Source organism: Lucilia cuprina, chromosome 5 (genome assembly GCF_022045245.1).
Source record: "Lucilia cuprina isolate Lc7/37 chromosome 5, ASM2204524v1, whole genome shotgun sequence".
In the NCBI taxonomy this organism is placed as follows: domain Eukaryota; kingdom Metazoa; phylum Arthropoda; class Insecta; order Diptera; family Calliphoridae; genus Lucilia; species Lucilia cuprina.
In genome coordinates this window covers 43,009,387-43,125,451 of record NC_060953.1, presented here as the reverse complement: position 1 = coordinate 43,125,451, position 116,065 = coordinate 43,009,387, and the positions used below count along the sequence as shown (strand labels likewise).

Sequence of the window (116,065 nt, the reverse complement as noted above, 5' to 3'; positions counted from 1 at the left end):
TGAACTAGAACTGAACTAGAACTGAACTAGAACTGAACTAGAACTGAACTAAAACTGAACTAGAACTGAACTAGAACTGAACTAGAACTAAACTAGAACTGAACTAGATCTGAAGTAGAATTGAACTGGAACTGAACTAGAATTGAACAAGAACTGAACTAGATTTCAACTAGATTTGATCTAGAACTGAACTAGAACTGAACTAGAAATGAACTTGAACTGAACTAGAACAGCGCTAGAACTAAACTAGATCTGTGCTGGTACTGAACTAGAATTGAACTAGAACTGAACTAGAACTAAATTAGTACTGAACTAGAACTTAACTAGAACTATACTACAACTAAACTAGAACTAAACTAGAACTGAACTAGAACTGAGCTAGAACTGAACTACAACCGAACTAGAACTAAAATAGAACTGAACTAAACTAGAACGTAACTAGAACTGAACAAGAATTGAACTAAAACTGAATTAGAAATGAACTAGAACTGAACTAGAACTGAACTGAACTAAACTAGAACTGAACTAGAACTGAACCAGAACTGAACTAAACTAGAACTGAACTACAACCGAACTAGAACTAAAACAGAACTGAACTACAACCGAACTAGAACTAAAACAGAACTGAACTAGAACTGAAATAGAACTGAACTAGAATTGAACTAGAACTGAACTAGAACTGAACTAGAACTGAACTAGAACTGAACTAGAACTGAACTAGAACTGAACTAGAACTGAACTAGAACTGAACTAGAACTGAACTAGAACTGAACTAGAACTGAACTAGAACTGAACTAGAACTGAACTAGAACTGAACTAGAACTGAACTAGAACTGAACTAGAACCGAACTAGAACTCAACTAGAACAAAACATGATCTGTACTAGACCTGAACTAGGACCGTACTATAACTAAACTAAATCTGAACTAGAACTGAACTAGAACTGAACTAGAACTGAGCTAGAACTGAACTAGAACTGAACTAGAACTGAACTAGAACTGAACTAGAACTGAACTAGAACTGAACTAGAACTGAACTAGAACTGAACTAGAAATAAACTAGAAGTGAACTACAGCTAAAGTAGAACTGAACTAGAACTGAATTAGAACTCAATTAGTACTGAAATAGACCTGAACTAGAATTGAACTAGAACTGAACTAGAACTAAACTAGAACTGAACTACAACTAAATTAGAACTGAACCTGAATTTAACTTGCACTGAAATAGAACTGAACCAAAACTAATTTACTTTTCCTCTAAAACGGTATTTTATAAAACACGCACCCATTTTTAATTTTTAATAGAGTTTTTATTTAGTTTTATAAAAAGATTATCATAAGTTGACAACTTGACAAGAGACACCAAAACCATGTTTAAGTAAAATGACATCTTTACATACAAGTTGCCTAACTTTAACCAATGAAATATTGCATTTTAATACAGGTTGAATGTGTACATATTTTCAAAAAAGTTGTATAGGTATAGGAAAAAATTTGAACTATTAATATTTATGTTTTACTGGGTACACAAGTTATCCAAGCGTTTTGGAGGGATAGGATTGTTTAAGGCTAAAACAATTAAAAAATAAAACAAAAGTCATCAATAAATGTACACTAAATAAAAATTATCACAATTTATTTAATGAAACAAAACAATTTAAAGAACAATTAAAAAAATTAACCAAGAATAAATTTAAATTTTTAACTTAAACAAAAAATTTAAAATAATATTGTGCTTTTGTGGAAAGGAATTTACATTAAACTTACTTAACTAAACTGTTGAGGCTTACATATATGTTTTTTGTTGTTTGTAGCTAATATTATATAAATTAGTAAAATGTTATAATAAAAATGTTTTGATTTTAAATATTTATAAGAATCCATTATAAATGTATACAAAAATTTAATTGCCAGTAGCAGGATAGGTATCCTTATTTTGATAGCCGGAAACATAGCCAGAGTCGTCAACGATATTTTTGCGTCCAGCAATACCTTTTCCCTTGCCAGTGGCATCAAAACGTTCCTTATGAGATCCTGTATACTTGCTGGTGTCAGTTAAACGTTCTACAGCAGAAGCAGCTTTGCCAGCCTGTAAATGTAAAAAGTATTAAACAATAATGTATTTGCTTGACCAATTTTCAAATAGAAAAACTTACCGATACTTGCATTACTCCCGGAGCTCCACATGAAGCCATTTTATTTTTAATTTCTGACAATTCAACCTTTTTGGTTTTGGCCAAATCCTCTAGAAATTTGTTGTAATCAGCATAAGAAATTTTCATGGCCTTGAATTTCTTAAAGTGAATACCAGTGTCGGTGGTGGTGATTTTCTTATCGATAACTTTAGCTTGTTTCATCCATTTGTCACTCTGTGATAGTGTGATCAATTTACCATCGGATTTGGTATCACCGAATTTCGAAAAGGCCTTAAATTGATCCTGGAATGATACTTTTGGCTCTTCTAAAGCCATCTCAGCCAATTCAGCTGTAGGAGGGGCTGGGGAGGCACTGCCATTTGTTGCTTCGTCAGACATAGTGGTTCTGAAATAAAGAAAAGATTCAAAATTAGAAATAAAGTTCAGAAAGATAGGTTTTTCGATGAACTAAATTAAACGAGAACTGATCTAGAGCGGAACTTGAACCAAACTAGAACTAAACTGGAATTGAACTAAAACTCAACTAGAACTGAGCTGGAATTGTACTAGATGTGAATAACAACTTAAATGGAACTGAACAAGAACTGCACTAGAACTGAACAAGAACTGAACTAAAGTTGAACTAGAATTGAACTAGAACTGAACTAGAACTGAACTAGAACTGAACTAGAACTGAACTAGAACTGAACTAGAACTGAACTAGAACTGAACTAGAACTGAACTAGAACTGAACTAGAACTGAACTAGAACTGAACTAGAACTGAACTAGAACTGAACTAGATCTGAACTAGAACTGAACTAGAACTGAACTAGAACTGAACTAGAACTGAACTAGAACTGAACTAGAACTGAACTAGAACTGAACTAGAACTGAACTAGAACTGAACTAGAACTGAACTAGAACTGAACTAGAACTGAACTAGAACTGAACTAGAACTGAACTAGACTGAACTAGAACTGAACTAGAACTGAACTAGAACTGAACTAGAACTGAACTAGAACTGAACTAGAACTGAACTAGAACTGAACTAGAACTGAAAACTGAACTAGAACAACTAAAGACTAGAACTGAACTAGAACTAGAACTGAACTAGACTGAACTAGAACTGAACTAGAACTGAACTAGAACTGAACTAGAACTGAACTAGAACTGAACTAGAACTGAACTGAACTAGAACTGAACTAGAACTGAACTAGAACTGAACTAGAACTGAACTAGAACTGAACTAGAACTGAACTAGAGCTGAATTAGAACTGAACTAGAACTGAACTCGAACTGAACTAGAACTGAACTAGAACTGAACTAGAACTGAACAAGAACTGAACTAGAACTGAACTAGAACTGAACTAGAACTAAACTACAACTGAACTAGAACTGAACTAGATCTGAAGTAGAATTGAACTGGAACTGAACTAGATTTCAACTAGATTTGATCTAGAACTGAACTAGAACTGAACTAGAACTGAACTAGAATTGAACTAGAACTGAACTAGAACTGAACTAGAGCTGAACTAGAACTGAACTAGATTTCAACTAGATTTGATCTAGAACTGAACTAGAACTGAACTAGAACTGAACTAGAACTGAACTAGAACTGAACTAGAACTGAACTAGAACTGAACTAGAACTGAACTAGAACTGAACTAGAACTGAACTAGAACTGAACTAGAACTGAACTAGAACTGAACTAGAACTGAAACTAGAACTGAACTAGAACTGAACTAGAACTGAACTAGAACTGAACTAGAACTGAACTAGAACTGAACTAGAACTGAACTAGAACTGAACTAGAACTGAACTAGAACTGAACTAGAACTAAACTAGAACTGAACTAGAACTGAACTAGAACTGAACTAGAACTGAACTAGATCTGAAGTAGAATTGAACTGGAACTGAACTAGATTTCAACTAGATTTGATCTAGAACTGAACTAGAACTGAACTAGAATTGAACTAGAACTGAACTAGAACTGAACTAGAGCTGAACTAGAACTGAACTAGAACAGAACTAGAATTGAACTAGAACTGAACTAGAACTGAACTAGAACTGAAATAGAACTTAACTAGAACTGTACTTGAAATAGAATTGAAATAGAAATAACTAGTACAGAACTAGTACTTAACTAAAAATAGTTATGACCCTGGACAGAAATAAAATAAACATTACTCTGAAGTATTTTTAATCATTCTAAAATGTGGTATATCTCACTCACCTATGAGCAGCAGTTCTTGCAATCATACTATGCATGTTTCAGATTTTTGATTTTAATTATTTTTGTCAATTTTTAAATCTAAAAGTTAATTATTATTAAAAAATTTCTGTTAAGAAGAAGTAATAACTATTTTAATGACCAAACACAATCAGCTGAAAGTTTTTACAAATCAAGAACCTTAATGAATCCCAAAAGTTAAAATTCTTAAAGTTGTAAATAATTTTTAAGAATAAAAATAATTTGATCAAAATTAAACAGAAAAAGGTTTAAGTTGTTCATCAATGACCGTTATAGGGTTAAAATGTCTCTCAAACAAATCAATTCAAAAAGTAACTGGTTGCTGTAGGTCGTACATTTAAATAAATATTTGTAAATATATTATGAAAACTTGATATTTACAATTTTTAAGTAAATATTATTAAAAAGAATTTATATATTTTTTTTATTTTGAATGCATTAACACAATTTTTGTTTTTAACTGATAAATAAATTCTTATCATAATTTTGCCACAAATTAGCAAAAAAAAATACAAATAATTATGCACTGATGTCACAAATTCAATAAACACACAACTTTGTTTTCTTACAAATTTACAAATATAAATGACAAACAAAAGACAGTAAAAAATTTCCTTCTATCTTTTTTTCTTTTCCACCAATATTCTTATCAATTGGTAATTTTAACACAATTTACAATTAATTATTGTTTTGCTATTTTAAATATTTGTTTTGTTTTTATTTTTCTTAAACTTTCTACGGTGGTGTCTTATAGTCAGTTCTCTTTCTTTTTTCGAGTGAAATCAAACTGATTGTTAAACAAATTTTTTAATATATTATTAGCAGCATTTTAATGGTTTTTAATTCATTGCGTTTCTTAATTTCGTAGTTTTTTTTCTATATATTTGTTTTATTTAGTCAAGATGATATCATAGCAAAAAATTTTTTTGAAAGAAAATAATAATAGTATTATTTTACATTCCTAGAGGTACCGGTAAATCACACTGGTGTGTTAATCATTGTATTATTTCATTTTTTTTTAAATTAAAAAAAAACAAAGTCTAAGTCGATTTTAATGATCACTTCGAAAAAATACAAGGTTAAGCCGATATTTTAAAATAATTGCTGCGAAATCCACTTTGTTTCTTTCTATCGTCTTGGTAGTCATAAGATCAGTTTATTCTCTAATTAGTCTGCACAGCAGTTCATTATTTTTATATTTCGATTGTGTTGCTTATATCGTTAGTAGTTCTATTGGTCCATTAACATCTTTTAGATAAATCAATTTCCTTCCAAAGTAATCACTTCATTAATTGCATTTCACTTTAAAAAAAAGTATTTATTGAAATAAAACATAGAATTTTTAACCATGTTTATTTTTATCAAAATGTTACAAATTACTTATTTCACTGAGTATACTTTTGTAAAAGGAGTATCAAAAATAAAATTTAAATTAAACATTGCCTTCTAGCACATAAGAAATCTTATCAGTTGTGTGTTAAAAAAAAAATAAACTTAAAAACAACAAAAATTACGTTTTTATATTATACCAATGAATTTTTTGTATAAAAAATTACTTTAATATTTAACTTTTATTTGTCTACCAATTACAATACATTTTGTTAGAAATAACGAAACATATTTTTTTTGTTAACACTATTGAAAAATAATAATTTGAATAATTAACACTATTGCAACAGAACTAGAACAGAACTAGAACAGAACTAGAACAGAACTAGAACAGAACTAGAACAGAACTAGAACAGAACTAGAACAGAACTAGAACAGAACTAGAACTGAACTAGAACAGAACTAGAACAGAACTAGAACAGAACTAGAACAGAACTAGAACATAACTAGAACAGAACTATAACAGAACTAGAACAGAACTAGAACAGAGCTAGAACAGAACTAGAACAGAACTAGAACAGAACTAGAACAGAACTAGAACAGAACTAGAACAGAACTAGAACAGAACTAGAACAGAACTAGAACAGAACTAGAACAGAACTAGAACAGAACTAGAACAGAACTAGAACCGAACTAGAACAGAACTAGAACAGAACTAGAACAGTACTAGAACAGATGTAGAACCGAACTAGAACAGAACTAGAACAGAACTAGAACAGAACTAGAACAGAACTAGAATAGAACTAGAACAGAACTAGAACAGAACTGGAACAGATCTAGAACTGAACTAGAACAGAACTAGAACATAACTAGAACAGAACAAGAACAGAACTAGAACAAAACTAGAACTAGAACCGAATACCAGTTCCTTAATATTAAATTTACTATTTCTACCCTACACCACTTTAGTGGGGTGGGAATATTGGATTTGTGCTGATGTTTGTAACGCACAATAATATTGGTCCTACACCCACCTTAAAGTATACTACTCTATTTTACTATGTCCGTCCGTCTGTCTGTCCATGTTAACCTTGTAATCGCAATTTTGATGATAATTCAATGAAATTTAGTACATGATCTTCTATTGTACCATAGACAAAGCCTGTTGAAAATGGTTTATATCGGTCCATTATTTCACCTAGCCCCCATACAACTGAACTCGTCGAATAGGGCTTTTAAGTTCATTATTATGTTTAATATACTCATATCTCAATAAAAAGTGCAAAACCAAGTTCTATACTAGACTTGATGACCATCACGAATTCTATTATAATAGGTCCTCATATGACCCTAGCCCCTATGAAAAGCCACCATCAAAATTTCACCTAAATGTCCACAATTTTATTCAACAATAAACGACTTAAATGCTTTTTTATGGCAACTAAATCACATTTTATTTTTGTAAAAGGGTTAGGGTATTACATGGTCGACCTCGCCCGACTATAGCTTCTTGTTTTAACTTATTGAATACTTTAAAATTTTAAACACTTACTACCACTACCTCCTTAAATCACCAGCACGCACTCCATACAAAAAACACCTCCTTCAGCCAAAAAAAAATATGTATTTTTAAAACAATCAATAAAAATTGTTTCCATTAATTGAATTTTTATTAATAATTACCATTGTAAGACTACCAATTTTAAACATAAATCATTTTGAAATAATTGACCAGCCTAAAGCTGATAAAGTTTCAATAAAAAATCTATAAATTTTACACATATGTAAGACATACAATTTAACATAAAATTTGTTTTTTTTTTAACTTTATTTCGGAATATTTTTACTTTTTTTGGCAAAAAAAGAGATTTTTTTTAAGAGGGCTCAAAGAGCAGTAGGGCAAAATATGGCCCTATCCTTAAAAATGTTGGTATGGGGAGTTAAGACTTCTTCAATATTATTTATGTAGAATTTAAAAGTGTTATTAGTGTTTGTAAGTGAATTTTGACCTTTAAGTCATTTTCTGAAGGGGAGTTTGTATGGGGGATAGGGTCAAATGAAGCCCGATCATTACAAAAATCGGTAGTGTCATTTAAAGTTCTATAAAACTAAGTTTTGTCGACTTTTGTTAACATAATAGATCATTTAAATTAATTATAAGCCAAAAGGCCCTATTTGGGGGGTACGGTTGTATAAGGGGCTAGTCGAAATAATGGACCGATTTTAACCATTTTCAATAGGCTTCGTCCTTGGGCCAAAAGAAGCGTGTGTACCAAATTTCATCCAATTATCATGAAAATTGCGACCTGTACCTTGCGCACAAGGTTTACATGGACAGCCAGCCAGACGGACGGACATAGCTTAATCGACTCAGAAAATGATTCTAAGCCGATTGGTATACTTTAAGGTGGGTATAGGACGAATATTTTTGTATGTTACAAACATCAGCACAAACCCAATATACCCTCCCCACTAAAGTGGTGTAGGGTATAATCATCGTTTTAATTTATTCTTTTACTGTCGTATACATTCACAAACAAATTCATAATTTACATCGAACAATTGTGGCAAAAACATTAATTTTAGACTTGTTTAATATTAAAAAAACTCACAATGTTTTGTTCAGTTTATAGATTTTATCGTTTATATTTTTGATTGTTTTGCTTATTTTAGTTAACATTTTTTAACCGTAGGTTATAATTTGTAACTGAATGAAACGTGTTATAGAAACTTGTATAAAAATCATATCATCTTGTTAATTAAGTTTTGATTTATTTTGATTTTTTGTATTTTAAATTTTACAATTGACCATAACTGATCACGACAGTGATAATAATGAGTTGTTTTATTCATTCTAATCGAATTAATAAGATTCCGAAATCTCTAAATATTAGAGAATTATAACAAGATTGGTAATGAGGAAAAAACGAGCTTCTAATGTTTAGAATTTATGTTCTGGATTATACCTCTTTCAAAACGAATTATTAAAAACATTATTCCCTGAATTCTAAATTCATTTTAATCTGGGTAGGTCAAGGTTGCAAGCAGTCAACCTTAAAATTTTATTATTAAAACAATATCCGTAATATGATGCGTTACGCGATAACAACATTGTTGTCATCATCCCATAGACCACCCATAAACTAAATACTTTCGAATATAAACTCAAAATACACTCTTGTTTTCATTTTTCATCCCGCTGACATCAACTTTTGCAAACAAAAAAAAATATTGAAAATATAAAAAGTTTAATATAACATCTATGTACACAAAACTATTTGTTAAGTACATTTAGCAAAAAAGTGCACATCATCATTAAAAAGTGTATAGCAGCGAATATAGGAATTATGTCATTGTGTTTTTGACATCATATTGGGACAAAAAAAAAAAAAATACACTGACACAAATGTCAATTTAGGGAGTGTTTTAAGAAAAACACATTAGAAACTACAGAAAGAGGTTAAGGTTAAAGAAGGTATAATTGCAACAAATTTTGAAATACATAGTTTGAATTGTAATAGAACTAAATTAAAACTGAACTAGAACTGAATTAGAACTGAACTAGATCTGAACTAGAACTGAACTAGAACTGAACTAGAACTGAAGTAGAACTGAAGTAGAACTGAACTAGAACTGAACTAGAACTGAACTAGAACTGAACTAGAACTGAACTAGAACTGAACTAGAACTGAACTAGAACTGAACTAGAACTGAACTAGAACTGAACTAGAACTGAACTAGAACTGAACTAGAACTGAACTAGAACTGAACTAAAACTGAAACTAAAACTGAACTAGAACTGAACTAGAACTGAACTAGAACTGAACTAGAACTGAACTAGAACTGAACTAGAACTGAACTAGAACTGAACTAGAACTGAACTAGAACTGAACTAGAACTGAACTAGAACTGAACTAGAACTGAACTAGAACTGAACTAGAACTGAACTAGAACTGAACTAGAACTGAACTAGAACTGAACTAGAACTGAACTAGAACTGAACTAGAACTGAACTAGAACTGAACTAGAACTGAACTAGAACTGAACTAGAACTGAACTAGAACTGAACTAGAACTGAACTAGAACTGAACTAGAACTGAACTAGAACTGAACTAGAACTGAACTAGAACTGAACTAGAACTGAACTAGAACTGAACTAGAACTGAACTAGAACTGAACTAGAACTGAACTAGAACTGAACTAGAACTGAACTAGAACTGAACTAGAACTGAAATAGAACTGAACTAGAACTGAACTAGAACTAGAACTGAACTAGAACTGAACTAGAACTGAACTAGAACTGAACTAGAACTGAACTAGAACTGAACTAGAACTGAACTAGAACTGAACTAGAACTGAACTAGAACTGAACTAGAACTGAACTAGAACTGAACTAGAACTGAACTAGAACTGAACTAGAACTGAACTAGAACTGAACTAGAACTGAACTAGAACTGAACTAGAACTGAACTAGAACTGAACTAGAACTGAACTAGAACTGAACTAGAACTGAACTAGAACTGAACTAGAACTGAACTAGAACTGAACTAGAACTGAACTAGAACTGAACTAGAACTGAACTAGAACTGAACTAGAACTGAACTAGAACTGAACTAGAACTGAACTAGAACTGAACTAGAACTGAACTAGAACTAGAACAGAACTAGAACAGAACTAGAACAGAACTAGAACAGAACTAGAACAGAACTAGAACAGAACTAGAACAGAACTAGAACAGAACTAGAACAGAACTAGAACAGAACTAGAACAGAACTGAACTAAAACTAGAACTGAACTAGAACGGAACTAGAACTGAACTAGAACTAAACTAGAACTGAACTAGACTGTAGACTAAACTATGGACTAGACTATAGACTGGACTACAGACTAGAGTACAGACTAGACTACAGACTAGACTACAGATGAGAATATAGACCAGACTATAGACTAGACTACAGACCAGAATATAGACTAGACTACAAACCAGACTATAGACTAGACTACAGACTAGAATATAGACTAGACTAAAGACTAGACTATATACTATACTATAGACTAGATTATAGACTGGATTAAGTACTAGACTTAGAGAAGACTATAAACTAGACTATAAACTGGACTATGGACTATACTGTAGACTAGACTATAGTATAGACTTGATTATACACTAGACTATTGACACTAACTGAATAAAAACTGAACTACAACTTAATTAGAACTGAAGTAGAACTAAAATAGAACTGAACTAGCGGCCGTGAAGTATAAGTACATGAAGTACTTTGAATTATTATAATCGGCTTTAAAATAAATTAATATTTTTGTTTATTAATTATATAATAATATCATTCCATTTAAAATAATTACAAAGCTATTTTTTATCTTTATTTCCTATTTACAACTTGTTTTGGTTGTTATTCCAAATTAAAAAAAAAAAAAAAAACAAAAACATTTTGGACGGTCAATTAAAATTGTATGTTTTTAGGGCCCCCTTCATTCCTAATTTGCTGTATAATGAGACATTGCCCAAATATGGTTTGAGCCATTATTTATTAGTTTCATATTTTTGTTAAAATAATTTAAATATTTTTTTTTTTTTTTAAGTATTTCCAAAATAGGAAACTTTTCATTTTGAACGTTAATCTAATGATTTATATTCTTTTTGAAAATATTAATATGTAAATTGTGAAACAAATTTAATTAGTTTTGTTTGTTTTAGTTTTTGGAGAGGAGAGGGTTTGGCATGAGGGAAAACAAATGTTTAAACTATTAAAACAGTTGAAATACTGTTAATTAATAGATGACAGATATTTAAAAGAAATAATTGATGTTAAGTTCTTAGGTTTAGGTGCGAATAAAGTGAATTCTTTAAAGGTAACAGGAAATTACTTTTAACGTGTCTAAGAGAGAGAGCATTTAAAACGTCTTATTATTTTCGAAACTAAAAAATCAGAAAAGTTTCAGCAGTTTATTAGTAGTGAAGTTACAAGAGATTTCTATTCGACAAGGATTTAGCTTAACGTTAGAAGAGGGCGTGGGTATGATATAACCGCCCCTTTTTATTGTGAAATCTGTATTTTTAAAATTGTACTTTTTTCGTACCAGAATGTACTATATGTGGCACTGAAAAGAAAATTTCCTCTCCTAATAGAGTCAGTAGTTTATTAGTAGTAAAGTTGCAAGAGATTTCTATTCGACAAGGATTTAGCTTAACGTTAGAAGAGGGCGTGAATATGATATAACCGCCCCTTTTTATTGTGAAGTCTGTATTTCTAAAATTGTACTTTTTTCGTACCAGAATGTACTATATGTGGCACTGAAAAGAAAATTTCCTCTTCTAATAGAGTCTAACTGAAGAGCTTTACATTTTTACGTTCAGTAGTTTCAGTAGTTTATTTGTAATGAAGTTACAAGAGATTTCTATTCGACAAGGATTTAGCTTAACGTTAGAAAAGGGCGTGGGTAAGATATAACCGCCCCTTTTTATTGTGAAGTCTAAAATTGTATTTTTGTCGTAGCAGAATGTACTATATGTGGCACTGAAAATAAAATTTCCTCTCCTAATAGAGTCTAACTGAAGAGCTATACATTTTTACGTTCAGAATAACTTAATTTTAGGACTTTATATGATTAATCAACAACTTTGCTTTTTTGATCTCAATTTTAACCCTTTAACGACCATAGGCAAATATACTTGCCATAAAATTTTTAGTATATTTATCTGTTTAAGTGACTATTAGGGCCAATATATCAATCGATCTTGAAAACTTTATTTGCGAAAGTATACATAAGACTTAGAAGTTATCTAGGAGAAGAATTTCCGCATCCTAACTATTATGAGGACAAAAATATCGACAATCAAACAAACAATTATATTGACTTGAAGCCAGAAAGGTTTGGTCGTCAAAGGGTTAATTTATTCATTTCAAAATTCTTTTTTTTCACCCCTATTTTCTGTGATTTTCTTCTATTAGAAATTAACTCTTTGTTTAAAGTCAAACAATAGGAAAAGTTCAAAAACCCTTTAATCTTTTAAAGAGTTGAAACTAACATATAAAGTACTTTCACTTAAGTTTCAACAACATTTCCATGGGGAAAACTTCTAACGTAACTTTATTTCCTACTAACAGTAAAATAAAGAAAAAAGGGGAGTGTAATAGATGCAAGTTTAACTCAAGTGTTTGTTGGTGGGGGGGGTTTCAGAGGAGCCTAAAATAAAACTACATGACATCATACCCCTTCAAATGGAAAAACTAATAAAGTGCGCATGTTTTGAGCAAAAAGCAACGGCATGAATGAGGATGTTATTTAGTAAAGAGTCTGCCAGCATCATCATCATCATCATGACCATCATTACCACCATCCTCATGATTATCATTTGAAATATGATGTACATACATAAATGAGTATTAATCATTATTACATTTCCATTAAAAGTAGACTTTTTGCGCCATAAATAGATGAAAAGGATGCGTTAGTCATTGCTTTTCCGTTTCTTTGTTACAAGAGAACTATGTACTATTATCAATGGCTATATGTACAATTTTAAACAATAGTCTTGCAATATAATGAAAACAATATTTCCCACTTTCTAAGTAATACTTGAAAATCTGATTAAGAGTTTTTCTTTTATACCTCTTTTATTCTACAGCGAAATGGAACAAATATCTTTAGATTTTTATAGACATCAATATATGTTTTTTTTTATATATCAATTTATTTTCCTTTTATGTTGATATGTTAAACAAAAAAATTGTTTATTTAGGTCAGGAATCAAATTATATATGTATGTCCCCATATATGTATGTATTTTTTATTAAAATTTAAAATTCTTATAATGTCCGTTTAAAAACAAATTTATTAAAAAACTCACATTATATTTTTAAGTTATTTGCCAACGATTTTTTAATTAATTTATTTTTCTTTTTTTTTCAAATTATTTATTTAATTTGAAATATTTTTTATTATTTTGTTAACCGTTTTATTTTTTTAATATTTTAGAATTTATAACTATACGGAAATATTGTTGAAGCACAACTAAATTGTTGAAAGACGCAAAAAGCTTTCTAAAGTTCCCGCAAAACAAAACAATAACATTAGAATGAGTGCGTTATTGTTTTTTTTTTGGACTCAGTGACATGTGAGTGAGTTAAATTTTATTTTATTTCTTACTATGAACTTAATGACCAATTTTTTAGTATGTGACTTTTATAAATTTTATAATATTTGAGTCATTTTGAAATGTTTAAAAAAATGTGTTACTAAAAAACACAATTTTCTTTTAAATTTATGAAGAAAACACAAAATTATTAATAACGCATTAAAAAATACAAATTTGAAGAGGTTGAGGCACGTATTTTCGATTTCCATAAATAATGTAAGAAGAATTTTTACAAGTGGTCTTAACTTTGGCCTTTAAAAGAATAATATTAATTTGTTAAGTTTTTTATACTCTTCGCCTTCATCGGATGGGTATAAACAATTTTTGCCTTCCGTACGTAATTTTTACAATATATAGTTTTCCGATCCTATAAAGTATATCTGAATATTCTAGATCCTTATATATTAATATAAGTCCGTCTGTATAAGTCGAAGTGCTTTACGTACACACCTGCCATGAAGGACTTATTTCAAGGAGTTGTTAGACGACTTACCGCAGTAGACCTAAATACGAATCCATAAAAGAACTCAAGTTTTTAGTTGCAGAGAATATAATCTTTTAAGTCTGATATGAACAGAGTAAACCCTGAACATAACTTCACAAGAAAGTTAAATTTATATCGAAGTGCTTTAAGTGAACATCTGCCGTATTGCCCTATTTCTCGGTGGTCCCATTGTGCATCTTACACGTTGGTAACAATTTACGTTAATGAAATTTCCGGTCTAGTCTACGTGCACTTTGCTCAAGTACTTGAGCTCTATAATCTCTGAACCGTTGCTTGACTTCCAAGATGCAAAAAAATCACCGGACCTCTGTTGAGTCGGCACCTAGAGACGTACCCGGTAGACCGGTAGAATCCATCAACTAAGCCAATGATATTGTTCTTACACACAGAGAATAAACGGTAGCAAATTTGGTATGAATAGAGTTTTTTTTGAACATACCTTTTATTCAACCCTGCACTCATAAGAGAACAACATACATATATTTACACCAACTTATTTCCAATGCTTAGTCCCACAGTCACTTCTCTGTGGGTTATCTGTTGTTCATTAGGCAACAACACCTTATCCCGAAATTTAGATTTCACCTTGCTTTTAACCGTTACTTACTCTTCCCTAGAATTCAGGTTAAACCTCAACCACTTCCTGGATCCCGAAGGAACTTCAAAAAACTAACCGGCCAGCACAAAGTTCTATGATCAACACGCCACCCGTAGTACCAGATTATGTGGTTCTCTGATTCGACCCCATGTCAAGTCAATCTAAGGAATGTCAGAGGAGTAAATGTTAAATCATTCCAAGTAATGTCAGAAGAGTGAATTGACATCACCAGTTTATAGTCCTGGCAGGCTAGATATACTAGTAGCATCTCTTTTCCCCGGTATTACAATCACAACAAGATGGGGTCTTTCATGCCCCCGGGAGACAAGAAAGTAAATGTTGAATTCAATTGTCTAAAAGCCCAAGAAACTCGCTAGGGAAAATCGAACGGCTCTTTAGGCGAATTTGCTAAAAGCGGTTGTAGAAAACGTCATCAATGTAGGCGTCTGCGATCCCATACCCAGATACAGAATAATTCGCAAATATTGAAACGCTCATTTCAGATAGATTGTCTTGGTCAAGCGGAACATTAAAGCAAACACTAGTAGAGATCCCTTGTTACACAGATGGCTTTAAATTAGGGCACAAAGTGGGACTGGGGTTATATATTGAAGAAACAGAAATATACGATATAATAAGATAAAATTCAAAAGTAGCACTGAGTGAATTTTTTCTACCTTCTGTAGATATGATGTTTATTGACTTTCAGAAAAGCAAAAACAATCCAATTTTTTTAAATTGAAGGTTAATTTTTTTTTACTGAAATTTTTTTGAATTAAGCCAATTTTATTTTATTTTAAAATTATTTAAATCAAATAACAGCCAAAAAAGAATATAAAAATTACTTCCTGAGAAAGACTTCAGGTGTAGTGAAAAAAGGACAGCTCTCCTATGACAAGTCTGTGTTAAAATCATAACTTTTTCAGGTCTTTTTCATTACCTTCATGGAGTAAATTCTACTTCTTTTTCGCTTCTATGGAAGTTATTTTTTTGCTCGGAGGTTTGATTATAGAACATACTATAGTCTTGATAACAAAACAGTTTTTACAAGTGCGGATTATTAAACAAACAATATTATCGACTACAGAACAAACTTTTGTCCGGACTGTGTAACAGCCTATGGCCTTACAGCCTATTGGTCCTTAGAAAAGATTATAGTATTGACGGTCTCGACTTTGTAACAGCCTCGACTTTGTAACAGCTTTTATTCAAAATATGTGTTGACATAGAATCGACTATAGTCTTAACAGCAATAAACTTCTGCTAATTAAACTTTGCTAAATAACTGCCACTATTTTATAAACTTTTACTCAAAAATCTGACATTATAATTAATGAAATATTATTATGATATTTCGAAAGTCATATTAAAGAAACCACAATAAATAACACAATAAATAAACTTAAATAATAATTTTTTTTATAATATATTTTGGTAACGATGACTTCATGAATTGTTTCCTATATTTAAACAAATGGAAACAAAAACAAAATTTATAATATTCCCAAACAATTTTGTTTGTATACAAAAAATATAAATCCACAACTATAACACGTCGTCAAATTGCGAGAAATAGCAGCGCTAGGAAAATAACTCAAAATTAAGCTCTTTTTTTTGCGTTCTTATCACAAAAAGGGTGTTTTATCATACATACATTGAGTTGTTTAAAAAAATTGTTCACTCATAACAAATATTGTTTGTTATGAGTTGTTTATAAACTTGAATATACTCAAGTATAGAGGGAGACTGATAGACAGATGACTTTTTTTCGAATAGTAAACACAGAATCTTATGCCAAATATTTGTGGAATTACATATACATATATACACATTAAAATGTAAAATTAGAATGGTACCAACAAATTTATTTAATTGACTATATAGCTATAGATCAGTCAGCTACATAATAGGCTATATTTCCGATTATAGACTAGACTATAGACTCGACTATAAACTAGATTTTTGTTTGACTTTAGAACATACTGACTGTCGACAGTTTTAACGTGAGCACCTGCTTTCACGGTGGTCTTTTTTATTCACTGGGTAGACTTGAGAACGGTCTACCATCGGGGCGATATTCTTCAATGAAGAACTCAGGTGTCAATTTTTGTACATTGGCCTTAACTGGTCCATGCATAAGTACTTTGCTGGAGTGCTCGAGCTATCTAATCTCTGACAATTAAATAGCCTCTGTTGATTCGGCAACAGTACCTAGAGACGTAATAAGCCGATCCATCAATAAGCCGAAGACATTGTTCTTACTCACAGGGACACACTGTGGTAATTCTGATATGAACGGAATATACTCTGAACATATCTGGACAAGGAAGGAAAATTCAATTGTATCATATGTATATGATACTTTTCATCCATCATCATTCAACCCAGCGCACATTTCATTCATACGACACATTCATAAGAGAGGGTGGGGTAAGGCCCGCCGAACCTCACATTCATCCCGTACCATATACAATTAATACCAACTCATTTCCAACGCTAAGTCCCACAGTCACTCCTCTGTGGGGTATCGTTTGTTTTCGGCAACAGCACCAAACATGTCCCGAAATATTGACTTTATCATGCATCAGTTTTTTAACCGCCATTTGGGTTTAAACCACAGCTACTACGTGGATCCCGAAGGAACCTCAACCAACTGACCAGCCAGGACGTAGTCCTGCCGTCAACTGGCCACCCGTAGTACCAGATTATGCGGTGCTCTGGTCTGACCTCTGTCAATCTATGCAAAGTCTAAGCCAAGCTATAGACTGTAACCAATTTTTCAGTCTCGGCCAGACTGGAGGTATTGGCCACCTCTTTATACCCCGGAATTGCAATAACGCCAAGGCGGAGGTCTTGCCAAGGCAACATGGCCCCGGGGGGATTTTAGACCATACTGTGGCATGGCGAAACTAATAAGGTGAAGTTATTTAGCCCGAAGCTGTCAAACTCCATACTCTCAAACTTGACGCTGTCAAACTACATATATACAAAATTTAATGAATTCGCCGCAAAATGAAATGACTTCACCTTATAGTCTTGGACTGTTGTCTTGACTTTAGAAAGGCTGTGATCTCGACTCATACTACAGTCTTGTTTATGGACTGAGTGATTTTTTTTTTTTTTTTTTGGAATCAGTCTAATACAAACAAGTTTGTTTGTCTAAAATTCCCGTCAAAACATTCTATGTTTTTTATGAGTTTTATCAAAACAATAACCATAACTGTTTTACCCCCAATTTTTTCTGTTTCCTTTTCAAGGGGTAGAGTACTTTTTTTGTTTTGTACGAGTAATGAATTCATGAAAATGTATGTATTTAGGGCGCCATTTTTTTCGTCTAGTTTGCAAAAACTTTGGAATTTAAATCATTTGAAGTTATTCAGTACAACTTCTAATAATTTCTGTATAATTATTTCACAAACTTTAATATTTTCCAACAATAACCAACGATGAGCTCATATTAATGTCTATATTTATGTTTTTAGGTAAAAATTTCTTCTACAATAAAACCCGCCTTAAACTTAAGCTAAAAATTTGTTTTTAATGTAAATAAGTTTTAACAAGAAAATACACACAAAAAGAAAAAAAAAATAGCAAAATAAATTAGTTCGTAGTTTGTAATCATCACACCAGCGTAGCATACGTACGACTAAATGTTGAATGATTTATTAACGCGGTTATTGTTGTTGTGTTGTTATGTTTTTCGAGGGGAATGTTGAGAGGACTTGAGGTTAAGCGAGATTTGTTAAATATGTTTGTAAAGATTTTGGCTATTGATTACAGTCTTGACTTTAGAACTGACTATAGTTTCGTATATGAACAGACCATAATCACAACTTCAGAACAGACTATAGTCTCGACTATTGATCAGACAGTAGTCTCGACTATAGAACCTAATATTTTCTCGATTATAGATAAAACTATAGTCTACACTATTGCCTCGTCGACACTATTGCCGCGTCTATAGAACAGACTATAGTTTCGACTATAGAACAGACTAGTGTCTTAACTATAAAATAGCTCATAGTATCGATTTTAGAACAAACTCCGATCTTGACTATGGAACAGATTATGCAATTATCTCTATTATAGAATAAATTATAGTCTATGGAATAGACTATTGGCTCAGCTATAGAACAGACTATCATTTTGTCTATAGATCAGACTATTGTCTCGACTATAGAATATACTATAGTTTCGACTATAGAACAACCTCGACTATAGTCAAGACTATAGGACAGACTCAAGGCTCTACTATTTTTTCGTTTATTAATCCCACTATAGTCTTGACTATATTATAGAATAAATAATAGTCTATTCCGTAGGCTCGGCTATATAACAGACTATTATTTAAACTATAGATCAGACTTTTGCCTCGACTACAGAATAGACTATAGTTACGATTATAGAACAAGCTATAGTCAAGTCTTTAGAACAGCTCTACTATAGAACACAATCTAGTCTCGTCTATATACATACTATTTTTACGATTATTGATCTCACTATAGTCTTGACTATATTAGGTATTATGGGATATCTAACTGGAAAATCCATATATTTACTGATAGCAAAGCAGCCATTAAATCCCTAGAGAATGTGTATACCACGTCGAAAGTTGTCCAAGAATGCCGGTCGTCTCTCGAGGAGATAGCGAGACATTCATCGGTTACTCTTGTGAGGGTTCCTGGACATGGGAACATAGAAGGCAATAACCGTGCTGACGCCCTAGCGAAAGACGGAAGTGCTCTACAAGTGACTGATTTTGGCTGCAACATTGGCATATTCTACGTGAAAGGTAAACAGCTTATTGCTGACAAACTGCATACGATCGCTAAAAGAAGATGTCTGGAAACCACGAAAATATGGCCTAGAATGGACACGACACGGACAAACCACGTCAAGATCCAATCTCAGAAACCTTATTGCGGTTATAACGCATGAATGCCCAGTGGCCAATGATTTTTGTTCAGCTGCAATGACGAGGAGGGAAATGACAATACAGAACATTCTCTATGTCAATGCCCGCTTTCGACGATTTTAGGCGGCTGCTAAACCTAACCTAGTCTTGACTATAGAACAGACTCTTTGTCTCGAATATAGAACAGACTATAGACTCAACTATAGAAACGACTACATATTGAATGTAGAACATACTATAGTTTCGAATAAAGAACGCATTACAGTCTCGACTATATAAAAATCTATAGTCATGACTATATAACATACTATATTTTCAACTATAGATCAGTCAATATACAAACTATTTTTTCTCAACAATAGAACATACTAGTTCTAGATCACACTTGAACTATAGGCCAGACTGTTATTTTGATTCGAATATATACAAATGGATTCTTGGCAAGTAAATTTTTACTGTTAAGTTCTTAATTCAGTTTTAATAGTTTTAAGATCGGGTTGTTGAAGGGTTAAGTCTTCCTATTATCTTAACATATTTTTTTTTTGTTTTTTTGTTTTTTTTTTTGTTAACCCTCGTTTACGCATGGCGTCATGACTTCTCATAAGTTTTATTTTTATTTTTTTTAATGATTCACACGCATTTTAGCATTATTTTTAACTTTATTCCTTATTATTTACGTAAACAATATAAATTAGGATTATTTGGAACTCAGAAACGAGGTGTGATTGTTAGCTAGAGTCCACACGCAAGTTTATTTATTTATTCATATGTTTTTTACTCTATATAAATATGTTTGGTTTAATCTAGATCATGTTTGTGTGTTTAAAAATTCCTAGGTGGTAGTGTCCTAAAAGTGTCTGGCAAAAATGTACATAGTCCATTGTTTAATTTGCCAAAGTATTTGTGCTGTCCTAACATTAAGTAAGTCAGGTGGTTGTTAGCTGTCATGATATTGTTTGTTCTATTCGATAATAAAGATGTCATTTGAATTTAAGACTACAACATTTTTGCAACCACAAAAATCCATTAGATTAGACCTTAAAGTACTTTGTTTTTGCAGTTTAGAAATGAAATAAAAATCTTTAGCCTACATTCTCTTGCCGAGAGGCGATTTTATCAAACGCGTTAATGTTATATATTATTACAACGCCCATCTTTATATGCCTTTAGCATTTTTTGTCTGTTTGTCTTCAGCCAACTTTATTAACCTCCTTTGAAAGAAACCTTAAATATACGAAAACATTGTGTGGAGGTTTAAAGCAAATTTTTTCCCTTAAATTTATTATGGATCAACATGGCAAATAGTTGAGATTATAAGAACAACAATAGTAAATACAATCTACAGAATCCATGGTTTCATATTGTTGTCGTAGTACTGGAGAATGCTAACCATGCTTCTTGCACTATGTTGGAAAGAAAAAGATTAAATACTTTGCAATGTTGAGGGGGAAAATAATAAGAACGCTACCACGTAATATCAAGGATCACGAGTACTCAGCTTTGAGAAAAAGTAACGAGATCATTACGTCAAGGCGAATTAAACAATTATACAGTGCACAGTGAGTTAAAACCCTAAAAATTGTAAAACAATTTTCAGTTTTTCAATCACTGATCTTACTGTTCCATTAATGCCCCCCCGGGGGCATGTTACCTTGGCGAAGACCTCCGCCTTGGTGTTATTGCAATCCCGGGGTATAAAGAGGGCCCAATACCTCCAATCTGACCGGGATTGAAAAATTGGTGTCTCAGTCTACTGCTTGGCTTAGTCCTTGCATAGATTGCCAGAGGTCTGACCAGAGCACCGCATAATCTGGTACTACGGGTGGCCAGTTGCCCGCAGGACTATGTCCTGGCTGGTCAGTTGGTTGAGGTTCCTTCGGGATCCACGTAGTGGCTATTGGTTGAACCCAAATTCGCGGGAAGAGAATAAGTGGCGGTTAAAAGACTGATGCATGATAATAGTCAATATTTCGGGATAAGGTTCGGTGCTGTTGCCGAAAATCAACAGATACCCCACAGAGGAGTGACTGTAGGACTAAGCGTTGGAAATGAGTTGGTGTCAATTGTATATGATAAAGAATGAATGTAGAGGCATGCGGGACTCATCCACCCGTATACCTAAATGAATGTGTCGTATGTTTTTCTCTATGAATGTGTCGAATAAATGAGATGTGTGCTGGGTTGAATGATGATGGATGAAAGATATCATATAAAAGAGATACCGATTAATTTTCCTTCCTTGTCCAGATGTGTTCAGAGTTTACTCTGTTCATATCAGACTTGCCACAGCGTGTCACTGTGAGTAAGAACGATGTCTACGGCTTATTGATGGATCGTGCTTCGGTCCACCGGTTACGTCTCTAGGTGCTGTTGCCGAATCAACAGAGCCATAGTAGTGTGGTTGTTTTAAAACGTGACTACTTTGGCAAGAGATTAGATAGCTCGAGTTATCCAGCAAAGTATTTGCGCATGGTACCGGTCATAGCCAATGTGCAAAAATTGCCACCTGCGTCTTCATTGAAGACAAAGGGGCGATGGTAGACCGTTCTCAAGTCTACCCTGTGGATGAAAAAGACCACCGTGAGATAAGGCCGACACGGCAGGTGCTCACGTTAAAACTATCGACAGTCTGTTCCATTAATGATATAATGATCTTGTATATGTACTGATCTATAAAACGTGTGTATAAAGTAATCTGTCAACATGTCTATGGACTGATCTATAGAAAGTCCTATAGATTTGTCTATCTATCTATCTGTCCATCTATCTATCTATCTATCTATCTATCTATCTATCTATCTATCTATCTATCTATCTATCTATCTATCTATCTATCTATCTATCTATCTATCTATCTATCTATCTATCTATCTATTTATCTATCTATCTATCTATCTATCTATCTCTATCTATCTATCTATCTATCTATCTATCTATCTATCTATTTATCTATCTATCTATCTATCTATCTATCTATCTATCTATCTATCTATCTATTTATCTATCTATAGAGATATCTATAAATGTAAATATTTACTAACCTATAGACTTGTCTTACTAACATATATAGCCTGATCTATAATTTTATATAGAAATTGATTTGTAGAATTACCTATAAACTATTGAATATAGACATGCATTAAGATGGATCTAAATACTTCTCTATAAATTTTTCTATTGGCTGATTTGAATACTGATCTATGTATTGTTTATTATCTACAAATACGTTCATTCCACTGTGTCCAGCCAAAGAATGTCTTCAGTTCATTAATTTCAAACCACCTTAAAGAATTTTAACAAGACTACGAGCATTAACAAGATCATTGTTTAGGAAAAATAACAAAATACTTTAATAACTCAAGACTATTTAATCTAAGAATTAAACTTTGTAGCTTGGTATTTTTTTTAATAACACAAGATTTTTAAAAAACTCTTCACTAACCACCAAATATACAAATGGTAAACAAAATTACGAATTTACTAAATGTGTTCAGTTGAAATTTACGGTAAATTTAATTTTGTTTTGTATTTCTGAAGTATGTTGTTAAAATAACACCTTCAATATGTCCACAAAATGTTGCATGCAATTGCAAATTGTTCATGACACAACAACAATACGCTCACTCGAAATGTTTGCAGCTTCATTTAACTGCAAAATGCATGTAAAATTTTGTTCAACAACAACAACACTCACTCCATGCAGTTCAGTTGAGATCAGACCTTGGCCTTCACTTACCTTGAATTGTACTGACATGTTCATGTACATACATGGTTCATGAGCTCTTTAGGTGGCACATCTTTTTAGCGCATGCCTTCCCATCGACTCTAAACAAATAAATAAACAATTCGACAACATTTGATCGTTTACACCGTTAAGCACACACTCACACACATTCCTCTGGCCTCCTGCTCCATTAAGCTTCCAATGCCTTTTATTTGAGGCAAATAAAAAAAAATTATTTGAATCACTACAATTATAAAAGATCATCTCAATTCCCAATGTGCAAGAGAGTACGTGCAACAGCGCAAAATTGTATATCCAATTGTTGTTTAATTTATTTTATTGTTTTGTAGTTTTGTGATTTCTTTCCATTGATATTGTTCTTCTTTTCGGCTAAAATGATCTGACCTGTAATAATTTTTAAAGTACTTAAGACTACAAAGCGAAAGGCACATCCGTTTTATTACTATATATTTTGTTTGATTTTGCACTTTGAAAGGGGAAACAAGATCACAAGATCTTGACGATATTCGAGAATGTTTAATTTATGTTTAAATCGTTTTTCAATTGAGTGATACGTGTAGGAGATTTCAAATCAATGTAATTTGTTGATAGCTTTTGGCTGAAATTGATTTTGTTCTTAAATTTGAAATTTTGTGAATGATCCTTGATAAAGGATACACATAAATTTATGGCATGATTTTTAGATTTTAGTAATCGGAATGTTCAAAGATGGTCGCTGAAAGAATGTTTTTTTTTCTTTTGTAAGATACAATATTGATCGCATACGTTAAATCAATGTAATTTGTTGATAGCTTTTGGCTGAAATTGATTTTGTTCTTAAATTTGAAATTTTGTGAATGATCCTTGATAAAGGATACACATAAATTTATGGCATGATATTTAGATTTTAGTAATCGGAATGTTCAAAGATGGTCGCTGAAAGAATGTTTTTCTTTTTCTTTTGTAAGATATAATATTGATCGCATACGTTATTATTGCGGCGATTTTTCTTTTCTTTTTTGGTTGGACTTTTTTATGGATCTTGTTACCGATCTATGAACTTGTATATAGGCTGATATATAGACTTGTCTATTAAAGTATCGATCGACTTGTTTATAGACTGATCACTTGTCTGACTTGTCTACAGACTGATCTGTAGACGTGTCTATTGACTGATCTGTAGAATGATTTAAAGTCGCGTCTATAGACTGATCTATAGACTTGATTGTATACTGATTTATAGACTTGTCCATAGACGATCGACTTGTCTATAGACAGATCTATAGACTTGTCTATATACAGATCTATAGACTTGTCTATATACTGATCTATAAACTTATCTATAGACTTGTCTATAGACCGATATACTTGTCTGTAGAGTGATCTTGTCTGATTAGATTGATTGTTGACTTGTCTATTGAAATATCGATCGACTTATCTATAGACTGATCACTTGTCTGACTTGTCTAGAGACTGATCTATAGACGTGTATATAGACTGATCTGCAGAATGATTTAAAGTCGTGTCTATAGACTTGTCCATAGACTGATCTATAGACTTGTCTATAGACTAATCTATAGAATTGTCAATAAACTTATCTATAGACTAGTCTATAGAATGATATAAATATATACTTGTCTATATACTAATCTATAGATTGATCTATATACTTGTCCAAAGACTTGTCTATAGACTTATCTATAGACTGATCTATAAACTTTTCTAGAGTATGATTTAAAGTCTTGTCTGTAGACTGATCTATAGACTTGTCTATAGACTGCTACATAAATTTGTCTATGCTCTGATTTATAGATTGATCCATAGATTTGTTTATAGACTGATCTATAGATGTGTCCATAGATTTATACTGATCTCTAGACTTGCCTATAAAATGATATCTATAGACTTGTCTATAGATTGATCTTCACCCATAATTTTACTTATAAACTGATACACTTTTTATGTAGTGATCAGTAGAACGATCTGTAAACTTGTTTTATAGACCCATATATAAACTGATCTTCAAACTGATTAGAAGACTGATCAATGCTTTACATTAAGGATTTTAAGTTTCTCACATCAAAAACTATTTTAATCCAAAATTAATCGCAATTTTATCGATAACTTTTACTGAACACCACATTAAATCTTAATTGATTCTAAACTCCAAACAATTCTAAAGATGATTGCTGCAAACAAATCAAAACTTAGTTTGGAACAATTAAATCAATCAATTCCATGCATAATTTTTTATTGCAAAATAAGTTCTCCTTTTAACATAAACCTGTCTATTGGTATTAAAACTAAAAAAATATATGCTGATGCACTGATCAAACTGAGAGTTCAATTATTATAATTTCACAAATCAATCATCAAATCGTCAAGAACAATTGAATAAAGAAAACTAACAACAGCATCAAAAGAAATCAAATATTCCTTATTGGGTGATAAATTGAAAAACCCCTGTCTTTGGTGAAATGTCGATGTTGACAGCAAATGTTAAATTAAAATATGACTACAAAACATTCAAGGGAAATATATGTTGTTGGCTGAAACATACAAAAGTTACTGTAACACAACATGAATAATGACTTTGAAAAATCAATTAAGTTACAGACTCAGATTTAGAGAGAATTAAAAAACTAAAAAGTGTGATCAACTGCAACGTGCCAGCCAACATAATGATCATTCATTCCACTGAAAATAAGAATATGCAATCAACATCTTTTTTTTTGTCATGCGACAGACATTACATATCACAAGAATTGCTGTTGCAAGATCTAGAAAAAAGAAAATCTAAAGAATTGTGCGCAAAGGAATACAATCAATGTACACACATTTATAGCAAAATGTGTTGAAAAGCTGGCAGAGTGATCATTTGCAATCAAGAACAAGAGTATAAAAGGATCAAGAATTCTATGCAACTCTATCATACCATTTTTAGGCGAGTACTAGTTAACGTCAATTTAATCTAGCAGCGCTTTCAGAAAACCCTAACAACGAAATTAATAAAATTAAAACTAAACCTAAAAGAAAAATGAAAATTTGTTTTGCATTTTTGACTTTGTTAGGCCTTACCCAGGCGGCCAGTTTATCTTATTTGGTGGCACCAGCATTACGTTCGTATCCCATTGTCTATGGCAGTCAAACATCATCCATTATAACACCCGTACAGCATCAGTATCATACACAAGATGAATTAGGTCAATATGCCTATGGCTACAGTGATCCTCTATCTACTAAACAAGAAGTACGTTCATTAGATGGTGTTACCCGTGGCTCCTATTCCTACCGAGATGCCAATGATATTCTGCAAACTGTAGACTATACAGCTGATGATAGTGGCTTTCATGTGGCTGCCACTAACTTACCAAAACCGGTGCAACAGGAAACATTTCGTCTCACTGCAGAGCCGTCAATTTCCCATACAATTTCCTCAGCTGTCGCTACCACAAATTCCCTCGCTGCCTCAGATACCGATACTGAATCAAATACCTCAACTCGTACGTTTGGTGACACAATTTATACGTCGAGCGGGTTGCGCTTGGCAGAGCATACAGCCGCTCACTCAAAATCTTCTACAGATCCAGCCAATGTTCGCTCTGTGGAATTGTCTCAGCCCATGGCGGATTCCCTTAAGGTTACCCTTACCCCAGCCAATTCTGTATACGTAAATGAAAAGCCTCATAAAGTTTTTGTCTCTTCACCGTTAGCTGTACCCGTTGCGAAAACTTTAGTGCCCAAGTTATATACGTATGGTTATCCGTTAACCAAGCATTTTTATTCGAATGGATATTATTATTAATTAAATGTACCAACAAAATTTCGGAATTTGTGAGAAATAAAGAAATCTAAAGTAATTTATTTTGTTTTGTGTAAATAATGGAAAGGTTTAAGTTTAAATTTTGAACAATTGTAACTTTTTTCTCATTTCAAAGAGCACTGATATATCTAGATAGATAGATAGATAGATAGATAGATAGATAGATAGATAGATAGATAGATAGATAGATAGATAGATAGATAGATAGATAGATAGATAGATAGATAGATAGATAGATAGATAGATAGATAGATAGATAGATAGATAGATAGATAGATAGATAGATAGATAGATAGATAGATAGATAGATAGATAGATAGATAGATAGATAGATAGATAGATAGATAGATAGATAGATAGATAGATAGATAGATAGACATCACATAACTTCTGGCCAAAATCTTTAAGCTGGAGTAAATGGGAACCTATAAAATTTTACTTTTTGTTTCTATTTTCGTCTTTAAACAGTACCTCTTTTAAATTTCTTTAATATTGAACCTAGAAACATGAATTTAGCATATAGAGCCCGGAGTAAGTGAGAACCTATAAAAATGTAGTTTTTAGAAATTTTTCCTTCTTTAAGAATTATTTTTATTAATTTTCTATGACAATCACGAGTCCTAAACTAACTGAAAACTCTGGGAAATTAAGTTTTTTGTACTTTTTGATCTGTCACTGGTGCTTTTTAATTTTTATGCACATACACAACACCCTGATTGAATGAGAATCTTTCAAAGGAAAGTTTAAGTTTTCGTTTTACAACTGTTTATTTTTTTTGTTAGACATCATAGTTTACCCTTAACCGTTAAGATTCGACACTGCCAAGTATAGAACTTTTACCTTTAAATACCCAAAAGAATCATTCTTAAAAATCAAACAAAAATTTAGCTTTAATAACATTTATTTTTCATCCATAACATACAAATAGTCAACTCAGTTAAAAATGTTTTTCTTACAACTCTTAAGCCACAGGCAAATAATAATGTGTGGGTTTAATAGCACCAGCAATTTGATAGCCATACCTAAAACCTCCAATACCAGGAGTAAGATAAGTTTTCAAGTTAGAGGAACTTTTTATATCCGCCGGTTTTATCTTTAAGGGTGACACTGTGGGTTGAACAGGTCTGAGTGGAGCAGTCACAGCAATAGGTTTATTCCTTAATAGAACAGATTTCTGTAACAATTTTTGTTTTTCTTGTTCAGCAGAATAACGAGCAAAGAATTCTCGTTTAGCCTCGGCAACTTCAGTTGTATCCTCTACTGGTTTCGGTAGAATAGAAGAAGCCGAAGGATTACCTTCAAGTATAGCTTTGTGAGCAGCCAAGTGTTCTGCTCGAGCAGCAGCAACTTCTGAAGTTTCCTGTACGGATTGGGGTAATTCGTGTGAATCTTTAGGTAAATTGGTAGCTACAACATGGAAACCATTGTCATCAGCTATATAATCAACAGTTTGTAATAGATTATTAGCATCAATGTAGGAATAAGAACCAGTGGTAACACCATCTAAAGTACGTATCTCTTGCTTGGTAGACAAGGGCTCACTATAACCGTAAGAATATTGCCCCAAAGTATCTTGGGTAAAATATTGTTGAATAGGTTGTTGTTGTTGTTCCGAAAACTGTAATCCTGGCTGCTGTTGAGTTTTAACCACCAACAAGGGAGTTTGCAATTGTTGTAGGGGAACTGGATACAAATACGATTGAGCCATAGTGCAGGCTATTAAACAGCTGATGATAATTAAAAACTTCATTTTAAATTTCGTTTTTTCGAATAGCTTTTTCTTTTAATTAGCGCTGCTAGTTCTTTTAACAATTTTTATGTTTAGACTAGTACTCGCTGTTGAGAACTGTTGTAGACGTTTGTGTTTTGATTACACAATTGTTCTTCTTTTTATAGGAAAAATCATTTAAAAACAGGACTTTGCAGAACTTATATTAAGTTAAATTTTTTTTGCAACTTTATTTTTCTTTGATTGAACTTTAATGTGACACAAGAATAACGTTGAAAACAACAACAGAAATTTTTACCAAAATTGTATAGGGAATGGTCGTCATATGAGTAGCAACACCATGCGATATCATTGCATGCTTATGTGTACTCTATAAAGTTCAAAACATATTTCAAGGAAGGTCATCCAGTTTACTTTTACTCCAAATTACTTATTCGATTTTGCAGTGGTCGAATGTCTATTCGTATAAGTTTATAAATGCTCATGATGATATTTCCTTATTGGTGGAAATATTATGTTTTCAAGTGTGGGTGATTCCATATTAAACTAAGTTTTAAATTTTTGAATAAAAAGGAATTGCAAGAAAAGAAAATTCAAAAATTAAAACTGAATCTATATTTATGAAGTGCAAAGGTCATTTTCGTTTTTATCACGGATATGTGAAAACTATAGACTATACTATAGACTGGAGTACAAACTACACTATAGGGTAGACTATAGACTATATAATATATTATAAACTATACTATAGACTAAACTATAGACGAGACTATAGACTAGACTTAGACTACACTATAGACTAGACTATAGACTAGACTATAGACTAGACTATAGACTAGACTATAGACTAGACTATAGACTAGACTATAGACTAGACTATAGACTAGACTATAGACTAGACTATAGACTAGACTATAGACTAGACTATAGACTAGACTATAGACCAGACTATAGACTAGACTATAGACTAGACTATAGACTAGACTATAGATTAGACTATAGACTATACTATAGACTAGACTATAGACTAGACTATAGACTAGACTATAGACTAGACTATAGACTAGACTGTAGACTAAACTATAGACTAGACTATAGACTAGACTATAGTCTAGACTATAGACTAGACTATAGACTAGACTATAGACTAGACTATAGACTACAGACTAGACTTTAGACTTTAGGCTATAGGCTATAGATTAGACTATAGACTAGACTAAAAACAAGATTATATACTAGGCTACAAATTAAACTATGGACTAAGATCAGAATAAGATCGACTCTTTTTTTATAATTAATCGGCAGTATACTTCAATAAGTTTGGTTATTATTAAAAATTAGTCTGCCAGGCCTTAGACCTATAATAATAAATTTATCAATAATTCATTTACCATGAAATGATCCATATGCAAATTTTAGTCGTGGCTACTTACTGCTACATGCCACATACTAGCGTGTGCTTGTATTATGTTGCACTAACAATTTACAGTTTTTGTATTTCTTAAATTTCTTGTTCGTGTGTGCGCGAATTTATTCCAAAACAAATTAAGTAAAAAACTTAACTTTATTTTTAAACATTGCGGTACTTCCTTAGGTTTTTATTCGATTTGTTTTTTTTCCATTTTCTCTTGCCCTTGCCACTTACATATAGAGGATCATAATCGTCGTCGTCTTCAACAACAACACCGACATCATGTGGTGCAGCACGTGAGTTGTATTTTGTTTATTGCCCGGTTATCCACACGTTTTGTTTATTGTATCGTTAAACTGTCGTTGCTGCTGTTTCATCGTTACAACATAGTAATTTGTTATCATGTCTTATTTGTTATTGGTCCGCCCATGCATACGTCCGCCGGTTTTTTTTTTCGTTCCCTAGCTGTTTACAGTGATCTCGGTGAAGATGTTAATGTTTTGTCCTTTACCTTCCAATCTCAATTGTCGCTCATGTTTCACAACTTATTTTTGGCGTCATAATAAATCCTTAAAGAGTAGAAGCGACTGATTGATTAATCTTATTATGGGTGACCGTTAACTAAAAGTCAGTATCCAGAAAAAAAGTGTTTACTAAATTAGAATTTGTATAAGTTTAATTAAAATACAATTTAGAGTTGTCTTGATATGATATCAAAATTAGCACGAAAACATAATATGCTATCCGTCATTTATGTTGTAAACGTTCAACGCCTTTGTCAAAACATTACTTCTAGAGCATTATGTGATTGATCACAAAGTGTGATTGTTCACAAAAAAACTCATTTTTATACCTTTAACACACACCAATGTATTTCTAAAGGATATAGATTGCTAAATCCAAAACTGACCTCAGAATGTCTTCACTACATGAGGTTTTTGAGATATCGTGCACTAAAGTTTAAAAATGCCCCGTTTAAGGTCACAGACATCTTTGTTTTTTATCTATTGTGTCATCTGAAAGACCAGTTTGTATGTAAACTTAAACATAAAGGCACGAATTCTCGGAAACCTCAGCGCAGCTCAATTCTTTTGACAAGTATAATGAGGTGTTTGAGATATCGTGTACTAAAGTTTAAAAATGCCCTGTTTTAGATCACAGACATCTTTGTTTTTAAAATATTATGTGTCATCTGAAAGACCAGTTTGTATGTAGACTTAAAAATAAAGGCACGAAGTTTGGAAAACTTCAGCGCAGCTCAATTCTTTAGACAAGTATAATGAGGTTTTTGAGATATCGTGTACTAAAATTTAAAAATGCCCTGTTTTCGGTCACAGACATCTTTGTTTTTAAAATATAATGTGTCATCTGAAAGACCAATTTGTATGTAGACTTAAAAATAAAGGCAAGAAATCCCGAAAACCTCTGCACAGCTCAATTCTTTAAACAAATATAAATAATTTGATCTCTGGATTTCAATCAATTGCTCAAAATGCTGTGGGTCTGTGTAGTTGAATTTCCTTCAATTTATTCTCCCGGGGGTATGTTACCTTGGTGAATCCTCCACCTTGGCTTTATTGCAATCCCGGGAAACAGAGGGGTTACCAACACCTCTAGTCGGCCGGAACTATAAATTGGTATTTACAGTCTACTGAAAAGAGTCCTAACCAGAGAACCACATAATCTGGTACTACGGGTGGCCAGTTGCCCACAGGTCTATGTTGAGGTTCCTTCGGGATTCACGTAGTGGCTGTGGTTAAAACTCAAATTCGCGGGAAGAGTGAGTTGCGGTTAAAAGACTGATGTAAGGTAAAGTCAATATTTCGGGATTAGTTGGGTACTGTTGCCGAAACAACAGATGCCCTACAGAGGAGTGATTGTGGGACTAAGCGTTGGAAATGAGTTGGTATTATTTGTATATGGTACGGGATGAATGTGGAGTATTGCGGGCCTCACCCCACTCGTCGTCGTCGTATGTTTTTCTCTTATGAATGTTTCGAATAAGTTTTATGGTGGGTTATCTGATGATAATTGAAAGGTATCATATACAAATGATACCATTGAATTTTCCTTCCTTGTCCAGATATGTTCAGAGTATACTCTGTTCATATCAGAATTACCACAGTGTGTCCCTGTGTATAAGAACAAAGTCTAGCATTATTTGATAGATTCGAACTTCGGTCTACCGTTTACGTCTCTAGGTGATGTTGCCAAATCAACAGAGTCCATCCAATCTGCGTGGTTGAAAACGGAAGTGATGTTTTATATCTCGAAAGTTAAGCAACGGGGCAACAATGGTCAGAAATTAGATTGCTCAAGTACTTGAACAATGTGCTTGTATATCCATGCACAAAAATTGCAACCTGCGTGTAAGATACACAAAGGAGCAGTGGTGAGTTGTTTACTTTTTACACACCCAGTGGTTGAAAAAGTACCACCGTGAGATAGGGCAACATGCCAGGTACTCACGTAAAGCACTTCGACATTCCCTTACATTTAACTTCTGTTACCGGAAATAGATTGTTCAGTTAAATGGAAACAAAACTAATTAAAACTTTTTCTGCTTAAATGACGCTCTACCGATTACAACGCTTAATATTTACAAAATAAAAGTTTTATGGAATTAATGTCATTGCGTTTTTATTAATCCTTCTAAAATGTATCTACATTTGGTTTACAACATACATATACATATATAATTAAAATATATTTTGCCAGTTTTATAATTATTTCATTAAATACACATACAACTGCAAATTTGAATCTCAAACGAAAACAAAACAACTACATTCTTAATGACTTGTTGATTTACCGCTTAAGCGTTGAGATGAAAAGGCTGTGCTCAAGGAGATGGGCAATTGACGATGATTACCCAAACTAATGGATACTAGACGTGGTAAAGTGGTCAAGACAGTTGGTGTTTCAACGGTATAATGGGTATCGGGATTATTGACGGTGTAATAGGAGTTGGAGGGTACACGTATAGATTCAAAGGTACCCAAACTTTGTTGCTCTGACGAAAGTTGTGGAACTTGAGCAGTTTGTTGCACTAGGTCAAGGGTTCTTTGTTGACCGTTATCCAAATCTAAACCACCAAGTTTCAATTCGACTTTAGAGTCTGAGCTGTCCAAACGATAAATTGTTTTCAATTGAGAAAGTGTGGGTTGCTCTACGCGCGCTTCAGCATTTAGGACATAGGTGGTCATAAGTTGTGGATGTTGTTGACTGAGCAGTTGTTGTTGCTGCTGCTGTTGTTGAATAAGGAGTTGTTGCTGCTGCTGTTGTTGTTGTTGACTAAGCAGTTGTTGTTGTTGTTGCTGCTGTTGTTGTTGCTGTTGACTAAGCAGCTGTTGTTGTTGTTGCTGCTGTTGTTGACTAAGCAGTTGTTGCTGCTGTTGAGCAATCAATTCGCTGCTATGACTTTCTTGAGAGGCCAATTGTTGTTGTTCTCTCAAAAGTTGCAATAATTGCTCACGAGAACTTTGACGATTCATGAGCAATTCACGGGTGTTTTGCTGTAAATCAGCTTCTAATTGAGCCGCCTGTTCAGCACTTAAATTATGCTCACCAGAGGAAGCGGCAGTAAGACCATTTGCACCAGCTTCTCCAGATGCTGCAGCAGCTGTCTCATTAGTATCTTCCTCAGCATCACTGCCATTATCACCGGTATCTGGCTGCATGGCTGCCTTTATAGCAGCCTCACGATAAGCCTCAAAATGAGCCTGTTTAGCCATTTCAACTTCGGGTGTATCTTGTACTGGCTCGGGAGCACGATTATTATCCATAGGTGGTGTTGGCAAATTAGTAGCTGAAGCCGTAAAACCCTGTCTGCGTCCAGCTTCATATTTTACTGTCTGTAATTTTCCCTCAGAATCTATGTACGAGTAAAATCCTTTGGATGAACCATCTCTAGTTTTATATTCAGCTTTGGCAGAATCATCACTACTATAACCGTATGAATAAAATCCTTTCGAATCCTCTTCTCTGTACTCAGTAGTAGGATTTTCACTTTTCAAAACTATAATCTGATGATTGCGGGAGGCGGCCGCCAATGTTATAAAGGCACATAAGAATATAACTCTCATTTTGTGTAATTTCAAATGAAATTTAATATTTTTATATTAATTTTATATTTTCTAAAATTCTTTTTTTATTATTCTTATAAATCACACACGCACTTTTCCAATCGTTGTAGGTAGTTGAAGCTTTGATGTGCTTCTAATGCTTTTTCTACGTTGCACTTTTAATTTATAGTCTCGTTATATTTTATTTAATTATTTGATATTTTCTTTATAAAAATCTTTGAAGTGTGGCCAGTGGACAGTGTATTTTAGCTTAAACTACTAAAATATCTTTTAATTTTAAAAGTCTTCTTTTTTGACCTCGAAACTTGGCGCCCTAATGCAACTCTAGGTAATCCATACTATTGCCTCTGCGCAAGTGTGGCAAGTGTGTGTTGTATTAGTTGTCAGTTTGCAAATTTTCATCATAAAGTTCCAAAATAATAAAAACACTAACAGAATTTTGTAATTTTGTTTTGAGTTTGTGATCATTTTTTCAATTGTATCAAATTTCTTGTTGTTTTTAGCTAAAAATAAAAAACTTGTTGGTAATATTATTACATTCATATTAGTTTTTAAGAATATGCGTTTTTTATTTGTCAATTCCCTTTTAATTGGACTGTAAAGAAAAAATGCTTAAAATGGGTCAGATTTGTAAAATTAAAGTATTTTTAAAATGGCTTATGTTAAAAAAAAATATAAATACATTATTCAAAAAAACTTTTTATTCCAACATCCCAAATAGAAACTACATATGAACTAGAAATGAACTAGAACGGAACTAGCACTGAACTATAACTGAAGTAGAATTGAACTAGAACTGTACTAGAACTGATCTATAAATGAACTAGAACTGTACTAGAACTAAATTAGAACTGAACTAGAACAGCACAAGGACTGAAGTAGAATTAAACTAAAACTGTACTAGAACTGATCTTGAATTAGAACTAAACTAGAACTGAACTCGAACTGAACTAGAACTGAACTAGAACTGAACTAGAACTGAACTAGAACTGAACTAGAACTGAACTAGAACTGAACTAGAACTGAACTAGAACTGAACTAGAACTGAACTAGAACTGAACTAGAACTGAACTAGAACTGAACTAGAACTGAACTAGAACTGAACTAGAACTGAACTAGAACTGAACTAGAACTGAATTAGAACTGAACTAGAACTGAACTAAAATTGAACTAGAACTGAACTAGGACTAAGCTAGAACTTAACTTAAATTGAACTGGAACTAGAATTCTAATATAACTGATATAAAACTTATCTAGAAGATAAAAATTAAAAAAAATGTTTATAGAATTCACATCTAGTGTTTTCCTAAAATCTTTATTATGCATTATTTCAATGTTTTATCTTCAAAAATTATATTCACTCATTCATGGCTGGTTTCCACAAAACTGCGAATTCCATTTCTTTGATTTTACCCAAATCCAACATCCATACTGAACCATTTTTGGCCTTCGACAAAATATCCACCAAATTTTCAGCACATATTTCAGCACTTTGTTTTTTAACAAAAGCAAAACGTTGGGCCATGGGACCGGCATATTTTGTTAAAGTTTCCTTGCCACGTATGGACTCTAATAAGGCAGTATCGGTAAAACCGGGACACATAGTCACCAAACTAACGCCAGTGTGAGCAAAATACAAAGGATTCTGAAAATTAGAAATGTTTTTTTAATGTTTTTGTTTTTGTTTTTTTTTTTTTTTTGTGAACTTACTGCTAAAGCTCTGGTAAATGCAGTCAAACCACATTTAGCCGCTGAATATACAGCAAACATGCCACTTGGTTCTAAACCAGCCACAGATGATATATTTACTATTAAACCACCCCGTCCACCCTTTGATTGATCCATGTAATCTAAAGCAATAAGAGTGCTATGTATTACACCAGTCTGCAACACCAAATAGCAACAGCAAAAAATAGAATAGAAAACAAAAAGAAAACAATAAATAAATACGTATATGACACAGAAATTGTGCGATATTAAATAACAACAACTTACCAAATTAATATCAATAGTAAGATCGATATAACGATCATCCATTAAACCGCAACCATTGACAACAACATCTATAGAAGAGTCTACTAGTTTGGTGGCGGCTAATTTAAAAGTCTCCTCAATACTTTGACGTTTTGTTATATCGATGGGAATATACGTTAAACAAGAATCAATATAACGACTTTCGAGTGTTTTAAAAACGTCCGCATTTAGCTGAAGATCACAGATCACCAAATGCTGTAGAGTAAAACGCATGTACGCACCACAGTCAGCAGATATTACACAATATTCATACATATGTATGTACGGTAGACACTTACCTTGACTTGCTTTTTTAAAAATGCTTCCAAACATTTTTGCCCTATACCACCAAAACCACCAATGTAAATAATATTTTTACCCTTTAAATCCATTTTGTTATTAATAATTTTGCTTTATAGAGGTTAAATTAGTTTGTTGTTATTGTAGTATTTACAAAATTTATATTAATTTTTAAAATATCGGAGTACTTAACACTTGAATGGTTGTGTGGCAAATGCAGTTTTAATATTATTTTGCAATATTTAGCTATTTTTTGCACAATAGAGAATTTTTAAGCATTTTGCTTGCTATTTTACACAAAACACTTAACTTAGCTATTAGCTTTTGTATTTGAATTTTTAATACTGGTTTTAAAGCTTTTTAGAAATTCGATAATATTTATGCGGTTTAAAGCTTGTTCAGATTTCTATTAGCAAATATTGAATAGGGTTTCTGTTTTTCGATATTGAAGTAATTTGTGTGAGTTAATTATTGAATTTAATAATTCACAGAGACAGACACCTCTGTATACATTGAAAATTAGACTATCAACAACAGATCATTGGAATTGCTGAATCTGGGATATTAGAATGATTACAATCACTTTTATCTGAGAAACTTAAAAAAGGCTGTAGATCCTTAAAGATCTCTCTAATTGAGAAAATTTCGCACCAAAAGTCTGTTTTTATATTAAAAACTTTAAATCGGCTGAAAATCCATAAATAACGATCACTGAGAGAATAGTGATAATCACTATCTCTCACTATTCCACCAAAATCGATTTTTATATGAGAAACTTAAAATCGGCAGTAGAGCCTTAAATAACTCCAAAATCCACTCATATTTCGCACCAAAATTCTATTTTTATATAAAAAACTTAAAATCGGCTGAAGATCCTTAAATAACGTTCCAATTAAGAGAATACTGATAATCAGTGATCACTCATATATCCCACCAAAAATCAATGTTTACATAAAATAAATAGAATCGACTGAATATCCTTAAACAAATGCCTGGCAGTGGCAAAGAAAGTGCTCCAGAGTTTCACTAACCTCTCCAATTTTGCATAGATGTGCTCGTAATCCTGTGTGTCCACTCAGAATACGTACTATCATACTAACTTCAGACTTGCTCATTTTGAGGAGATTTTTCGTTATTCTCTCACCCATATTATTAGTTTAGCTTTTGTTGTGTCAAATGATTTTGCGTTTGTCAGGTTAACTGCCTCCAGCTCCCTTCCTTTCGTTACCGACTACTCCCAATATGATGTGAAACTTACCAGTAGGAGAGTATTCGGTTAAAGCTTTCTTACTATCCAATACTGTCTTAGATTTAGTTCTAGGGGACCTTACAGGGGGTAGGATCATTTATGGACCGATTTTCATTAAATTTATATCGGATTTCAACGCATTTTTAATTTATGACTGTTAAAGCTGTTTAGTACCAAACAAACCTTGTGTAAAATTTCATCTTCCTAGCTCTTTACGTTCGTGCTCTCAACAGACAGAAAGACAGACGAACGGACATGACTAGATCGGCTTAAAAATTTAATAAAAACCCATAATATATATGCATATATATAAACAATATTTTAATGTGTTACAAACGCAGTGACAAAACCAATATACCCCCACCTTTTTTATTGTGGGTATATAAAAGTGTTATTTATTTACTTTTTTCTAATACTGTTCAAATAACATATTTTTAGATAAATTTTCTTTACTTAGACAAAGAATAAGTTTGAAAAATAGTGTTATCAACAGTTTTTTTTTCAAAATTTTATTATTCTTTAAAAATTTACTTTATTTAGAACAAAGATAGTATTCTTTAATCTTCTGTTTATCAAATGAATATAAAACGTGTGTTGTATAATGGCATTTTTTATTTAACCGCTAACTACAAACTTAATTATTTTATTATTTTATATTTATAAAAATAAAATATATTTAACATTAATATATTGATATTAATGTACGTCCTTCTTAAAAAATGTATAAACTACATTAGTTACTATTTACGGTTGGTTTCCACAAAATGGGCATTTCAACTTCTGACATTTCACCCAAATCCAATAGCCACACTGAACCGAGTTTATTGATCTCAACAGCTTTGACAAGATTTTGAGCACAAGCTTCAGCGCTTTGCCTTTTTATGTTGGCAAATCTTTGCACCATGGGCCCGGCATATTCACGTAATGTTGCCTTTTCTTGCACGGCATCTAATAGGGCCGTTTCCGTAAGTCCCGGGCAAATGGTTATAAAGTTTACTTGAGTATGATGGAAATAGAGGGGATTCTGTGAAGGGGTTTTGAAAAGAAAATATATAGTGAATCTGAAAAAAAACATAAAATTGAGTATTAATTTTACCGCCATAGATCTGCTAAAAGCTGTAACACCATGTTTGGCAGCAGAATAAATGGCAAACATGCCAGTAGTTTCTATGCCTGCTATAGAGGAAATATTTACAATTACACCACCACGACCACCTTTTGATTTGTCCATATAATTTAAGGCATTTAAGGAACTTTGTATAACGCCACGCTTAACAATGTAAAGTAAAAAAATTAAAAAAAAAATTATTAAAAATTTTGTTTAAAAATTTTGTTTCAGTTATTTGTGCTTATTAACACTTACCAAATTAATATCTATTGTCAAGTCCAAATGACGATCATTCATTAGACCACAGCCATTGACTACCACATCAATATTGTCCAAAATTTCATTCGCCTGCTTATAGGCATTTTCAATACTTTCCGATTTTGTTACATCTACTTGTATAAATTGTATATTGCTAGATTTGTAAGTGATCTGTAGTTGTTTTAATACTTCTGAATTTTCATTTAAATCGAATATTATTAGATTTTTAATATTTCTTTTTAAAAATTCTACTATGCATTTTTGTCCAATTCCCCCAAAACCACCCAAATATATTATGTTTTTATTTTCCAACTCCATTATAAACAGCAGATTAATAGCAAATGTACTTGTTTCAAGAGCAAATGATTTGTTATAACTGCATTTAGAAAAAGTTTTAGTTCGACAGCTGACAGAAAAACAAAAAAAAGAAGGAAAACATTTTTAAGAACCCCCTTAGCTGATAAGAAGAATAAAAAGGGGTAAAGTTGCCAGAGAATTGTTGCGATATTCCTGATTTAACAAAATAATACCCACTTAAAATTTATATAATATATCTATCTATTTATCTATCTATCAATCTATTTATCTATCTATCTATCTATCTATCTATCTATCTATCTATCTATCTATATATCTATCTATCTATCTATCAATCCATCTATTTATCTATCTATCTACGTACCTATCTATCTATCTATCTATCTATCTATCTATCTATCTATCTATCTATATATCAATCTATCTATCTATCCATCTATCTATCGATCTATCTATCTATCTATTTATCTATATATCTATCTATCTATCTATCTATCTATCTATCTATCTATCTATCTATCTATCTATCTATCTATCTATCTATCTATCTATCTATCAATCTATCTACCTATATATCTATATATCTATCTATCTATCTATCTATCTATCTATCTATCTATCTATCTATCTATCTATCTATCTATCTATCTATCTATATATCTGTCTATTCATCTATCTACGTACCTATCTATTTCTAAAACTCTACCTATCCATCTCTCTAGTTAGAAAATATTTGTTCAATATTTTGAACTGAAATTTTCGTTTCTCCAAAAACTATCTCTTTTTAATAAAATCTGGCATCGCTATTTCACAAAATTGATAAGCAAATGTTTATAACGACGAAAACTAAATTAAAAAAAGAATACAAATGATCTACTTTTAGCACAATTTATTTTATGTCAACAATTAAACACCAAAGAAGTAACAACAAATTGTTTTATTCGCAACGATAATAGAGATGAATGAATGCAGTGTGCGGAAAAGTTATTACGACAATCTTCTTATCAACTATTACAAAAAAACTGCTGAATCATTGCGGCTTATTAAATATGAAAGAATTAAATGACGTTAAATGTATGCATTTAAAATTAAATAGATTAAAAACTTTTCTACACCATTTTCAATAACATTTCTATAGAGACAAATGAATACAGTGTGTGAAAAAGTTATTGTGACAATATTCTTATCAAGTATTACAAAAAAAAGAAACTGCTGAATCATTGCAGCTTTTTGAATATGAAGGAATCAAATGACGTTAAATGTATGCATTTACAATTAATACCGTTCAATAGAACCAGTGTTAACTTCTTAAATCTTCCTTAGGGCGGGTTTCTTACTCCTCAGTTAAACTAGGCTTAACTTGCTGTTAGTTTAAACTCGGAACAAATTTAGGCCGACTTTAACCGATAATTGTGTTTTTCAGTTTTAAATCTAAGCTCAGTTAACTTTGTTAGTATTGCCAACTTTTCACTCAAAAACATAAACAATGAACAGCTGTTTTTTGCAAACAAAACTTTTGTAAAATGGAAAATTTTGGAAAAATCTTAAATAAACATTTAAAATAATAATAAATAAAACAAATCAGAAAATTGCAATTTACTTAAAATATTAAGTTTTTGTTCTTCCGAAATCATTGTTTTATTGTTTTTGTTAATTGTGTTTTCTCACTTATATAGAATCCACGAACACTAGGTGAACCAACTGCAACACTACCAACTAATCTAACGGGGTCATTCGATTAATCCCTTCAATCGCAAGTTTCTATTGGAACTCATAACCACATTAATTACACACACAACTGGTAACTTTATATGTAAACTGTTTTATTTTTACTATTCAAAGTAAACCGTTAATTTAACCTCAAAATTACAACACTTATTAATCCACATATATAGCAGGAGTAATTTCCTTCATACCATCAACACTGCAAACATAAATTCCACCATTTACAGCCTGTTCCATGACATGCATCATATGTACGGCACATTCTTGTGGCGATATCATTTTGGCATCCTTAACAATTTTCCAAATTTGCTCACTATGTGGTACCCATTTCATCCAATCCATATCACGTTTATTCATCATCTCTTCGGAAGAGGTAAGGCCGGGACAAACGCAAATAAAAGCGACACCAGTTTTACCGTAATAGTGTTCATGCTGTTGCAAAGCAAATGGGAAAATAAGACAATGTTTGATGTTTTTGTTTTAGGGTTAAAGCGAAAAAAATATTCTTACCGCCATAGATCTTGTGAAACCTATAACACCATGTTTAGCTGCTGAGTAAACACTAAAAGCTGGTCCGGGTTGTAAGCCATAGACTGAAGACATGTTTACTACAACGCCACCATGTCCGGATTGAGTTTTGTCCATATGTGGTAAAAACAAGAGGGTGGTATTAATAAGACCAGTCTGAAAATTGTAACAAAAGATAAAATTTTAACATAATTGAATTGTTTTAAGACCTGGAACCTGGAACCTGGAACCAAAATTTTGAATTTTCTTCAGTTGTGTTCACGATTGCCAAATTTCCGATTATTCGGGTTATTGGTTTTGATTTAAATACCGTTACAAATTTTGAATAAGAGCTTTTAAACATGCAGCTAATGCGTGTGTATATACATATCTTCACATATCTTAAGGCAAAATGAATAAAATTATTTGAATCATCCAGTATAGTTTTTCTGATCTTAGTCTTATTCAAATAATTTTTAAGACCCCCTAAGTATGTTGTCGATTTAAGTATAAATTCAAATGATATTTTTTTCTCGCCGTTTACAAATCCAGTTTAAAAACTTCATTCACCGCCATATTTCCCCGATTTTCGTTAAACCTATATATAAATTTCAATTTATTCACATACCAAATTAACAGCCACAGTTGTATCAATGTCCTTATCAGCTAAAACACTGGAACCATTGATCAAAACATCAACATGACCAACATAGCTAATAACTTCATGTACAGCCTTAACAATACTCGAATACTCGGCAACATTCATCTGGACAAACAATACCTTAACCTCACTATTCATTGCCTGTAATTTCTTTAACATTTCAACATTTTCCATGCGACCACACACAACTAAATACTGCAATTAATTTTAAAAAATAAATTTTATAATTAAACTGTTAAATTCTTTGTCAACACTCTCTCACCTTAATTGGTTTCTTCATAAGCATTTGACAGACTTGATAGCCAACGCCTGTGAAGCCACCAACATAGACAACATGTTTATTAGACCAATCGAACATTTTGATAGAATCAATATTGAATCAATGCTTTCTTTAGAATGTTTTAATAAAAACTGTTGTTTATAATTTAAAAATTTCGACTTTTATAAATTTTTGTTTTAAAAAAAATTTCGGAATGCATTTCATATTTTGCAATGATAAGCTTCAAATATTGTTTTTCTTTTGTTTTGGTTGAAAGCAATTAATTGTCAGTTAAATTTGACCTTAAAACATTTGAAATTTATTATTTTTATTAGAACATTTAGAATTGTATTATAAAAAACAAAGGTAAATGTCTTTAGTAGATTAACATATCGATGAGTAAGTTCTGGTGAAAATCAGGGAGCGTGTATTAATTAAAACTCGTAAGTTAAGATATCTCAAGAAATAAACTATTTATAATAGAGTAACCTTTAATTTAATTAAACAGATAATATTAAATATTTTATAAACATTAAACAATTTCAAAAAAAATCTTATAATGGATAAATCCCTTAATTACTGTGTTTTAACTTTTTCAAACTTTTTATTTTTGCAGTAAAAACACAACTCTTAGGCCAACTATTTCGTCCACCGATTATTTTTTAATCATTATGGTTTTCGTCTTAAAATGATGAATATATCATTGCGATAAACATTAAACAACCATTAAGAAAATCTTGCTAGAAATGTATTTAAATTTAAACTTAAAACTATTGAAAGGTTTTTTTTTCATATTTCCATTAAAATTTTATATAGGCACCCTATTCTGAATTTCGATTACGTTACGCAAAGATCGAAAAAAAGATATTCCAACAAAAAACTGAATCGTAAGAAAAAGAAGAAGCGATTCCATTTCGATTCAATGCTTTACGATTGTGTGTATTCTGCATTTCGATCGTAATTACGTTTTTGTAAGTTGTTGTTTATGTGGCGGAGAGTCGAATCGAAATGCAGAATACCAAAGTTGCTAAATGGAGAAAATTTCGATTCAAATATAAATATAATTTTCTGACTTATAAAGTACACACATATTTATATGATAAATCCTTTCAATGCGATTTAGCAATGTCCATCTGCCTGTCGGTCTGTATATTTCTAAACTTCCCAGTTTTGGTCTTACTATTCACAAAATAAATGACGCAATATCGAAGAAATGCAAAACAGATATTTAAGATTTTTTTAAACATGATGCAATATTTCTCAAAATTAACATCAGAAATATGTCTGTATAATTTATATAACATTGTTGATTGGAAAATGTTAGTTTAAAAAAAATTTTCGTAAAATTTAGTCTAGTCTTTACACTAGTCTTTAGTCTAGTCTATACACAAGTCAATAGTCTTGTCAATAGTTTAGTCTATAGTCTTGTCTATAGTTTAGTCTTTAGTCTAATCTCAGGTCTAAAGTCTAGTCTATAGCCTATTCCATGGTAAAGTCTATCGTCTAGGCTACAGTATAGTCTATAAATATTAGTTTATGGTCTAGTCTATTGTCTACTCTATAATTTAGTCTCTAGTCTAGTATACAGTGTGGTCTAAAGTCTTGAAATAACTTGATTTGAGTTGAATCTATTGTTTAGGCTGTAGTTTAGTCTATAGGTAAGTCTACAGTCTAGTCTGTATTGTAGTCTATAGTCTAGTATATATAGGCTATAGTATCGGCTAGTGTATGTTCTAGTCTACCTAGACTATAGTATAGTCTATAGTCAAGACTACAGTTTTGTCTACAGTCTAGGTTACAATTTTGTCTATATCTAGACTACAGTTTTGTCTATAGTCTAGACTACAGTTTTGTCTATAGTCTAGCCAATAGTCAATCTATAGTGTAGTCTATAGTATAGCCTATAGTTTAGCCTATAGTTTAGCCTATAGTGTAGTCTACAGTCTAGCCTATAGTCGAGTATGTACTCTAGTATTGTTTGTATAGTCTAAACTGTAATCTAGTCTATAGATTAGTCTATAGTACAGTCTGTAGTCTAGCCTAGAGTGTAGACTATAGTCTAATCTTAAGCCTAGTATATAGTCTAATCTAAAGTCTAGTATATAGTCTAGTCTGTAGTATAGTCTGTAGTCATGTCCATAGTGTAGTATATAGTTTGTCTACAGTCTAGTCTATAGTCATGCCTATAGACTAATCTATAGTCTAGCCTGTAGTCTAGTCTGTAGTCTAGCCTAAAGCCTGGCCTATATAGTCTAGTCCATATTCTAACCTATAGTCTAGTCTATATTCCAGCCTATAGTCTAACCTATAGTCTAGTCTATAGTCTAGTTTATAGTCTAGTCTATAGTCTAGTCTTCAGTCTAGTCTATAGTCTAGTCTATAGTCTAGTCTATAGTCTAGTCTATAGTCTAGTCTATAGTCTAGTCTATAGTCTAGTCTATAGTCTAGTCTATAGTCTAGTCTATAGTCTAGTCTATAGTCTAGTCTATAGTCTAGTCTATAGTCTAGTCTATAGTCTAGTCTATAGTCTAGTCTATAGTCTAGTCTATAGTCTAGTTTATAGTCTAGTCTATAGTCCAGTCTATGGTCTATTCTATAGTCTAGTCTGTAGTATAGTGTATAGTCCAGTTTATATTCTAGTCTAAAATTTAGTCTATAGTCTAGTCTACAGTCTAATCTAAAGTCTGATCTATAGTCTATTCTATAATTTAGTCTATAGTCTAGTATTTAGTTTCGTCAGTAGTCTAGTCTATTGTCTAGTAAGTACTCTAGTATTTTGTGTATAGTCTAGTTTTTAATCAAGCCTATAGTCGAATATGTAGTCTAGTCTGTAGTTTAGTAAAGTCTATTCTATAGTCTAGTCTATAGTCTAGTCTAGTTTGTAGTCTAGTCTATTATGTAGACTATAGTTTTGTCTATAATTTAGTATGTACTCTAGTATCTATTGTGTCTTGTCTATTTTATAGTCTAATATGTAGTCTTGTCTACTGTCTAGTCTATAAACTTGTTTATATTCTAGTCTGTAGTTTAGTAAAGTCTATTCTATAGTCTAGTCTATAGTCTAGTCTAGTTTGTAGTCTAGTCTATTGTGTAGACTATAGTTTTGTCTATAATTTAGTATGTACTCTAGTATCTATTGTGTCTTGTCTATTTTATAGTCTAATATGTAGTCTTGTCTACTGTCTAGTCTATAAACTTGTTTATATTCTAGTCTGTAGTGCATTCTATAGTTTAGTCTATAGACTAGTCTAGTCTCCAAAAAATTATGAAAAAATAGTGTACAAAACTGAAAACTTGGAAACGCCCTTACAGTTGCATTTGTAGATAACCTAAATATCATGATCACTTATGCTGTTGCCAACTTACAGTTTTTTGCGTAGTATGTATATAAAATGAAAAAAAATTCTACAGATAAAGTATTTTAGTATCTATTGTGTCTTGTCTATTTTATAGTCTAATATGTAGTCTTGTCTACTGTCTAGTCTATAAACTTGTTTATATTCTAGTCTGTAATGCATTCTATAGTCTAGTCTATTCTATAGACTAGTCTAGTCTCCAAAAAATTATGAAAAAATAGTGTACAAAACTGAAAACTTGGAAATGCCCAATTGCATTTGTAGATAACCTAAATATCATGATCACTTATGCTGTTGTCAACTTACAGTTTTTTGCGTAGTATGTATATAAAATGAAAATAAATTATACAGATAAAGTATTTTTTTTTAATTCTCTTTAATTTTAATAATAAGGATAAAACTTTTATAAACCTTTTTATATACTACACAAATTTATTATTTATTATTAATTTGTTTTATTATTTTTGACAATGATTTAATTTGTTTTTTTTTTATTTTTTATTTTACGCTTTATTTATAAGTTTTTAATGATAAATTTCAAAATACATATTTCTGTGTATATATATTTTTTTGTTTGTTTTTGTATGCTTTGTTTTTAAAATTTATATAATAAAATTTTAATTTTTTTGTTTGTTTGTTTGTGTTGTTTTTGGGTATATTTTTTCCCTTTTTGTAATAATTTAACAGAGAGAGAGTGAGCTTAAGTTTTAAGGGTAATACAAAAAAATTAGTTTAAAAAAAAAACATTGTAAAGTTTTTTTTATTTAAATTTTTGTTTTTATTTTAGTATACAAACGTGTTACTTCTTTAGCTTTTAAACAGAGGCAGGAAGAGAGCGAGAGAGAGAAAGAGAGGTAGAGCTTAGTTTAGTTTTAAAAAAAAAATTAACTTAAAAGATTATAATTAACAAAAAAATTTTCACACTGGCGCTGATTGTTTTTTTTTATAAATTTTTGAAAATTGAGAAATTTTTATTTTTTGTTTTTAACTTAATGATTTTAAATCAAAGAGACCGTTATTATTATAATAAAAAGAGGTGGGTGTGGTGGTAGGGTTTTTTCTTTTAAAGGAAAAATTAATATTTATAAAAAAAAATAGTTTTCTTTAAGAAAGTCTTATGTTGTTTTTAGGGAAGGGGGGTTGTGTTTACAAAATTGTGGCTTTTTTTATATAAATGTTTTTTTTTAGAGTAAATAGTTAAACAAATAATAAAGCTTAATTTAATTAAATTAATAATAAATTTTTAACATAATTAAAGACAATCTGTGTTAAATTAAAAATTATATTAGTAAGTATAAGTTTTAAAAAAAATAGTTTTTGTTTAAGGTTTACTATTTAAAACAAAACAAAAAAAAAAAGAATTTTCAATAAAATTCTTTGAATTTTATTTTCAATTTGTTTTTATTTTGTTTTTTTCTTTTTTTTTTCTACTAAATTTTGGAATATCGTTTTTTGGCGAATTCGTTTATTTTCATTTTTTTTTAATTATTTCGTTTCTTTAGTACTGTTTAGTATTGTTGAGGTCCAATGTTTTTGTGTTATAGCTTTTTTTTTTTGGAAAAAAAAACAATTATAAGTCGTTGCGACATGGATAAACTTAAAAAACTATGTATTAATAATATAATTTAAAATAATAAACATTTCTAATTAATTATTAAACTAACGCCATTTAAATATGTTAATAATTAATATGTTTGCAGTAGGTACTACTCCAAAAAAAATAATAATAATAAAATAAAAGCTCACTCTCTTCTTTGTAGATTTTCCTTTTTTTTTTTTTGTTTGTTCTCCAATTAAACATGCTGCTGTTTTCAAATGTTAGTTGTTTCTTTATTTATAAATTAATATATTGTGTTTTGTGTTGTATTTATATTTATAAAAAAAAAATCTTGTTTAAATTTTACAATTTGTTTTGTTCAAATTAATTTAAATTTTATAAATATTCATACCATCATATATCAGCATTAAAGTTTATTCCAATAAATGCAACTCGACCACTTCCACACAACAAAAAAAAAACTTATAGTTTTGTTAAAAACAAAACTTTTCTTTTCTACTTCCCTCTCTCTCTCTCTTTTTCTTTTTCATTCCTTAGTTTATGTTTCTCTAGCTTTCTTCGTTATTCCTTAAAAAAAATTGTATACTTCTTTTTTTTAATTTTTTAAAGCGCCTTTTTTTATTACATTTCTCTTTTGTTTAATAGTTCTTTTTCAAACAATCTTTTTCTTTTCTAAATTAGTTTCTTCAGTATTGTGTGTAATGGGGGGATATATTTCTTTCTTATTTTTTTTAATTTTCATTTCATTTCTTTTTTTTTCCAAATATAAATTATTACTTATTATCTTTTCATTTTGTTTTTTTTTTGTTTTCTTTCTATAACTATTTTATGCTAACATCTTTAAAATGTTTATATTTTTTCTTTTAATTTTATAATTTATCTTCTTTCATGATTTGTTTGTTTGTGTTTTTGTTTTTCTTTTTAATATATAAATGTTTCTTCATGTGCCGCCTTATTTAACCCATAATTTTATATTTTGAATTATTTTCTTTCAGTTCAATTGAACAGTTCTTTTTTTTTTTCTTTCTTTTTAGTAATATATTTTTGCTAAAATTTTATTATTTATATCCTTTTTTTAGATTATGTTTGTTCTCTTCTTATTGTAGAGCTTGTTGGTGATTTCTTCTATATATATTTATAATTTGCATTTTTGTTTAATTTTAAATTTTTCGTAGATGGGAGCGAAGGACGTCAGCAGTTTAAAAAAAAAAAAATACTTTTGATGCACAAAATGTACTTTTTTTATGGTTTGTTATAAAAATTCCTTTTGATGTTTTTTTTTTCTTTTTGTTTAATGAATTTTTTTGAACTTATCTCATGTAGTAGTTACCAGCACAAAAGATTATTGACCTATAAAAGAAAATTGTTAAAAATAGAAATACATTAAAAATTGGAATAAAATTCTATTAAAAAATATATATAATAATATTTTTATGAATTCATGAATCTCAAAAACTTATTTTCGAAATTTTGAACATGTCCTTAAACAAAAAGAAAAAGAGTTTTATGAATCCTCATAATTTAGAGATAATTTTAAAGAATCTCAAAATCTTTCAAACATAAGTTCGAAATTTTGAACCAGTTTTTAAAAACCTTATAAAAAATGAAAGTTTAAGGCAAATTATTGACGTGATGTTTACTCTCCCCTCACTGAGAGGGGTGGTCATGGAAAACAAGTCTGGCTGGTTCTTATGAATCATACACTTAAATGTATAAAGTCCGTCCGAATCCACCAGCGTCTGTCCCCATATTGGGCGGCTGGTGGTCTGTGTTTGTTTAAACGGCAGTTTAAACTGGCAGTAGGTTATAAATTCACCTGTCACTATGACAAAACAATGGAGAAAATGAGCATGCCCTTTGTACCCGGTCAGGGGCTATTCGTAGTTGCTCATCAAGTGGCGAGATGGTACACTGTACTATTGGCAATCACGCCAGAAGAATGGGTCTTAAATATAACGACTACTGTGGAGGTCGTAATAATGAGAAGGAAACAATATCTCACCTACCCACCATTCAATGTAAGCAGATAACAATGCTTCGGTTTTGATGCCTTATCATGTTTGGATGAGCTATCTGGGATACGCCTAAGGAATATCCTAAATTTTGTACATCAAACGGAATGGTTTGAAGCTGGAAGTAAGGATAAAATGAACTCCTACGACCACTAGGATAACACAACGAGGACTCATGTCAGCCACTCATTACTGATGCCTAAACCAGTAAGCGGGTGGAAATAGAGTCGTTTGTGCATATAATTTGCCACTATCCTAGGATTGTAATAATGAGAAGGAAGAGATAACAATACCTCACCTTCTGATATTGCCCATCATTCAATGTAAGCAGAAAACAATGGATGAGCTATATTTTGTAGAATGGTTTGAATCTGGATGTAGAGAGTAAGAATCAAAATAACTTCTTCGACCACTAGGGTAACACAACGGAAACACCACTACGTGATCCCTTGTCATCTACTCATTATTGAGTGGCCGCCCTTCTTTCCTAAACCTAGACCAGTAAGCGGGAGGAAATAAAGTCGTTTGAGCACATATTTTGTCACTGTCCTAGGATACAGAACCTCAGGCTGAAATGGCAAGATAATAGATCCCGCGACGACGGATTTTGACCCTCGCAGTTTACTAGGTTTTGTCAAGGGAATTAGTCACTTCATCGGCTGGGACTCTTAAAGGGAATTACAATGGAATTATGGTCCACGAGTTGATACGCAAATTTAAAATTTTCAAAGTGAAAGTGAAAAAAGTATGAAAAATTTGCTCAAATTTAACAAAAGATAGTTTTTTAATAGTCCCCCTGATTTACAGATAATTTCAACAAATTCGTTCCAAATATAATCAAATATTTTACAATTTTTTATTTTCTTTTTTCAGAATTCTCATAATTTTCGTATATTTTTGACTTTGGTGGATGAAAATTATGCATTTATTTTATTAAAAACAAAAAAACTCAACTCACCTGCACCAACTGCCGCCATTTGTGGTTGATTGTTAGTCTCTTGTAAACCTGATGACACCGTTTTTGATGTGGTCGCTGGTGTTGTATTATTAGCAGTATGATTTGTAGCTGAACCTGGAGTTAAAGGTTGTTGCGTTTGATTTTTCAAATTTGTAGCAGCATTATTATTGGCTGTAGGATTGTTTGTAATATTGTTGGTATTGCCAACACCGCCACCATTTGAAGTGCTGCCATCACGATTATTTTGCATTTTACTGCGATTGTTGCTGCGATTACGATAGTTATTGCCGCGATAGCCACGATTATTATAACCACCGCCGTTATTATAATTGCCCATATTACGATTGTTATAATAGTTGCCACGACCACGGTAACTGCAAAAGGATATTAAAAAAAAAACAAAAGTTAAAGCTTAGGTTTTTAAAAGAATAAAAATGTTTATTATGTTACAAACTTACCCTCCACGCCTTGTAGATGAAACACCAAATGTTTCACTATTCAATTTGCGTTCCTGACGCCAATCATAATTCTTGTTCTTTGCACGATCTTGTGCAGTTTCACAGGAGATATTATCAAAGAATGATTTGGTTTTATCATAGCCTACAGTAATCTCTTCTTCTTCAGGTTCATGCTCACCAGCTCCAGTCTCATTACCCGAATCATCTTTCTTATCAGTTTCACCATTCATCTGTGAAGTAGTGGGAGTAGGCGAAGAACACTTTAAATTTTGTTTCATTTGTGTTAATATGTTTTCATAATTTTTTTGTTCCATGGATTAATGCACACAAACACACACACACGCACGTACGCACATTAATTGTTGGGATTTTATTAATATGTTTAGGTGTAGTTAGAAAGTTTTTTTTTTGTTATGAAAATTTAAATAATAATAAAAATTATGATAGAAATCAAGGGGTTTGCAAAGTATTCAAGACACATTAATCATAATTTAGTTGGTAGTTGGGGTGGTTGTGCATTACATATTGTGTGGAGTGGTAGTAGCAGGAGTGTTTGTGGAAGAGGAGTTTTGGAATTTAATAGTCAGCCATGCAGAGGGGTATTGGATTAGGTTTAATTATTTCAAATGTTGTTTTGATAATTTGTTGCAGGATGTTTGTTGGTGATGGTAGTAGTGATTATTTTAAGAAATAAAAATAGGAAAAACAAAAAAGAAATATACACAGTTAGAAGTGGTTTATTAATATAAATTATTTTTAGATAATGTTACTCTACTATATGCACATGTCGGTTGTAGTTAGTTGCATTTGAATGAATTCAGCTTTTGTTATAGAGTAGAAAATAAATATTCATAAAAAACTAAAAACAAATCTAAAATATTATACATATCTTATCTTCTATCTATCTATCTATCTATCTATCTATCTATCTATCTATCTATCTTTCTATCTATCTATCTATCTATCTATCTATCTATCTATCTATGTATCTATGTATTTATGTATCTATCTATCTATCTATCTATCTATCTATCTATCTATCTATCTATCTATCTATCTATATATCTATCTATCTGTCTATCTATCTATCTGTCTATCTATCTATCTATCTATCTATCTATCTATCTATCTATCTATCTATCTATCTATCTATCTATCTGTCTATCTATCTATCTATCTATCTATCTATCTATCTATCTATCTATCTGTCTGTTTGTTTGTTTGTCTGTCTGCCTATCTGTCTGTCTGTCTATCTGTCTGTCTGTCTATCCATCTATCTATCTATCTATCTATCTATCTATCTATCTATCTATCTATCTATCTATCTATCTATCTATCTATCTATCTATTTATTTATTTATTTATTTATTTATTTATTTATTTATTTATTTATTTATTTATTTATTTATTTATTTATCTATCTATCTATCTATCTATCTATCTATCTATCTATCTATCTATCTATCTATCTATCTATCTATCTATCTGTCTATCTATCTATCTATCTATCTATCTATCTATCTATCTATCTATCTATCTATCTGTCTGTCTGTCAGTCAGTCTGTCTGTATGTCAGTCTGTCTGTCTGTCTGTCTTTCTCTCTGTCTATCTCTCTGTCTGTCTATCTGTCTGTCTGTCTATCTGTATATCTATCTGTATATCTATCTATCTATCTTTCTATCTACGTTGATCTCAATATAACTGCCGTCATTACAGAACGCTGTATACTTGGAAACCTAGCAAGATGGTTTACGTTACAACGACTTTTGTATGAGCGGTCAAGATGAAAAGGAGAAAAAATCTATCGATCGCCCTCTTTATCATGGAAATGTATGAATATTTGTTTATGATAATATAAATAATGAGGAAGATACATTTTTTAAACTAATAAGTAATTTATAGTAGATATTGAAAAATATTTGAAAACAAAAGTATTAAAATCTTTGGTAGTATCCTTTTTCTTCGTAAATATTTAAAAAATCAACATTAATTTCACTTGACTCTTTTTTATCCGTTTTCAAATATAAAAAAATAGATACAAAACGACAACAAATACAACTTAACAAATGCACAAATAATATTTCTAATACAAAGAAACTCAATTTAAAACAAAAAAATAATAAATAATGAAAACTAAAAAAGGATACCTGTTCAGATTTGGGTTCATCGCCCACCTTAAGTTTTGATAATTGAGAGCGCAGTTCTTCGAATTTAGTATTAGCTTGTTCGAAATCAAAATCTTGTTCAAATTTGATGGGATTACGTGAAGGCTTCTGCATGCCACCGGGACCATTTGCCGATCTAAAGCCCTGCTTTTTGGAAAGGAAAAAAGAAAGAAAAATAATTAGATATTTACATGTCTGCCAAACTAATGGCATTACCATTAAGTTACGCACGTTGATACGTCCACCGCCGCGGCTGCGCATGTTATTATTGTTGTTGGGCATATTACCACGGTGTGTATTCCAATTGTTGCGATTTTGATTGCCTCCCTGGTTATTGCGATTGTAATGATTCATATTATTATAGTTGTTCTCCATCATACGACCACCCGAACGATAGTTATCATTGTTACGCTGTTGATTGCCGCCACGTTGATTTTGATGATTTTGTCGCTTATGACCAGCATCACGCGATTGTCCACCACCGCCATGGCCAGCATTATTCTGATGATTCGGATGTTGATGCTGTTGTTGGTGTTGATTTTGATTATTGTGATGATGTTGCTGTTGAAGCTGTTGCTGTTGTTGATGTGTTTGCTGCTGTTGATTCTGATTCACTTGTACACCAATATCCGCAGAAGGACTTTTTCGTGAAATAAGACTTATGGGCGTCGTTGAGCGTGAAGCACCAGCTAGCATGTCTATGACGGAAACTTTATTAAATTAACATTTAATAAGGAAGGAAGAAGAGAAAATAAATATGTATTTATGTGTGTTTCGTGTTTTATTATTTAAATTTTTTTGTTGAGTTGTGTTTTTAATTTTTGTATTGTAATGTTGTGTTTTTATGAAAATAAAAAGATAAGAACTTAAGTGAAAAAGAACAATCCAAATAAAATAAAAGCAACAAAAATTTATAAATAATGAACAACCAAACTAACCAAAAATAAAAAAAATATACTTTGCTGTTGTACTCTGTAGATTTTGCAGGTTTGAATAAGATTTAGTCTTTAGTTTTTAACAAAAATATTCCTAGAAACCTGAAAATCATATTAGTACGCAGGGGAACAAAGCAAATATCTTATACAAATGAAAAAAAAGAAACTGTGAAATTATATAAAAAATACAAAATCAAATCAGACTTCTAAACTACTTGCAAAAAAATGCTGTAACAGCAGAAGCCACAATAGACCAAGGATCTACTTTGAAGCAAAATAAAATGTGATTTTATAATAAAAAAACAAACAAATGATTATTTAAAACCTAGTTTGCAGCAATTTCAGCTTAAACGTGTAGCTGACAAAATGTTGCTGTGCAATTTTTCTGATTTGAAAATTAACAATAAAAAGTATAAATGAAAAGGAAAAATAATCAAAAATAAAGAAACGAAATTAAGGGAAAACAAAAAATAATTGGTGTAAATATGATTTTCACTTTTTTTGTTTTGTTGAAAAAGTTTACCCTCACACCTTGGTCTTTGTGATCATTTAGTGCCGTTGCATTTGTAAGGGATAATTTTTTATTTGTGGATGTTGTAGCAGCAGAAGAAACTGCTGTCGATGTATTATTACCAACAACACCACCAACTCCACCAATACCTAAACCTATGTTACTAAGAAGACCACCTGAACCTCCAATACCAAGGCCAATGCCCAAGAGACCAACATTGTTAATGGCATTATTGTTATTATGATTGTTGCTGTTGTTGCTACTGTTATTAGTATTAGTATTGGAGTTTGTATTATTATTATTACTATTATGAGGAGCACTACTACTGTTGTTAAGATTAGAGCCAATACTATCGACGGTGGTTAGTAAGGAGGATGTACCCAAATTATTAGTATCCGTAGTATTACAGCCTGTACGAAGAAATAAAGAACGAAAGAGATAAATCAACGTTGGAAGAATTAGAAAAGATCTTCATTTATAGTTTCAATTCAATACATCATTTAAAGCTTTTAAGCAATCCCTATACTAACCTAATATTATTTTAATTATAAAGTATTTCTGCTGGGTGGTAGTAATAAAAAAATACCTCAAAATTTATTACATTTTGTTTCGACAGGTTTTTATTGTTATTTATACCACCACCCATCAGGTTTAAATACTTACTTGGTTGTTTTTGTTGTGTTTGTGGCTGTTGTCCCTGTGGTGGTTTTTGTTGTGGTGGCACAGGTTGTTGATTACCACCCATCATAAATGGTCCTGGAGCACCAGCTCCAGGTGCTAAAGATGGTACAGCACCAGTTCCACCGGTACCTCCGATAGCTCCTAAACCACTCATAGTACCAAAGGGATTACCATATGTTCCGGTTGTTCCCATTGGCGGTACTTGTTGAGGATTCATGCTTGGCATTGAAAAATGTGGCATCACGTGTTGTCCATTGGGTAATTGTACTTGCATAATAGCCGGATCATTGGGATGTGGCAGACTGTTGTTGATGACGCGTATATCCTTAATATCGGAACCACGGAATAGAATATAATCATAGATTTGGCTTTGAGGTGCTATTTGAAATTGTGTTTCACGATCTTCGGTACCAAAGGAACGTACTAGAAGTGGATAATAAAAGAAATTGAATTTAAAAAATAATGATTTTATTTAAACAAAAAAATCAGATTAATAAAAATGTTTTTAAAAACCAAATAAACATGATTTCGATTCACCACTTTTTTCATCGCCACTAGAAGTAAACTAAAACTGAACTAGAACTGTACTAGAACCGAACTAGAACTGAACTAGAACTGAACTAGAACTGAACTTGAACTGAACTAGAACTGAACTAGAACTGAACTAGAACTGAACTAGAACTGAACTAGAACTGAACTAGTACTGAACTAGAACCGAACTAGAAGTAAACTAGAACTGAACTAAATTTGAACTAGAACCGAACTAGAACTGAACTGAACTAGAAATGAACTAGAACTGAACTAGAACTGAACTAAAACTGAACTAGAACTGAACTAGAACTTGAACTAGAACTGAACTGGAACTGAACTAGAACTGATTTAGAACTGAACTAGAACTGAACTAGAACTGAACTAGAGCTGAACTAGAACTGAACTAGAACTGAACTAGAACTGAACTAGAACTGAACTAGAACTGAACTAGAACTGAACTAGAACTTGAACTAGAACTAAATTAAACTAGAACAGTACTAAAACTGAACAAATATTGGACTCTTATTATCACATATCGTCAGCTAAAACGTAAACGGTTCTAACTAATCAAAACTCTAAACGATTTTATTGACAAAAAAGGTAAAAAGTCCAATTTATCCATTTGTATATAAGCCATTGTCAACTGTCATAAAAACTGATAGGATTCACTATTAAAAATAAGCTTATTTACGATATGTTTGAAAAACAACTAGAATTGTTCAAAATTTTCGTAAGGTGCTTAAAGTAAAAAACTTAGGGAACTTATTATTTTACCACTCGAGTGATTACATTTATCACTAATTTTTTAACCATTGTTATGGTTAATTCTGGGATACATTTATTATTTTTTTTATTATGAAAACCAAATATTTTTTTCTGTGGTTAAGACTTAAAAAATCGAAACAGATATGATCCTACATTTATTCTACATTTATTCTAGTCATAAGTGGTGAATGGTAGGTCTCCTGTTTTCCTTTAGACAAATTAAAAATAATCACAAAAATTTATTTTTTTACAAAGTTTAAGAATTTTTCTATATAGAAACTATTTTCATATGGCGATAATGAAATATACAAATAAAAATTTGTATTAAAAGAAAAGGAATTACAAAAAAACCGTTATACATAATTATAACGGATTAAAGGTTACCCTGTCGTCTGCCTGCTTGCCAACATGTTAACAAAAGTAAATAAACAAATATGCCAGTAAAATGAAAAGGAAAAAAAATTAACAGAAAAGCAACAGAAAGAAATAAAATCTTATTAGAATTAAGGAAAATGAAAAGTGAAATAAAAGAAATTTATAATGGCAAACAAACAAATATACATACAAAAAGAAAAACAAAAATACATTTTTATCTACATACATACATATATATATATATGTATGTATATATGTAATTGTACTCGCAATAAAGGTGATAAGTTATAAAAAAAGGGGGCAGTAAAAAAAACAAAAAAATTATAGAAAAAGTATGACGGTGTAAAAGAGCCGACGATGCCAGCTTGACAAAGAAAGTCCAAACAGAAAATATGTAAAATTAAGAAGAAAAAAATTTTAATTTTACCGTTTGATAACGGCATTTCTATAAAGTCCTATGTACATACATGTACATAAATATATTATTTTTGTTAAAAAGATTAATTTTAACACAATTTTCAATACTTACCACTAGATAAAGCAATTGTACATTCTTGGGGATCCACTGTATAAAGACGTCCCTCATAACGAATATCAGCCTTAGATATAAGGCTGATTTTCGAACCCAGCTCCGGCATACCGCCACTCATTTTGTTTTTCTGTGGCTATTTTCAATTTGCGCAATAAAAAATTTCAACAATGGAAACTAACGAAAATTAAGAAAAAAATAAGAAAAATTTGTGTGTACAACAACAAAGCAGTCTTTTTTTGCGGTGTGTTTTTTACTTCAGATACACGTTTACAGTTTTTTTTTTTCAAAGTTTTTCCCGTCTAACTTTACAAATTTCAACACTTGCAATATTTCTTTTTAGAATTGTTCTCAATTTAAATTAAATAAAACCAGCAACCGAAAAATAAAGTTGGCCTTTATATTTGTCTATATATTTGCTCAGTCACTACTATCTTTCACTGGCTTTCGCAAAAAAAACGACTCGGCCGCAAGATGGCTTTTATTTATGCTAAAATCACTTCTCACACTTTCTATTGCTTTTTTCAGCGGCTAAATCCAACAGAATTCTTTAAACAAAAGTTTATAACTTTTTAATAACACAATTTTTTAAATAGTCTTTTTTTTATAGGCCGCAATTGCGTTAATTTTCCTAAAGGAAAAATTTAACTTTCCACTTTTTTGCTGACTTTTTCAACGACAGTTGTTCGTTCGCCTTGCTTGCCTACTTGCCTCGTCAAAAGTGGAAGAAACAGTGTTACATTTTAATACGCAATATGGCGACATTTGCCGTAGTTTAAAGTAGAAAAGAGACAGCTATTGTATGGCCGGGTATAAAACGTAACATAATTAAACACATACAGCTAGCTAGATACATATAGATGTGTGTGTGTTCTCGTTTCTAAGTTGTCAGCACTGTAATAAAAATATTATTTTTGTTGTTTTTCTTTGTGCTCTTGTTCGTTATGCAAAAAAACTTTAAACAGAGTGAGATAACTATGACATTCAATTGATAAGCTAGTATGTGGAACAAGTGCAGTTATAGGGATTTTTGCAATAATGTAGATAAAAAGATGGCTGTGTTTTTTCGAATGGCGCGCAATTTGAATGTATTTTTTTCATACAAACATTTTTGTTGAAAAATTGTTAAAGTTTTATAGATAAATATTATTTGTTATTGATGTTTATTAAAGCAGAGTTAAAGAATGATAATAATAGCCAAAAAGAATTTGTAATTTTATTAACTGAATGAAAGATTATTATGAAAATTAGATTGTAATGTAATATCATAGCTATCAGCTTTTTGATAGGTTAATAACAGTAACTTCATACTATAAAAGTACTGTTTATATTTTTATGTCCGTTAAAATGGATATTACATATGTAGGGTATATACATATATGTAGGAGTAGGAACAGCGAGCAGTCGGACATTCAAAAATTGAAAGAAAATAAGAAAAAACGAATGACTTTTATTACTATTTAGAAAAATAAATTCTTAACCGTGTTTTATTTAAAAATTTTGTACATAAATAAAATGTTTAAAAAATCATTTAGTTAAAATAATACATATGCATAGTAGTATTTATAAAAAATCTTACAAAAAATTTATAAAATAACCAAAGAAAATAACATGTAACATACAAATACATGCAACATGGAAAAAATAAACAAATAATGTTTTTACATTCATTCAGTGGTTGTTGCCATTGAATCCAATGTCACAGAAGTGGCAATAGATGAAATAGTATCTATTGATTCATTGTGTTGTTGCCTAAAGGTTTGTAGAGCATCAAGATGATAGATCTCCTGAAGTCCAGTAGTTTTTTGAATGGCCAGCATGAAGGCATTAAATTTGCCGCTTTCGTTGAGTAGTGTAGGCATATAGAAGGGTATATAGGAACGTTTCAATTGTGGCCCGCCGCTGTTTGTATCATCGACATCGGCATCCAAGTCTTTTTGGGCGGCACCACCACCGGCTGCAGTCATCATTTCATTGGTGTATGAACGATGTAAACGTATAATTTGAACAGATTGGAAATGGGCCACATAAAGAAATGGGGCACGATACATAAAACCACAAGGAGTATATTCCCAATTAAGGTCGTAGGGCCGTGATCGACAACCATATTCATCCACAAACACCCCACATTCCATAAAACACAAAAGCAGTTCTTGTTTCGATATACGCAAGGCTATCACCGGTTGACAATTTTGTGTGTGCGATAGCGATTGATCGGCAACATCTACAAATTCTTCAGCTCCATAAGTCGAAAGATCGATTTCGAAAAATTTATCTGAAGCTACAATAGCCGTGTGACGTGTATAGAATATAGAAGATACAGGAGTAGCAGTATCCAATGCACGAACTGGTTTAAATTTCTGTTGTTTTACATCGTACTTGAGAATGACAATACGTGTAGAGGTAGAGGCAATGGCCACGGTGTCTAAAGGCTGTTCACTTTCTTGTGATATTTGGACAAGTTTCCATTTTTCAGTAGAAGTTCTATTGGCAAACGGAAGATCCAAAACTGAAGCCTCTAAAGCTGGTCTTAAACAAGCACTGGCTTGGCAGCGTGATTGTAAGTGTCTAAGATCACATTGGTACAAGGATTCTCCATTTGAGCCCACCATTATAACCTTAGCCAAAGGCTGAGAAATAGCTATACAACTGACAGCATCAACACCAGCAATATGCACTAATTTTTGCTGTTCCAAATGCAAAGCATACAGACCTGTATTACAGCCAAGTAAAAGAATTTTATTTTCTTCCATCTCATAGGCACAGGCAACTTCTAAAGTGTCTTCGGTATAATTTTGTGGTACCGAAAATACCAATGATCCCTGGTACTTTTTGTTAGCAAGCGTCAAAGAATCATTACAACTTGTACCCTCATCGTTTTCATCTAATTTACCTTCATATGAAAATTTTCCAACAGATTCAGCATCTAAATCGGTTTCTAAAGGAGCTGTGGCTACCATGCCTAAAGATTCCAAACATTCCGCTGCCGGTTCACTAGCAAAAGCTGCCAAAATGGCACCTACATCACCACAAGCTTGTTTCACATCACTACGACACTTACGATGTGCCGCATTCTTGCATTCTCGGCATTTCCAAAAGGCTGCTCCCGAAATAATGGGATTTTTGCAAGCTAAGCAATTAACAGCATCTATATTAGTTTCTTGTAAAGCCAATTCAAAACGATGATGAGCTTGCAAATGTTTGGCACTTCCTTCAACTTCATCTATGTCAAGGTTATTTTTCTTTGGTGATGTTGTATTAGCTGTTGTTAGAGAAATTCTATTTTCTTCTTGTTTTTTGGGAGATTTTGTAAGGGTTCGTGTTTTTTGCTCAGCCTGATTCTCCTTACTTTTCAGAGGTGATCTCATTGTAAGCGAATTTTGTTTTTCTTGTAATTTATCTAATTGCTCTTGCAAGGATTTTGATTTGAGTTTTTCCCTTTTCAATTCCTCATGTAAAGTGCGATAAAGTATTGAAGATTCTATCGAAGAAGGTCCCATATTCTCCTTTTTACTAGAGTTTGAAGAATTGTTAGTGCCAAATAGTTTATCTGCCAAAGTTTTCTTTTTCTTTTGTGTTAAATCCTCTACCTTTAATTGTAGATAATCTATTAATTTTTTATGCTGAGCTAAGGTAGCTTCGGATTTAATGTCTCTTTGTAAATAAAAGTTTTCCTTTTCCTCTTGTTGTCTCTTGAGATCTTGTACCTCACTTTGCAATTCATTATTTTGACCATAAACATCTTTGAGATTTTGTTGCAATTGTTGACACTCCTCTTTGGCAATAAAGAGTTCCGATAAAATACGTGCATTTTCTTCTTTTAACAGTAATAGCTCACGCTGATGATTATCATTAACTGCTTGTATATTTTGATTTTCATTCTGTAAAACTTCCACTTTTTCTTGTGTTATAAACAAATTTGTTGTTTGTTCCATGGCGTATTGTTGTTGGTTAGAGAATTTTCGTTGTAGTTCCTCTAAGCTGGAACGGCATTCTTGCAGTTCGCTAGTTAAATCTGAAATTTTTGTTTCGTTAGCTTGTTTTTGCAATTGTTCTTCGGCCAATTGTTTCTTGAGCTGAGCCTGCAATTCATCCTTTTTACGGGCAGCAGCATACAATTGATCCAGTTTTTCCTGTTGCGATTTATTGCATTTTTGTTCCTTTTCCAACATAGTTTCCACCTCAGTTAATTGTGTATCGGTTACGGTACAAGCATATTTTAAACGTTCGTAATTGTCTTGTAGATTTTTCAATTGTATTTGCAATGCTGAACACTGATCGATAGTGTTTGAATGGCGATCTTTTTCCTCGTTAATGTCTTTAATAAGAGTTTTATTTTCCACATCGAGTTTATCGCATTTTTTTTGACACTGTTGTAGTTTTTGTCGGACTTCGCTTAATTTTTCCTCCATTTTTTTGCAATTTGAAATGTGTTCAATAATCTACATGAGAAAGATAAAATAAAACAAATTTATATTTGAAGGGATCGTGTGGTATGTATCGTTTTATGATTTGTGGGGTTTTTAAACGAATTGAAATAAAAATTACTAAAAATAAATTTTATTTTAGTAAAAAAATTAGATAACCTACCTCAGATTTACATTTCATGCGCTCCTGTTCAGCTCTTTCCCACATACGATGTTCCTTTTGTATATCCGCCTTTAAAGCCTTAATTTCCTGTTTCATTTCCTCAATTCTTTCTTCCTTCTGCTTTTTAGCTTCTTCCGTTAGTTTACCCAAACGTATGGCTTCTTCTTTTTCTGCTTGCATTTTCTTAATCCGCTCCTCTGTCAATTCCATCCGTCTCTGGGTCATTTTCTTTTCGGCCAACACCTCTTCGAGTTGTTTTTCAGCCTTCCATAAAGCTAAATTGGCAGAACGGGCCGATTGTCTTTCAACAATCATTTGTTCACGTACAGCTGCCAGTTTATCTTCAAGTTTTTCATTTTGTTTTTCCAACATATCACCCACAGACTGTATTTGATGGCCATGACCACCACCACCACCATTACGGGGAGCTGGTAATGGTTTAGTGGGTGAAAGACTTTGTTCGTTAAAACGTTCCAACATTTCTTCTAATTTCGCCACAATATCTTGTAACTTATCTGCTCGGGCCTTTTGTGTATTTTCGTTTTCTTTGGCTGTCTCCAAATCTGCACGTAATTGTTCTTCAATAACTCGTATGTCTGTTAGAGAGCCGGGGGCTGTTTCATAGGGTGAAGTTTGGTTAACTAAATTGCTTTCGGCTAAATTTTTACTACATTCAGCCACCTTTAGGGAAAAAATGTAAAAAATAATTTTCTGTTTATTACAACGACCTAAAGCCTACTACAACTTACTTGTAATTCTCTTTCTAAACGATTTACATCCTGCTGCAGTGTTTCCATTTGTTTTTGCATTTCTGAGTATTTTTGTTGATATTCTGTATTTTGTTTATGCAATTCATTGTTGGCTTTAATTTCTTCATTCAAACGTTTAATTATTTCATCAGTTGTTTTGGCTGTTGCCTGTTTAGCCTCTTCCGTGGATTTGGTGCATATAATACTATCGTCCAACTCACTTCTGACATCTCTCAGTTCCATAGTCAAACGTGACTTATGGTCCTTTTCATGCCTCAACTTATTGCGCAATTCGATTAATTTTTGCTCATAGATATCAATCAAATGGGTTTTATTCTTTTCGAACTCTTCTAGATCTCGTTGGGCCTGTTCTTTTTGTTGTTTAAGCATTTCTTTGTAATTTTCCATTTTCTCCTGTAAGTGAGCACATTCCTCAACCTTGGCCGTAAGTTCCGCCTCACGTTCGTCTAACTTTTTATTGATGGCATTTATTTCCGCCTTCTTTTCAGCTATGCGTTTTTCATAACGAGATTCTGTAGCATTCTTTGCATCCTCATACTTTTGACGATTCATACGCAATAGATCGGTTATGGTGGCTTCTTTCTTTTCCCACATTTCCTGTTCAATTTTCAATGAACTCTGTAAAGTTTTAATTTGTGTACGACAATTGGCCACTTCAAGGTTTTTATCTTTAATGATATTTTTCATTTTTGTGATTTCATCTTTGGTATCCTGCAATATTTTCGATTGAGTATTCGATTGTTTTGCAGTCAGTTCGGCACGTAAAAGTTCATGCTTTAACTGTGTTATTTCTCCCAAACGTTCTTTGTGCTTCTGTTGCAACTCCTTTAACTTGTTATTCACTTTCGTAAATCTGGCATCCTCAATAGCGCCGGCCTCAACTTCATTTCTTTCCATGTGAACAAAACTATAACCAATAAATGGTAAATCTTTACCACAAAACTCATTTGAACCCATCATGGTTGTTAGAGATTTCTTAGCATTTGGACCAGCCACTTTAGTTTTTTTACGTTGTACATCCTCAAAATTAGACGTATCATCGTTACCTTGTAATTTCGGTATAATAGGAGGAACTTCTGAGCGCAAATTTTCCCATTTGATATTTTCAAAAAAGGGATGTTTACGTATAGCTTCGTAGTTTAAGCGCTTTGAGGGATTTGTTACCAGAGACTCAATAAGATGTTTATAATTATTTGATACTTTGAGATCCTGAGGATATGAAATTAACTCTTTGAGACTGCTTTCCTCACAGTGACTAAGAATTTTTGAATAGGTTTCGTGAACATTGTCTTCGTGAAAAGGTGTTATTTCACAAATTAGTTCATAGCCAATTATGCCCATAGACCAATAGTCGCAACTTACCTGTAAGTGAAGAAAAATTAATGTTATTTAAAATTTTATTTAACAAAGAGTCTATGCCTAATCTTTAATGAAAAAACTGAACAATTTCTGCATAAAGTACTAAACTTCCACTCAACTGTCTATCTTTCAATCTATGTAGTATCAGTTTCACAAACTTGAGATATTTTCCACTTACATCATGCATATTTTTAGTCAACTTATACGTTGAAATCGTTTGTAACAACTCCGGGGCTATATAGTCGGGTGTGCCAACCGGTGATAGACTAAATACATGACCATCACGATCTAGGGCGGCAGCATTTCCAAAATCCGCCAGCTTAATATGACCAAAACGATCTATAAGTATGTTCTCGGGTTTAATGTCACGATGAACATAGCCCATTTCATGAAGAGCATGTATGGCTAAGGTCAATTCCGCCAAATAGAAACGCGTCCAAGGCTCATCGAAAGGACCGTGTCTAGACATTAAACTTAATAGATCACCACCAGGCAAATATTCCATAACCAAATACAAATGCTCATTATCCTAATAATAACAAAAAAATAATTGTTATAAATTTCCAAATGTATAGGATTGCTGCTAAATTACCTGAAAAGCATATTGTAAATTAGTTATCCATTCCGAGCATCTTTTGGACATAATATCTCTTTCTTCTTTAACTTGTGAAGTGGTAACCACCGACTTCTTAATCTTTTTCATAGCATAAACATCGCCTGTAAGACGTTCCACTACTAAATGAACATTTCCAAAGTAACCCTTACCGATCAAGGTGCGTACACTAAAATCTTCCACATTGACACGCAAACGATTAGTTTCTTCCATAATACTGCGATCTAATGAAGAAATAATAAAAGAATAACATATTTCAAAGGAAATCATATCTATTTACATTTGTTGACAAATTCTGCAATATTTTTATCACGCTTGCGCAGCGTTTCCTTGTCACATTCATGGTATAGTAAATTAAAGGCATCCAGTAATGACTCACGAGTCATGGTTTCCGCTAAAGCAGCACTAACACCATAACTGCGTCCTCCTCCTTTAAAATATTAAAAAAATGTTTATTTGTGCTTAAAATTTTATCACAATTTATTTTTACCCAGTAAAACATTGTTCAAACGTGTGGTTCTTACACTTATAGCATCACGTAATTGTGCCATTTTTGTTGTTTTTTCTATTTGTCTCAATATTTTTTAAATTTTAGAAACAATTTTCAGAAAAATCACTAAAACATTTTACAATTTTCAAAAATTCCTGCAGCTGCCAAGAATGGCGGAGAAAAAAAACAAAGCGTCGCTGTTGAAATTTAAAAAATGAATAACAAGCCAAACAAAGTAGTTGGTATTTAAATTAAAAAGTACTCATTACCCAAACGTCACAATTGTTCGATAGTACCCAAACATTTTAGAGTTGTATTTTGTTCTCAACGGTTTTATTTAAATTAAGGCGAAATGTTTATATGCTGAAACTAATTTGAAATCAAATACACAATATTTAGAAAATGCAATTTTGATTTATTAACTGAGCCATCAAAGTAACTAAATAATTTTTTATTTGTCAAATCAATTAACAATTTATAAACAGCTGCTCGTCAATTCTTCTTCATAGTTACTTTAACATTTTTTTTCAATCTGGCAACACTTTGATATCTTTGTTTTTGTCCGAAAAAAAATGTAAACAAAAATAATCAATAATAAATTTTCATAACAAAAAAAAAAAAACATATACCACAGATTTGCAATATTATTTTGTACAAAAAAATGAGTAATGAAATCTCTTACCAACCGAACGACACTTTACACAATGATGATGTCACACAGGACGTAACACCAGAAAGTGAATTTAGCATGGATGGATTCAACAACTATACAGCTGGTGAAGCTTTTATACAAGGATTAGCTGGATTAGTTAATCAAAGTGATGTTGAAACTATGATAAGAGCTCAAAAACAAATGTAGGCTAATTGCTAGCATAAACTCTACATATTTTTTCCAGTTACAATTAAATCAAGTTTACTTTTAGGTTGCAGCGTTTTGAGAAAACCAATGAAATGCTTTTAAATTGTAATGCCTTGTCACAAAGTCGTTTAAAACAGGCTAACGATGATTTTAAAAGACACTGTAAGGTATTGGCCGATATGAAAAAGGATTTAGATTATATATTTCGAAAGATACGTTCCATTAAACAAAAACTAAGCCATCAATATCCCATAGCTTATGCCGAGGCCCAGCCACAGAGAAGCAGTTTAGCTGAGGAGGCTGAAGATGAAACCGAGGTTAGAAAAGTCTCTTCTTCTATTGTTAGTAAAAACAACGACTCCCCTGCTCCAACATGTTCGAAAAAACAAAATGAAACGGATAAACCCAGCTCTTCCACCACCACCACGGTCGAGTATGTGCAAATGGAAGAGGCGGTCGATAATGGCAAACCCATAGAGAATGAACTTATTAAGAGAGTTTGTTCGATAGAGACCACAAATCCCAATGATTCATCTGATTGCACTTCTGAGGATACCGGTTAGTTAAATTAAGTAAATTGTATAGGAAATATTTTAGCTCTATAAAACTAATATAATTTAGCGATTTATTAAAAATACCAATAATTACAAAATAATTTGATACTTATATTGTTTGGGTACTTTTGAGATTAATAAACGACCATCATAACTAAGCGAGGCAAATATCCAAGGGTCGACATTACTCCATTCTACACAATAAACAGAATCTTCATGCTGATCAAAGGCTTGCAATAAGCCATCTGCCAAATACTTACGATGTACTTCTTCTTTAGGATTATTTATAGCCAACTCTTCTACCGCTTCAGAACTAACCGAACCGGCACATGTTAGCAAGACTTTGCAGTCACTTGAACTACTTAAAACTAACTGATCGTGGAATGTATTAAAGCGTACGGACCAAACCCAATGCGAATGATCGTTACGTACAAATACCGGTTCTTTAGGCAGGCGACAATCCCATATTTTTATAAAACCATCATCACCGCCCGTCACAAAATGACACTGTTTATTTGGATTACAATCAATGTCACGTACCAACTGACCATGCGCCTCCTCTATGGACCACGTTACATGTTGAGGATCACGTATATCATAGGCTCTAACATGAGTATCATGTAAGGCTACAAATTGTTGGCCTTGATGGTGGTACGACCATTTACCCGTATTAAATGGATTAATGTGTTTCGTAGCCGATCCCGTTGATGTTACCTCTGCAATTTGTCTACTTTCCGCTTCACCACGATCAAATAGCACGATTTTATTATCCACTACACAGGCCAATGTTTCCTTATGATTTGGGTGGTATTCTACAGTTTTAACCTTTTCACCATATTTTTCTGTGTTTAATATTTCCATTTTATGCCACTCTAAAAATTCCGATTTAATGCCAACATTTCCTGCATTAGCATCACCGTCACTATATGTCAAAATAGCCGCTTTAGTTTTAAAACTATTCCCGTTCTGTTCATTGTAACAGGTAGCAATTTCATGCAAATCATGTGGGCTGGCATTAATTTTCCACACCTCACCCATTGAATGTTCAAAGATTTTTGAAGTTATATTCGATTTTTCTTCATTGTACTCAACCAAATGCACTTGATTTGTGGGCTTTAAAGAATTTGTCGCAATAAAATATCGAATTTCATTACTTTCAGCCAGCTGTGGAGCTAAAGCTCGAGCCTGCAAAAGGAAATTGCATATTGTTTAGAATTCTCAATGTAAAAACTAAATAAAAATTACTTGTAATTCTAGGCCATAAATCAAGCCATTTGAATCATCCATTCTAGAGTAGAATTTTGTTTTGTTTGAATTAAAAATAATATTTACAATTTTTTAAGTTTTAAGAAGCATTAATTACACAAAGTGATAACACAAGTACAAGAAATATTACTTGTACAAAAACCACAAATATTTGGTTTTTGTTAAGAAATGTTTATCTGTCAACAGTCGTTATTTGTGTTTCTTGAAACAAAAACATTTGACAGTTAAAAGTTCAAAACAGTTAAAACAACAATAATCAGCTATTGCCTTTTATAAACTCGTTTTGATGTTAATTTCTTGTTGTTGCTTTTAATAAAAAAAACTCCGAAAAGCATATGTTTTATATTGATCTATATACAATTTGCAATACAGACTGCAGACAACAAGCGACTGACGGCAGGATACATAAATTTATAAGTTGTAACAACAACAAGATGTAAATAACATTTATTTACTTTTAATTATAATGGGTTTTATAAAATACGTCACTTATTCAATAAAATTATCTGTGAGTTGTAATAAAATCGGCGTTTTGTTCCCTATGCATTAACATAAACAAAAAATTTACAATTTTCTTCTGACGTTTTGTTAAGTGCAGCGCTCTATATACATGGGGTAAGGAGTTATAATATATACTTGTTAAAAAGGGACACGGAAGAAATGTTGGAAATGGTCGTAAATAGTGAAATTTTAAAAAAGTCGATAAGTCGACTTTTTGTGTCAATTATAGAATCGTTAAGTGCACACTGTTTTAATACAACCCTTCATATTCTCGTTTGTTTTCTTGTAGTTCTACTTTCCCACCAAATTCTTCTTTGTGTTTTCGAAGTCTCCATTTTGTTTATAACGTTAAAATCTGTCAAAAAGAGAGATTTCAAAATGCAAAGCGTACAAAGAGAAGAAAGCGAATAGACAACATAGAGTGAAGAAAAGAAAACCATACGAATTTTTGCTTGGAAAAAATCCATAAAATTGCACAAAACAAAAAAGTATACAAACAAGGAAAAAATCATTGAAAGCTGAAAGGAAAAATTAACATTCGATTAAATTTTATTACACAAAATCTATAGATAAATTGAAGAATAATAAAAAAATGGCACAAAATATAAGTCCTGAACATAGTGGACTCTCAGGCGGTTCTCAGGGTGTTAAGCATAATGATGATTCAGTACCTATAAAGGATAATCATGCTGTTAGTAAAAGGTATTTAGTCGAAAGTAGTATGTATATTTTGCATACATTTCTAAATAAGGCATTTAATTTCAGACTGCAAAAAGAACTGATGAGTTTAATGATGACCACCGAAAAGGGCATATCGGCCTTTCCCGATGGTGAGAATATCTTCAAGTGGATTGGCACCATAGCCGGACCTGTGAATACAGTCTACGCTACACAAAAATATCGTTTATCATTGGAATTTCCCAATTCGTATCCGTATGCACCGCCAGTAGTAAAATTTCTAACACCCTGCTTTCATCCTAATGTGGACTTACAAGGTGCCATTTGTTTAGACATATTAAAGGACAAATGGTCTGCTTTGTATGATGTACGCACCATCCTCTTGTCCATACAGTCTCTATTGGGTGAGCCCAACAACGACAGTCCCTTGAACGCGCAGGCAGCGATGATGTGGGCCGATCAGACGGAGTACAAAAAATACCTTGATGCATTCTATGAAAAACATCAAGATACATAAATAAGTTTTCATTGATTACACGTCATCATCCCCTTCAAGCTAAAACAAACAATTTATACCAAGCCATCCTTTTTATTGATTTTAGAGCAAATGTTTGTGTGTATGGGAATTTTTATGTTTTATTGCAACTAATTGTTTAAAACTAGTTCTATTTAGCATTATTTCTTAAACGTCATTAATTTCTTTTGAATCTTTAGCCTTAAAAAAAGTTGTAATAGAGTTGGTTGCCTCCCCCTCATATCATGCAGTTTAAATTTAGTTGAATCTCTTTTTTTAAACAAATCTTATACTACTTGGAAAATCTTTATTACGAAGCTTAAAAACTTGAAATTTTTATTATTATAATTTATATTTTATTTGCATTTTTCTTAATTCAAAACAAAAACATTGACTTCACTAAGTATTAATTCAAAATTTTTTTATCGAAGTCTTTTATTTCGAAATTTTATTGTCTTTGAGATTTAAAACTAAAAACATACCAATAAAAATATTGTAACATCTTTTAAGTTTATGTTAAAAAATTGTATTTCAATTCTAGTGCCCAACAAAAATTTACGTGGAAAGTTAACCCGCTTTTAGTTTTTATTAGGGTGATCGACTAGGGGTTTCAACCGGTTAATAAGCACAGTTTTGAATACTATTTGCTTTATATGAGATACCCGGTTTTTGGATATCTGTAGAATAATCGATCACCTTTCTATTTATACATTGGAATTTGTGTAAGTCCATGTCATAAAAATTTTTCGCTGGATTGGTTCTTTGTTTTGCAGGGTGTCAAGTGTTTGGAGAAAGTGTGGTAAAATATTTATATATTGCCTTGGGGAACTCCTGACCAACCTGCAGTAAAATTATAACAAAATTGCTTGAAGTATTGCCCAAAAGCCATTTCCAAATTATTTTGTAGTTTACTTAATTTTTATATAAATACAATAAAATTTCTTTATTTCTAACAACACATTTTAAATTTACATCATTTGTTATTTGTAGCTAAGTTTAAGCTTTTTCTTTTTCACTTCTTGATTCCCAGAAGGAACATCGTTTTCCTTAACTTCCCCGCTATCAACAACTTTCATGTCTTCATGCAGGCAGCTATGTTGTTTAACAAACTCCCTAGCTTTTTGATTATAAAGATCACGATTCGATTTAAATAAATCGGCAGCATCACCTTGTAAAGGGTCATCCGGATTAGGATTGGCCAATAGAAGTTGTATCGACAACAATATAGACTCCAAAGTAATCGCAGGATTGTAGGACCCAGTTGGCGGCATACGTAAAAGATCCAAACAAATTTTTCCCGCTTTAAAGGTGTTAATAAATTATAATTAAGTTCCCTTGTACAAAGCACTTACCACTGTCTATGTTAGGATGATAAACGGGAGTAATAAATTTAAAGGTTGGCGGTCGAAAGGGATATTGTTCACCGAATGTTATGGACATCTTAAAAGTACCCTCTTCATATGGCGAACCTTTAGGACCAGGTATATAAGCTTCTAGAGCCGTAAAATCATCTGGGGAACTGGACAAAGTGTTGCAACTTATGCCTGTTGGAAGCATATACGAGATGAAGTGACCTTTTTAAATAAATATATGTATGTACAGTATAACAAACCATGTTCATTTTGTGATTTTTGTAATTGCCTCAATTCAACTGGTATGCGCATTTTCTTTATTTTTGAATTATTCATAATTTATTTTGTTTAATTTGAACAAATTAGTTAAACATAAACAAAAAGTACGGCAAAATGTTAAGCTTATATACAGAAGCTTATATACTTATATACAGAAGCAAATGCTTATATACAGAAGCTAACGGTTGTGGGTTGATTATGTCTGTTCCCGTATACACAGGGAAACTTTTGATTTTATGTGAGAGAGAAATACACAAAATTATATTTTTTCTACTTCTCTCACTCACAAAAACCAAAAATTTCCCAGTGTAAACAGTCACTATCTCGGTTAGACCTGGTTCACACTGATATTTGATATTTCTTTCTCTTTCTCTCACACGCAAAAATCAAAAGTTTCTCTACAAAAGTTTCCCAGTGTGAACCAGGTCTTATATATATATTAATGTTAATATCAATAGTTATCAAAACATAATTGTTATCAAAAATACATCTTAAAATTTAGCCGGATTATAGACGACACAGGGTATACAGAGACGTCACGAGCAAAAAGCTATTTTCCTCTCTTTCGCACAAAACGAATTCAATGATTTTTTTAGCTGTATTTTATATACCTCTTCTCACCAAACAATTTCAATATCAAACAAAAGCTGATTTTAGACTTTTTCAAATGTCAAAAGTGACATCTCTGTATACTTTGTGATAGACGATTTTAAGCCGCTGCCAAAGTTATGTCCACCTAAAAATTTTAATTTCATGACTATAAAAATGTATTTTTGGCCGTCATTTCAAAAAAAGTGATACGCCGTTAATCTTTTTTTGTAGCAGTGCTTTGCTGTTCCACAATAATAATGAGAAATATAATATAAATATTGTGAAAATCTATATTAAACACAAATGAGATAGAAAAAACATTTCCTTAATCAAAACAACACACAGAAGCCGTCCTTAACTTATATTCTTTGAATATTTGTCGTATTTAATTGATTACATGCACTGTCATCTTATGGTTTATATGCGCATTATACTCACCACATTGGTGAGCATTACCTGTTTATTGGGTGATAATTTTGTGGAATTAACTCAACATCCGATGTTAAAGGCTTTAGCAGACAATGCTACACATGCTGCGATAGGAGCTCTGTCGGGTATAGCATTTGCTGTGCAATTTTACGAAAGAACAAGTCATTTCTTTGGTTGGTTTCTTATATTTACATGTTTTGCTTGCTCCAGTTTAATTGATGTGGATCATTTTATAGCCGCTAGAAGCTGGAGCTTGGAGGTAAGTACTCTAGAGCGTAGGGGGTATATGTATGTATAAAATTAACTTTTTTCCCAACAGGATGCCACAAATCTTATGCGTCGCCCCTTTTTACACTGTTCAACGTTTATTTTTGGTTTATTGTTGTTTTACATTTGCAACGCCTGTCTGAATTACTTCAAGTGGAGTCTCTTTTTTGGTGTTTTACTTTGTGCCTTCATAACACATCATACACGTGATGCCATTAGACGTGGCTATTGGTTCTATCCCTGGGGTCATACCGATAAAATACCCTATTTAGCTTATATTCTCATAACTATAGCTACTCCGTATGTCATTGGTCAATTACATGCTTTATGCCGCAGTTCTGTGGTTCAGCAATTCCTAGGTCAATATATTAAATTAAATGAAAATTATCATCATAAAGATATCAGGGGTTATAGATATATGCAGGTTTAATAATATCACTTTAATTATGATAATTTATTTAATAAAAACCAAAGCTTTAACTAGATTTTTAAATATAACAAAAGACAGCAAACGAAACATACTTAGTAACAACACTTGTGATAGAGTCAAAGAAAACATTTAGATAATTTAAATTTAACTTAAACTAGCTCACGATTTAAAATATATATACTCTCTATTATTAATTACTTCCTTGATCTAGATTAAAAAAAAATCAATTCTTCCATAATTAAAAACTAATTATTGATATCATAATTAATTTTACTATAAGCTTTTAGATTTATACAAATATAAATTCATTAATTTTTTTTATTTGAATTTATTTTTACGAATTATTGTGATATAACTGAAAAGTTATTAATAAATTAAAGTAGATTAAGTGCTTTTTATTTCTCTATTTAGGTAGTATACGTATAAAGTGTATAACACTTAATTTCAACTAAATGCATGGCAAAATGAAATAAAAATCAATAAAATAATAAATAACTAAGCTTACGGCAAATTGAGGCATTCAAAAGTGCTTGAAATCTTTATTAAGAATGTTGAACGAACTCTTTCAAATGCCGCAGTTAAAGCCCTATTTAAATCGATTCGGATTTTTGAAACTTTTAATAATAGCGTCTAATTTAATGATGACATCTTTTAGACGGAAAATTTGTATACCTCTGTACTAGAACTGAACTAAAGTCTTGTCTATAGCTTAGTACAGTCTATGGTCTAACAGATAATTAGTTAAGTAGTTTAAAACTAAGTAATATTTAAAACAAGTAGGAAAGTATAGTCGGACATGACCGACCATATAATACCCTACACCATGAGTATATTTTTAAAATTTTTATTTTTTATAAAGAAACTTTTATGTTAAATATTACCATAATTCCAAAATATTTAAGCAATTTATTGATAAAAAAACTAAAATTTCTAAATGAGGTTTTTTATAGGTCAAATATTGGCCGATCCTCGGTAAATTTGGGAAAAGGATATATTTTTAAACAGTTAGTTTTGTTGAGTTTCATTGCGATACAAATGGTTACAAGTCAATTTTAGACGTTTAAGACATTTTTTGAATGGTGGTTTGTATGGGGGCTAGGGTCAAATAAGGGCCGTTCCTTACGAAAATCTGCAGTGTCATTTATACTTATTTGTGGCAATTTTTAGAGAGATAATAGAATATTTGACGTAATTATGGCATAAAAAGTTTAAATCGGAAGGTACGGTTGTATGCTTCGTCCCTGTGCCAAAAAACATGCTTGGTCCAAATTTCATCTAATTATCTTGAAAATTGCGGATTGTACCTTGCGCACAAGGTTTACATGGACAGCCAGCCAGACGGACGGACATGTCTTAAACGACTCAAAAAATGATTCTGAATCGATCGGTATACTTTAATGTGGGTATTGGACCAATATTTTTGTATGTTACAAACATCAGCACAAACGTATAATACCCTCCCCACTATAGTAGTGTAGGGTATAAATATGAACCCCTATTCTACATTTCGGTTACGTTTCCGCATTCAGCTACGCAACGATCGAAAATTGGTATTCCAGCAAAAATGCTTTACTATTGTCTGTATTCTGCATTACGATAGTTACTACGTTTTTGTAAGTTGGTATTTTAGTGACGAAGCTTCAAATCGAAATGCAGAATATCAAAATTGGCAAACGAAGAAAACTTCGATTCGAATTGAAATGAAGAGCAGGGGTGATTAATTTTCCATGTCTGGTTGACATAATAATCTCAATTTATTGATGAAGTTAAGATAAACGTTTAAAATTCACTAGACATTTCTTTTTATATAAGTTTGGCATTCCGTTTGTAATTTATATAATCGGTATAATTTTCCAAACCTATAAAGTATATATACTCTGTATCCTTATAGATAGCGGAGTCGTTTAAGCCATGTCCGTATGTCTGTCTGCTTGTATGTCTGAATGTTTGTTGTAATCAGTTTTTAGAGGACTCCAGATATCGGTGAGTTCCGAATCTTCAAAAATTCTGTTAGACATGTTTTAAGGAAGAACGCTATTTAATATCAGCAAAATCGGTCCATAAAAAACAGAGATATGAGCAAAAATCCGAGACAACCTCTGCAAATTTCTACAAACATGCAAAAAACAAAATACATAATCATACGGTAAATTTTGTTATTGTACGCTTGTTTATAAAACAAGGCAGAGCGAGAGCAGCAGAGCGAGAGCAGCACTAGTGTGTTGATAATGGCTTGAAACATAAAATTAAGTATGTGGAGCCTGGCTTATGTTAGAAGCCATAAAATGGAACTTTTTGGTACTTTTTCGCTTTTTAAAAGGTACTTTTTGAATTTTCTATAATATTGAACCCAAAAATAAAAAAATTAAGTATGTAGAGTCTAAATTAGGTGAGATGCCATAAAGGGGAACTTTTTTGTTCTTTTTCGTTTTTCAAAGGGTACTTTTTAAATAGGGTTCTATAAATCGACTTTCGAATAATCGAACAATCTACTTTTTGTCGAAAAAAGACGAAGTCTCTTCGAAAAGAGTCGAAAAAAGGTCGGAAAAATTAAAAAAAGTCGAAAAGTTGGAAAAATTCAAAAAGTCGAAAAAAATCAAAAAAGGTCGAAAAGTCGATATTTAACTAATTGAAAAAAGTCGAAAAGTCGACTTTTAACTAAATACAAAAAGTCGAAAAGTCGACTTTTCGTTTCAACTATAGAACCCTATTTTTAAATATTCTATAATATTGATATAATATACTGAGCTTTTAAAAAATATAATAATTTTAAAATACAATTATCCATTTCACAATCGACGTTGTATCGTAGTATGTCGTAAATTTTTATTATTGTTTTGTTTTTGTTTCAAAAAATTTTATTTGAAAAATTTTTATGACATACAGTGCTACAACGATACGACATTGATTGTGAATTGGACAAATAAAACTAGAAACTTGTTTAATTTTTTATTATTTTTTTTATTAAAAAACTGAACTCATTTTTTTTATTATTTTTTAATTAAAAAAATATTTTGCACTTGGTTCTTTGTAAATTTTTTAAATACAATTTTTTTTAAGAGTATTGCAAGTTAAAACGACGAAAGAAAAAAGTTAATCATCAAAAATAAATTAACACAAAAATTTAAACGCCCACATTTAAAATTAAAATAGTAAATTATGTTTAAAAATATAATTATAGCCTACACAGATTATTAAATAATAATTATTTTGATCTTTTGTACCAGGTGGATAAAAATAAAAAGCCTTTTGGTAGGTAATTGAAACAAGCAACTAGTTCTTAGTTAAGCGTAGTTGAAAGGTGGAGTTAGGTATTTAAAGCATAAACTTTAAATCAATTGAACATATTAGTTTCGGTGGTAAATTCATCTTGGCCATAAAGTATATTTTCATTAGATTCAGCTAGTTTGGCTAGATTTAATTTCTCTTCATCGTGACTTTGAAATTCTTCACGATTAAAGGTATTCTCTTCACCCGTGCGTAAACGTTGAAAAACTAGTATATTTTTACCAGTTCTTGTTTGTACATGCTGTAAAAAAGAGTCAACATTTAACTGTTTCTCCTTAATGAGGCGGGACCATTCATTAAGGACTAATTGGGGTTCAACATTAGGATTTACCTCCGCATTGGCTATCCTATGCAAGAGTTTATAGTCCACCAGGAATTCATTGATTTGTTGAGCTAATGGTTCATACAACACCACATGCGAAGGTTTCGCTGTGCGTGGATATGAAGGGATGTGTGAACGTAACCAGTGTACGGGTGAATCGTAGAATTGATCAGCTTCGTCCTTGTAGTTGTTTTGTTGCTTTAGATTTGGTTCACATGTAAGAAAGCGCATGGTAACATTTTGATGCATGTGACTAGAGAAATTAGAAATAATAAGAAAATAATATTCAAATAGTTTAAACGATTATTTTTGTAATTTCCTCTTGTACCTATAGTAGGGAGTCGAATGACAGGGCATCAAAAATAATATACTAGCTGGATGCTTTTGTTCATCACGATAATCCTTAGCTATATCGTGTAATCTATCCATTACTTCCAAGGGGCCTCTTTGATGAATGGTACTTAAATACCAGGCCGGTAAGGCATTGCCAAAAACAATGACGGCCGCTATAAACCATAATGATAATCTAAACAAAATAAATAGTTAATATAAAAGAATAACACAATAAAATTGTTTATATTATTCAGCAATTACCTAGAAGCTTTGTAACTCCATCTGGTCAAGGTATCGGCCGTAATGTATAAACATAGAGGCAGTAAAACACTTACAAATCTAAATTCTTTATGTTCAATTGCACTCAAGGCACAAAGAGAAAGTAAAATAGTTATAAGTAAATACTTGCGTACAGGATAAACCTCACGATGGCGTACAGTCTCCATGATGCCAAAAAGGAATGGCAAAAAATTTATACCCAAAACAGTGGGTAAACCAACAGTAAAGTACCAATACCTATAAATCAAATCATATTTTTTAATTACATACTAAAGATATTATTTTCTGACTTCTTAACTTACCAAGGATGAGATCCATAGAAACTGCCTATATTATGGAAAATATTATATTTTAAAAACTCATAGGGAGTTATTAAAAGTTCTCCATGCATATACGAATCAATGCCAATACAAACAGCAGCCACAATTGAACTAAAATTATAATCAAATTATAATTTGTTTATTATGCGTATAAAGTCAATTTCCACATACCCAATAATCAAGTAACGTTTAAAGATTAATTCAGTCCAGGATAATTTTGATTTACGCAAATGATAAACTACCAAAGGCAACCAAATCAGGGCAGCAGTTGGTCTTAAGAAACAGCATAAAGCAGCGGGCCACAAATAAGCAACACCCTCTCCATACCAAGGAAAATAACTTAAAGCTATTGTTGTTAATGAGGTTTCCAAAGTGTTGGACAAAGTACGCGAACCGGTATAGAACCAGAACCAGGGCACTATTATAAGAAATAGAGCCCATTTCTTTTTGCCCGACCAAATAAAGAAACGATAATCTGAATAGGCAGACAAGGTGGCTTGTAGAATGCGTGGTAACAAGATCAATAATTGGGCCGTATCACAACTAAATATGGCCAATAGTTTATAGACACCAGCTATAATAAGGGGATACACATAACTGCGTATACCCTGCAGCCATTCCCAGGTTAAGTATCCATAACTATAATAAAAAAGGTTAAGTATAAACATGATTTAATCTTTAAATTAATATTATTGTTTTCGTACCCAAAGGTTAATTTATGCGCCACTTCTAAACTCTGCCAGTATTCATCGGGCACATAAAATGTTTTCACCACAAACACTGAAGCTAAACGTACAGCAAACAAAAGCAAAAATACCACTAGTAGATTCATCTTTTTCAACTTTGATTCATAGAAATCTAGATTATTTAATAAATATTTTTTTTACAAAACCATAAACTAGCAAGAACACTGTGTGTTATAGTTTACAATAAGAAAACTAGTTTATTTAAAAAAAAAATGCGCCACGTTTTTGCCAAAAACAAAATAAAAAATTCACTTTTTCTCTACAATGCCTTAAAATAAATTATGTTATGCGTTAAGGCTTTTTGGTCACACAAATATGCTAAAAATAAACAAAATATATGTAAGTTAAATATTCTTTGCTATTAATTGTGAACTAAAAAAACAAAAATAAAAAAACTGGCCGGCTTGTTGTTGTATGATTATTTATATGACGTCATCAACAAAATGACGCTTATGTCTGCAATAAACTTGGCAGCACTTTATTGTATATTTGTTTTAGGTCAGGGCTGGTAAATGAAATATTTCTTGACGGAAATATATATTAAATATTTGTAGCTATTTTTTACATAGAACCGTTATACTGACTATTTTAAAGAAAAAACTTTTCCATCTTTAAATTCTGCAAAATTTTTGTGGGCGAACATAAAACCATTGACATTTCCTTTTTTCAGGATCGATCCATTTTTGGTCTTTAAAAAAATCATTCTATAAGATTAAACAGATTAGTTATTTATTAAAATTTTAAGAAATTTTACACTAGGAAACTTTTTTTGGGAAACTTTTGATTTTGCATGAGAGAGAAAGAGAAGGAATATCATTCATCTCTCTCACGGTACGGAGTTTCCCGTACTCGGAAACTTGTTTTGTTATTCTTCTCATTCGTACAACAAATCAATGCAATTAGTACATAGTTTCTGAAATAAAAGTTTCTATGTGTGGACATTTAGGAAACTTCAAAAGAGAATTAAGAAAAAGTTTCTCTACGAAAGTTTCCTAGTGTGGACCTTCACTAACTAAGCGGCAATGTTTTTAATACAAATTAAAATTTCTTGGCAAAACAAGATAAATCTTGTTTTGGTTTATTTACGTTTTTGAATGACAGAACGACGGATTAAAAAAATTAATTACAAAATGTTTTAACATTATTCCAGATTACAATAGTTATTTGTAAAATACATTGAATTAATACAAAATGAAAATTTATTATTTCATTATAATATAAAGCACCTTTTATTACGTCTAGATACCATTTCAAATGTACTTATGTAAAAATCGCTAGAATTGTTAAATAAAACGTTAAAGAGACATCACTTGTAAGACGCCATGTTTTAAAATAAAAATATTAAAAACAAATATTTTTCTAGAAGAAAATTGTTTTAATATTTTTAATAAAAATTTCGATATAAAGTGTAAGTTAAAAAGAAAAAAACAAAATATATAAATAGAGAAAAGTTAATAATACTTTATTTACAAACTTATACCATATGAAATCTGCACATATTTGTTGTTATTTGCTTACCCAAGCAGTCATAACTTGCCACAGCCAACCAACTAAAACATATTTGATTTTTTTTGTTATAGTTTCAAAATGGGAAGACGTAAATCAAAGAGAAAGCCACCGCCAAAACGTAAAAATATTGAACCTTTAGATCAACAGTTTAATTGTCCTTTTTGTAATCATGAAAAGTCGTGTGAAGTTAAAATGGATAAAGGCCACAATGCGGCGCGTATAAGTTGTCGTGTTTGTCTTGAGGATTATCAAACAACAATTAATTTCCTATCAGAACCTTTAGATGTTTACAATGATTGGGTGGACGCTTGTGAAACAGCTAATTAAACTAAGACATATTCTCTTACTGTAAGATAATTTAATTTCCATTAAATATAAAATATTAGTTAAACAAAAGATTTCGCTCACAATTAATAAAATAAAACACGGTAACCGGACAAAGGCAAGAGACAAGTTTGCCAATTAAATAAATCCATGGTGTTTTATCAATTAAAATGATACTGTGGTATCAAACCGTATTTCATGAAATTGAAAGTGCTGTTTTGTTTTTAATAAATTTGAATATTTAGGATTTTTACTCTAAAATATCCTAATGAACACGGTTCATTGTCCTGGAGAAAAAACTTTGGGTCGTTCGGGAGCAGAGATCCAATTGTCGTGGGAACGTCGTCTATGTTCCTAATTTTAGTTTGTTAGTTAATTAGTAAGTTAGTTAATTAATAGTTTGCTAAAATTATGTTTTTGTACTCGAAAACAAATTTTAATAATTTCATAACACAAAAATTTACAATTAACAAAACGCCTTATCGCCTGTGGCCTTAATTGTGGTTGACCATCAATGCAAGTAAGGTAAAAAATAAAGGGTGGCAATATTCTCATGAGCAAAAACAAAGTGGTCAGGTGTAAATAATGTCTGTGGTTAGAAGTAAAGGAACGTACAAATTTAGCGTTAAGTTATTAAAATAAAAAAAATTAAAGTGAATTTATAATTAATTAAAAACAAAAATAATGTTTGCTATAAGTAAAGCTACAAATTACACAACTTTAATATTGCGTCAAACGACAATTTCCAGAAGTTATTGTCAATTTCACCACAAAACAACGAAAAGTATAAGAAAACAGCTGGCTGAAAATTCCTCCCTATTTAAAGCAACAACAACAACAACAATAAACCCCATAAAAATATCATCCCCAAAAAATGTTCAGTTACAAATCTATAGAATCAAACACAACTGTAGCAATAATAATATAAAAAATCCAATTACCAAAGAAACAAAATTTATAGCAATACGCAGATTATGGAAGAATATCTTTGGAAAATACTTACTAATGACCAATATTATAGGTTCCGGTGTTCTAATGGTTTTTGGTGATGTTATGGCCCAAGAGATTGAATTTAGACGTGGCCTACCAAATGCACAACGTTATGATTGGCAGCGTATAGGACGTATGTTTATAGTGGGTGCCTTGCAAGGACCTCTACATCATTACGTTTACAATTGGATGGATAAAGTGATGCCGGTGGCAAATTTTAAAAATGTTATGAAAAAAATCTTAATAGATGAATTAATAATGTCTCCGGCTTGTATATTTATATTTTTCTATTCGGCTTGTTTCCTAGAACGCAAAACCTTTAAGGAAACCAACGATGAACTTAAGGAGAAATTTCTTTTTATCTATCTTATAGATTGGATGCTATGGCCTGGTGCTCAGTATCTTAATTTCCGTTATTTAGAAACGAAATATCGTGTTACATTTGTTAATGTATGTACGGCTTTGTATAATATTTTTATGTCCTATGTAAAGCATGATTACAATGTACAAGTGTAATGGCTATTAAAAATATGAAAATAATCTTTGTGTAAATTATTAAAATGTCTAGTAAATCATTTTTATTTATACACACGTATTAGATAGTTATCACTAAAATAGAACAACTCATTCATACCTTTAATAGTATGCTTTCGATTTTATTCCGTTTTATTGTATAAGAAAAAGTTTAGTAAATTTTTTGATGATTTAGCGATGTATCTTTGTCTTAGACCTAATGAATTTCATTAAAATTGATCTATTGTTTTCCTAAAGATTGTAATAACTTGACAAAATTTGGTACATATCACATTGAATTAATTTAAAAATATTTTCAAATAAAATTTATTTATGATTCAATTAAATATTTTTAAAACTAAACTTTTGGCTAATGGAAAAAAGTTAGTGGAACAACATCAAATGTATTTCATATGTAAGGGCTTGAAATAAAACTATGTCTTCGTTTTTATACCCTACACCACTATAGTGGGGAGGGTATTATACGTTTGTGCTGATGTTTGTAACATACAAAAATATTGGTCCAATATCCACCTTAAAGTGTACCGATCGATTCAGAATCATTTTTTGAGTCGATTAAGACATGTCCGTCCGTCTGTCCGGCTGGCTGTCCATGTAAACCCTGTGCGCAAGGTACAGGCCGCAATTTTCAAGATAATTTGATGAAATTTGGACCAAGCATGTTTTTTTGGCACAGGGAAATGGTTGAAATCGGTCCATTATTTCACCTAGCCCCCATACAACCGTACCTCCCGATTTGAACTTTTTATGCCATAATTACGTCAAATATTCTATTATCTCGCTAAAAATTGGCACAAGTAAGTTTTATATAAGTATAAATGACACTGCAGATGTTCGTAAGGATCGGCCCTTATTTGACCCTAGCCCCCATACAAACCCCCCTTCAAAAAATGTCTTAAACGTCTAAAATTTACTTGTAACCATTTGTATCGCAATGAAACTCAACAAAACCAACTGTTATTTAAAAATATATCCTTTTTCCGAGGATCGGCCCATATTTGACCTATATAAAGCCTCATTTAGAAATTTTAGTTTTTTTTTATCAATAAATTGCTTAAATATTTTGGAATAATATTCAACATAAAAGTTTCTTTATAAAAAGTAAAAATATTAAAAATATACTCATGGTGTAGGGTATTATATGGTCGGCCATGCCCGACTATACTTTACTACTTGTTCCACTGTAAACTTAATAAAAAAACATAGTATATTTAAAAAAAAGTAAATTAAAATTGGCCAACTTCTACATCAAATAAAAAATGCATAAGACGCATATGTTCTTGGCTAATAAAATTCGCTATCAACGCTGTGACATTTTCATTCGAACGTGATATTTGTTGTTTTATTATCAAGCGAAAATCTTCTCTTACACCCTTATCTGAACCACGAGTACGAGTCCGTGCACCAGCAGTTCCGGTGCTACCAATTGCCGGCACATTATTGGCGGTAAAATCAAAATTAAAATCTTCATTGTGCGAATGCCAAATGTACATGAATTCCTCAATAAAATCAATGTTTATCAAAAAAGCAGTAAAATTGTGAAATGTAAACGAACGGCGATTGGTTATTATGGAAAATATTTGCTCAGCAATTTCTTTTTCGCGGGGATATTCCAGCTGAAGTAGTATCAAAAGATCGCCCAAAATATCGTCAGGACAATTGGGTTCATAGATTTTGCGCTAAAAGTAAAAGGTTGGATTAGAAGTCAAGCAAAATCAATTTTTTTTTATAAAACTTACACTTAAATTTGTTACTATCGCTTTGGTACAGTATTGTACTAAAGCTTTCTGGGTTAAAGGTATAAATATCATGTGTCGTGGTACCTTTAAGGTTAATTGTTCCAAAACTTGACCTTGGTTGGGAGGCAAATCGTTGATAATTTTTAAAATGCACTCAAAACCTTCGTACTAAAACATACAAAAAAAAAAAAAAAATAATGTTTATTTATTAAACTATTATTTTTAAATGATTTTTACTTACTGTTAATTTACCCTGCAACAAATTTAAACTTAATTTTAAAATATGATGTACTAAACTACTTTTTATAGTCATTTCGGACATAAGTTTTTTCGCCTCCTCCTGATGGCCAAAATATATGGCCAAATCAAATAGAAATCTAGATATCCACGGTGACAAGGGTAATGTTAAAAGAAGTTTACTAAAGTCCCTTTGAAATTGTTCGGTATTTAAAAGTTGCCAACATTGAGCCGCATGTACAAAGGCTTTAGAAATATCTTTACTTGTAGGTGTGGTCAATGATATGCGTGGTGGTTCCATGCTCTGAGCATCGGTACGTTCTAATTTCCAATCCGTGAAACCCTCAACTAACACATGATTAATTTCCATATCCTCTGGTCGTGTATTGCAGTTTTTAATGTAACAATGTAGAGAGTAAATAAAAAGTGTTGTAGCGTAAAATAATACTTGTGTACTGCCAGCGGCGCTTGTTGAAACTATCTCGATTAGTTTATCCCAATAAACATTTTGACCCCTTTCAAAAATTTTAAGTTTTTAAAGAAATCTTAAAAAATTATTAGTGTCTTAAACTCACCAGGTTTTATTAAAGGGCAAAAACGTTTCCCAACGTTGTATCTTGCCACAGAGCATTAAAACTTGAAAGATTTTCTTCCATACCTCGGTAGTATCACATTTCGTTTCATCTATAATTTGTCTGATATAATATTCCAAAGATATAGTAAACAAACGACACACCAAACCGGCTGGTAATTCTGGTGTTTTATGATAGATTAAAGGCAATGCTTCCTCCACCAACATTTCCTGATATTTTTGAGGATTTTGTTTCATGCCATCCGCTATCATTTCCAAAAGACGTGGCTGTAAAAACGATAACATCTAAATATTGTCAGGAAAAAAATTACTTGAAAAACTTACCGAATGTGTTACGGCTGCTTGTGGGAAACGTTTTAATACTAATAACAATAGCTTACATTGATTTAAACTATTTTCTGTATGATTAACGGTTAACATTAATATTTTATGCTGGACATCATAGGAAACATGTTGAAACATTTTAACATAGAATTCTTGTTCTGGGGTGATCTCATTTTCGGGAGCTCTTAAAGCATTTGTTAACTCATTAACTTCTTCCCATAGTTCTACATTTTGATTTTGAAATGTTAGAATGCTGGAAAAAGGGAAAACTAAGGGAGACTATAGTAGATTGGAAAACAAATTAAAACTTACATGTAACTAAAGCATTTTGCTGCTTCTTCACAATTGTTAGCATCCTTTTCCAAACGATAAGCCTCAAACTGAAAGTTTTTAATATTTATTATTAACATCAACAATTCTGTTTCCAAAAATATATTGACAAACTTACTTGTACATTAAAATTATTTGGAAATAAAGTTTTAGCTGTAATAATCCAAGATTTTGCCGAACAAGGATCTGTTGAGCGCAATTTTTTAGATTGTTCTATTATATACGTTTCATCATTACCGCAAGATACCTCCATTATATTTATATATTATTAAAAACACAAAAAAATTAATAATTCTTTTAATTGTTAGTAAAATAAAAAAAAATAAATATTTTATAATTTAATTTGTTTACAAAGTGTTTGTCTTATCAAATGTCACAAATAACCAGTAATGACAACACTATAACAAAATATGTTTTTTTAATTATGGCAATACTGTTAAGGCAAAATGAAAATAATCAATTCACAATAGTAAATTGTTATTCTGAATTGTTTGTTATTAATTTTCTAATGGGAAAACGCGTTTTTCTTACATAGTTTTAATTTTTTGCAAAATATATTTATATGCTCTTAAAATACGTGAAAACATTTCAATTTAAGTTTTCTAATATAAAAAGACAAATGGCAGTATTTACTCAAGTGCTTAACCCCATAACGGGTCAAAATGAATGGGCCTCACAAGAAGATTCTTACGACTATCATCAGGAAGTGGCAAATGCCGGTTTTGGTGATATGCTACACGATAAAGAAAGAAATCAAAAATATTATGCTGCCCTGCGTAAAACAATAGAAAAACTTCATAAACATGGCAAAGAGGCGCATGTTTTAGATATTGGCACGGGTACTGGAATACTTTCAATGATGGCTGTGGCTTCGGGTGCTGATTCGGTGACCGCATGTGAGGCTTTTATACCCATGGCCAATTGTGCTGAAAAAATTTTGGAAGCTAATAAGGTAAAAGATAAAATTACATTGATTAAGAAGAGATCTACGGATATAATTGTGGGTGAAGATATGCCGCGTAAAGCTAATATATTAGTTACCGAAGTCCTTGATACCGAGTTAATAGGGGAAGGTGCTATAGGTATCTACAATCACGCTCATGATCATTTGTTAACTGAAGATGTTATATGTATACCTTCTAAGGCTACCTGTTATGCTCAGGTTGTACAATCACCTTTGGCAGCACAATGGAATTCTTTAAAGATCTTAGCCAATTTGGATGGTGATATACTTTTAAATCCACCCAAAGATATAGCTAATTGTCAAGGTGAAGCTAATCTACATGATGTACAACTTTCTCAATTGCCGCTAGATCAATTTCGTCCTATTGCCGAGCCTTTTGAAATTTTTGAATTTGACTTTAATCGAAAACAATTCCGGGAGTTGGAAAGAGAACATAATCATATTCTAAAAGCTACAAGTGTTGGCTCCACAGATTTGGTGTTTTATTGGTGGGATATCAGTATGGACCTCGATGAGGAAATAAAACTTAGTTGTGCCCCATTTTGGGCACATCCCGAATTTAAACAATTGGCCAACGAAAATTATCCAGCTAAACCTTTAGCTAATGTTGTACCCTGGAGAGATCATTGGATGCAGGCTATATATTATATACCCAAACCCTTGAATATTACCAATGTTGGTGAAGAATTCATATTGAATTGTAATCATGATGAATACTCCTTATGGTTTGATGCTTTTAAGAAATCTGATGAAAATCTAAAAAAATCTGTTCCTCGCCACAGCTGCACCTGTTCCCTACATATGACCTATGGTCGTTCACGCATTGGACAATTGAATCAAAGTCCACGAAATAAGCGTTATTTAAATTATTTAGAGGAGCATATTAAACCCGATACACAAGTTTTGGTACTCGGTGATGGTTGTATTTTGGGCTTAGCCTGTGAACGTTTAAAAGCTTCCAAGGTATGGTGTCATGAACCCCATCGCTATTCAAGATATTTTATGGATTCTGTAGCAAAGTTTAATAATCTAACAAATGTAGAGTTTTTAGAAAAATTAGAGGATCTTAATGAGGCTAATTTACAAAATATAACTCATATTTTTGCGGAACCCTATTTCTTGACCTCTATACTACCTTGGGATAATTTTTACTTTGGCACTTTGTTAATGAAAATTATAGAAAATCTATCGGATAATGTAGAAATATCACCATTTGGTGCACGTATTTATTGTGTACCCGTAGAGTTTTTAGATCTACATAAAATAAGAACACCTCTTAAAGAATGTGAGGGTTTCAATCTAAAACTTTTTGATAAAATGGTTGAGGTAAGTCTTAACTCATATACAAACTAGTTTTTATAACATATTAGTACATTTTTTCAGAGTTCTACCTCTATAGCCCAGTCTAAAGTTGAAGCCCAACCTTTGTGGGAATATCCCTGTAGAGCTTTAGCACCACCGCAACAATTGTTACAAGTGGAATTTAGAAATTTCAACAAAGACGAATCAGTAAATGGAGACATTTCAATCGAATAGTAAGCACTCGATATTAATATTTTTAAATTTTTGTTATTTTTTTTTTTTATTTTTTGTTATAGTTCAGCAAGTTGTAATGGTATTGCTTTGTGGGTAGATTGGCTGCTAGATAATACTTCGAGAACAAAATCGATTGTAAGTTCTGGACCTTTGGAAGCAATAGAAACGGGTAAATTTATAAAATGGGATATGTTTGGACGTCAAGGTGTTAATTTGATAGGCAAAGCCCAAAATGTAGAAAATGGTAAAAGTATAGTTCAATGGAAAGTTGACTTCAGACCCAAATTGGGTAAATTAGATTTTAATTTTGAAATAAAGGTTTAACTTCTAAAACTTTCTCAGGAATTAAGTAAGCAATAAAATTTAACTAGTAACAACATTAAACAAGGAGTGGGTGGAGCTAATAAACAATTTCTTATAAAAGATCTATGGTTGAAGTGTTACGACATCAAAACCTATGCAAGCAATTTATGTAGTTCAAAAATGACTTCTGCAACATCATGCACTTCTCTGACGAAAAACTCGCCAACAGAGGAAAAACTGTAACAACATTAATCTACAGTTCCCACGACAATTGGATCTTCGCTCCGGAACGACCCGAGTCATACTCGGCCAAAGATTGTCAACCCAGCGACAGCTGTATGAACCGAAAGTTTTTTCCCCAGTAAAGAACTATCGGCCACAGTCGAGCTGTTACAACAACAACAACAGTCTATAATCTATTTTTGTTACTCAATAATGATCAAATGCTTTTTATTTTTATAAGATATATATCAATAAAATAAGATATATATAATCTATTTTTGTTACTCAATAACGATCAAATGCTTTTTATTTTTATAAGATATTTATCAAAAATTAATTTTTGGGAATTTCATTTTCCATTTTAGTTAAAACTATATTTCGTTCAGTTTGTCCTGCCGCTAACGGATTACTCTGACCAAATTCCCCACCCTTTAAACGTTGACGCAAATCTAACGCTCTTATATCTGTCATCAGCGAATGTTGTTTATTCTCCAAATCAATATTGATTTTTTGTGCATGCTCTTCCAATAGATTATAATTCGTTTTGGCCTCTTCGATTTTATCATTTAGACGACGACGTATCTCACGTATCTTTTGTACCTCAAAACAAAGTTGATCGTGTGCCTCATCTAAACACAACTCCATGCCGGAACGTTGAGCTCTATTTTCTAAACGAGTTTCAGCTAATTTCAAACCATCTGTTTTATCACGCAAAGCCTGTTCAAGGGTTTTAATTTCACATATGGCCTTTTCCATTTCATCTTTCATCTGTGAAGGAAATTGAAGTGAGGAGCTTTCATTGTATTTATGCAAAACCCTTTTGAGGGAATAATATGTTTCTCGCGAGGGGAGTTTGTATGGGGGCTAGGGTCAAATGAGGCTCGATTATTACAAAAATCGGTAGAGTCATTAAAAGTTCTATAAATTATGTTTTACCGACTTTCAGCACAAACCCAATGTAACCTCCCCACAAAAGTGGTGTAAGGCATAAAAATAATTCTTAAATATTGAATAGGGTTCTATAAATCGACTTTTAAATAATCGACTTTTGTCGAAAAAAGTCGAAGTCGACTATTTTGTTCCAAAAAAGTCGATAACTCGACTATCGTCTGTGAAAAAAGTCGAAAAGTCGACTTTGTGAATAAAAGTCGAAAAAAGCCAAAAAGTCTGAAAGTCGAAAAAAGTCGAAAAGTCGTAAAAATTTTAAAAATGTGGAAAAAAAGTCAAAAACTCTAAAATAGTCCGAAAAACTCGAAGTCAAAAAATAGTCGGAAAAAAGTAGAAAGAAGTCGAAAAATGTCGAAAAGACGGAAAAAGTCGAAAAGTCGACAATTTATAAAATACTTATAGTCGAAAAGTCTAAAAGTCGACTTTTATTTAAATGAAAAAAGTAGAAAAGTCGACTTTTAACTAAATGAAAAAAGTCGACTTTTCGTTTCAACTGTAGAACCCTAATAATGAATATTAAAAATATATGTACATATCACCATGGTTAAGTATTAAATTTTTTGCATACCTTTAGTTGTTGCCACTCCAATTCATTGCGAGCTTTCTGTGTTTCAAATATACGTTTACGAATAGTATGTTCAGTTCTTTCCTGCTGAGATTTTAGCATATTATTTGCCTTTTCTCGACAAACAAACAATGCTTCCCTTATAGCATACGTATCGGCCAATTCATTTTCAGCGAGTTGTTTCATATTTCTGGTGTGATCTAGCCATGATTGATATGAACACGAACTAGAATATAATAAATTGATTATAAAAATATATATATATATTCATCATTCATGGTAATGAATTTACTTTTTAGGATTCCTTGTGGCTTCGGTTTTATAGCTAATATTGGCCGCAAATTTATTAAGAGATGATTGCGACAAATCGATACTTTCTGCCTCGCTTTTATTATCGATTTCTAAATTTAATTTGAATTTAACCTCCTCTAGACGACACAACTTCTCCCATGCTTTTTGACACTGATCGGCGAGTAAACGTTGATTATTCTCCACCACTGTTAATTCATTTTTAATTTCACTATCAGCATCATCATAAGTCATTTCGGAGCCTAAACGACAATCGCGCATGGTTAAACATTCGCCTATAACCGATAGAGGTGTTTGTATAGCTTCTAGCTCTCGTTCGGTTGAGGCTTTTTCTTCTCTCAGTAATTTCATTTCACGTTCGATGCGTTCAAGAGTTTTCGAAATAACTTCTCTCCAACGATTTAGTTCAGAAATTCTTTGAATATAATAAAGATATATTTTAGAATCGTATTTTATAAAATCTAATCTAGGTTAGATAAAAATGATAAGGGAAAAAACTTGTATTTACCGATTATCCAATGCTTCATTGGTTTCATAATTTGTCCAATCACCTTCTATGCGTGTCTCATTTCTTAACGTCCTAGAGCTATGACGTATTTCGAAAGCATCATCTCGTCTAGCGTCAGCTACATTTCTCAAACTATTTACACGATTATGCCAATCCGATAGGGCTAAATGTTGCAATGGTTTCTCCAGTACTAACAATGATTTAAAAGACATATTTATGTAATTTGTTATTAAAAACTATAAAGTAATTATTAATTGCAAAAAAATCTATCCGAAAATAATGTTTGATTTCAAACACAAATCGTTTGATCGAAATATATTTTTCAAATAAAATTTTAAAAATGTCGCTGGCAACCAATATTGCCAAGGAAAATTATGGTTGCTATTATAGTTTCATAACAAATAGATATAAAAAAAGGATATTCGTGATAACTTTATATAGGTTAAATGAGGAGATTTTTTTACGACTGTTTCCAACGACATAGCATTTTATATGAAACTATCAGAACCAGGTATACTTTGGTACCCTTATCGTAATTAAAGAAAACCCATCATGTAGTAAGTCCGAGGGAACTCATTTACTGAATTAGTCAGTGAGTGAGTAACTACATAATTTTTTTTCACTAGTTAACGGTTGTTGTTGTTGTAGCAGATTAAACTATACAATTTTAATCCGGGGGTTCTGTATTTAGGTCCAAGCCAAGAAATTGGGCTACTTCAATGGGGTTAGTCCACAAATCCATTGGGCTAAGTGAAGTAGGGTGGGCTAGACAGTTAAATATGTGGTGGGTATCATGGGGACCCTGTCCACAAGATGGGCATATATTGGGGACGGCACTGTCTATGCGGGACCAGTAGGCGTTGAGCCTGTTGCTCCATCCCGATCTCAGTTGTGCCAGAGCAACTCTTGTTTTCCGCGGCAGGTTCTTCTCTATTTCTGCTATGGGCGGTGGGCGACCTCAAAGAACGACATTAATGCGGTAACCTGAAACCGCGGTATTGATGGCGTCTCTATGAATGTCGTTCAAAGCTGCTGTATACGAAGTCCGATCTAAGGGATCCTGAACATAACTTCGTATGCTGTCTTCGTATACACGAAAGTCCTTCCTGACATGCCTCGGGGGAGCATCCAACTGTGTGATGTTAAAGTTGGGATCACTCCTCCGGTGACATCCCAGGAGGAACTGTTTAGCCAGCATGACATTATGTTTCTTGACTGGGAGAGCATTCGTTTCCTCATGTAGATGGTGTTCTGAGGTTATTTGCATGCAGCCCGTTACAGTCCTTAGGACTGCATTTTGGCAGATTTGAATATTTCTCCACCGGGTATTACTCAGCGATGGAGACTACACTGGAGCAGCATAATTGACCACTGGCCGGCCAATTGTTTTATAGGTAGCCAACAAGGTTTCTTTGTCCATTCCCCAAGTGCTGCCGGATAGCGCTTTGAGGACCTTGTTTCTACTTCGTAATATGTGCGTAATTGCAGTGGCATGAGCTGAGGAAGTAAACAGGCTGTCAAAGGTGACCCCCAAAATCTTTGGGTGGTTCACAGTCGGAATTTGGTTTCCATCGACTACGACGCCTAGGTTCAAGTTTACCTCCTTCGTCCAGGTGGTGAAAAGTGTAGCTGAAGATTTCGCTGGTGATAGTTTCAAGTTACGCCCAGTGAAGAAGTTGTGTATTTCTTCGAGATTACCATTCACTCGATCACATAGCTTATCAACGTTTTGACAGCCGGTTCTACGTACCGGAATGACCCGAAATTTTTCAACCTCAGCAACAACTACACTAGTTAACGGTCAATTTAACTGCCAAAAATATTTTACTTTTATAGCGATTTTTTGTACATTTCAGAGAATTTTAAATAATTCTATTACCATCAGTGTTATGTTCGAAATTATGTTTTTGTTGTTTTGTCAAATGCAATGACTGACAACTTAATTCGCGAATTTTCGAATTGATTAAAAAAAACTTCAGCAAATCTTAGCAGTAAAATCAAAACATTTTGAAATCCTAGAAAACTTTTATATATTTAAAACACAAAAAATTCCCTAAAATATATTTTTATCTTTCCAGTAGAACAAATTAAATCATATATTAATTTGCAAAAAGTGTTTTAACGATAAAAATATAATTTCTCATTTTTGTAGAAAAATCGAACAGCTAAAAAGGCAAAGAAACAAGAAGAAGAGCGGAAAAAAATAATACGACGTGAAAGAAACAAAAGAAGTAGCAACAAAAAACGCCCTATAAGTAAAATAAACGTGCAAAAAAGAGATCGATATACATATTTAAGACGAATAAGAAATAAGTGAGAATAAAATTGAAGAAGAAGTTATCTTCTTGTGAATGTGTGTAGATTGCTGTGAAGAGTGAAAAATGGCGAATCAATCCACCGGTGTTGGTAAGAATTTATTTCATTAAAAAAAATATAATTAATAAGAAAAAATACATATTAATTTGCAAAAAAATCATAAACATGCTAATGACTTTCATTAAACATGGAAAATTAACAATGAAAACAAATCTCTAGGTGATTAATTCGTGAGGAAAAAATATCTGTGTTTTTTTTTTTTGCAAAAAAAATTGGAGAAAAAAAAACGTGAAAGTGGAATAGTCATTGCAGTATAATTGGTATATGATTATGATGTATTTTATAGGACGATAAAGTGGAAAAATGTTTAAAGAAAATTAAAATGAAATAAATACCATTTTCCATAAAGTGCTTTAACTCGAAATAATAATGTGTTTTTGAAATTAAACATATAAAATAAGTTTTTTCTATTCTATTTCCTTGTCATGTTTAAAACTGCATATGCGCCTGAGTCTTGGCAAAACAGAATAAAACTATGACTAGTCATTTTCCAATTTGATATTTTATTGGCGTCCTGGTAATTAATACTTTTTCACATTTTTGTTTTGTGTATTTTTCAATTTGATGTGACAATAATGTGGCTTCAATAACTAATAATTTATGTTTTGGTGTTAATCAATAACATTTTGGTATTTTTTTATAATAGATACTAGAAGCATTAATTTTTTCCTAGGGGGCGGTGGTAAGGAGTTAACGATGCGTTTGTTTTTTGAGTGTACACGGGATTGTCTTGTTATATTTATAAGATATGGAAACATTCGTCCTATTTAAAAACTTTTTGGGACATTAAAAACTCTATAAAAGCGCTCAAATTCGATTAAATTTCATAATAACGAATTTATCGCAATTCGATCTTCTATTGGTCCATGATACTCAATCACATTTGTATTAAGCAGTTCTCCATTTTCCACGCATTTGGTTGTTCGAATAGAGATGTAGTTGGTAGATGGATAGGTAGATAGATAGATAGATAGATAGATAGATAGATAGATAGATAGATAGATAGATAAAAAGCACAAAAACACAACTTATGTACTTTTGCCTTTCTACCACAAAAGTGTTCCACACAAAATGTCACAAAAAAAAACAAAAATACTTAACTCAACTTCCTTCTATTGCGCTGGAAAGCTTTGAAGGAAGGTATTAGTCTAATAAGAATCTCGGTAATGAATAAAATCTTATTAGTTTCTACATAAGATGTATGTTTTTCTTGTCAATAGCAAACGACCGACCTGTACTTCCTATTTAAAATATATATTATTTAACTTTTTTGGAATTTCTAATACATTTTAAATGAAATATTTTAAAAATAAAATGTTATTTAATTAGATTAGCGAAAAAATAACAACACTACGTATAGGAAACACACAAATATACAGTTGTACATTAGGGTGGCACCCGTTTGTATGAAACCAATAAAAAAAACATATTAATAAAAAATTTAATAATAAAATAACATAAAACTTTGATAAAATAACTAAGGGATTGTGAAAAAAACTGCAATTTGAAAATTAAACTAAGATCACCGAAAAACTTTTTCATTAAACATTTGTAGCGGCCACTCTAATAAACAATTCTCTTGAGCTATCGTTTTATTTTGCATTCCAAAATACATATAAACAAATATAGTTTGTTGTAATTATTAGAAAAAAATAACAATATTTTAATTTATTCGATTATATGTATAAACACAGAGATACTAATTATTTTATGAAAAAATCATAATTTTCTGAAAACGTAATGATGCAAAGGCAAAACGTCATTATATTGTTCTTGATGATTATCGTTATTATTATTGTTTAATATATATTTACAATTTTTCTAGTGGTTCCAAGAAATTTCCGTTTATTGGAAGAATTAGATCAAGGTCAGAAAGGTGTTGGCGATGGCACTATATCATGGGGCCTTGAAAATGATGATGACATGACTCTTACATATTGGATCGGTATGATCATTGGCCCTCCTCGTGTAAGTTGTATTTTTCACTTTCAATATAGTTTTTATTTATATTTTAGTTAAAAGATATTAAATACATTTTGTTTTTTTTTTTGTTGTTTCTATTATTTTAGACACCTTTTGAAAATAGAATGTATTCGTTAAAGATTGATTGCGGTGAACGTTATCCTGACGAACCTCCTACGATAAAATTTTTAACAAAAATTAATATTAATTGTATTAATCAAAACGGTGTGGTAAGTAGTTCAAGAAATTTATAAAAAAAAAAAAAACTACCTATCTTTGTTTATGTTATTTATGTGTTTTTGTTTAATTTTTCATAATTTTAGGTTGATTCAAGACTAGTACCCATGTTGTCACGATGGAATCGTGAATATACTATTAAGTCCTTGTTACAGGAGATACGTCGAATTATGACTTGTAAGGAAAATCTTAAATTGGCGCAACCACCAGAAGGCAGCTGTTTTTAGTTGATCACAACTGCAAAGCATTTACAATGACGTCAACAACAACAACAACAATAAAGGAAACAACAACTGCAACAACAATAAAAAAAGAACAACACATAATTAAAAATTTAAACTGCACTATCAAAAAGCAACAATTATTATTTGAAATAAATAAGAATTGCTTAATGATACATACAGAGCAACAACAACAACAAGAAACAAGAACATCATTATTGAAAAAACCAACAACAATAACAACAAAAACCAAGAAATATTTAACAGCTTTAAAATTATTAAATAATGTTGCTGCTAAAAAAAAGAACTTTTAAAAATATTATGATTTTTAATTTAATTTAATTTTTTTTTATAATTTTGTTTTGCTGGTAATGATGATGATGCTGCTGATGATGTTATTTATAAAATATTGTATGTTTTTCTTTTTCTGATTTATTATTATTTTTTTTTTTATTCAAACATGCAAACATCATCGTAACAAATCAATCTCTACCTAATGCTGCTACTTTAGATTTACTACTTACTACTCCTTATAACAAACAAAAATCCACTATAAGCGTAAAAAAAAGAAATATTACAAAAAAAAAAAGAGATTTTCAATATTGACTCTCTTCTATTGAAGTCTAACACAGGAGTATTTTGGAAAGAAGAGAGTTAGAGAGAAAGTATATATATGAAAAAAAAAAAATAAACTTAAAATTATTCATTCTCAAACTCAAAGGAGAATGTTTTTGAATGGATAAATAGATGGTTGACATTGTCGCTGAAATAAATAAGAAACGAAAAAAGTCATAAAACATTTTTATTATTTAATAAATTGTACTTTTAAAAAAATATTAATCTATATATTCTAACTATTGTTTACATAATTAGTGCGTCGTTGTGTCTGTCATATTGAGCCGTCTTTTCTGTTGTTGTTAATTTTTAACAACAGCCAACAACAACATTCTTCACTCATTCACATACAAACACACACACACACATACATAACACTCACTATGAAAACAAAGAAAACAACAACCATCATCTCCCCTTTCTATTTTCTTTTGTAGCGTATTTAGCTTGAGAAGTACGTGTAATTATTAATAAAATTAAAATAATTATTATTATCTTAAATTAAATAAAACAAAAAAACAAAAAAAAGGAAATAGTAATATAAATAAAAAGAACTTAAACAACTCTAAACTTTAACATCTAATGAAATAAAGTTAAAATATAAACACAAAACAAACAAAAAAATCACAATTCCAAAGATATTATAACTCTTAGTTTCACATCACTTCCAATGAAGTCTATATTAAAAAAGAAAAAAAACGAAACGAATATTATGTATTTTAAATAAAAAAAATATAAAGCTTTTAAAACTACATACTACCAAAAATACCAACAAGTGATATGAGATCTATTTAAATGCGAGAGGTGTTAATTTATAGCAAACGTTTTCTATAAGACCCCAGATGAGATGCTAATAATTTGAATAAAATCGAAATTTCTTAATAGATTCTGCAGATATTTTTCACTAAAAGTCAATTGAATATAAGTGAAAGGAAAATTTTGAATCGTAGGAAAACTAGTATGAACGTATTGTCGGGGTTAGCCGATACGTGGACTATTAAAAAATAAAGTATTTGATTTGTTTTCTAACTTTATTCCAGAATATTTTTACTTAAACCGATTTGTTTACAAAGTATACTCAATATTGTAGGTTGTAAGGGCTAATTGATCTTTAGTAGAAATTTGTTAAATTTCAAGTTCTCTTTCACTGACTTCTTTTACGAACAAAGAAGTGCTTCAAGCTACATATGTTTTGTTCGTCTATGATATTGTGGATTTTGGGTCAATCGTACAGCAACAGAATTATCAACGTAAAGTAAAGGAATGTCATTCAAACCAATTAAATCTGCATATAAGCGCCTTATCCAAATAACCTATTTTGTTGCTTCTAAGGCTGCTACTATTTCGGCTTCCGTTGTGGATGTAGCAACCATAGTTTGCCTTCGGCTTAACCATAACTCCTGCAGCAAATTTCACAATAACACCTGTTGTGGACCTTCCTATTTTTGAACATCCACCAAAGTCTGTATCACTGTAGCATTTAAGTTCTTGGTCTTGGAGTTGTTTTTATTAGAAATTCCGTACTTTGATGTTCCAGATATGTAGCGAAGAACCCTTTTTGACACGTATAACATCATCATTGGAAGGATTTTTTAACGTTCTTGACGAGAACCTAACTCTAAAGATCGTAGCAATGGTTTTGTAAGTTTCTTTGTTTAAGGGATATCATCTTTTGATTGTTGCATAGTTGAAATAAGCATTAAAATGTAGAATAGATCATACTATAACAACCCTGAGTGTCATTGGAATGATAAAAAGTGCAAAAATTCTAGGTTTGTTAAAAGTTATAAACAAAAGTACCATTTATCTCTATTTTTTCTAGGAATAGACTTTTTCGAAAATTAATTTTACAAAATATTACGTTTTCCAATCTATCCACCACAGATATGACTCATACAACTTTAGTCTACATTCATTTGCTCCGGAAAATTGTACTTTGTTGTACAATGTACTTTGCCCCAAAATAATATGCCAATAACTTATTTCGTGCGAATAAATATTTTTTTTAAAATTTTTTTAAAAATTGGCACAATGAACAAAATTAAATTTCCCGTTTTTCCTCTTTTTTTACTTTTTACCCTAAAGAAATAGCAAACATTTTGTAAAATTAAATATTCAGATAAGGCGATATTTCGCTTTATGCAAAAACGAATATTAAAACCTATTTATACCCTACACCACTAAAGTGGGGAGGGTAATTTACGTTTTTGCTGATGTTTGTAACATACAAAAATATTGGTCCAATACCCACCTTAAAGTATACCGATCGATTCAGAATATTTTTTTGAGTCGATTAAGACATGTCCGGCTGGCTGTCCATGTAAACCTTGTGCGCAAGGTACAGGCCGCAATTTTCAAAATAATTTGATGAAATTTGGACCAAGCATGTTTTTTGGCACAGGGACGAAGCCTATTGAAAATGGATGAAATCGGTCCATTATTTCACCTAGACCCCATACAACCGTGCCTCCCGATTTGAACTATTTATGACATAATTACGTCAAATATTCTGCTATCTCTCTAAAAATTGGCACAAATAAGTTTTATATAAGTATAAATGACACTGCAGATTTTCGTAAGGATCGGCCCTTATTTGACCCTAGCCCCCATACAAACCCCCCTTCAAAAAATGTCATAAACGACTTAAATTGACTTGTAACCATTTGTATCGCAATGAAACTCAACAAAACTAACTGTTATTTAGAAATATATCCTTTTCCCAAATTTACCGAGGATCGCCCCATATTTGACCTATATAAAGCCTCATTTAGAAATTTTAGTTTTTTTTATCAATAAATTGCTTAAATATTTTGGAATTATGGTAATATTCAACATAAAAGTTTCTTTATAAAAAAAATTAAAAGGTAAAAATTTTGAAAATATACTCATGGTGTAGGGTATTATATGGTCGGCCATGCCCGACTATACTTTCCTACTTGTTTTATATGGAAAAAGTGTGTCGTAAACCAATGTTAACTTTAATAATCGTTTTTGTATAAGGTGCATATCTAAAAAGTACCTAAAAAATACAGTTTTTTCTCCCTTTTACAACCAAAATTGACTGAGTTTTAAAAAGTACGAAACAGGTGTCTCATAATTTTGTAAGATGTGTCCCAAATATTTTTCAAAATTTTATTATGTTTATTACTTAAAAAGTTTTCACATATTCAACACTTAAAAGTACGAATTCTGAAAAAGTACCAGACACCCATCTGCTCTCTTTAAGAATAAAAGTAGATGAAATTAAAATTTTTATTGTACTACTAATATTGAGTTAGATTTTTCCTTTTTTTACCCACCAAATATACAAATATCCAAGAATAGCTCCTTGGAGGATCTACATATCCAAAAGACATTTACTGTCAGAATTTCATGATTCTTGTATACGCAAGTACTTATTTCGCTCGCTGAGAAATTTCTATTCGAATCGAAATTCTGATTCTACGTTCATTCTAATGTTACGCTTAGTCATTCTGAAATAACTCCAAAATACAACAATCGTGAAGCACTGAATTGAAATAGCATTTTTTCTTACCATTACGAATGAGGAAACGTAATCGAAATACTGAATTGAGGTTTTGTACGAAATTTCGAAAACCAGGGGACTGTTGCGCTGCCGAACGTTTGGAAGTGCCTGACAAAAATATATGATGAGCAAAATACTTAAAAACACCTATCACCGATTACCAGTTTTTAAATTAGAAATGTAGTAAATTCGAACACAAACAGCCTGTTCGAAGATGCAGCACTGCCATGCAGTACGTTCGAAATTGCCTGATAATAATATATGATGCAGAAAGATCGAAAGATCCACCCACAAAATAGCTGATTACAAAATTTTCATTAAGAGTCTTTTGTATACTAATCAGCATCACAAACTAAACAACGTTCCTACGAAAATTGGATCTCCGCTGCGGAATGACCCGATTCTCAATTGGCCAAAGATTGTCAACTCAGCAATAGCTGTATCAACCGGAAGTTTTTTCCCCAATGAAGAACATTCAGTTACAGTCAACCTGTTACAACAACAAACTAATCATCAGGTGCAATGCAGTAGTCATTAAAAAGTAATTTGTTTGGTAATTAGAAGCCATTACCATGTTTTTTCTGCGAATATTGCCAAATGAAGAAAATTTCGATTTGATTGGAAATGCAAATTAGTGATTGGATTCTTATTTTGTTGCTTTAGAACCAAAGTAAGATAAGAATTTTCTATGGGCCGGAAAATTAGTGGAGTGTACTTTAAAGTCAAGGGGAGCAATTGTGTAATAAAGTTCGAAATAATTTCGAATGCATTTTCTTTCGAAACATTGAAAAAAACTTAATATATCGAATTAAGAGTCGTCCGTAAAAACCTTAACACGGTTTATTCATTAGGTCAATTAAAAGCACAATGGCGATAAATCGATGATCTTCTTTATGATAAGTCACAGAAAATGCCGTTTGGCGAAACATTTTGAAACTTTAGTGGTTAGAGTTTTACTAAAAAAAAAGTGTTTGAAACTTTGAAAATAAGTAAATAAAAAATGATTTAAGATTTTAATTATTTATTTAGATATCTCTTGAAATGACAACGAACAATTTGAATTTCTTCTTTTGCGAAGTAATTGATTGGCTGCAACAACTCTTCAACTCAAATATACAATTTAAATGTGCATAAACTTATTCAAAACTAATACTAAAGAAAGGTTTTAAAATAAATAACATTTTGGTTGCTAAATTTGTTATTATTTTTTTTAAAAAATTTTTGGTTTTGTCTCATAGAAAATTCAACTTAATCTTATTTTAAAAGAATGAAAACAAAGCAGTATACTAGTTAGAATAGTAGACGGGTCGGCAGGGCTGGTTAAAATAAATATGAAACAAAAACATTTCTTATAAGAAAAGAAACGAATAAGATATATCTATTGAAAATTTGTTTAATTGGTTGGTTTGTTTTAAATTACGTTTAATAGTAATTTTTTGTTTGTTTATTTAGTTTGACTTTTTCTTGGTTTAGCTTTAAGATTTAACATTTTTCTAATAACATTATATTTTTTGTTTGTTTGTTTAATTATTCATTTATTTAATTTCCATACATTATCGTTAGATGATGGTGATAGTGGTGGCTTGGCTCTAGTTCTTGGTTTTAAGTGAGCCTAATTGCATACTCTTTATGTTTGTAAATAGAAATGTGTGGCGTTTTTTTTATTTTTATTTAAATTTGTTATTATTTATATTTTATACGTAATTTAGTTTAATCTTTCTTGGGTACATAGAAGATCTTTCTTGATTTCAAAGCGGACCACTTGTGTCTCTTAATGTAGTAGGAGATGATGGTCAAGAAAGACATAATGCCGATAACCTTAACAATCATACTCTTGCGTACATCATGTTCTGGCTCTGAGGTCCATTTAAGGAAAGTGGCAACATCCTTGGCCAATTGACTTTGGGTGGCTGGGGTGCCGTCTTCGTATTCAATAACCTAAAACAGGAATAAGTAAATTATTCAAGAATTCCCGGAAAAGTTAAGTATGATTAATTACCTCATTGTACAAGACTTGAGCCATACCAATAGCACCACCTGGGAAGTAGGGATTAAAGTATTGTCCCTCGCGCAATTGTACACCAGCTGGGGCATCGAAGTAGCCAGTGAGCAAAGAGAAGATATAGTCTTCACCACCTTTACGGGCTGAAACAATGTAGCTCAAATCTGGAGGATAGGCACCATTGTTGGCAGCACGGGCAGCCTCTTCGTTGGGGTAAGGTGAAGGGAAGTAATCCGATAACTTACCAGGACGATCATAATAATTACCAGTATCATCTGGACCATCACGAACCTAAGGAAAATAACAATTTTTTTGTTGGTTTTTATTTTTATACTTTCGTATATACAATGAAATTGAGAAAATGTTTAAAAGTGTTTGATAGAAGTTAACTTACCATAATACCCTCAGCTTCGGCCTTGGCTTCAGCTTCAGTGTGAGTTACACCAACTAAATTACGATAGGCAATGTATTTCATTGAATGGCAGGCCGAGCATACCTGTTTGTACACTTCATAACCACGACGTACACTAAAAAAATAATATGATTAAGATTATTTTAAAGTTTTTAATTGCCTTACTTCTTTCCGTTAATGAAACTATTATTCGAAAACGATAAAGAAATGTTCATAAAAAAATAGTAGTCTCTAACGACTGCTTGAACATCGAAGCGTCTGATCACGGATGATGTGTAGTTGTTGCAACGGGCTGCATGCAAATAACCTCAGAAAACCATCTACATGAGGAAACGAAGGTCCTCCCAGTCAATGAACATAATGTCATGCTGACTAAACAGTTCCTCCTGGGATGTCACCGGAGGAGTCATCCCAACTTTAACATCACACAGTTGGATGCTTCCCCGGGGCATATCAAGAAGGTACTTCGTATATACGAAGAGAGCATACGAAGTTAAGTTCGTATACAGCAGCTTTGAATGACATTCATAGAGACGCCATCAATACCGCGGTTTCAGGTTACCGCATGAATGTCGTTCTTGGAGATCGCCCACCGCCCATAGCAGTAATAGGGAAGAATCTGCCGCGGAAAACAAGAGTTGCTATGGCACAACTGAGATCGGGATGGAGCAACAGGCTCAACGCCTACTGGTCCCGCATATAACGTGCTGTCCCTAATATATGCCCATCTTGTGGACAGGGTCCCCATGATACCCACCACATATTCAACTGTCCAGCCCACCCTACTTCATTTAGCCCAATGGATTTATGGACTAACCCTATTGAAGTAGCCCAATTTCTTGGCTTGGACCTAAATACAGAACCCCCGGATTAAAATTGTATAGTTTAAGCTGTTACAACAACATCACAGATGATCAAAGAACTCATGATGATTAATGATAATCGAGACTACAGAATCCTTAAAGAATACCCAACAAAATGATCTCTACTAGAGGAGCTACACGAAAACCAATGATAGTCTGTTTAACTATTACTCTAAACAAATTGTTACTGCTTTTTAAAACGTTCTTTAAAGGCCGTAATGTATGAACGTTTCTTTTGTTCAACATTCTGTCGTAATGTTCTCCAGATTTCTTTTGAACCAGAAATAAAATATTCAAACATATTTCCTATTCCCTAACAGTTAAAACAGCAAATGGAATTTGTCCATCACTACTTCCAACAATTATAAACATCAGACAAAAGGCAAATTAAACAGAACACTGAAAATAATAAAGATAATAATAGTTGTTTCTTACACACCTGGCATGATCCAATGCTGCAATCAAACCATTATGGCTCCAGGGCATGGCTGGTGGGTGAACTTCAGTGCCGGAGGCATCAACTGATTGCTCCATAGCGTAGATCAAAGCACCAACACCACCGGTTAAGGCGCCAATAGTGGCAATGAACTAAAAGAAATATTTCATAAATTTATAAAAATTAAAAAAAAAAAAAAAAAAACATCAAAAAATTAACAACCAAACACAAACTATTAAAACTTAAATAACCTTTAGTATGAAAAAAATGATTGAGGTTATGTATATTAAATAGTTCACCGGAGTTGACGTTTGGTCATTATACACAGCATACGTTCGTGTATGTGTGTGCAGGAAAATAACTACTCACCTTCTTTTGGCCATTAGTCCATGTTTTGGCAGTGGACAAATTGTTAGCCTAAAGAAATTAAAGAAAAAACATTTATTAATCGTAATTTTATTAAAAAAACTATTAAATATCTAAGATGTTCAGTTGACAGTCAAACGAAAGAAAAAAAACAAAACCTCAATGGTGGGTTACATAATGTTAAAGTTAGGGAAAATTTTTTCTTCATATAACATAAAATTTTCAAACATTTGCACTGACACTTTATCCAATTATTTGTAAGATTTAATTTAAGCCATTGAATTATGTTTCCAATTGTGATAATTTATAAATATTAATTAATTTTTTCATACACAAAATTTGAACACATTTTTATAATATCTCTTAAGGTCTCATTTTTTTCTGATGGATATTTTTGATGATTTAACACTTTCAATGAGGAAAGAATTTTGTGTTTAATTTCGTACCTGCTGCAGATTTAATGCAGGTACTGATTTAAGCAATTTAGAGCCACAAATTCTTCCTAATGTAGCCGCCATCGTCTTGGCCAGAGAAGGTACAATACAACTTTTTGGAGGAATGAAAGAAAATTCGAAACTACGAAAGTATTACGAAAAATCACCAACACCAACACACACAGTCACACACTCAATTGATAATAAAGAGAGAAGAGAATAAAATACATAACACCTAGAGAGATGCCACTAGTTTTCAACTGTTTTATTGTAAAATAGAATTTCTTAAATTTGTCAAAGTTATTATATCGATTGGTATTTGTGTGAAATATATGTAAATTTATTGCAAATTTGTTTAGAAATTTTGTTAAATATGAAAACAAAATGAGTTTTGAATTTGATTTTTTAAATGCAAAAAAAATCTGGTAGCCTTAAAATAAAAGACTGACAGTTGTCATATGTTGACATTTAGCTGTTTATTTCAAGTGTGGCAATATCATTTTAAGGTAAATTTACCGTTGCCATAGTGTTAACAGCAGAGACGGAAAATTTTGTTCGTTTTCAAAACATATAAATAAATATTTTCAGATAATTTTTTTTTTGTTTGTAGAAAAATCTGCCCTACATCACGTTTTGATTGGAAAATGGCTTGGCTTATAGAAAAAATCTTGTATAAAAATATTAAAACCAAATTTTCAAGTCTATGGAATATCTAAATTAAAAAATATATTTCTAAGAAAATCGGGTTTTTGGTATGTTTTATTTTCCATAACTTTATGATTGGAAAAGATATCGTTTTAAAATTATAGCTATTTAAAATATAAATAAGTTTTGTTGTCTAAATCATTTATTAATTAGTTGGTAATAGATGTTAACATATTGGGCATTTCTCCCTCAATACGTTCACGTATTAAATTGCCACGATTTTGTTGTATTAATTGTTTAACACTGTAAAACCATTCTCCTAAAAATAAAATATTATTAAAATATTTGTTCCTTTTTCAAAAAAATGTCCATAAAACTTGCCAATTTTTGTATTTTGTACACAATCCTTAAAGGCTTGACAACCCTCCATACTGCTTAAGACACCATAAATTGATAAGTCCGCCAAATTGGGTTGTTTACCACCCAGAAATTTCGTATTACGTTTTTCCAATTCTTTAGTCCACTTATTGCAGGCATCATAAATGTGCGAACGTACATCATCCGTTAGTTGATGACGTTTTTTAAGGATTTTAGCAATGCCCCACATGGCGGTGGCACCAACATAAACCATAAGATCACGTTCCCATTTGGGAAAGTGTATATCCCATTCACCAGCTTGTGAGAACCATTCAAAGGTTTCAAAAGCTTCTCCCAGCGACTGATAACAATTGGGTGATATTAAATGTACTAGATGGGAATCAGCCCAAGTGCGCCATTTGCGTTCCAATCTATTAGAGTGAAATAATTTAATCCTTTATAAGTTAAACTGAAAAGAAAAATAAAACTTACTCCTCCAATTCTTTGGTATGACCTTTGGGTGTATGATCTTGGAACATTAGGAAATATTTATTCATAATATCATGTTTCTTCTTTTGATTGTCATCGAAAAATGATATGGCCGGATAATATTGAGCCAATTCACCAATATCAATCTTTTTGTCATTCAAGTAGGTGGCAATCAATGAAATTATAGCACTTGAATCGCTCATTTGCACATAACGTCCATCGCGCTGACGTATCAAGACCATAGGTACCTTTTTTACTTCGGACCATTTAATGTCCTGCCTTAGAACGGCATCCACCTCTACCACCTTGTAGGAAAGGCCCATAAAATCTAGAAAAGCTCTAACTTTACAGCAAAATGGACAGGTTTGAAATTGGAAGAGGGTTATATCGAGACCGGAAGTATCTTTGGGATTAACAAAGCGTTTGGTTATTTTAACACTGGAGGGGAATTCATTTATAATGGCCGGTGGTGTACGCTCATGTTCCATGTGAGAATTTTTATCCTTCCAATTTAAATACAAAGAATAAACAGTGCCACCCGTGGCTCCCAAAGTCGTACCCAATACGGCCAACTTAAGGGTACTGGGACCATTCGAAGGTTTTGGTTGCGAGGCGGCATTTGATAATAAACGTTTCTGACCAAGGTTACGTGATAATTCGGCAAATTGTCGAGAATTTCTAAAGTACACTTGACGCATGCAACTACCAATGCTGCGATAAGAAGCCATATTTAAAAGAGTTATAAAATTTAATTAATACTTAATTTTTTTCTTAAAAATTTAATTTTTTCTTAGAATTTTTAAGCTCTTTTTAGGTTTTTTTGCTAAAAAATTCTTGTGATTCTTTTTTCGAAGTTAAATGTCAAAGTTTTTTTTAGTTAAGCAGATGTTTGGTTAGGGTTACCAATTTCTCTAAGATATTCCCAAAAATGTTTATGCAAAAAGTTTATAGGAATTTACAGAATGTATTAATTTAATTGGATATGAAAAAGTTTTATACTTTCAAATTGAATACAATGATAATCTATCTCTCTAATATAATAATTTCTATTTTATACTTTTCAAATTAAGACATTTTAAGAGGTTTTATAAATTGTATCAGCATATTTTCTTTAAATATGACAATGCCTTAAGATATATACAAAAGCATTTTGTTTTGTTAACTCTTACTAAAAAAGAGAAGGAAAAATTATAAATGCCAGGTGTAGTTGTGGAGTCTTTGCTGTACCTAAGAACTGTCAAAAGTTCTTTGCAATAAATTCATATAATATTTACAACAAAAGCAAATTGCTAATTTGACATCACTATAACATTTTTCAACAACAATTTTCTTGTGTTTGTTGTTATGTTAGGTGGAATAGCAACATTTTTTTTAACTCCATGTTAAGTTACGATGGAGTTGTAAACAAACATATATTTTTCCGTTTATTGCCAAATACATACCGTACTAAACAAAATAAACGAATTTTGTAAAATATATTAAAGTGAAATTGTTCGAGTTCTTTTATATTTTGCATTAATAAATAAATTAATTAACTAAACCGCAAAAAAAGAAAAACTATAACTAAATACGTAAACAATGACCACAACACCAAATCCTTTGGATAAATATGTTGAAGATGATGTTTTTAGTACCATCTTAAGATGGAGTTTGTATTTCGGAGCCTTCTTCCAATTGGCCTGTATAATGGCTTCAATATTTATGAGCTCTCAGGGCAATAAAAAAGATGTTGAAACTTTGGAAGTAATATATATTAATAAAATCACATTGGCCACCAACTAAATTTCATTTCTTCTTGACAGGATTCTAAATCGATTGGTTGTGATGCTCAACCCAACAATCGCCGTTTGCATAAATTGCGAAAACAGGAGAAAAAGAAAAGACGTTAGGCAACAAACTAGAGATAACTTAACATTCCACTATGTGATTCTAATACTCGAAATAAAAAGTTAACAGCAAAGGGGACTTTACTATTTTGTTTAAAGATAGAACAGTGATGATGGCTCTTAACAAACGGGCAATTACAAATAAATCTAAAATTATTATACAAAGCATATCAAAATGCTGTCTATCTTATTAGCACTTTACGATTTATCAACAAACTAAAAAAATATTTCTCTGTCAACTCCTTTTTGCTGTTAACTCTTAACTATTATATAAATATATGTTTTTAGCGTTTATTAATTTATTGACTTCCTAATACTAAGTATAAAAATGTATGTATGTGTATGTATCATAAACATAATTTTAAAGCAATAGTTTTTAATTAAAATTTATATGAGTTAAAATGTTTGCGAAATTTTTAACACAATTATAAATCACTAAACATGATGTTCATGTGCAGTACTTTCCGATCAATATACATATTTATCAATAAAAAATAAAAGATAATAATTATTGTCCACAAATGTGAAATGTGATTTAATTTAACAATAGTTTTCTAAATTCTAAATAAATTAGAATCGAAAAATACTTGTTTGTCTACAAAATAGTATATAGTCTAGAGTAGTCTAGTCTATAGTCTAGTCTATAGTCTAGTCTATAGTCTAGTCTATAGTCTAGTCTATAGTCTAGTCTATAGTCTGGTCTATAGTCTAGTCTATAGTCTAGTCTATAGTCTAGTCTATAGTCTATTCTATAGTCTAGTCTATAGTCTAGTCTATAGTCTAGTCTATAGTTTTGTCTATAGTCTAGTCTATAATCTAGTCTATAGTCTAGTCTATAGTATAGTCTATAATCTAGTCTATAGTCTAGTCTATAATCTAGTCTATAGTCTAGTCTATAATCTAGTCTATAGTCTAGTCTATAGTCTAGTCTATAGTCTTGTCTATAGTTTAGTCTATAGTCTAGTCTATAGTCTAGTCTATAGTCTAGTCTATAGTCTAGTCTATAGTCTAGGTATAGACTAGTCTATAGTCTAGTCTATAGTCTAGTCTATAGTCTAGTCTATAGTCTAGTCTATAGTCTAGTCTATAGTCTAGTCTATAGTCTAGTCTATAGTCTAGTCTATAGTCTAGTCTATAGTCTAGTCTATAGTCTAGTCTATAGTCTAGTCTACAATCTAGTCTATAGTCTAGTCTATAGTCTAGTCTACAGTCTAGTCTATAGTCTAGTCTATAGTCTAGTCTACAGTCTAGTCTATAGTCTAGTCTACAGTCTAGTCTATAGTCTAGTTTATAGTCCAGTCTATAGTCTATTCTATATTATATTATAGTATAGTCTAGTCTATAGTCTAGTTAATAGACTGTTTTAATTGTTATTAATCTTTTTCCTTAAAATCGAGACGAAATTATTGTCAAAATTCTTAACCGAAATGTTCTATTTTTATTTTAACCGAAAAAGATTTTTGATAAATTTAAGTTAATGAAAACTTATAAAATTTGAAAAACCTTAAATAAAATATTGAACATAATAATCCATTTAAATATTAATTTAACAACATTTCAGCATGACTGCTATTCTCTTCATCACTTTCAATACTATCTTGGATTGCTAGTTGATCAACGTTATTCTCAAAATCCTCCGGGATTTCAATAATATCATTTTCATTCTCAGTTTTCAAAATAACTTCAACATTATCCTCAGGATGTTCATGATAAGTGTGTATCTGTTCATTATCCAAGGGTGGAGATTGAGATACGGGACACTTGAATCCCTCCAATTCACAGAAGGTAGCATCATACATCATATAATCTAGAACATTGAATAAACTGAAACAATATTTATTTTTTAATATATTTTTCTGTTTTAATTTACCCTTTTGAAATATACATTGTATGCGTTCCATGACACATTTTGAGGGTAATGAGAGGAAACAATATTCATCTTTATCCCAGACACAAACCGGTAGTGTATCATTTTCATCGCAGGGTATATCACAATTTTCTTCTGGCTGTTCAGTTTCACATAAAATAACTTGAAAAATGAAAATTTCCTTTTTAATTATTTTTTTTTGTTGTTTTTTTTTCATCATCACTTACCATTAAAAAATGTTATTAAAAATACAGCTATCAGCACTTTGTGGTACAACATTTTGTTATTAGTAAAGTTTTACATGAACTAAATGAATTTCATAAAAATTGAGACAACTTTAGGTCTCATTTATAATGAAAAATATAAAAAACTGAACAATTCTGTTCCGCAAGTGTTTTTAACTTTAAAATGTTTAATGTTTTTTTGTTCAAATGTATGTAAACAATTGAGTGGTTTGTTAACTTAATAACAATTTTTTAATAATTTTTTTCATACAACAACATTATTTGTTTTTATTTATGTTTTTTGTTTATAATTTTAAAAATAATTGTAAATATGTGAAGAGTAGTAAATGCGTTTCATGTCGAATTGTTATCAATTATTTTTTTGTCGCCAATCACCATTAATAATTCGTAATGAATTTAAATTTTCAGTGAGAAATATTATAAATATTTTTAATATTGCTATTTTATCTCTTTCGGATGGGAAAATGTTTTACAGTAATCCCTTCGTTACGTTGATAGATCTCAAACAAGAAAGCAAGGCAAATTTTCAAATACTATAAACTTTATTTGATTATTTTTTTATTTTAAATATTTTTTTTAATTTTCTATAAAATTTTTCAGGTTTGTATATGCTATTTTCGTTATTGATTATGGATTACAAAGTTTTACTTTTTCAATATTTATATGTATTCGGAAATATCAGGGGATTACTGTTTGATTACTATTTCCTTCCTAAACAAAAAAAACTTTGTTGTTGTTTATTTAATTATATTAAATATTTATTCAAATGTTTTTCTATAGGTAGACTGATTTTAATTAAATGGATTTGTTTTAGAATATTTTTTGTATATTTTATCTGTGCTGCATATAAAAAACGTAATTAACCCTTTACGGCGGTTGAGTTGTCTATAGTCTAGACTTTATATTCTAGTCTATAGGCTACTCCATAGTTTAGTATATAGTCTAGTCTATAGTCTAGTCTATAGTCTAGTCTATAGTCTAGTCTATAGTCTAGTCTATAGTCTAGTCTATAGTCTAGTCTATAGTCTAGTCTATAGTCTAGTCTATAGTCTAGTCTATAGTCTAGTCTATAGTCTAGTCTATAGTCTAGTCTATAGTCTAGTCTATAGTCTAGTCTATAGTCTAGTCTATAGTCTAGTCTATAGTCTAGTCTATAGTCTAGTCTATAGTCTAGTCTATAGTCTAGTCTATAGACTAGTCTATAGTCTAGTCTATAGTCTAGTCTATAGTCTAGTCTATAGTCTAGTCTATAGTCTAGTCCATAGTCTATAGTCTAGTCTATAGTCTAGTCTACAGTCTAGTCTATAGTCTAGTCCAATCTATAGTATGTTCTATAGTCTAGTCTGTAGTCTATAGTCTAATCTATAGTCTAGTCTATACTCTAGTCTATAGTTTAGTCTATAGTCTAGGCTATAGTCTAGTCTATAGTTTAGTCTATAGTCTAGTCTATAGTTTAATCTATAGTTTAGTCTATAGTCTAGGTTATAGTCTAGTCTATAGTTTAGTCTATAGTCTAGGCTATAGTCTAGTCTATAGTTTAGTCTATATTCTAGTCTATAGTCAAGTCTATAGTATATAGTCTAGTGTATAGTCTAGTCTATAGTCTAGTCTATAGTTTAGTCTATAGTCTAGTCTATAGTCTAGTGTTCTAGTCTATAGTCTAGTCTATAGTCTAGTAAATAGTCCAGTCTATAGTCTAGTCTATAATAGAGTCTATAGTCTAGTCTATAGTCTAGTCTATAGTCTAGTCTATAGGCTAGTCTATAGTCTAGTCTATAGTCTAGTCTATAGTCTAGTCTATAATCTAGTCTATAGTCTAGTCTATAGTTTAGTCTATAGTTTTGTCTATAGTCTAGGCTATAGTATAGTCTATTCTATAGTTTAGTCTATAGTTTAGTCTATAGTCTAGGCTATAGTCTAGTCTATAGTTTAGTCTATAGTCTAGTCTATAGTTAAGTCTATAGTCTAGGCTATAGTCTAGTCTATAGTCCAGTTTATAGTCTAGTCTATATTTCAGGCTATAGACCAAGCTATTGTCTAGTCTATAGTCTAGCCTATTGTATGATCTCGTCTATAGTCAAGTCTCTAGTCTATAGTCTTGTATATAATCTAGTCAATAGTCTAGTCTATAGTCTAGTAAATAGTCTAGTCAATAGTCTAGTCTATAGTCTAGTCTATAATCAAGTCTATAGTCTAGCCTATAGTTTAGTCTATAGTTTAGTCTATAGTCTAGCCTATAGTCTAGGCTATAGTCTAGGCTATAGTCTAGTCTATAGTTTAGTCTATAGTCTAGGCTATAGTCTAGTCTATAGTCCAGTTTATAGTCTAGTCTATATTTCAGGCTATAGACCAAGCTATTGTCTAGTCTATAGTCTAGTCTATTGTATAATCTCGTCTATAGTCAAGTCTATAGTCTAGTCTATAGTCTAGTCTATAGTCTAGTCTATAGTCTAGTCTATAGTCTAGTCTATAGTCCAGTCTATAGTCTAGTCTATAGTCTAGTCTACAGTCTAGTCTATAGTCTAGTCTATTGTCTAGTATATAGTCTAGTCTATAGTCTAGTCTATAGTCTAGGCTATAGTCTAGTCTATAGTTTAGTCTATAGTTTAGTCTATAGTTTAGTCTATAGTCTAGTCTATAGTCTAGTCGATAGTCCAGTTTATAGTCTAGTCTATATTCCAGTAGTCCATGCTATTGTCTAGTCTATAGTCTAGCCTATAGTATAGTCTCGTCTATAGTCTAGTCTATATTCTAGTCTATATAGTAGTCTGTAGTCTAGTCTATAGTTTGATCTATAATATAGTCTAGTTCAAAGCCTCGTCTAGTCTATAATCTAGTCCATACACCCACCCCACTAAAGTTGTGTAGAGTATAATGAATACGCCATCATTTGCGTGTTTATAAAATTATTAAATAATGACGTATTTAAAAATATCTAAAGTTTGTGCAAAATAAATTTACTAAAAATGTTTTTTTTTTTTTTTTTTTTCAAAATAACTGTTTTCATTTCCACACATGAATCAAGCGTTCGAATACTTTTGATTATTTACTAACATTTGTTTAATGTAGTTGTTTTTGTTGCGACAATTTGTTTTGATAGTGGAGCAACGTAACTGATAATGGAAATTGTCTAGCATTTAGACAAATTGAGTGGAACAAGAAAGAATCATATTCGTAATTAAATAAATATAAATGATAACAAATTATCACCTAAGTATTTTGGTAAAATACACTTAAAGAAAAATGGCACATAAATTAGAAAATTATGTGTTTGGTATAAAATAAGAATAGTATAAAATTAAATAAGGAAGTGAAGTTCTTTGTTATTTAAGGTTAACTTTGAAACGGAGACAAATTATTATTCGGACCAAATGTGTGAAAGCTTTTATTTCTGATTGATTTTCACAATCTCTATATTTGTGTTTAAACTATTAGCAAACGGAAACCTCAAGAAACAAATATTCTCAGTGTATCAATTTTATTTTCTTATCTAAATAAAAAACATTTGTATTAATATTTGAGTAAACCTATTTGAGCCATATTTAAAAAAAGGTACTCAAACCTAATGGTTAATGTTTTTTTTTTTTTTTTTGACTTTAGTTTTCATTTCGAGTTCAATTAGTAAAACGGTAAAATTATTACTCTTCACAGAACTATTCAAAAATTTAAATCGATATTATGATTTTGCCACACATAATAAAATATTTACTTTTAAGTCTTATAGCGGGTAAAACATATCTTTTGAATAGAAAACAAAATCTTAATTATTACGTCTTCAAAAAATCTACACAATTTCAGTAATATTTTATCAAAATCTTACCGCGGCAATATCGATAAAATGTGGTCTTGAAGCCAACTGCACAATAACGGCAGATAGTGAAATTTGTATACTGGAAGATACTAAAGATGACGTTTGTATACGTAAATATCCTAGTAAATGTCATATGGATATAGTTGCCTGTAAACTGGGGAAAAGTATATAATTTTCTAAATTTCTTATATACGAATTTTACATTTATTTTCTATTTTAGATTTTACTGATTTCAGCGCAGAGTATTGTACCATGGATACTTTTATCTGCGAAGAGGGTTACGAACGCTGGACTATATTTTTTGGTCATGAAAATCTAATTAAATAATAATAAAATAAGGTTAATCAATCATTATTATAAACTAAAAATTAAACAAAAAATAATATATTTTTAAAAATATGCACGCAACATACCTGCTCATCATGGAGTATTCCCACTTTCACTTAATACTTTTTGATTTTCTGTTTTGTAAGAATTTTAATAATTCTTTGAATTTTTTTTAGACACTTTTTGTATAAAAGCTGTAATTTGGCCTTAATTTAAGTTTAGTTTGTTTTAAGTTTTTGAACCTTAAAGTATTAGACAAGTGTTATTTCTTTAAATGTGTGTTTTTTTGTAATAAGTCAACATGTCAAATATTCTTAGTAGCATATATTTTCTATTATTTATCGGTGTAGGCTTAGGAGGTAAGGAAATTACGGATATAAAAAAGAGTATCACACCATCAAAACATTTGGTTCAATTATAGTCCGGACTATTAACTCTTTTAGAGGGTAACTAATTTCTAAGACTATTTTAATAGGACTAATTAATTAGCAGTCTTATTTATAATCTAGTATGTAGTGTAGCATGTAGTTTAGTCTAGTACATAATCTAATCTATAGTCTAGTCTATAGTCTAGTCTTAAGTGTACTCTATAGTCTAGTCTTAAGTGTCCTCTATAGTCTAGTCTATAGTCTAGTCTTAAGTGTCCTCTATAGTCTAGTCTATAGCCTAGTCCATAGTCTTGTCTATAGTCTAGTCTAAAGTCAAGTATATAGTCTAGTCAATAATCTAACCTATAGTCTAGTCTATAGTTTATTCTATAGACTAGTCTATAGTCTATAGTCTAGTCTATAGTCTAGTCTATAGCCTAGTCCATAGTCTTGCCTATAGTCTAGCCTATAGTCTAGTCTATAGTCCATTCTAGTCCGTTGTGTGGTCTAAAGTCTACTCTAAAGTCAAGTCTAATGGTCGAATCTATAGTCTAATATATCTAGACTAGTTTAGATTATAGACTAGTCTATAGTCTACTCTATAGTCTAGATTATAGTTTAGTCTATAGTCTAGTCTTAAGTGTAGTCTATCGTCTAGTCTATCGTCTAATCTATAGTCTAGTCTATAGTCTAGTCTATAGTCTAGTCTATAGTCTAGTCTAGTCTAGTCTATCGTCTAGTCTATCGTCTAGTCTATCGTCTAGTCTATCGTCTAGTCTATCGTCTAGTCTATGGTCTAGTCTATAGTCTAGTCTATAGTCTAGTTTATAGTCTAATCTATAGTCTAGTCTATAGTCTAGTCTATAGTCTTGTCTATAGTCTAGCCTATAGTCTAGTCTATAGTCTAGTCTATAGTCTAGTCTATAGTCTAGTCTATAGTCTAGTCTATAGTCTAGTCTATAGTCTAGTCTATAGTCTAGTCTATAGTCTAGTCTATAGTCTAGTCTATAGTCTATAGTCTAGTCTATAGTCTAGTCTATAGACCATAGACTGGACTATAGTCTATGGTCTAGTCTGTAGTCTAGTTTATAGTCTAGTCTATTGGCTAGTCTACAGTCTAGTAAATAGTTTGGTTAATAGAAAAATAAGTCAACTAAGTCTTGTGGATTGCATTGAATATAACCTAATATAAATACTTTAAAGGAGTGGTAAATCATCAGCTGTGATTCCCCCATATTTCTTTAGAAGTTTTTAATAATAAGTTAATTCTTTTAAATTTAAACCAGTTTACTTAATTATATTCTAAAATAATTTAATTGTTCATAATCTTTTTATGTCACTTATATTTATATAATTTAATAATTTATAAATATATATGTATGTTTGATTAATTAATATATAGTTTTGTAAAATTAATCCTATAAACATTTCTACAATTTATTTGCATAAAGTTTTAAGAATTACAGACATAAATATTAATTTTGTTTTTAAAAAAAATTTATTAAATATTCAAATCAACAACATTAAACTAAAGTTAAGAAACGTCATGGATCTTCTAATTCGAATATTATTTAACTTTATGAAACGCAGTAGTTTTTTAGTGTTTAATAAATAAACATTAGTTGGAATTGAAAACATATTTATATATAATTTTTTGTAAAAATCACTTAATTTAAATACATATTAATAAGAAAGTTTGTATGAAATCATCTTATAATAATTAAGCTGTCTGTTGTTTTTAAGTACCATTAAGAAATCAACTTCAAACTATTAACCCTTAATTGGTTTAAGCTATATGTTCTTGACAACTTGAATCTAAGGCAATGCTCAAGGATGAATGTCTTTAGGTATATTACATCTATCTATCTATCTATCTATCTATCTATCTATCTATCTATCTATCTATCTATCTATCTATCTATCTATCTATCTATCTATCTATCTATCTATCTATATATCTA

At 31.4% G+C, this 116,065-nt stretch overlaps 25 protein-coding genes and 1 pseudogene across 37 annotated transcripts; 10 read left to right on the top strand and 16 right to left on the bottom strand.

Moving 5' to 3' along the window:
* Positions 1–1,609: 1,609 nt before the first annotated feature.
* Positions 1,610–13,664, bottom strand: LOC111683492 (tubulin polymerization-promoting protein homolog). Of its 2 annotated transcripts, XM_023445569.2 has the most exons (4): positions 4,956–5,161; positions 4,369–4,446; positions 2,156–2,540; positions 1,610–2,088 (listed from the first exon to the last, which is right to left on the bottom strand). In XM_023445569.2, the coding sequence occupies exons 2-4, from the start codon at positions 4,401–4,403 to the stop codon at positions 1,903–1,905; spliced, it is 606 nt and encodes a 201-aa protein (XP_023301337.1). In that variant the 5' UTR covers positions 4,404–4,446; positions 4,956–5,161; the 3' UTR covers positions 1,610–1,902. The 2 variants fall into 2 exon arrangements, with proteins under 2 accessions (XP_023301337.1, XP_023301338.1); XM_023445570.2 differs by lacking the exons at positions 4,369–4,446; positions 4,956–5,161 and adding an exon at positions 13,586–13,664.
* A 12,874-nt stretch (positions 13,665–26,538) lies between these two features.
* On the top strand, positions 26,539–27,475 carry LOC111683509. The gene has a single exon (XM_023445587.2). The coding sequence runs from the start codon at positions 26,653–26,655 to the stop codon at positions 27,418–27,420; it is 768 nt and encodes a 255-aa protein (XP_023301355.2). The 5' UTR covers positions 26,539–26,652; the 3' UTR covers positions 27,421–27,475.
* Positions 27,476–28,321: 846 nt separating this feature from the next.
* On the bottom strand, positions 28,322–29,312 carry LOC111683508 (cuticle protein-like). Its single transcript, XM_023445586.2, has one exon. It carries the CDS (start codon positions 29,186–29,188, stop codon positions 28,400–28,402), a length of 789 nt encoding a protein of 262 aa, XP_023301354.2. The 5' UTR covers positions 29,189–29,312; the 3' UTR covers positions 28,322–28,399.
* Positions 29,313–33,201: 3,889 nt separating this feature from the next.
* LOC111683503 (nuclear transcription factor Y subunit beta) lies at positions 33,202–34,802 on the bottom strand. Its single transcript, XM_023445582.2, has one exon. The coding sequence runs from the start codon at positions 34,661–34,663 to the stop codon at positions 33,371–33,373; it is 1,293 nt and encodes a 430-aa protein (XP_023301350.2). The 5' UTR covers positions 34,664–34,802; the 3' UTR covers positions 33,202–33,370.
* A 1,160-nt stretch (positions 34,803–35,962) lies between these two features.
* On the bottom strand, positions 35,963–39,986 carry LOC111683506 (peroxisomal hydratase-dehydrogenase-epimerase-like). The gene is made up of 7 exons (XM_046952477.1): positions 39,589–39,986; positions 39,322–39,495; positions 38,960–39,249; positions 36,976–37,087; positions 36,659–36,892; positions 36,374–36,547; positions 35,963–36,308 (listed from the first exon to the last, which is right to left on the bottom strand). The coding sequence occupies exons 1-7, from the start codon at positions 39,907–39,909 to the stop codon at positions 36,021–36,023; spliced, it is 1,593 nt and encodes a 530-aa protein (XP_046808433.1). The 5' UTR covers positions 39,910–39,986; the 3' UTR covers positions 35,963–36,020.
* A 1,725-nt stretch (positions 39,987–41,711) lies between these two features.
* Positions 41,712–43,226, bottom strand: LOC111683495 (development-specific 25 kDa protein). Its single transcript, XM_023445573.2, has 4 exons — positions 43,065–43,226; positions 42,770–42,997; positions 42,145–42,318; positions 41,712–42,066 (listed from the first exon to the last, which is right to left on the bottom strand). The coding sequence occupies exons 1-4, from the start codon at positions 43,158–43,160 to the stop codon at positions 41,788–41,790; spliced, it is 777 nt and encodes a 258-aa protein (XP_023301341.2). The 5' UTR covers positions 43,161–43,226; the 3' UTR covers positions 41,712–41,787.
* Positions 43,227–48,198: 4,972 nt separating this feature from the next.
* On the bottom strand, positions 48,199–58,634 carry LOC111683521 (protein LSM14 homolog B-A). Of its 9 annotated transcripts, none has more exons than XM_046951149.1 (8): positions 57,896–58,634; positions 55,678–56,118; positions 55,035–55,424; positions 53,785–54,278; positions 53,578–53,715; positions 51,404–51,633; positions 50,946–51,319; positions 48,199–49,325 (listed from the first exon to the last, which is right to left on the bottom strand). In XM_046951149.1, the coding sequence occupies exons 1-8, from the start codon at positions 58,014–58,016 to the stop codon at positions 49,318–49,320; spliced, it is 2,196 nt and encodes a 731-aa protein (XP_046807105.1). In that variant the 5' UTR covers positions 58,017–58,634; the 3' UTR covers positions 48,199–49,317. The 9 variants fall into 9 exon arrangements, with proteins under 9 accessions (XP_046807105.1, XP_046807099.1, XP_046807104.1 ...); XM_046951143.1 differs by having other exon boundaries at positions 51,404–51,663; positions 53,551–53,715; positions 57,896–58,633; XM_046951148.1 differs by having other exon boundaries at positions 53,551–53,715; positions 57,896–58,633.
* Positions 58,635–59,447: 813 nt separating this feature from the next.
* On the bottom strand, positions 59,448–66,083 carry LOC111683483 (citron rho-interacting kinase). Its single transcript, XM_023445556.2, has 7 exons — positions 65,718–66,083; positions 65,508–65,657; positions 65,207–65,451; positions 64,793–65,143; positions 63,235–64,617; positions 62,486–63,166; positions 59,448–62,337 (listed from the first exon to the last, which is right to left on the bottom strand). The coding sequence occupies exons 1-7, from the start codon at positions 65,776–65,778 to the stop codon at positions 59,563–59,565; spliced, it is 5,646 nt and encodes a 1,881-aa protein (XP_023301324.2). The 5' UTR covers positions 65,779–66,083; the 3' UTR covers positions 59,448–59,562.
* Positions 66,084–66,266: 183 nt separating this feature from the next.
* On the top strand, positions 66,267–67,229 carry LOC111683490 (kxDL motif-containing protein CG10681). Its single transcript, XM_023445564.2, has 2 exons — positions 66,267–66,572; positions 66,641–67,229. Exons 1-2 carry the CDS (start codon positions 66,379–66,381, stop codon positions 67,137–67,139), a joined length of 693 nt encoding a protein of 230 aa, XP_023301332.2. The 5' UTR covers positions 66,267–66,378; the 3' UTR covers positions 67,140–67,229.
* LOC111683489 (EARP-interacting protein homolog) lies at positions 67,168–68,620 on the bottom strand. The gene is made up of 2 exons (XM_023445563.2): positions 68,376–68,620; positions 67,168–68,315 (listed from the first exon to the last, which is right to left on the bottom strand). Exons 1-2 carry the CDS (start codon positions 68,415–68,417, stop codon positions 67,221–67,223), a joined length of 1,137 nt encoding a protein of 378 aa, XP_023301331.2. The 5' UTR covers positions 68,418–68,620; the 3' UTR covers positions 67,168–67,220.
* A 643-nt stretch (positions 68,621–69,263) lies between these two features.
* LOC111683498 (ubiquitin-conjugating enzyme E2 C) lies at positions 69,264–71,049 on the top strand. The gene is made up of 2 exons (XM_023445576.2): positions 69,264–69,599; positions 69,663–71,049. Exons 1-2 carry the CDS (start codon positions 69,490–69,492, stop codon positions 70,090–70,092), a joined length of 540 nt encoding a protein of 179 aa, XP_023301344.1. The 5' UTR covers positions 69,264–69,489; the 3' UTR covers positions 70,093–71,049.
* Positions 71,002–72,178, bottom strand: LOC111683501 (probable ubiquitin-conjugating enzyme E2 31). The gene is made up of 3 exons (XM_023445580.2): positions 71,702–72,178; positions 71,442–71,633; positions 71,002–71,389 (listed from the first exon to the last, which is right to left on the bottom strand). Exons 1-3 carry the CDS (start codon positions 71,775–71,777, stop codon positions 71,070–71,072), a joined length of 588 nt encoding a protein of 195 aa, XP_023301348.2. The 5' UTR covers positions 71,778–72,178; the 3' UTR covers positions 71,002–71,069.
* A 314-nt stretch (positions 72,179–72,492) lies between these two features.
* LOC111683499 (transmembrane protein 267) lies at positions 72,493–73,948 on the top strand. Its single transcript, XM_023445577.2, has 2 exons — positions 72,493–72,999; positions 73,060–73,948. The coding sequence occupies exons 1-2, from the start codon at positions 72,709–72,711 to the stop codon at positions 73,435–73,437; spliced, it is 669 nt and encodes a 222-aa protein (XP_023301345.2). The 5' UTR covers positions 72,493–72,708; the 3' UTR covers positions 73,438–73,948.
* A 2,435-nt stretch (positions 73,949–76,383) lies between these two features.
* LOC111683487 (GPI mannosyltransferase 3) lies at positions 76,384–79,148 on the bottom strand. 3 transcript variants are annotated; one of them, XM_046952682.1, is made up of 7 exons: positions 78,978–79,148; positions 78,684–78,837; positions 78,151–78,618; positions 77,962–78,090; positions 77,642–77,896; positions 77,376–77,573; positions 76,384–77,300 (listed from the first exon to the last, which is right to left on the bottom strand). In XM_046952682.1, the coding sequence occupies exons 2-7, from the start codon at positions 78,809–78,811 to the stop codon at positions 76,772–76,774; spliced, it is 1,707 nt and encodes a 568-aa protein (XP_046808638.1). In that variant the 5' UTR covers positions 78,812–78,837; positions 78,978–79,148; the 3' UTR covers positions 76,384–76,771. The 3 variants fall into 3 exon arrangements, with proteins under 3 accessions (XP_046808638.1, XP_023301330.2, XP_023301329.2); XM_023445562.2 differs by having other exon boundaries at positions 76,384–76,966; positions 77,057–77,300; positions 78,684–79,147; XM_023445561.2 differs by having other exon boundaries at positions 78,684–79,148.
* An 842-nt stretch (positions 79,149–79,990) lies between these two features.
* LOC111683502 (transcription elongation factor 1 homolog) lies at positions 79,991–80,705 on the top strand. The gene is made up of 2 exons (XM_023445581.2): positions 79,991–80,133; positions 80,306–80,705. Exon 2 carries the CDS (start codon positions 80,313–80,315, stop codon positions 80,559–80,561), a length of 249 nt encoding a protein of 82 aa, XP_023301349.1. The 5' UTR covers positions 79,991–80,133; positions 80,306–80,312; the 3' UTR covers positions 80,562–80,705.
* Positions 80,706–80,966: 261 nt separating this feature from the next.
* On the top strand, positions 80,967–82,088 carry LOC111683500 (mpv17-like protein 2). The gene has a single exon (XM_023445579.2). It carries the CDS (start codon positions 81,243–81,245, stop codon positions 82,062–82,064), a length of 822 nt encoding a protein of 273 aa, XP_023301347.2. The 5' UTR covers positions 80,967–81,242; the 3' UTR covers positions 82,065–82,088.
* A 1,183-nt stretch (positions 82,089–83,271) lies between these two features.
* Positions 83,272–85,701, bottom strand: LOC111683493 (integrator complex subunit 10). Of its 2 annotated transcripts, none has more exons than XM_023445571.2 (7): positions 85,423–85,701; positions 85,287–85,354; positions 84,975–85,227; positions 84,634–84,917; positions 84,063–84,573; positions 83,822–83,989; positions 83,272–83,761 (listed from the first exon to the last, which is right to left on the bottom strand). In XM_023445571.2, exons 1-7 carry the CDS (start codon positions 85,555–85,557, stop codon positions 83,309–83,311), a joined length of 1,872 nt encoding a protein of 623 aa, XP_023301339.2. In that variant the 5' UTR covers positions 85,558–85,701; the 3' UTR covers positions 83,272–83,308. The 2 variants fall into 2 exon arrangements, with proteins under 2 accessions (XP_023301339.2, XP_046807427.1); XM_046951471.1 differs by having other exon boundaries at positions 84,975–85,243; positions 85,423–85,565.
* An 84-nt stretch (positions 85,702–85,785) lies between these two features.
* LOC111683491 (protein arginine N-methyltransferase 7) lies at positions 85,786–88,194 on the top strand. The gene is made up of 3 exons (XM_023445565.2): positions 85,786–87,594; positions 87,652–87,803; positions 87,867–88,194. The coding sequence occupies exons 1-3, from the start codon at positions 85,867–85,869 to the stop codon at positions 88,126–88,128; spliced, it is 2,142 nt and encodes a 713-aa protein (XP_023301333.2). The 5' UTR covers positions 85,786–85,866; the 3' UTR covers positions 88,129–88,194.
* Positions 88,195–88,520: 326 nt separating this feature from the next.
* Positions 88,521–91,156, bottom strand: LOC111683511 (tektin-B1). Its single transcript, XM_023445590.2, has 4 exons — positions 90,660–91,156; positions 90,135–90,566; positions 89,846–90,068; positions 88,521–89,097 (listed from the first exon to the last, which is right to left on the bottom strand). Exons 1-4 carry the CDS (start codon positions 90,869–90,871, stop codon positions 88,663–88,665), a joined length of 1,302 nt encoding a protein of 433 aa, XP_023301358.2. The 5' UTR covers positions 90,872–91,156; the 3' UTR covers positions 88,521–88,662.
* A 338-nt stretch (positions 91,157–91,494) lies between these two features.
* Positions 91,495–92,457, bottom strand: LOC124420241 (annotated as a pseudogene).
* Positions 92,458–92,658: 201 nt separating this feature from the next.
* Positions 92,659–95,596, top strand: LOC111683497 (ubiquitin-conjugating enzyme E2 variant 2). Its single transcript, XM_023445574.2, has 4 exons — positions 92,659–93,065; positions 94,861–95,003; positions 95,105–95,227; positions 95,321–95,596. Exons 1-4 carry the CDS (start codon positions 93,041–93,043, stop codon positions 95,459–95,461), a joined length of 432 nt encoding a protein of 143 aa, XP_023301342.1. The 5' UTR covers positions 92,659–93,040; the 3' UTR covers positions 95,462–95,596.
* Positions 95,597–100,600: 5,004 nt separating this feature from the next.
* Positions 100,601–104,301, bottom strand: LOC111683482 (cytochrome c1, heme protein, mitochondrial). Its single transcript, XM_023445555.2, has 6 exons — positions 104,122–104,301; positions 103,679–103,726; positions 103,313–103,461; positions 101,993–102,125; positions 101,596–101,889; positions 100,601–101,534 (listed from the first exon to the last, which is right to left on the bottom strand). Exons 1-6 carry the CDS (start codon positions 104,191–104,193, stop codon positions 101,307–101,309), a joined length of 924 nt encoding a protein of 307 aa, XP_023301323.2. The 5' UTR covers positions 104,194–104,301; the 3' UTR covers positions 100,601–101,306.
* A 549-nt stretch (positions 104,302–104,850) lies between these two features.
* On the bottom strand, positions 104,851–106,445 carry LOC111683494 (prostaglandin E synthase 2). The gene is made up of 3 exons (XM_023445572.2): positions 105,604–106,445; positions 105,136–105,542; positions 104,851–105,073 (listed from the first exon to the last, which is right to left on the bottom strand). Exons 1-3 carry the CDS (start codon positions 106,326–106,328, stop codon positions 104,964–104,966), a joined length of 1,242 nt encoding a protein of 413 aa, XP_023301340.2. The 5' UTR covers positions 106,329–106,445; the 3' UTR covers positions 104,851–104,963.
* A 462-nt stretch (positions 106,446–106,907) lies between these two features.
* On the top strand, positions 106,908–108,008 carry LOC111683513 (protein anon-73B1). Its single transcript, XM_023445592.2, has 2 exons — positions 106,908–107,343; positions 107,403–108,008. The coding sequence occupies exons 1-2, from the start codon at positions 107,179–107,181 to the stop codon at positions 107,487–107,489; spliced, it is 252 nt and encodes an 83-aa protein (XP_023301360.2). The 5' UTR covers positions 106,908–107,178; the 3' UTR covers positions 107,490–108,008.
* Positions 108,009–108,889: 881 nt separating this feature from the next.
* Positions 108,890–109,925, bottom strand: LOC111683515. Its single transcript, XM_023445594.2, has 3 exons — positions 109,581–109,925; positions 109,357–109,515; positions 108,890–109,293 (listed from the first exon to the last, which is right to left on the bottom strand). The coding sequence occupies exons 1-3, from the start codon at positions 109,630–109,632 to the stop codon at positions 109,028–109,030; spliced, it is 477 nt and encodes a 158-aa protein (XP_023301362.2). The 5' UTR covers positions 109,633–109,925; the 3' UTR covers positions 108,890–109,027.
* Positions 109,926–113,198: 3,273 nt separating this feature from the next.
* LOC111683512 lies at positions 113,199–113,836 on the top strand. Its single transcript, XM_023445591.2, has 3 exons — positions 113,199–113,325; positions 113,397–113,573; positions 113,630–113,836. The coding sequence occupies exons 1-3, from the start codon at positions 113,277–113,279 to the stop codon at positions 113,734–113,736; spliced, it is 333 nt and encodes a 110-aa protein (XP_023301359.2). The 5' UTR covers positions 113,199–113,276; the 3' UTR covers positions 113,737–113,836.
* Positions 113,837–116,065: the final 2,229 nt, after the last annotated feature.

Bases quoted from the DNA above. Each gene is read 5' to 3' on its own strand.
- LOC111683492 (XM_023445569.2), bottom strand. From the start codon at position 4,403: ATGCATAGTATGATTGCAAGAACTGCTGCTCATAG. The intron at 2,541-4,368 runs GTGAGTGAGATA...TCTTTATTTCAG, and splicing joins GCAAGAACTGCTGCTCATAG to AACCACTATGTCTGACGAAG. The intron at 2,089-2,155 runs GTAAGTTTTTCT...TTACATTTACAG, and splicing joins CGGGAGTAATGCAAGTATCG to GCTGGCAAAGCTGCTTCTGC.
- LOC111683509 (XM_023445587.2), top strand. From the start codon at position 26,653: ATGAAAATTTGTTTTGCATTTTTGACTTTGTTAGGCCTTACCCAGGCG.
- LOC111683508 (XM_023445586.2), bottom strand. From the start codon at position 29,188: ATGAAGTTTTTAATTATCATCAGCTGTTTAATAGCCTGCACTATGGCT.
- LOC111683503 (XM_023445582.2), bottom strand. From the start codon at position 34,663: ATGAGAGTTATATTCTTATGTGCCTTTATAACATTGGCGGCCGCCTCC.
- LOC111683506 (XM_046952477.1), bottom strand. From the start codon at position 39,909: ATGGAGTTGGAAAATAAAAACATAATATATTTGGGTGGTTTTGGGGGA. The intron at 37,088-38,959 runs ATGTAGTTTATA...ACCTCTATAAAG, and splicing joins CCAACCGTAAATAGTAACTA to CAAAATTATTAATAACAAAA. The intron at 36,548-36,658 runs GTAAGTTGTTGT...TTGGTGTTGCAG, and splicing joins TTACTATTGATATTAATTTG to ACTGGTGTAATACATAGCAC.
- LOC111683495 (XM_023445573.2), bottom strand. From the start codon at position 43,160: ATGTTCGATTGGTCTAATAAACATGTTGTCTATGTTGGTGGCTTCACA. The intron at 42,998-43,064 runs GTGAGAGAGTGT...AATTAATTGCAG, and splicing joins TTATGAAGAAACCAATTAAG to TATTTAGTTGTGTGTGGTCG. The intron at 42,319-42,769 runs GTATGTGAATAA...TACAATTTTCAG, and splicing joins CAACTGTGGCTGTTAATTTG to ACTGGTCTTATTAATACCAC.
- LOC111683521 (XM_046951143.1), bottom strand. From the start codon at position 58,016: ATGAGTGGCGGTATGCCGGAGCTGGGTTCGAAAATCAGCCTTATATCT. The intron at 55,425-55,677 runs GTAAGTATTTAA...TTCTTCGTACAG, and splicing joins AACACAACAAAAACAACCAA to GCTGTAATACTACGGATACT. The intron at 53,716-53,784 runs GTAATGCCATTA...CTTTCCAAAAAG, and splicing joins TCAACGTGCGTAACTTAATG to CAGGGCTTTAGATCGGCAAA.
- LOC111683483 (XM_023445556.2), bottom strand. From the start codon at position 65,778: ATGGCACAATTACGTGATGCTATAAGTGTAAGAACCACACGTTTGAAC. The intron at 65,452-65,507 runs GTAAATAGATAT...TTTCTTCATTAG, and splicing joins TGCAGAATTTGTCAACAAAT to ATCGCAGTATTATGGAAGAA. The intron at 62,338-62,485 runs GTAGGTTATCTA...TTTCTCATGTAG, and splicing joins GCATGAAATGTAAATCTGAG to ATTATTGAACACATTTCAAA.
- LOC111683490 (XM_023445564.2), top strand. From the start codon at position 66,379: ATGAGTAATGAAATCTCTTACCAACCGAACGACACTTTACACAATGAT. The intron at 66,573-66,640 runs GTAGGCTAATTG...GTTTACTTTTAG, and splicing joins ATAAGAGCTCAAAAACAAAT to GTTGCAGCGTTTTGAGAAAA.
- LOC111683489 (XM_023445563.2), bottom strand. From the start codon at position 68,417: ATGGATGATTCAAATGGCTTGATTTATGGCCTAGAATTACAA. The intron at 68,316-68,375 runs GTAATTTTTATT...TTCCTTTTGCAG, and splicing joins TTTATGGCCTAGAATTACAA to GCTCGAGCTTTAGCTCCACA.
- LOC111683498 (XM_023445576.2), top strand. From the start codon at position 69,490: ATGGCACAAAATATAAGTCCTGAACATAGTGGACTCTCAGGCGGTTCT. The intron at 69,600-69,662 runs GTATTTAGTCGA...ATTTAATTTCAG, and splicing joins AATCATGCTGTTAGTAAAAG to ACTGCAAAAAGAACTGATGA.
- LOC111683501 (XM_023445580.2), bottom strand. From the start codon at position 71,777: ATGAATAATTCAAAAATAAAGAAAATGCGCATACCAGTTGAATTGAGG. The intron at 71,634-71,701 runs GTTTGTTATACT...TGCTTCCAACAG, and splicing joins AAAATCACAAAATGAACATG to GCATAAGTTGCAACACTTTG. The intron at 71,390-71,441 runs GTAAGTGCTTTG...ACACCTTTAAAG, and splicing joins TCATCCTAACATAGACAGTG to CGGGAAAAATTTGTTTGGAT.
- LOC111683499 (XM_023445577.2), top strand. From the start codon at position 72,709: ATGCACTGTCATCTTATGGTTTATATGCGCATTATACTCACCACATTG. The intron at 73,000-73,059 runs GTAAGTACTCTA...TTTTCCCAACAG, and splicing joins CTAGAAGCTGGAGCTTGGAG to GATGCCACAAATCTTATGCG.
- LOC111683487 (XM_023445561.2), bottom strand. From the start codon at position 78,811: ATGAATCTACTAGTGGTATTTTTGCTTTTGTTTGCTGTACGTTTAGCT. The intron at 78,619-78,683 runs GTACGAAAACAA...TTTTTATTATAG, and splicing joins GCGCATAAATTAACCTTTGG to TTATGGATACTTAACCTGGG. The intron at 77,574-77,641 runs GTAATTGCTGAA...TATTTTGTTTAG, and splicing joins TGGAGTTACAAAGCTTCTAG to ATTATCATTATGGTTTATAG.
- LOC111683502 (XM_023445581.2), top strand. From the start codon at position 80,313: ATGGGAAGACGTAAATCAAAGAGAAAGCCACCGCCAAAACGTAAAAAT.
- LOC111683500 (XM_023445579.2), top strand. From the start codon at position 81,243: ATGTTTGCTATAAGTAAAGCTACAAATTACACAACTTTAATATTGCGT.
- LOC111683493 (XM_023445571.2), bottom strand. From the start codon at position 85,557: ATGGAGGTATCTTGCGGTAATGATGAAACGTATATAATAGAACAATCT. The intron at 84,574-84,633 runs GTGAGTTTAAGA...AATTTTTGAAAG, and splicing joins TTGCCCTTTAATAAAACCTG to GGGTCAAAATGTTTATTGGG. The intron at 83,762-83,821 runs GTAAGTTTTATA...TTTTACTTTTAG, and splicing joins CGATAGTAACAAATTTAAGT to CGCAAAATCTATGAACCCAA.
- LOC111683491 (XM_023445565.2), top strand. From the start codon at position 85,867: ATGCTCTTAAAATACGTGAAAACATTTCAATTTAAGTTTTCTAATATA. The intron at 87,595-87,651 runs GTAAGTCTTAAC...ACATTTTTTCAG, and splicing joins TTTTTGATAAAATGGTTGAG to AGTTCTACCTCTATAGCCCA. The intron at 87,804-87,866 runs GTAAGCACTCGA...TTTTTGTTATAG, and splicing joins GGAGACATTTCAATCGAATA to TTCAGCAAGTTGTAATGGTA.
- LOC111683511 (XM_023445590.2), bottom strand. From the start codon at position 90,871: ATGTCTTTTAAATCATTGTTAGTACTGGAGAAACCATTGCAACATTTA. The intron at 90,567-90,659 runs GTAAATACAAGT...TTATATTCAAAG, and splicing joins AATGAAGCATTGGATAATCG to AATTTCTGAACTAAATCGTT. The intron at 89,098-89,845 runs GTATGCAAAAAA...TTTCCTTCACAG, and splicing joins TGGAGTGGCAACAACTAAAG to ATGAAAGATGAAATGGAAAA.
- LOC111683497 (XM_023445574.2), top strand. From the start codon at position 93,041: ATGGCGAATCAATCCACCGGTGTTG. The intron at 93,066-94,860 runs GTAAGAATTTAT...CAATTTTTCTAG, and splicing joins GAATCAATCCACCGGTGTTG to TGGTTCCAAGAAATTTCCGT. The intron at 95,228-95,320 runs GTAAGTAGTTCA...TCATAATTTTAG, and splicing joins GTATTAATCAAAACGGTGTG to GTTGATTCAAGACTAGTACC.
- LOC111683482 (XM_023445555.2), bottom strand. From the start codon at position 104,193: ATGGCGGCTACATTAGGAAGAATTTGTGGCTCTAAATTGCTTAAATCA. The intron at 103,462-103,678 runs GTGAGTAGTTAT...TATTTCTTTTAG, and splicing joins GGACTAATGGCCAAAAGAAG to TTCATTGCCACTATTGGCGC. The intron at 102,126-103,312 runs GTGTGTAAGAAA...TTATTTTTTTAG, and splicing joins GCAGCATTGGATCATGCCAG to TGTACGTCGTGGTTATGAAG.
- LOC111683494 (XM_023445572.2), bottom strand. From the start codon at position 106,328: ATGGCTTCTTATCGCAGCATTGGTAGTTGCATGCGTCAAGTGTACTTT. The intron at 105,543-105,603 runs GTAAGTTTTATT...TCACTCTAATAG, and splicing joins CATACCAAAGAATTGGAGGA to ATTGGAACGCAAATGGCGCA. The intron at 105,074-105,135 runs GCAAGTTTTATG...TTTTATTTTTAG, and splicing joins TGTACAAAATACAAAAATTG to GAGAATGGTTTTACAGTGTT.
- LOC111683513 (XM_023445592.2), top strand. From the start codon at position 107,179: ATGACCACAACACCAAATCCTTTGGATAAATATGTTGAAGATGATGTT. The intron at 107,344-107,402 runs GTAATATATATT...TCTTCTTGACAG, and splicing joins AAGATGTTGAAACTTTGGAA to GATTCTAAATCGATTGGTTG.
- LOC111683515 (XM_023445594.2), bottom strand. From the start codon at position 109,632: ATGTTGTACCACAAAGTGCTGATAGCTGTATTTTTAATAACATTTTTT. The intron at 109,516-109,580 runs GTAAGTGATGAT...TCATTTTTCAAG, and splicing joins TTTAATAACATTTTTTAATG to TTATTTTATGTGAAACTGAA. The intron at 109,294-109,356 runs GTAAATTAAAAC...TCAATGTTCTAG, and splicing joins ACAATGTATATTTCAAAAGG to ATTATATGATGTATGATGCT.
- LOC111683512 (XM_023445591.2), top strand. From the start codon at position 113,277: ATGATTTTGCCACACATAATAAAATATTTACTTTTAAGTCTTATAGCG. The intron at 113,326-113,396 runs GTAAAACATATC...ACACAATTTCAG, and splicing joins ACTTTTAAGTCTTATAGCGG to TAATATTTTATCAAAATCTT. The intron at 113,574-113,629 runs GTATATAATTTT...TTTCTATTTTAG, and splicing joins TGCCTGTAAACTGGGGAAAA to ATTTTACTGATTTCAGCGCA.